The sequence below is a fragment of the Bufo gargarizans genome, chromosome 9 (genome assembly GCF_014858855.1).
Source record: "Bufo gargarizans isolate SCDJY-AF-19 chromosome 9, ASM1485885v1, whole genome shotgun sequence".
Classification (NCBI taxonomy): Eukaryota; Metazoa; Chordata; class Amphibia; order Anura; family Bufonidae; genus Bufo; species Bufo gargarizans.
In genome coordinates, this window is record NC_058088.1 from 44,925,880 (window position 1) to 45,070,058 (window position 144,179).

A 144,179-nucleotide genomic window follows, 5' to 3' on the forward strand; every position below is an offset into this window, starting at 1 on the left:
TTGCTTGTTCCCGTTTTCTCCTACCTGCCAGGGTGGCGCTAGAGAGCAAGAACATTGTTTGTGAGATTTTTCTAGATAGTGGAGCAGCTGTCAATCTCATTGATAATCAATTTGCGATAACTCATGGTTTCCAGGTATGTACTTTGGGAAAGGATATTCCTGTTTTTGCTATTGATTCCGTTCCACTTTCTCAAAGATCATTAAAGGGCATAGTTCACAATATCCGTTTAATTGTGAGTGACGCTCATGTTGAGGATGTGTCATGTTTCGTCCTTAGCGGTTTGCCTACTCCTCTAGTGTTGGGGCTACCCTGGCTCACTAAACATAACCCCACCATTGATTGGCAAGCGAGGCAAATAAATGGTTGGAGTGACTTTTGCAGAGAGAATTGCCTCACGACATCTGTTTCTGAGGTTTCTACTAAGACTGTACCATCTTTTCTCTCAGAATTATCGGATGTGTTTTCTGAGAGTGGAGTTCAGGAGCTGCCCCCGCACAGGGAGTACGATTGCCCTATTAATCTCATCCCAGGCGCCAAACTGCCAAAATCTTGTCTATACAATCTCTCCCAACCTGAAAGGGTCGCTATGCGTTCTTATATCTCGGAGAGTGTGAGAAAGGGACACATACGACCCTCGAAGTCACCTGTTGCTGCTGGGGGTTTTTTTGTTAAGAAAAAAGATGGTTCTTTAAGACCTTGTCTGGATTTCAGGGAGCTGAACAGTATCACAATTCATAACCCTTATCCGCTTCCTCTGATCCCGGACCTGTTTAACCAGATTGTTGGGGCTAAAGTTTTTTCTAAGTTGGATTTAAGAGGGGCATACAACCTGGTCAGGGTCAGAGAAGGAGACGAATGGAAGACGGCCTTCAATACCCCTGAGAGTCATTTTGAGAATTTGGTTATGCCTTTTGGTTTGATGAATGCTCCAGCCGTCTTTCAGCATTTTGTGAAAAGCATTTTTTATCATTTAATGGGGAAATTTATACTGGTGTATCTAGATGACATTTTGATTTTTTTCTCCTGATTCCAAAACTCATCGAGACCACCTACGTCAGGTCTTGCTCATCCTGCGGGAGAATAAATTGTACGCTAAACTGGAAAAATATGTTTGCGGTTCCAGAGATTCAATTTCTTGGTTTTCTTCTCTCCGCTTCTGGTTTTCGGATGGACCCCGAGAAGGTCCGCGCTGTGCTTGATTGGGAGCTTCCTGAGAATCAGAAGGCGCTGATGCGGTGTTTGGGTTTTGCCAATTATTACAGAAAGTTCATTTTGAATTATTCCTTTGTTGTTAAGCCACTCACTGATATGACTAAAAAGGGGGTCGGTGGTCGGTAGATGCGCTTAAGGCCTTTTCTAGTTCTAAAGAGTGTTTTGCTTCCACTCCCATTTTGGTACAACCTGATGTCTACCTTTTATTGTTGAGGTTGATGCTTCTGAGGTGGGTGTGGGTGCGGTCTTGTCTCAGGGTCCTCTCCTGCCAAATGGCGACCGTGTGCCTTTTTCTCAAGGAAACTCTCATCTGCAGAGAGAAATTACGATGTGGGAGATAGGGAGTTGTTGGCCATCAAATTTGCTTTTGAGGAATGGCGCCATTGGCTAGAGGGAGCCAGACACCCTATTACCGTGTTTACAGACCATAAGAATCTGGCCTACTTGGAGTCAGCCAAGAGTCTGAACCCGAGACAGGCCAGATGGTCTTTGTTCTTTTCTAGGTTTAATTCTGTTGTCACGTTCCGCCCTGGGTTTAAAAATGTGAAGGCGGATGCCCTGTCACGTTGTTTTCCGGGAGGGGGGAACTTTGAAGACCCGGATCCCATTTTGGCTGAAGGGGTGGCCGTCTCTGTTCTTTATCCTGATTTGGAGGCAGAGGTTCAGGCAGCCCAGGCAGAGGCTCCTGATCTTTGTCCTCCTGGGAGGTTGTTTGTGCCTCTCGCTTTACGACACAAGGTTTTTAAGGAGCACCACGATACTGTCCTTGCTGGGCACCCGGGGAGTAGAGCCACAGTAGATCTCATTGCTCAGAGATTCTGGTGGCCGACTCTTTGTAAGACGGTTGAGGGTTTTGTGGCAGCCTGCGAGACCTGCGCTCGTGCCAAGGTCCCTCATTCACGGCCATCGGGTTCTCTCCTCCCGTTACCCATTCCTTCCCGTCCTTGGACGCATCTGTCCATGGACTTCATTACGGACCTGCCTCGTTCCTTGGGGAAGACTGTGATTCTGGTGGTAGTGAACCGTTTTAGCAAAATGGCGCATTTCATTCCCTTTCCTGGGTTACCCAATGCTAAGACGTTGGCGCAAGCGTTTGTTGATCACATTGTTAAATTGCACGGTATTCCTTCAGACATTGTTTCTGATAGGGGCACGCAATTTGTTTCCAGATTCTGGAAGGCCTTCTGTTCTCGCTTAGGGATTCGGTTGTCATTCTCTTCTGCTTTTCACCCGCAGTCGAATGGTCAGACCGAAAGCGTCAATCAGAATCTGGAGACATATCTGCGCTGTTTTGTGGCGGAGAATCAGGAGGATTGGTATTCTTTTTTGTCCCTTGCTGAGTTTGCTTTAAATAGCCGTCGCCAGGAGTCCTCTGATAAGTCACCATTTATTTGGTGCATATGGGTTTCATCCGCAGTTTGGGACATTCTCTGGAGGGGGGTGTAACGGATCCCCTGGCACCCCGACCGGGTATCTCCGTCGATGGATGCTCCTAGTGCTTCCCGAGGACTCCAAGCACTCCACTTGACACCGTAAGCGCTGCAGACCCCACGAACCGCCGAAGCTTGGTTGAGGTCTCACCGTCTCCTACCCACCCTGGACCTACAACAAGGCTCCAGGCTCCAGTGGGTGAACCTCTCCTAAATCCAGAGAGCAGGAACAGCTCTTACAAGAGCTAGTAGTTATGCCAGGGGAGTATAGCAAATCTTCAGCGTATAGCAATCCCCCAGTGTCGATCAGTTACCCAAACACCAGCCTCAACTTGGTAAAGGGTAAAAACAGGAACTCTTTATTTGAACACACAAGCATTGATTCATACACATCTTCCAACATAGTTACCACCCACAGGGTTTTGTAAAAACAGCCAATAACCACATACAATACACTCAGACACTCCCACACAAAATCCTCCCCTCTGCCTGTAATACAATTACCTCACACTGGGTTGATGTAATCATCACAGGCAGGAGAATACACAATATCTTCTGTCCTGGAGACAACCGAGACGTAATTCAATTATCGCCAATACACACAGAGGGACATCGCCAATACACACAGAGAGACAATGGAACAGACCTCACTACTCAACGTATACAATGTCCCACCCTTTTCAATACACATAGACATTTAACATCCCAAAATGGTACGAATTAGACCAGGGGTTCACGTTAGTACAAGTCCTTTGTGAACAAAGGAGGCCTGGCTGATGAGAGGGCCCGTAATCCAGGGGCAGGAGGTGGGAAAACAGCCCCCTCCAAAACACCTTGGCGAAGTGGCTTTCGCCACAAGGGGTCTTCTGGTTTACCTGATGAGGAGAGATTTTAGGCAGGACAGATCCGACAGGCTGTTCACCATGTCGCGGCACGGCAAAATAGCCGCAGGACGGATCCGACATGGTGAACAGCCTGTCGGATCCGTCCTGCCGCAAGTGTGAAAGTACCCTTACCTCTTCTTTGTCATTTATTTGGCAAAAGATTCAGGGTAATCTGAAGAGGATGAGTGACAGATATAGGCGTGTGGCAGATAAGAGACGTGTGCCTGGTCCGGACCTGAATGTGGGTGATCTGGTGTGGTTGTCTACAAAGAATATCAAACTGAAGGTTCCCTCCTGGAAGTTGGGTCCTAAGTTTATTGGGCCTTACAAGATCTTGTCCGTCATCAATCCTGTTGCCTACCGTCTTGATCTTCCTCAGACTTAGAAGATCCACAGGTCCCTAGGTTTTCACAGGTCCCTATTAAAACCTTATGTCCAACCCACTGTACCCTCCTCTTTGCCTCCTCCTCCGATTTTTGTTGATGGTAATCTTGAATTCCAGGTCTCTAGGATTGTGGATTCTTGCATTGTCCGTGGTTCTCTCCAGTACGTTGTTCATTGGGAGGGTTATGGTCCTGAGGAGAGGATGTGGGTCCCAGTGGTGGACATTAAGGCCACTCGTCTCATCAAGGCTTTCCATAGGTCTCATCCTGAGAAGGTGGGTTCTGACAGTCCACCCGTAGAGGGAGGGGTACTGTCACCGCCAGTTCCGTGAGAAGGTCTGACAGACTTCCTTCTCTATCTCTTGCATGATGTTCTTTGTTTTGGTTTCACTTTCTGATCTCATTTCCTTCTCCCAGGTGTCACCTATTTAGACTAATCCTCTTTCCTTTATATTCCCTCCCATACTGCCTCACTTTGCGGTTTATACTACTTTCTGGATTGAAGTGTTCACTGCTGGAGGCTTCTGCTGCTGCTTCTGCTTGTTCAGATAAGTCCTTTCATGTATTGTGTTTTCTTGCTGGCTTGATTCTAGGTGACCCTGACTAGCTCCGTATGAAGTGCAGGGAGCCGGTGGTCGTGTCCCCTCACTATTATAGGGTTTTCAGATGTCACACAGTCTTAGGTACATGGGCATACAATCGTCTACCTTTGAGACCCTTGTATGTGCTTAGCAGTCAGGGTGAGCTCTTAGGGTTTTATAGGGGTCACCTATATGCTCCTTAGTTTGGGATCAAGCCAGTTGGACTTTTATTCATAACTTCCAGCTATCTGCAACATCATCCGTGACAATATATTAGACTGCTATGAGAGTTAGATATAGAGATAGATACAGGCTCAGACTGACCCACCGGGGAGGCGGGGGATTCCTCACTAGGCCCCCAGTCTCCTGCGCCCAGAGATAAGACGGAGGAGTAATTATTTCTCTTGTTTTTCAGGACAGATAATTATTGTAGCCACTAGGTGGCAGTATCGCACAGCGATGCAGCCTCCTACTGGTGTACATTGTACAGGAGGCCCCGCAGTATCTTCTAAACTTACGGGGCTGCTGGCAGTGAAGGGGGAGAGAACATGTCTGGCCATCCTCCTGCCCTCCCTGCTGTCATAAAACTGTGGCTGCTGGAGAGAAGGACTCCTCTGCAGCGCTGGGCTGATTTCTCAGGTGTGTGACAGTAGTGATCTGTAGGAGACTGTAAGGGGGAAATAGGGGATTTATTTATAGCAGACACAGATCTGTGTATGTGTGCTCCTCTCTGCAGAGTTCAGAGTGGCATTGGGGGGACTCTGCCCTAGGTCCCCCAATGCCTCTGCTTTAGGTGCACCCCCATAAGTGCCCCAGCTCCAGATGCCCCCCCAATGCCCCCACTCTAAATGCACCCCTAATATTGCCTCTTCTTCAGTTGCCCCCTAATACCTCTGCTCCAGGATCTCCACTGTAACCCTGCCTCAGGCAACCCTAATGCCTCTGCTTTAGGTGCACCCCCATTAGTGCCCCAGCTCCAGATGCCCCCACTCTAAATGGACCACTAATATTGCCTTTTCTCCAGTTGCCCCTGCTCCAGGATCCCCACTATTACCCTGACTCATGTGACCCTAATGCCTCTGCTTCAGTTATGACCCTCCGTTTGTGCCCTTTGCTCACGTTGCTCCTCTAGCGCCTTTGCTTGGGCTTTGTTGAAGGTTATGACCTCCAAAGGGGATTGGACTTATGCCTGAAAAATTCTGCCCAGTGCGTCACATTCTCCAGTACTGACAGGTATGGTTTACATGGCGGCAGTGATGATATTCCGTATTTACAGGCATCACTGCTGCCAGGTAAAGAGATACTGGTGGTGGAGGATTTAAAGGGGTTGTCCAGGTTTTCAAGTTATCCTCTCCACACCATAGGGCATAACTATATGATTAGTGGGGTCCGATTCTGCGCCCCCCACTGATCCCAGGAACGGGTCCCGTTCCCCCTTTTTGATGGTGTGACAGGCTACACATACGCCATGCTGTTCCATTCATTCTCTTTGGGACCACTGGAAATAGCCAGCGCTGTACTCCGCCATCTCCAGCGACCCCAGAGAATGGATGGAGAGGCAGGACATATGCTCCACCTGCCCCTCAATCAAGAAGGGGGATCAGTGGGGGCTCCAGCGTTCAGACCCCCACGGATCACTTAGTTATCCCCGATCCTGTGGATAGAGGATAACTAGAAAAGTGGACACCGGCCCTTTAACAGGCAAACATTTCTAAGGCCAGATTTTTTATTTTTATTTTATTTATTTATTTTTTTACACCCAAATAAAACCTTTAAGGATAGGGAATATGAAAAGGTGAAACAGCTATGACACGACAGGTGATAAGTGTCTGATTGGTGGGGTCTGACTGCTGGGACCCCCATGATCAAGGTAACGTGGTCTTTAGACTAGTGTTGGTCGAGCACCCAAATGCTCGGGTGCTCGAGTAGAACGGATGCTCAGATTCTCTACCGAGCACAATGGAAGTCAATGGGAGAACCTGAGCATTAAACCAGGAACCCCCTGCTCTGAAGAGGGGAGGGCGTCTGGTTCATAGGAAAAGGTCAGAAATCGATGGAAACACCACAGAAATGGTTCGGGAACAGCGTGGGGAGGACGTCTGGATGCAACTGGGACTCCCAGGTCGCTGCTTACAGACTGACAATAATACGCACAAAACCGAAGATAAAATCGATGTTAGAGGAAAAATTGTTCAGACACATTCTTTCCTGTATATTTACTTGTATATAAAGTGCAAGTGCCGCCAAAAATTACAAGGAAGAGGCTCCGATACATCCTGTATATCACATAAAGGAGGGCCTCATTCACATTGTGGTACAATAGTTCAGGTAGTTGGACTCCTTCACTCATAAAGCCTATGCACTAAGTGAAAGGGCTGCCAAAAATTACAAGGAACCGGCGCTCCAATACACCCTTTATTACACATAAAGGAGGGCATCATACACACCCTTGAAAAATTGTCACCTACTGGTGACCCTCAAAAACATTAGGAGCGAGGGCCTGCTGCTGAGCTGACCATCTAAAACATTAGGGGCGAGGGCCTGCTGCTGAGCTGACCATCTAAGAATTTAGGGGTGAGGGTCTGCTGCTGAGCTGACCCTCTAAAACATTATGGACGAGGGCAGTATAATAAGCATGTTGATGGAGGAGGAGGATGAGAAAAGGAAGATTGATCCATATACCTTGTTTGTGGTGTAAGGGGTGCAGGGAATACAGTGTATTAACTACATTAAAAACAACACATGTAAAGAGCCTTTATGTTCGGCCGCTTTCCTCTGGTGGAGTCGAGAAGTCAGGGGCAATCCAGGCCTTGTTCATTTTTATAAGAGTCAACCTGTCAGCATTTTCAGTTGACAGGCGGATGTGCTTATCAGTTATAATGCCCCCAGCAGCACTAAATACCCGCTCTGACAAAACACTGGTGGCAGGGCAGGCGGGCACCTCCAAGGCGTAGAGCGCCAGTTCATGCCATGTGTCCAGCTTGGACACCCAGTAGTTGTAAGGCACTGAGGGATCATTGAGGACGCTGACACGGTCTGCTATGTACTCCTTCACCATCTTCCCAAATTTTTCTCTCCTTGTGACACTAGGCCGCGAATCAGGGTGAGGGTGTTGGCGGGTGTCATGAAACTGTCCCAAATCTTGGAGAGTGTTGGAACTGCTGTGTGTTCCCCTCGTCTCCCCTCCTCGGTTGCCCAAGGAACCACGTACTCTGCCGCCAGCGTTGTCGGATGAAAATATTTGAAGCAATTTTTCCACAAGGACCTCCTGGTATTGCACCATTTTGCTCGTCCTCTCGACCACAGGAAGGAGAGATGAGAAGCTCTCCTTGTAGTGGGGGTCGAGAAGGGTGAACAACCAGTAATCAGTGTTGGCCAAAATGCGTACAACGCAAGGGTCATGGGAAAGGCAGCCTAACATAAAGTCAGCCATGTGTGCCAGAGTACCAACAGGCAAGACTTCGCTGTCATCATCAGGAGGATGACTCTCAATTTCCTCATCCTCTTCCTCCTCTTATACCCATCCTCGCTGAACAGATGGAATTAAACTTCCATGGGTACAACCCTCTGTAGCGGAGGCAACGGTCTCATCCAATTCACGCTGAGAAGACGAACTGATGGTGGTCTGGCTATCACCCTGTGTAATGTCTTCCCCCATTTCCACCTCCACGCTCGCTGCTCTTGTGAGCAGCGAGCGTTTCAGTAGACACAGAAGTGGGATGGTTACACTGACAATAGCGTTATCGCCGCTCACCATCTGTGTTGATTCCTCAAAGTTGCATAAAACCTCACACAGGTCAGACATTGTGGCGAAACCAACCTCGCCACTGGGTTTTGGAGAGGCCTGTTTAAGGGCCTCTTGCCTCGGGATTATGGCCCTGTGGCAAACCCAGCCACTATATACGGTAATTCCTGTACGTATGATGTTAGGGCATATGGGTATACCACTTTAAAGAACCAAGTGTATATATGTTTGTGTAACTTGTCAGCTTGGGAGACAGTTGAGTGGATAGACAGGGGAGGAAAATGCTGGGTGTGTTCCATTGTCCCATTGTGCCATTGTCCCATTGTGTGTTTAAATGGTGATGTCTGTCCTGTTGTCTCCACATGTGTATTGGCGATTTCCCTTTGTCCTGAGAGATAATTGGATTGCTCTTCGGTTGTCTCCGGGACAGAGAGGAGGAAACCATGATGCATTGTGGGGATATGTTGTATCCGTCCTGTGTCGCAGTCTCCCTTCTGGTCCTCTGGGGGGGCGTGAACGATTGGTTGCTGTACTTGCATTGTGTGTGTTGTAAGATATTGATTGGTTGGATTTCAAAACCCTGTGGGCAGTACTATGTTTGTTTTTTATGAATAAAAGAGACTGTACCTGAAGTACAGTCAGACCACTGCTTGACCCTCAACACGGAGCCTTGTCTCGTTATTGGGGGGATTCCCTGTATGCTGTTAGAGACTGATTGCCAGGAGTGTAAGCTGATTGTATGCTTTTCCTGTTCGTCTGCTGGCAGCTATTCGCGAGGTTCCAGTTTGGAGTGCTATTTTGTATCCCGTTCGGGAGTTTGGTGTTCTGCAGTAGCTGTGCCTGTCTCTCAGAAAGGGGCATATCGCCTAAACGGATTTTAACCCCTTGTCCGTTACAGACATCAATGCCCACTCCTCGCTTGTGAAGAGAGTTAGCTGACTGGAAAGGCGACGACTATGTTGCAGCTGGTATTCCACTACTGCCTGGCCAACATGTGGAACGTGGGGTTCCAGCGCGTGTTCACGTCACACAACAGTCGGTGAGCTGGAAATTTCAAGTGCTGCTGCAGCATTGACAGACTGGTGGAAGCTGTCGATGACTTGCGGAAATGGGCACACACGCAGCGCACCTTAACAAGTAGCTCAGGCAAATTGGGGTAGGTTTTGAGAAACCGCTGAACCACTAGGTTTAACACATGGGCTAGGCATGGGATGTGTGTGAGCTTGCCGAGCTCCAAAGCCACCACCAAGTTACGGCCATTATCAGACATAACCATGCCTGGTTCTAGGTTGAGTGGCGAGAGCCACAGCTCAGTCTGGTCACTCATCCCCTGCCACAGCTCTGCGGCGGTGTGCTGTTTGTCACCTAAGCAGATCAGTTTAAGCACGGCCTGTTGCCGCTTCCCCACTGCAGTGCTACACTGCTTCCAGCTACTGACTGATGACTGACTGGTGCTGCACGCTGATAATTCGGAGGTGGAAGCGGAGGATGAGGCGGAGGAGGAGAAGGGGGGGTTGCAGCCACTAATGTAGGGGAAGCACGTAACACAGGGGAAGAGGAGGCAGGGGTCTGACCCGCAGACAATGATTGTGGACCCGGGCGTTCGGCCAACCTATTAGGGTGCTTTGATGCCATGTGGCGGATCATTTTGGTGGTGGTGAGGTTGCTAGTGTTTATGCCCCTGCTCACGCCTCTTCCAGCCAGTTGCGGTGCTGCGGATCCCTCCCCCTTTGTACTGCTGTGCTCGTTCGGCTTGCCACCTTCCCAGGTTGGGTCAGTGACTTCATCGTCCACCACCTCCTCTTCCACTTCCTCACTCTGGTGATCCTCCTGACTTGTTGACTTAACAAAAACCTCAGTTATTGACAACTGTGTCTCATGCTCATCATAAACCTCTTGAGACACTAATTGCGGTTGACTTATTGGCAACTGTGTCTTATCATCATCATCCACCTCGTGAAACACTAATTGCCGTTCCCCACAGTCGACTTCTTCTGACTGTGGATGCTCCAGAGTTTGGGAATAAGGTCACACGATCCCCTCATGTCCTTCTTTAAGCGGGCTTGGCGAGAGGCCCAAATGAAAGAATGGTGATGAAAACAGCTCAACGGAATATCCGAGTGTGGGATCACTTGTTTGCCCAGACTCTCCATGGTGGGAGGAAGGAGGATCAGGGTGAGGATTGTGTTGACCAGACTCAAGGCTACTGAGACTGGACTTTGTGGAAGACAGGGTGGTGCTTAACCGACTGGAAGCATTATCTGCTGCAATCCAACCGACCACCTGGTAGCACTTGTCTGACTTCGAGAGTGGTCTCCTCCGCCGCCCTGCAAACTGGGACATGAATCTAGGTATGGCGGATGAGTGTGTTTCTTGTGCTCTGGCAGCAGGCACAGTGTCACCGCGCCCAGGGCCACGGCCTCTGCGTGCACCATCAGCATTACGGCCACTTCCCCGTCCCTTACTGCTCGCCTTGCGCATATTAAATGGTATATATGCTTGCAAGTATGTCACACGTACAGTAGCGCAGGTTTTGTAAGTGTATGCGCAAATAAAGTACACAGATTGTAACTTTTAGGATGCGCACACGTTATACAGGAGGTATAGCGCAAGTAATGTGACTGTCCGCAGCAGACACCGTCTACAGAAAAAGTACACTGGATGTCATAGATATTTTTAGGATGCACAAACGTTATACAGGAGATGTAGCGCAAGTAATGTCGCTATCACCACCGGCTAATAAAAAATTACACTGAATGTCACTGATATTTAGGATGCGCACACATTATACTGGAAATGTAGCACAGATAATGTCGCTGTCTGCAGCGGCCAAACAATTGCAAGCTCTTTAGCGCAGGTTGCGCTAAAAATATATATTGCTGCCAGATACAACAATAGTCCTTAAAAGGACATTTGGGTCTATAACAAGTATAAAAACTAAAATATTCCTATTTAACTCCCTACACCATGGGTGTCAAACATGCGGCCCGCAGGCCGCATGCGGCCCGCAATGAATATCTTTGCGGCCCGGCAAGTATTTCTGAACATGAGCGCGCTGCTATCGGCGCGCTCATGTTCTCTCAGCAGCACGGGGAGAAGGAAGCTGTCCTCCCTCCCCCTGTGCTGCTGCCGCTGCCACCAATGAGAAGAGAGGGGGGGGAGGAGGGGCGGGCGCACTGCGCCACCAATGAGAATAGAGGGGGGGAGGAGGGGCGGGCGCACTGCGCCCCCAATGAGAATAGAGGGGGGGGGAGGAGGGACGGGCGCACTGAGCCACCAATGATTGGACTATTTCCACACAGAGCGGCGCCCAGCACTCACCATTAGTCCTGGGCGCCGCTCCGTTCGCCCGCAGTGCCCCATTACTGTCTCCTCTCCTGCTCCACATGCTGCTTACTATCGGAGCGATGGGAGGAGACATCAGCTTCACTAGTGGGCGTTCCTTCTCCCTGCGCTGCGATTGGACAGCGCTACAGCCAGGAAGAAGGAACGCCCACTAGTGAAGCTGATGTCTCCTCCCATCGCTCCGATAGTAATCAGCAGCATGTGGAGCAGGAGAGGAGACAGTAATGGAGCACTGCAGTCGAACGAGCGGCGCCCAGGACTAATGGTGAGTGCTGAGACATCGCTGGGCGCCGCTCTGTGTGGCCTGATAGTGAAAGAAGTTTAACACAATACAGGAGGCGGGTGCCGGCAGCAGAATCGCATTGCCGGCACCCTGCCCCTGACAGGGAGCTGCGATCAGAGGCAGTTAACCCCTTAGGTGCCGCACCTAAGGGGTTAACTGCTGATCTGCCAGTACCCGCCTCCTGTATAAAGGGGTAATTTATCATTGGTGGTGCAGTGTGCCCCCCTCAACCCCCCCATCCCATTAAAATCATTGGTGGCACAGTGCGCCGGCCTCTCTCAACCCCCCCAGTATTGAAATCATTGGTGGCAGTGGCCACAGGGACCTCTCCCCTCCCCCTCATTGGTGGTGCAGTGGCAGCTTCTGATCGGAGCCCCAGCTGTGTAAGCCTGGGGGCTCCGATCAGTTACCATGGCAGCCAGGACGCTACAGAAGCCCTGGTTGCCATGGTAACATCCCTGATGCTGTGTGCACAAGGCACAGAGCAGCAGGGACAGTGTGAAGTCCTATTCACCCTGATAGAGCTGAATAGGACAAGGGATGAAAGATCCCAGGTTCTCGCCCCTAAGGCTACTTTCACACTTGCGTTCAGAACGGATCCGTCTGCATTATATTGTAAAAAAAATTCTAACTGTGAAAGTAGCCTGAACGGATCCGTCCAGACTTTTACATTGAAAGTCAATGGGGTACGGATCCGTTTGAAGATTGAGCCATATTGTGTCATCTTCAAACGGATCCGTCCCCATTGACTTCCATTGTAAGTCTGGACGGATCCGCACGCCTCCGCACGGCCAGGCGTTTTTTTTTTATGCGGCCCACATAAACTTAAATTTTGTTTTTTTGGCCCATGTTAGCCTTTGAGTTTGACATGCTTGCCCTACACCATCTCTTCCTTCTGCTCTCCAGCTCTCCCTGACTAAGACTGAGCCGAACACGTGTCATTGGTACCATATAGCACCCGATGACACGTTCCAGCCAATCGCTGTAATGCCAGTAGACAACATGGCTATGGCATTACAGTAAGTGGCAGTACTTACCTGCTCGAGTACACGCGGTATTCAGCCAAACACCGCAATGTGCCGAGCATCGCAAGTAAAATTATCGTTTGGCCGAGCATGCTCGCCCAACACTACTTAAGACCCTTGTGTACATAGGTGGTAATGTAATTGAATGTCTCAGGACCCCTTTTTCCTGATCAGTGGGTGTTCCAGCAGTCAGACCCCAGCAATCAGATATTTATCACCTATCCTGTAGATAGGCAATAGGTCATTATGGTAGGACAACATCCAGACTGAGGAGCCTGGGCGGCTGCAGGTGATGGACCAGGATTCTCCTAAGAAGACTGAGGAGCCTGGGCGGCTGCAGGTGATGGACCAGGATTCTCCTAAGAAGACTGAGGAGCCTGGGCAGCTGCAGGTGATGGACCAGGATTCTCCTAAGCAGACTGAGGAGCCTGGGTGGCTGCAAGTGATGGACCAGGATTCTCCTAAGAAGACTGAGGAGCCTGGGCGGCTGCAGGTGATGGACCAGGATTCTCCTAAGAAGACTGAGGAGCCTGGGCGGCTGCAGGTGATGGACCAGGATTCTCCTAAGAAGACTGAGGAGCCTGGGCAGCTGCAGGTGATGGACCAGGATTCTCCTAAGCAGACTGAGGAGCCTGGGTGGCTGCAAGTGATGGACCAGGATTCTCCTAAGAAGACTGAGGAGCCTGGGCGGCTGCAGGTGATGGACCAGGATTCTCCTAAGAAGACTGAGGAGCCTGGGCAGCTGCAGGTGATGGACCAGGATTCTCCTAAGCAGACTGAGGAGCCTGGGTGGCTGCAGGTGATGGACCCGGATTCTCCTGAGGACCCTGGGTGGCTGCAGGCGATGGACCCGGATTCTCCTAAGCAGACTGAGGAGCCTGGGTGGCTGCAGGTGATGGACCCGGATTCTCCTGAGGAACCTGGGTGGCTGCAGGCGATGGACCCGGATTCTCCTGAGAAGCCTGGGTGGCTGCAGGCGATGGACCCGGATTCTCCTGAGAAGCCTGGGTGGCTGCAGGCGATGGACCCGGATTCTCCTGAGGAGCCTGGGTGGCTGCAGGCGATAGACCCGGATTCTCCTGAGAAGCCTGGGTGGCTGCAGGCGATGGACCCGGATTCTCCTGAGGAGCCTGGGTGGCTGCAGGCGATGGACCCGGATTCTCCTGAGGAGCCTGGGTGGCTGCAGGCGATGATCCAGGATTCTTCCTTTACAGGTATGAGGGCTTTAGAGCCTGGGCCGTTATGCACCTGTCACATCTTCCATCCCGATTATGTAAATGAGGACGATGGATACATGATTAAAAGATGTAACATCTGAGCATAAAAGACGTGTGACTGACGGAGCGCCACGTGTCTCGAAGTATTCACAGATATTTAGATCTGATACCAAAATTTTAAGTCAAAGCATAAAAGATTCTGTGTTAATCTCCCGGGCCGCTCCTGCCTTCTATCCGTCAATCACTTCCCCTCTCTATGAAATTCCAGTATTCTCTATCGATAAAAAAGTAGCGGTTTATTACAAAATCGCCAGCTCTAAAACGTGCAGCAGGACGAGAATTTAAATAATGCGATTTAATGGAGCAGATCTGAGAATTTTGCTTTGACAGTTTCCTCACGAGTGAAAAAGCCGAATGAGAATCTGAGATTTATTCCACATCCCAAATTAAATGATGTCGGAAACGTATAAATCTGTCTGACAAATGGGTGATAGCGAGAAAGAGGAGAAAGCGAGGATCGGGAGCTCAGCCAGAAACCATCAGTGAGAGGGAATTACAGTATAAAACATAGGGGGCAGTATTATAGCAGTTATATTCTTATACATAGGAGCAGTATTATAGTACTTATATTCTTGTACATAGGAGCAGTATTATAGTAGTTATATTCTTGTACATAGGAGCAGTATTATAGTAGTTATATTCTTGTACATAGGAGCAGTATTATAGTAGTTATATTCCTGTACATAGGAGCAGTATTATAGTAGTTATATTCTTGTACATAGGAGCAGTATTATAGCAGTTATATTCTTGTACATAGGAGCAGTATTATAGCAGTTATATTCTTATACATAGGAGCAGTATTATAGCAGTTATATTCTTGTACATAGGAGGCAGTATTATAGTAGTTATATTCTTGTACACAGGAGGCACTATTATAGTAGTTATATTCTTATACATAGGAGCAGTATTATAGTAGTTATATTCTTGTACATAGGAGGCAGTATTATAGTACTTATATTCTTGTACATAGGAGTAGTATTATAGCAGTTATATTCTTGTACATAGGAGCAGTATTATAGTAGTTATATTCTTGTACACAGGAGGCAGTATTATAGTAGTTATATTCTTGTACATAGGAGCAGTATTATAGCAGTTATATTCTTGTACATAGGAGGCAGTATTATAGTAGTTATATTCTTGTACATAGGAGGCAGTATTATAGTAGTTATATTCTTGTACATAGAAGCAGTATTATAGTAGTTATATTCTGGTACATAGAAGCAGTATTATAGTAGTTATATTCTGGTACATAGGAGCAGTATTATAGTAGTTATATTCTTGTACATAGGAGCAGTATTATAGCAGTTATATTCTTGTACATAGGATGGCAGTTATTATAGTAGTATATTCTTGTACATAGGAGGCAGTATTATAGTAATTATATTCTTGTACATAGAAGGCAGTATTATAGTAGTTATATTCTTGTACATAGAAGGCAGTATTATAGCAGTTATATTCTTGTACATAGGAGCAGTATTATAGCAGTTATATTCTTGTACATAGGTGCAGTATTATAGTAGTTATATTCTTTTACATAGGAGCAGTATTATAGTATTCATATTCTTGTAAATAGGAGCAGTATTATAGTAGTTATATTCTTGTATATAGGAGGCAGTATTATAGTAGTTATATTCTTGTACATAGAGGCAGTATTATAGTAGTTATATTCTTGTACATAGGAGCAGTATTATAGTAGTTATATTCTTGTACATAGGGCAGTATTATAGTAGTTATATTCTTGTAATAGGAGCAGTAATAGTAGTTATATTCTTTACATAGGAGCAGTATTATAGTTATATTCTTGTACATAGGAGCAGTATTATAGTAGTTATATTCTTGTACATAGGAGCAGTATTATAGTAGTTATATTCTGTACATAGGAGCAGTATTATAGTAGTTATATTCTTGTACATAGGAGCAGTATTATAGTAGTTATATTCTGTACATAGAGCAGTATTATAGTAGTTATATTCTTGTACATAGGAGCAGTATTATAGTAGTTATATTCTTGTACATAGGAGCAGTATTATAGTAGTTATATTCTGTACATAGGAGCAGTATTATAGTAGTTATATTCTTGTACATAGGAGCAGTATTATAGTAGTTATATTCTTGTACATAGGAGCAGTATTATAGTAGTTATATTCTTGTACATAGGAGCAGTATTATAGTAGTTATATTCTTGTATAGGAGCAGTATTATAGTAGTTATATTCTTGTACATAGGAGCAGTATTATAGTAGTTATATTTTGTACATAGGAGCAGTATTATAGTAGTTATATTCTTGTACATAGGAGCAGTATTATAGTAGTTATATTCTTGTACATAGGAGGCAGTATTATAGTAGTTATATTCTTGTACATAGGAGCAGTATTATAGTAGTTATATCTTGTACATAGGGCAGTATTATAGTAGTTATATTCTTGTACATAGGAGCAGTATTATAGTAGTTATATTCTTGTACATAGGAGCAGTATTATAGTAGTTATATCTTGTACATAGGAGGCAGTAGTATAGTAGTTATATTCTTGTACATAGGAGCAGTATTATAGTAGTTATATTCTTGTACATAGGAGGCAGTATTATAGTAGTTATATTCTTGTACATAGGAGCAGTTATAGTAGTTATATTCTTGTACATAGGAGCAGTATATAGTAGTTATATTCTTGTACATAGGAGCAGTATTATAGTTATATTCTTGTACATAGGAGCAGTATTATAGTAGTTATATTCTTGTACATAGGAGCAGTATTATAGTAGTTATATTCTTGTACATAGGAGCAGTATTATAGTAGTTATATTCTTGTACATAGGAGGCAGTATTATAGTAGTTATATTCTTGTACATAGTACAGTATTATAGTAGTTATATTCTTGTACAGAGGAGCAGTATTATAGTAGTTATATTCTTGTACATAGGGCAGTATTATAGTAGTTATATTCTTGTACATAGGGCAGTATTATAGTAGTTATATTCTTATACATAGGAGGCAGTATTATAGTAGTTATATTCTTGTACATAGGAGCAGTATTATAGTAGTTATATTCTTGTACATAGGAGGCAGTATTATAGTAGTTATATCTTGTACATAGGAGGCAGTTATAGTAGTTATATTCTTGTACATAGGAGCAGTATAGTAGTTATATTCTTGTACATAGGAGCAGTATTATAGTAGTTATATTCGTACATAGGAGCAGTATTATAGTAGTTATTCTTGTACATAGGAGCAGTATTATAGTAGTTATATTCTTGTACATAGGAGGCAGTATTATAGTATATTCTTGTACATAGGAGCAGTATTATAGTAGTTAATTCTTGTACATAGAGGCAGTATTATAGTAGTTATATTCTTGTACATAGGGCAGTATTATAGTAGTTATATTCTTGTACATAGGAGCAGTATTATAGTAGTTATATTCTTGTACATAGGGCAGTATTATAGTAGTTATATTCTTGTACATAGGAGCAGTTATAGTAGTTATATTCTTGTACATAGGAGCAGTATTATAGTAGTTATATTCTTGTACATAGGAGCAGTATTATAGTAGTTTATTCTTGTACATAGGAGGCAGTATTATAGTAGTTATATTCTTGTACATAGGAGCAGTATTATAGTAGTTATATTCTGTACATAGGAGCAGTATTATAGTAGTTATATTCTTGTACATAGGAGCAGTATTATAGTAGTTATATTCTTGTACATAGGAGCAGTATTATAGTAGTTATATTCTTGTACATAGGAGCAGTATTATAGTAGTTATATTCTTGTACATAGGAGCAGTATTATAGTAGTTATATTCTTGTACATAGGAGGCAGTATTATAGTAGTTATATTCTGTACATAGGAGCAGTATTATAGTAGTTATATTCTTGTACATAGGAGCAGTATTATAGTAGTTATATTCTTGTACATAGGAGCAGTATTATAGTAGTTATATTCTTGTACATAGGAGCAGTATTATAGTAGTTATATTCTTGTACATAGGAGCAGTATTATAGTAGTTATTCTTGTACATAGGAGCAGTATTATAGTAGTTATATCTTGTACATAGGAGCAGTATTATAGTAGTTATATTCTTGTACATAGGAGCAGTATTATAGTAGTTATATTCTTGTACATAGGAGCAGTATTATAGTAGTTATATTCTTGTACATAGGAGCAGTATTATAGTAGTTATATTCTTGTACATAGGAGCAGTATTATAGTAGTTAATTCTTGTACATAGGAGCAGTATTATAGTAGTTATATTCTTGTACATAGGAGCAGTATTATAGTAGTTATATTCTTGTACATAGGAGCAGTATTATAGTAGTTATATCTTGTACAGAGGAGCAGTATTATAGTAGTTATATTCTTGTACATAGGAGCAGTATTATAGTAGTTATATTCTTGTACATAGGAGCAGTATTATAGTAGTTATATTCTTGTACATAGGAGCAGTATTATAGTAGTTATATTCTTGTACATAGGAGCAGTATATAGTAGTATATTCTTGTACATAGGAGCAGTTATAGTAGTTATATTCTTGTACATAGGAGCAGTATTATAGTAGTTATATTCTTGTACATAGGAGCAGTATTATAGTAGTTATATCTTGTACATAGGAGCAGTATTATAGTAGTTATATTCTTGTACATAGGAGCAGTATTATAGTAGTTATATTCTTGTACATAGGGCAGTATTATAGTAGTTATATTCTTGTACATAGGAGCAGTATTATAGTAGTTATATTCTTGTACATAGGGCAGTATTATAGTAGTTATATTCTTGTACATAGGAGCAGTATTATAGCAGTTATATTCTTGTACATAGGAGCAGTTATAGTAGTTATATTCTTGTACATAGGAGCAGTATTATAGTATATTCTTGTACATAGTTGGCAGTATTATAGTAGTTATATTCTTGTACATAGGAGCAGTATTATAGTAGTTATATTCTTGTACATAGGAGGCAGTATTATAGTAGTTATATTCTTGTACATAGGAGCAGTATTATAGTAGTTATATTCTTGTACATAGGAGGCAGTATATAGTAGTTATATTCTTGTACATAGGAGGCAGTATTATAGTAGTTATATTCTTGTACATAGGAGCAGTATTATAGTAGTTATATTCTTTACATAGGAGCAGTATTATAGTAGTTATATTCTTGTACATAGGAGCAGTATTATAGTAGTTATATTCTTGTACATAGGAGCAGTATTATAGTAGTTATATTCTTGTACATAGGAGCAGTATTATAGTAGTTATATTCTTGTACATAGGAGCAGTATTATAGTAGTTATATTCTTGTACATAGGAGCAGTATTATAGTAGTTATATCTTGTACATAGGAGCAGTATTATAGTAGTTATATTCTTGTACATAGGAGCAGTATTATAGTAGTTATATTCTTGTACATAGGAGCAGTATTATAGTAGTTATATTCTTGTACATAGGAGCAGTATTATAGTAGTTATTGTATTCTGTACATAGGAGCAGTATTATAGTAGTTATATTCTTGTACTAGGAGCAGTATTATAGTAGTTATATTCTTGTACATAGGAGCAGTATTATAGTAGTTATATTCTGTACATAGGAGCAGTATTATCGTAGTTATATTCTTTACATAGGAGCAGTATTATTAGTCCGTTATATTCTTGTACACTATAAGGAGGCAGTATTTATAGTAGTTCTATTCTTAGTACATCGGAGGCAGTATTATAGTTAGTTCTATTCTATGCTACCTAGAATCAGTATTATAGTAGTATATTCCTTGGTCATAGAGCAGTATTATAGTAGTTATATTCCTGTTACATAGGAGCAGTCTTATAGTATTTATTATTCTTGTACATAGGAGCGTATTATAGCTAGTTATATTCTTGTACATAGGAGGCAGTAGTATTATAGTAGTATATTCTCTTTACATAGGAGCGCAGATATTATTTAGTAATTATATTCTTGGTCAATAGGAAGGCAGTATTTATAGTATTATATTCTTGTACATAGACGGCAGTATTATAAGCTAGTTATATTCTTGTACATAGGAAGCAGTATTATAGCTAGTTATATTCTTGTACATAGGAGCAGTATTCTAGTAGTTATATTCTTTGTATAATAGGAGGCAGTATTATAGTAGTTATTATTTCTTGTACATCAGGCGCCCAGAGCAGTATTATAGTAGTTCATATTCTTGTACATAGTGAGCAGTATTATAGTAGTTATATTCTTGTACATAGGAGCAGTATTATAGTAGTTATATTCTTGTACATAGGAGCAGTATTATAGTAGTTATATTCTTGTACATAGGAGCAGTATTATAGTAGTTATATTCTTGTACAGGAGCAGTATTATAGTATATTCTTGTACATAGGAGCAGTATTATAGTAGTTATATTCTTGTACATAGGAGCAGTATTATAGTAGTTATATTCTTGTACATAGGAGCAGTATTATAGTAGTTATATTCTTGTACATAGGAGCAGTATTATAGTAGTTATATTCTTGTACATAGGAGCAGTATTATAGTAGTTATTCTTGTACATAGGAGCAGTATTATAGTAGTTATATTCTTGTACATAGGAGCAGTATTATAGTAGTTATATTCTTGTACATAGGAGCAGTATAGTAGTATATTCTTGTACATAGGAGCAGTATTATAGTAGTATATTCTTGTACATAGGAGCAGTATTATAGTAGTTATATTCTTGTACATAGGAGCAGTATTATAGTAGTTATATTCTTGTACATAGGAGCAGTAATTATAGTAGTTATATTCTTGTACATAGGAGCAGTATATAGTAGTTATATTCTTATACATAGGAGCAGTATTATAGTAGTTATATTCTTGTACATAGGAGCCGTATATAGTAGTTATATTCTTGTACATAGGAGCAGTATTATAGTAGTTATATTCTTGTACATAGGAGGCAGTATTATAGTAGTTATATTCTTGTACATAGGAGCAGTATTATAGTAGTTATATTCTTGTACATAGGAGCAGTATTATAGTAGTTATATTCTTGTACATAGGAGGCAGTATTATAGTAGGTTATATTCTTGTACATAGGAGCAGTATTATAGTAGTTATATTCTTGTACATAGGAGCAGTATTATAGTAGTTATATTCTTGTACATAGGAGGCAGTATTATAGTAGTTATATTCTTGTACATAGGAGCAGTATTATAGTAGTTATATCTTGTACATAGGAGCAGTATTATAGTAGTTATATTCTTGTACATAGGAGCAGTATTATAGTAGTTATATTCTTGTACATAGGAGCAGTATTATAGTAGTTATATTCTTGTACATAGGAGCAGTATTATAGTAGTTATATTCCTTGTACATAGAGCAGTATTATAGTATTTATATTCTTGTACATAGGAGCAGTATTATAGTAGTTATATTCTTGTACATAGGCGCAGTATTATAGTAGTTATATTCTTGTACATAGGAGCAGTATTATAGTAGTTATATTCTTGTACATAGGAGCAGTATTATAGTAGTTATATTCTTGTACATAGGAGGCAGTATTATAGTAGTTATATTCTTGTACATAGGAGCAGTATTATAGTAGTTATATTCTTGTACATAGGAGGCAGTATATAGTAGTTATATTCTTGTACATAGGAGCAGTATTATAGTAGTTATATTCTTGTACATAGGATCAGTATTATAGTAGTTATATTCTTGTACATAGGAAGGCAGTATTATAGTAGTTATATTCTTGTACATAGGAGCAGTATTATAGTAGTTATATTCTTGTACATAGGAGGCAGTATTATAGTAGTTATATTCTGTACATAGGAGCAGTATTATAGTAGTTATATTCTTGTACATAGGTTTATATTCTTGTACATAGGTAGCAGTTATTATAGTAGTTATATTCTTGTACATAGGAGAGCAGTATTATAGTAGTTATATTCCTTGTACATAGGAGGCAGTATTATAGTAGTTATATTCTTGTACTAGGAGCAGTATTATAGTAGTTATTTCTTGTACATAGGATGGCAGTATTATAGTAGTTATATTCCTGTGTACATGAGGAGGCCCAGTATTCTAGTAGTTATATTCTTATCTAATGCGCAGTATTATAGTAGTTATATTGATTGTACATAGGAGCAGTATTATTGTTATAGTAGTTATATTCTTGTACATCGGAGCAGTATTTCTAGTATTTATATTTCTTGTACATATTAGCAGTATTATAGTAGTTTATATTCTTGTACATAGGAGCAGTCATTATAGTAGTTATATTCTTGTACATAGGAGCGTATTATAGTAGTTATATTCTTGACTATAGGAGGCAGAGTATTATAGTAGTTATATATCTGTACATATGAGCAGTATTATAGTAGTATTATTTCTTGTACATAGGAGGCCGTATATATAGTAGTTATCTTCTTGTACATAGGATGCAGTATTTATAGTAGTTATATTCCTTTACATAGGAGCAGTATTATAGTAGTTATATTCATGTTACATAGAAGCAGTATTATAGTATTTATATTCTTGTACATAGGAGCAGTAGCTTATTAGTAGTTATATTCTTGTACATAGGAGCAGTATTATAGTAGTTATATTCTTGTACATAGGAGGCAGTATTATAGTAGTTATATTCCTTGTACATGAGAGATATTATAGTAGTTATATTCTTGTACATAGAAGCAGTATTATAGTAGTTATTCTTGTACATAGGAGGCAGTATTTATAGTAGTTATATTCTTTTAAATCGGAGCCGTATTATTAGTCGTTTTAGTAGTTATTCTTGTACACTAAGTACTAATGCTTTCACATATCATAGATACTGCAGCCTCGTAGAGGAGCACATCAGACATCTTTTCTGATCTTACACGTTTTTCTTAGTCTCCTTTTGTTGTCTCCTCGTTTTTTATCTGATAATTGATCCATGAGACGCGCTACTTTTGATCTGATACTATATGAAAATCTGATGTCAAATTGGACAGAAGAATGAACATGCGGTGAGCGGCAGAAGATTGGACGCATTCTTTTAAGTCAGTTGAAAACATTTGAAAACTGCCAGGGGCAAAACCGACCTGACTAATTGAATAGCATTGTAGCTACAGAAGACAGAGGAAGGATGCTGCAGGAACATCAAAGGCTGCACTGGCCATGAAGGGCTAGCATTGAGCTTCCCATCTCCCCAGGTAGCCGAATTCTCACAGCTCTGCGCCTTCACTCTGTTTTTCTTCAGTCTGCTTGTTATTTCAGATACATTTTGCCCAGTGAGAAATTAAACTGTAAACATATAGCAAAAAGATCAATTTCCTGGATTAAGATTTGTCATATTCGAACCCAGGACCCCTGTGCCACCCCTAACAAGAATAGATGGAGGGGGAAGAAAACAAAAATTGATTTGGCAACATTAAAACTGGTTTTGTCTTTATGTCGGCCCAGATGATGGTAACCGAGAAAGTATATAAGAATATCACAAAAACACTAAATGGAGTTCAGTAACTGCCAAATGTCTTAATCATTGACTTCAGGTGTGTTATTCAGTCCCATTACCACAGTGTATAACATCCAGCCCCCGGCCATGCAGTCTACCATTACCACAGTGTATAACATCCAGCCTCTAACCATGTAGTCTGCCATTACCACAGTGTATAACATCCAGCCTCTAGCCATGCTGTCTACCATTACCACAGTGTATAACATCCAGCCCCCGGCCATGCAGTCTACCATTACCACAGTGTATAACATCCAGCCTCTAACCATGTAGTCTGCCATTACCACAGTGTATAACATCCAGCCTCTAGCCATGCAGTCTACCATTACCACAGTGTATAACATCCAGCCTCTAGCCATGCAGTCTACCATTACCACAGTGTATAACATCCAGCCTCTAGCCATGCAGTCTACCATTACCACAGTGTATAACATCCAGCCTCTAGCCATGCAGTCTGCCATTACGACAGTGTATAACATCCAGCCTCTAGCCATGCAGTCTGCCATTACGACAGTGTATAACATCCAGCCTCTAGCCATGCAGTCTACAATTACCACAGTATGTAACATCTAGTCTCTAGCTGTGCAGGCTGCCATTACTACAGTGTATAACATCCAGACTCTAGCCATGCAGTCTACCATTACCACAGTGTATAACATCCATCCTCTAGCCATACAGTCTACCATTACCACAGTGTATAACATCCATCCTCTAGCCATACAGTCTACCATTACTACAGTGTATAACATCCAGACTCTAGCCATGCAGTCTACCATTACCACAGTGTATAACATCCAGCCTCTAGCCATGCAGTCTACCATTACCACAGTGTATAACATCCAGCCTCTAGCCATGCAGTCTACAATTACCACAGTATGTAACATCTAGTCTCTAGCTGTGCAGGCTGCCATTACTACAGTGTATAACATCCAGACTCTAGCCATGCAGTCTACCATTACCACAGTGTATAACATCCATCCTCTAGCCATGCAGTCTACCATTACCACAGTGTATAACATCCATCCTCTAGCCATACAGTCTACCATTACCACAGTGTATAACATCCATCCTCTAGCCATACAGTCTACCATTACTACAGTGTATAACATCCAGACTCTAGCCATGCAGTCTACCATTACCACAGTGTATAACATCCAGCCTCTAGCCATGCAGTCTACCATTACCACAGTGTATAACATCCAGCCTCTAGCCATGCAGTCTACCATTACCACAGTGTATAACATCCAGCCTCTAGCCATGCAGTCTGCCATTACCACGGTGTATAACATCGCTGTGTTCATCCTCCAGATTATGTCGCCTTTTCCCTGCACCTATGTTCTTTTAATCATCTTTGTGATATAGCTTTTTATAATTATGTAATAAAATGACATTAATTCATAAGTAGTCTGGTAGTTGTCTGTAGGTTTTATGTTATGGTGTAGCTTGTAGTTTACCTCTCCAACTTTTTCGATTACTTCGTAGGGTCCCTGCCACCTAGCCAGGAAAATACTGTCCACAGTTGGGACCAGAACCAAAACCTGATCTCCCGTGTCAAAGATCCGGACCCGAGTATGCCGACTATAGATCCGACTTTGAGTTGACTGAGCTGCCTCCATATGCTCTCTTACAAGAGGCAACACGGTTTCCATACGTTCCTGCATCTGGGTAACATATTCAATTACACTTTTATATGGTGTGGGTTGTTGTTCCCACGCCTCTTTAGCTACAGTCATGTGAAAAAATTAGGACACCCTTTGAAAGCATGTGGTTTTTTGTAACATTTTTAATAAAAGGTTATTTCATCTCCGTTTCAACAATACAGAGAGATTAAAGTAATCCGACTAAACAAAGAAAACTGAAGAAAAGTCTTTTCAAGATCTTCTGTAAATGTCATTCTACAAAAATGCCTATTCTAACTGAGGAAAAAGATAGGACACCCTTGCCCCTAATAGCGAGTGTTACCTCCTTTGGCTGAAATAACTGCAGTGAGACGGTTCTTGTAGCCATCTACCAGTCTTCGACATCGGTCTGAGGAAATTTTACCCCACTCCTCAATGCAGAACTTTTTCAGCTGTGAGATGTTTGAGGGGTTTCTTGCACGTACAGCCCTTTTCAAGTCACCCCACAGCATCTCAATGGGATTCAAATCTGGACTTTGACTTGGCCATTCCAGGACTCTCCATTTCTTCTTTTTCAGCCAATCTTTGGTTGATTTACTAGTATGTTTTGGGTCATTGTCATGTTGCATGGTCCAGTTCCGCTTCAGCTTTAATTTTCTAACTGATGGTCTCACATGTTCTTCAAGCACCTTCTGATACACAGTAGAATTCACCGTGGATTCTATGATGGTGAGCTGACCAGGTCCTGCTGCAGCAAAGCAGCCCCAAACCATGACACTTCCACCTCCATGCTTCACAGTTGGTATGAGGTTCTTTTCTTGGAATGCTGTGTTTGGTTTACGCCAAACATGTCCTCTGCTGTTGTGTCCAAATAATTCAATTTTGGACTCATCTGTCCAAAGAACATTATTCCAGAAGTCCTGGTCTTTGTCAACTTTATCTTTGGCAAATGTCAGTCTGGCCTCGATGTTTCTCTTGGAAAGCAAAGGTTTCCTCCTTGCACACCTCCCATGCAAGTTAAACTTGTACAGTCTCTTTCTGATTGTAGAGGCATGTACTTCTACATCAACAGTAGCCAGAGCCTGCTGTAGTTCTCGAGATGACACTTTAGGGTTTTTGGAGACCTCTTTTAGCATCTTGCGGTCTGCTCTTGGGGTGAACTTGCTGGGGCGACCAGTCCTGGGCATGTTGGCAGTTGTTTTGAAAGCCCTCCACTTGTAGACTATCTTCCGGACAGTGGAATGGCTGATTTCAAAATCTTTTGAGATCTTTTTAAATCCCTTCCCAGACTCATAGGCTGCTACAATCTTTTTTCGGAAGTCCTCTGACAGCTCTTTTGCTCTCACCATGGTGCTCACTCTCACTTCAACAGTCAGGAGCACACCAAACTAAATGTCTGAGGTTTAAATAGGGCAAGCCTCATTCAACATGCAGAGTAACGATCTACTAATTATGTGCACCTGGTGTGATATACCTGTGTGAGATCTGAGCCAATTTAAGAGGGAATACATGTGAGGGTGTCCTATCTTTTTCCTCAGTTAGAATAGGCATTTTTGTAGAATGACATTTACAGAAGATCTTGAAAAGACTTTTCTTCAGTTTTCTTTGTTTAGTTGGATTACTTTAATCTCTCTGTATTGTTGAAACGGAGATGAAATAACCTTTTATTAAAAATGTTACAAAAAACCACATGCTTTCAAAGGGTGTCCTAATTTTTTCACATGACTGTATGTCCAACAGACCATGAGGATGTCTGCCATATAGCAGTTCGAAGGGCGAGAACCCAGTAGAGGCCTGGGGCACCTCTCATACTGCGAACATGAGATAGGGCAGAAGAAGGTCCCAGTCCCTCACATCTTTAGACACCACTCTTTTTAACATGTTTTTGAATGTTTGGTAAAACCTTTCTACCAGGACGTCAGTTTGTGGATGATACACGGACGCCCGCAACTTACAGAGCTCCCCCATGACCTTAGACATAAAAGGGGTCCCCTGGTTGGTCAGAACCTCTTTCGGTAGCCCCATTTGAGAAAACATCTCCATGAACTCTTTAGCTATCAGTTTAGCCTATGTATATCGCAGTGGCACCGCCTCCGGGTACCGAGTGGTGTAATCTAGGATGACCAGGATGTGCTGGTGTCCTCTAGTGGACTTCAGTACTGGGCCTATGAGGTCTATAGCGACTCGCTCAAACGGTACCTTGATGATCGGGAGAGGTACTAAGGGACTGCGGAACAGGTGCTGGGGGCTAGTTGTTTGGCAGGTCAAACAAGACTTGCAAAATTCTCTAAACACACTGGGCCAGTAATATCCGGTCCTGTGTTTTCTGCATTCCAAGATGACCCCCGAGAACATGTTGGTGGGCTAACTCTAACACAAGCTTGCGATAAGCCTGGGGCACCACTAACTGTTCAATATGTTCACCCCGCAGCTGGTTTACCCGATACAACAGATTTATGAACCATAAAACGGGGAAACATCGACTCAGCCCCAGGTTGTTGTGGTTCACCATCAATTATTAACACATTCTCCCAGGCTCGGGATAGGGTTGGGTCCTGGTGTTGTGCTGTACCGAAATTTTCCCCGGAGACGTTGAGGTCTGCCGACTCAGGACCTGGTGGCAAGTCCTCCTTGTCTCCAACCATTACACTCAGCGGAGTTGTTTCCCTCTCTTCCACCGAAGTGGCAGTCACCCCTACTGCTGGCCCTTCGGCCTCAGGTTCCCAGGGTTCTGGCCTTCCTTCTGAACAAGACCAATCACCTGGGTTTACCCCTGACTCACAAGTATCAGTAACTCTCACAACCGACCATAGGGCAGGGAATCCCGGAAAGTCTCTCCCTAATATGGAGTTCATAATGTAGATTTTTGGCGACAGGCACCTTGTGGGTCCACCTGCCGGTTACCGTGGTTAAAGACACCAGCACTGTGGAGTAGTCTTTTAAGTCTCCATGGATGCACATCACCCCGACCTTCCAGGCAGTATACTCAGTGGACCGCACTGAGTCCAGCAGAGCCTCTGCTTGAGTGTCTCCCACTTCCACCTGGCACAAGTGATCTAGAGATTCCGGGGTACCTGTTACACACAGTTTCCTGGCATATAGCGACTGATGGTAACCATTAGTGTCCATGGGCTCAACCCGATGAGGACAGTCAGCCCTTACATGGCCAGGCTCCTGACACCACCAGCAGACTAACGGAGCCAGGCCCATAGTGGGTACATCCCGGGTGGGTTTCATCGGCTCAAATCTCCGGGCCTCGGGTGAAGATTTACGGGGTTTGACTGCCTCCCTCCCAAAAGAACCCCCCTGTAGATTGTTAGTAGCCTCATAGCGTTCCACCAGGTCCACCATCTCCAGGGCATTGCCAGGAGACACCTGACCGATCCAGTGCTGGAGAGGGGGTGGCAAAGCCCTCCAGAACATATCAGCAGTATTATAGTAGTTATATTCTTGTACATAGGAGCAGTATTATAGTAGTTATATTCTTGTACATAGGAGCAGTAGTATAGTAGTTATATTCTTGTACATAGGAGCAGTATTATAGTAGTTATAGTCTTGTACATAGGAGGCAGTATTATAGCAGTTAGATTCTTGTACATAGGAGGCAGTATTATAGTAGTTATATTCTTGTACATAGGAGCAGTATTATAGTAGTTATATTCCTGTACATAGGAGCAGTATTATAGTAGTTATATTTATGTACATAGGAGGCAGTATTATAGTAGTTATAGTTATGTACATAGGAGCAATATTACAGTAGTTATATTTCTGTACAGAGGAGCAGTATTATAGTAGTTATATTCTTGTACATAGGAGCAGTATTATAGTAGTTATATTCATGTACATATGAGGCAGTAGTATAGTAGTTATATTCTTGTACATAGGAGCAGTATTATAGTAGTTATATTCTTGTACATAGGAGGCAGTATTATAGTAGTTATATTCTTGTACATAGGAGCAGTATTATAGTAGTTATATTCTTGTACATAGGAGCAGTATTATAGTAGTTATATTCTCTTACATAGGAGCAGTATTATAGTAGATATATTCTCTTACATAGGAGCAGTATTATAGTAGTAATATTCTTGTACATAGGAGCAGTATTATAGTAGATATATTATTGTACATAGGAACAGTATTATAGTAGTAATATTATTGCACATAGGAGGCAGTATTATAGTAGTTATAGTCTTGTACATAGGAGCAGTATTATAGTAGATATATTCTTGTACATAGGAGCAGTATTATAGTAGTTATATTCTTGTACATAGGAGGCAGTATTATAGTAGTTATATTCTTGTACATAGGAGCAGTATTATAGTAGTTATATTCTTGTACATAGGAGCAGTATTATAGTAGTTATATTCTTGTACATAGGAGCAGTATTATAGTAGTTATATTCTTGTACATAGGAGCAGTATTATAGTAGTTATATTCTTGTACATAGGAGGCAGTATTATAGTAGTTATATTCTAGTACATAGGAGGCAGTATTATAGCAGTTATATTCTTGTACATAGGAGACAGTATTATAGTAGTTATATTCTTGTACATAGGAGCAGTATTATAGTAGTTATATTCTAGTACATACGAGGCAGTATTATAGTAGTTATATTCTAGTACATAGGAGGCAGTATTATAGCAGTTATATTCTTGTACATAGAAGCAGTATTATAGTAGTTATATTCTTAACCATATTTCTTTTTATTGAAAGAAATCAGAGCCGAAGCCCACACATGTCATGACAAGTATGATAATAAAGCTTCAAATGACATTCAAACATACACGTCATGGGTACATATTACAAGCCATCATTGCCAATGGACAATTAACTGATATCAAGGAAATGAGAAGTGGAAAGGAGGGGTGAGGGTCAAACAGGGGGGGAAGGAAGGGAGGGAAACAAGGAGGCGAAAAGACTTCTGCTCTATTACACAAATTTCCTATGAGCTTTCCATGGAGACCACAACTTTAAGAAGCGAGAACGTGAGTTGTTCTCCCAGTGTGCAAGCTCCTCAAATCGGTATATCTGGTCCACTTTGTCAGACCACATGGGGAGAGATGGAGGTGACTCATTCTTCCACAGAAAAGGTATGAGTAATTTAGCCGCTGTCAGCAGCATGGTCGGGAGATCATGTTTAGAGGGAGTAAAAGAGCCATTGGGACACCACAATAGAACAAGCTTAGCGTCCAACAGTATCTCAGTGTCGCATATCTGGTTGACCATATAGTAGTTATATTCTTGTACATAGGAGCAGTATTATAGTAGTTATATTCTTGTACATAGGAGCAGTATTATAGTAGTTATATTCCTGTACATAGGAGCAGTATTATAGTAGTTATATTCTTGTATATAAGAGCAGTATTATAGTAGTTATATTCTTGTACATAGGAGCAGTATTATAGTAGTTATATTCTTGTACATAGGAGGCAGTATTATAGTAGTTATATTCTTGTATATAAGAGCAGTATTATAGTAGTTATATTCTTGTACATAGGAGCAGTATTATAGTAGTTATATTCTTGTACATAGGAGGCAGTATTATAGTAGTTATATTCTTGTACATAGGAGCAGTATTATAGTAGTTATATTCTTGTACATAGGAGCAGTATTATAGTAGTTATATTCTTGTACATAGGAGCAGTATTATAGTAGTTATATTCTTGTACATAGAAGCAGTATTATAGTAGTTATATTCTTGTATATAGGAGCAGTATTATAGTAGTTATATTCCTGTACATAGGAGCAGTATTATAGTAGTTATATTCTTGTACATAGGAGGAGTATTATAGTAGTTATATTCTTGTACATAGGAGGAGTATTATAGTAGTTATATTCCTGTACATAGGAGCAGTATTATAGTAGTTATATTCTTGTACATAGGGGCAGTATTATAGTAGTTATATTCTTGTACATAAAAGCAGTATTATAGCAGTTATATTCCTGTACATAGGAGCAGTATTATAGTAGTTATATTGTACATAGGAGCAGTATTATAGTAGTTATATTCTGGTACATAGGAGCAGTATTATAGTAGTTATAGTCTTGTACATAGGAGCAGTATTATAGCAGTTATATTCCTGTACATAGGAGCAGTATTATAGTAGTTATATTCTTGTACACAGGAGGCAGTATTATAGTAGTTATATTCTTGTACATAGGAGCAGTATTATAGTAGTTATATTCTTGTACATAGGAGCAGTATTATAGTAGTTATATTCTTGTACATAGGCAGTAAGTTGGTATATTTTGGTATCATTTTGAAGTATCCCTGGGGCTTGGGCTGTGGTCACTTGCTTTTGGATGGGACATTGGTTCACATCTCATTGTCCTGTTGACCAAGCGCCTGCGGTGTTCACCTCTTCTCCTTGGCACAGTGAATTATTTGATCGGTTGGGGTTCTGAGTGTTTAACTCCCGCTGATTTTATAGTCATGAGCTATCCTAAGTATAAGCCAGGATATCACTGTTATTTGATTCTTTTGATATGGAAATCTTGATACTGTTCATGACCTATTGAGTTGGATCTGGTCTCTGACTTGGGTTTCCTTCAGGGGCTTTTTCATGTATGTCTATGAATGTTAGAAAGGGCAATTTAAATGCTTTACATTATAGTTGTGCTTCTGAGGCTTTTAACATCCATTAAGCTGCATAATCTTCACTGCAAGAGTCGGAGTTGGTCCCCGGAATATTTCGCTTTCATCTTTGCAATCTTAATGCAACTTTTGTATCTTTCACATTTCCACATTTTCAATAATCTCCTGTTAAAACCTTCTGGTCTGGCAGGAGTTTTTTCCTTTCGATTATTGTTGACCAAACCCGAGCTGTAAAGTTCGGGTCCATACCCAAACTTTGCCGGAAAAGTTTGGGTTCCAGTTCGGTGTTCGGGGACTTAATAAAGGTTTTGAAAGGCTGCAGGGCCGCTAATCAACAAGCTTTTAAGCTGTGGGCACTTAGAAGCCATCACAGCCATGCCTAGTAATGGCATGGCTGTGATTGGCCGGTACATCATGTGACCCAGCCTCTATACAAGCTGGATCACGTGTAGCTCCGCCCATCAGCTCCGAGTAGTGCAGGGACAGGAAGCAGCTGAAGTGAGGGAGAGTGTTAGGAATCTCATCTGGTTACTTATTCTGTGGGTGACCTATAGTGATTTTTTGTGGGTGCAATCCACCATTTTGTGCCCCTGACACAAAAATATAATAGTTAATCCGTCTGTTAGTTCGGTGGGTGACATATTCCGATTTTTTGTGTGATATACACATGCACTGCATATGTGACAGGGAAATTAAAATACCGTATTTTTCTCCCCATAAGACGCACCTTTCCCCCCCCAAAAGTGGGGGGGGGAAATTTCCCTGCGTCTTATGGGGCGAATGCTTCCATTTTACATCACAGACTGCGATGTATGAGCGGGGAGAGAGGAGGGGCTGGAGCCCGGAACTTGTGGCCCTTGTGGTGTACTCTTACACCGGGCCCCGCCGCTCACCGAAGTATTTCTAGACGATAATCCTTAACCTGTTATTAAGTTTAACTAACGCTGCGCTCTCCCCTGTTCCCCTGTATCCGTACAGCACTTACTAACAAGCTTCCATAGCAGGCAGAGCAGACGGCAGCGTTACGTCACTCACTGATGTCGCGCGCCTGCTCCTCCCACTTTATGAATGAAGCAGGCGGAGCAGGCGCGCGACGTCAGTGAGTGACGTAACGCTGCCAGCCGCTCTGCCTGCTATAGAAGCTTGTTAGTAAGTGCTATACGGATACAGGGGAACAGGGGAGAGCGCAGCGTTAGTTAAACTTATTAACGGGTTAAGGATTATCGTCTAGAAATACTTCGCTGAGCGGAGGGCCGGTGTATTGGGGGACACTGTTATGAGGGGGATCTGTGGATGACACATATATAGCATTTTCAGCGGACCTGATTTCCGATTTTTCCACATTGATTTCTCTACATTGACTTCTATGGTCTATAGTGTCTTTCATTGTTTTACCTGTATCGGCTCCTACGTGGGTGGAGTCACACAGTATGATGTCATTTCCGTTTTTGTCACTCCTCCTTTTTTTGTTTTTTGAATGTATATAAGACATGAGGATAGGAGTTTATCACATAGTCTGAAGAAAGCACGTGTGTGTGCTGAAACGCGTCACTATGCTCTATAATATGTGACTGAATAAACTACAGCATTGAACAATCATCGCGAGTGCCATTCTCTCCTTTCTACATATATAGCAGTGTCACCCACAGATCCCCCCATAACAGTGCCATCAACAGATGCCCCACCCCATAACAGTGCCATCCACAGATCCCCCATAACAGTGCCATCAACAGATGCCCCACCCCATAACAGTGCCATCCACAGATCCACCATACCAGTGCCATCCACAGATCCCTCCCCATAACAGTGCCATCCACAGATCCCTCCCCATAACAGTGCCATCCACAGATCCCCCATAACAGTGCCATCCACAGATCCCCCATAACAGTGCCATCCACAGATCCCCCATAACAGTGCCATCCACAGATCCCCCATAACAGTGTGTCATCCACAGATCCCCCATAACAGTGTGTCATCCACAGATCCCCCATAAGTGTCATCCACAGATTCCCCCATAACAGTGTGTCATCCACAGATCCCCCACAACAGTGTCATCCACAGATTCCCCCATAACAGTGTGTCATCCACAGATCCCCCACAACAGTGTCATCCACAGATCTCCCATAACAGTGTGTCATCCACAGATTCCCCCATAACAGTGTGTCATCCACAGATCCCCCATAACGGTGTCATCCACAGATCCCCCATAACAGTGTGTCATCCACAGATTCCCCCATAATGGTGTCATCCACAGATCCCCCATAACAGTGTGTCATCCACAGATTCCCCTATAACAGTGTGTCATCCACAGATCCCCCATAACGGTGTCATCCACAGATCCCCCATAACAGTGTGTCATCCACAGATCCCCCATAACGGTGTCATCCACAGATCCCCAATAACAGTGTGTCATCCACAGATCCCCAATAACAGTGTGTCATCCACAGATTCCCCCATAACAGTGTGTCATCCACAGGTCCCCCATAACGGTGTCATCCACAGATCCCCCATAACAGTGCCATCCACAGATCCCCCATAACAGTGACATCCACAGATCCCCCATAACATTGTGTCATCCACAGATCCCCCATAACAGTGTGTCATCCACAGATCCCCCATAAGTGTCATCCACAGATTCCCCCATAACAGTGTGTCATCCACAGATCCCCCACAACAGTGTCATCCACAGATTCCCCCATAACAGTGTGTCATCCACAGATCCCCCACAACAGTGTCATCCACAGATTCCCCCATAACAGTGTGTCATCCACAGATCCCCCATAAGTGTCATCCACAGATTCCCCCATAACAGTGTGTCATCCACAGATCCCCCACAACAGTGTCATCCACAGATTCCCCATAACAGTGTGTCATCCACAGATCCCCCACAACAGTGTCATCCACAGATCTCCCACAACATTGTTTCATGCACATTTTCCCCCATAACAGTGTGTCATCCACAGATCCCCCATAACGGTGTCATCCACATATCCCCCATAACAGTGTGTCATCCACAGATTCCCCCATAATGGTGTCATCCACAGATCCCCCATAACAGTGTGTCATCCACAGATTCCCCTATAACAGTGTGTCATCCACAGATCCCCCATAACGGTGTCATCCACAGATCCCCCATAACAGTGTGTCATCCACAGATCCCCATAACGGTGTCATCCACAGATCCCCCATAACGGTGTCATCCACAGATCCCCAATAACAGTGTGTCATCCACAGATCCCCAATAACAGTGTGTCATCCACAGATTCCCCCATAACAGTGTGTCATCCACAGGTCCCCCATAACGGTGTCATCCACAGATCCCCCATAACAGTGCCATCCACAGATCCCCCATAACTGTGCCATCCACAGATCCCCCATAACAGTGTGTCATCCACAGATCCCCCATAACAGTGTGTCATCCACAGATCCCCCATAAGTGTCATCCACAGATTCCCCCATAACAGTGTGTCATCCACAGATCCCCCACAACAGTGTCATCCACAGATTCCCCCATAACAGTGTGTCATCCACAGATCCCCCACAACAGTGTCATCCACAGATTCCCCCATAACAGTGTGTCATCCACAGATCCCCCATAAGTGTCATCCCACAGATTCCCCCATAACAGTGTGTCATCCACAGATCCCCCACAACAGTGTCATCCACAGATTCCCCCATAACAGTGTGTCATCCACAGATCCCCCACAACAGTGTCATCCACAGATCTCCCATAACAGTGTGTCATCCACAGATTCCCCCATAACAGTGTGTCATCCACAGATCCCCCATAACGGTGTCATCCACAGATCCCCCATAACAGTGTGTCATCCACAGATTCCCCCATAATGGTGTCATCCACAGATCCCCCATAACAGTGTGTCATCCACAGATTCCCCTATAACAGTGTGTCATCCACAGATCCCCCATAACGGTGTCATCCACAGATCCCCCATAACAGTGTGTCATCCACAGATCCCCCATAACGGTGTCATCCACAGATCCCCAATAACAGTGTGTCATCCACAGATCCCCAATAACAGTGTGTCATCCACAGATTCCCCCATAACAGTGTGTCATCCACAGGTCCCCCATAACGGTGTCATCCACAGATCCCCCATAACAGTGTGTCATCCACAGATTCCCCCATAACAGTGTGTCATCCACAGGTCCCCCATAACAGTATCATCCACAGATCTCCCATAACAGTGTCATCCACAGATATCCCATAACAATGCCATCCACAGATCCCCCATAACAGTGTCATCCACAGATCCCCCATAACAGTGTGTCATCCACAGGTCCCCCATAACGGTGTCATCCACAGATCCCCCATAACAGTGTGTCATCCACAGATTCCCCCATAACAGTGTGTCATCCACAGGTCCCCCATAACAGTGTCATCCACAGATCTCCCATAACAGTGCCATCCACAGATCCCCCATAACAATGCCATCCACAGATCCCCCATAACAGTGCCATCCACAGATCCCCCATAACAGTGTGTCATCCACAGATCCCCCATAACAGTGTCATCCACAGATCCCCCATAACAGTGTCATCCACAGATCCCCCATAACAGTGTCATCCACAGATCCCCCATAACAGTGTCATCCACAGATCCCCCATAACAGTGTCATCCACAGATCCCCCATAACAGTGTCATCCACAGATCCCCCTTAACAGTGTCATCCACAGATCCCCCATAACAGTGTCACCCACAGATCCCCCATAACAGTGTCATCCACAGATCCCCCATAACGGTGTCATCCACAGGTTCCCCCATAACAGTGCCATCCACAGATCCCCCATAACAGTGTCATCCACAGATCCCCCATAACAGTGTGTCATCCACAGATCCCCCATAACAGTGCGTCATCCATAGATCCCCCATAACAGTGTGTCATCCACAGGTCCCCCATAACGGTGTCATCCACAGGTTCCCACATAACAGTGTCATCCACAGATCCCCCATAACAGTGTCATTCACAGATCCCCCATAACAGTGTCATCCACAGATCCCCCTTAACGGTGTCATCCACAGATCCCCCTTAACGGTGTCATCCACAGATTCCCCTTAACGGTGTCATCCACAGATTCCCCATAACGGTGTCATCCACAGGTTCCCACATAACAGTGCCATCCACAGATCCCCCATAACAGTGCCATCCACAGATACCCCCCATAACAGTGTGTCATCCACAGATCCCCCATAACAATGCCATCCACAGATCCCCTATAACAGTGCCATCCACAGATCCCCCATAACAGTGTGTCATCCACAGATCCCCCCATAACAGTGCGTCATCCACAGGTCCCCCATAACGGTGTCATCCACAGATCCCCCATAACAGTATCATCCACAGATTCCTCATAACAGTGTTATCCACAGATCCCCCATAACAGTGTCATCCACAGATCCCCCATAACAGTGTCATCCACAGATCCCCCATAACAGTGTCATCCACAGATCCCCCTTAACAGTGCCATCCACAGATACCCCCCATAACAGTGTGTCATCCACAGATCCCCCATAACAATGCCATCCACAGATCCCCTATAACAGTGCCATCCACAGATCCCCCCATAACAGTGTGTCATCCACAGATCTCCCATAACAGTGTGTCATCCACAGATCCCCCATAACAATGCCATCCACAGATCCCCTATAACAGTGCCATCCACAGATCCCCCAAAACAGTGTGTCATCCACAGATCCCCCATAACAGTGTGTCATCCACAGGTCCCCCATAACGGTGTCATCCACAGATCCCCCATAACAGTATCATCCACAGATCCCCCATAACAGTGTCATCCACAGATCCCCCATAACAGTGTCATCCACAGATCCCCCATAACAGTGTCATCCACAGATCCCCCTTAACAGTGTCATCCACAGATCCCCCATAACATTGTCATCCACAGATCCCCCATAACAGTGCCATCCACAGATCCCCAGAACAGTGCGTCATCCACAGATCCCCCATAACAGTGCGTCATCCATAGATCCCCCATAACAGTGCGTCATCCATAGATCCCCCATAACAGTGTGTCATCCACAGGTCCCCCATTACGGTGTCATCCACAGATCCCCCATAACAGTGTCATCCACAGATCCCCCATAACAGTGTCATCCACAGATCCCCCATAACAGTGCGTCATCCATAGATCCCCCATAACAGTGCCATCCACAGATCCCCCATAACAGTGCCATCCACAGATCCCCCATAACAGTGTCATCCACAGATCCCCCATAACAGTGTCATCCACAGATCCCCCATAACGGTGTCATCCACAGATCCCCCATAACGGTGTCATCCACAGATCCCCCATAACAGTGCCATCCACAGATACCCCCCATAACAGTGTGTCATCCACAGATCCCCCATAACAATGCCATCCACAGATCCCCTATAACAGTGCCATCCACAGATCCCCATAACAGTGTGTCATCCACAGATCCCCCATAACAGTGTCATCCACAGATCCCCCATAACAGTGTGTCATCCACAGATTCCCCCATAACAGTGTGTCATCCACAGGTCCCCCATAACAGTGTCATCCACAGATCTCCCATAACAGTGCCATCCACAGATCCCCCATAACATTGCCATCCACAGATCCCCCATAACAGTGCCATCCACAGATCCCCCATAACAGTGTGTCATCCACAGATCCCCCATAACAGTGTCATCCACAGATCCCCCATAACAGTGTCATCCACAGATCCCCCATAACAGTGTCATCCACAGATCCCCCATAACAGTGTCATCCACAGATCCCCCATAACAGTGTCATCCACAGATCCCCCTTAACAGTGTCATCCACAGATCCCCCATAACAGTGTCACCCACAGATCCCCCATAACAGTGTCATCCACAGATCCCCCATAACGGTGTCATCCACAGGTTCCCCCATAACAGTGCCATCCACAGATCCCCCATAACAGTGTCATCCACAGATCCCCCATAACAGTGTGTCATCCACAGATCCCCCATAACAGTGCGTCATCCATAGATCCCCCATAACAGTGTGTCATCCACAGGTCCCCCATAACGGTGTCATCCACAGGTTCCCACATAACAGTGTCATCCACAGATCCCCCATAACAGTGTCATTCACAGATCCCCCATAACAGTGTCATCCACAGATCCCCCTTAACGGTGTCATCCACAGATCCCCCTTAACGGTGTCATCCACAGATTCCCCTTAACGGTGTCATCCACAGATTCCCCATAACGGTGTCATCCACAGGTTCCCACATAACAGTGCCATCCACAGATCCCCCATAACAGTGCCATCCACAGATACCCCCCATAACAGTGTGTCATCCACAGATCCCCCATAACAATGCCATCCACAGATCCCCTATAACAGTGCCATCCACAGATCCCCCATAACAGTGTGTCATCCACAGATCCCCCATAACAGTGCGTCATCCACAGGTCCCCCATAACGGTGTCATCCACAGATCCCCCATAACAGTATCATCCACAGATTCCTCATAACAGTGTTATCCACAGATCCCCCATAACAGTGTCATCCACAGATCCCCCATAACAGTGTCATCCACAGATCCCCCATAACAGTGTCATCCACAGATCCCCCTTAACAGTGCCATCCACAGATACCCCCCATAACAGTGTGTCATCCACAGATCCCCCATAACAATGCCATCCACAGATCCCCTATAACAGTGCCATCCACAGATCCCCCATAACAGTGTGTCATCCACAGATCCCCCATAACAGTGTGTCATCCACAGATCCCCCATAACAATGCCATCCACAGATCCCCCATAACAGTGCCATCCACAGATCCCCCAAAACAGTGTGTCATCCACAGATCCCCCATAACAGTGTGTCATCCACAGGTCCCCCATAACGGTGTCATCCACAGATCCCCCATAACAGTATCATCCACAGATCCCCCATAACAGTGTCATCCACAGATCCCCCATAACAGTGTCATCCACAGATCCCCCATAACAGTGTCATCCACAGATCCCCCTTAACAGTGTCATCCACAGATCCCCCATAACATTGTCATCCACAGATCCCCCATAACAGTGCCATCCACAGATCCCCAGAACAGTGCGTCATCCACAGATCCCCCATAACAGTGCGTCATCCATAGATCCCCCATAACAGTGCGTCATCCATAGATCCCCCATAACAGTGTGTCATCCACAGGTCCCCCATTACGGTGTCATCCACAGATCCCCCATAACAGTGTCATCCACAGATCCCCCATAACAGTGTCATCCACAGATCCCCCATAACAGTGCGTCATCCATAGATCCCCATAACAGTGCCATCCACAGATCCCCCATAACAGTGCCATCCACAGATCCCCCATAACAGTGTCATCCACAGATCCCCCATAACAGTGTCATCCACAGATCCCCCATAACGGTGTCATCCACAGATCCCCCATAACGGTGTCATCCACAGATCCCCCATAACAGTGCCATCCACAGATACCCCCCATAACAGTGTGTCATCCACAGATCCCCCATAATAATGCCATCCACAGATCCCCTATAACAGTGCCATCCACAGATCCCCATAACAGTGTGTCATCCACAGATCCCCCATAACAGTGTCATCCACAGATCCCCCATAACAGTGTCATTCACAGATCCCCCATAACGGTGTCATCCACAGGTTCCCCCTTAACAGTGCCATCCACAGATCCGCCATAACAGTGCCATCCACAGATCCCCCATAACAGTGCCATCCACAGATCCCCCATAACAGTGTCATCCACAGATCCCCCATAACGGTGTCATCCACAGATCCCCCATAACGGTGCCATCCACAGGTTCCCCCTTAACAGTGCCATCCACAGATCCCCCATAACAGTGCCATCCACAGATCCCTATAACAGTGTCATCCACAGATCCCCAACATGACAGTGCGTCATTCACAGATCCCCCATAATAGTGTGAGACACACGTGCACTGCATATGTGACAGGGAAATTAATATAGTTTGGCCTCTTGCACACAACCGTATGGGTTTTTCAGTATTTTGCGGTCTGCAAAAAACGGATCTGCAAAAAATACGTATGACGTCTGTGTGCATTAATTTTTTTTTTTACGGAATGGAACAGCTGGCCCCTGTTAGAACAGTACTATCCTTTTTTTTTTTCGTTTACGTTCCGTTTTTTGTGTTCTGTATACGAACCGTATATGGAACCATTCATTTTAATGGGGGCGCAAAAAAAATGGAATGTACTCCCTATGCATTCCGTTTCCGTATTTCCATTTTTCCGTTCCGTTCAAAGATAGAACATGTCCTATTATTGTCCGCATAACGGACAAGGATAGTACTGTTCTATTAGAGGCCAGCTGTTCCGTCATCAGTATTTTTTGCAGATCCGTTTTTTGCAGACCGCAAAATACTGAAAAAAGCTATACGGTCGTGTGCAAGAGGCCTTATGCGGACAATAATAGGACATGTTCTATCTTTGAACAGAACGGAAATACGGAAAGGAAGGCACGTGGACTACCTTTCGTTTTTTTGCGGATCCATTGAAATGAATTGTTCCGTGTACGATCCATATATGGAATGCAAAAAACGGAACGTAAACAGAAAAAAAACCCGTTCGTGTGCAAGAGGCCTTAGGGTCCATTTACACGTCCGTAGTGTATTGCAATACACCTGGCCGGCACCCCAATAGAACTGCCTATTCTTGTCCGCAATTTTTTCGGGAGCAGCGGAACGGAAGATCGGGGCCGTCCTCCGGAAATGCAGATGCGGACAGCACACTGTGTGCTGTAGAGAATCAATGGGTCTGGATTAGTTCTGCAATGTTGCGGAACAGATCCGGACCCATTCTACGGACGTGTGAATGGACCCTTAGGCCTCTTTCACACGGGCGTTGCGTGTGAGGGCCGGATAGGATGTGGGTGCAAAGCATTTTAATGCGTTTTTCGCGCACGTGAGAAAAATCTGCATGTTTGGTACCCAGACCCGAACCCGGACTTCTTCACAGAAGTTTGGGTTTGGGATCGGTGTTGTGTAAATTTTATTATTTTCCCTTATAACATGGTTATAAGGGAAAATAATAGCATTCTGAATACAGAATGCAAAGTAAATTAGGGCTGGAGGGGTTAAAAAATAATAAAAATAAATTAAACTCACCTCATCCACTTGTTCGCTCTGCCAGACTCGTCTTCATTCTTCTATGGGGCCTGCGTTGCGTGAAAAACGCACAATATAGAGCATGCTGCGATTTTCACGCAACGCACAAGTGATGTGTGAAAATCACCGCTCATGTGAACAGCCCCATAGAAATGAATGGGTCCAGATTCAGTGCGGGTGCAATGCGTTCACCTCACATATATACCTCACTATATTCTCATATAGCTCCAGCAAAGGGTTAGCAGTGCTTGCGAAATTGAGATTTATACTACCCTCGGCGCTTGCGCACTGGGACGTAATTTTTCCCTACCCCCACACTGCGCAGGCGCGGAAATCGGATGGATTTTCAGGAGTTATCCGCGCTTGCGCAATGGGCCGTAATATTTCCCTACTTCGGCTCTCCGGTGCATGCGCAGTGTCCCAGTGTGCTGCTGAACTCCGCAGTGAGATTTTCCCTAAACTGTCCTTTTGCACATGCACAGATCGTCAAAACTAAGGAACGCCTCCACACGTCATTTGAAGTAGGGTAATGTAACGTTACACCGGCACTCCAGGCAGCGTACTGTGAGAGCTGTGATTTTCTAGGACCTTAGATGACATCATCACCATGTGACCAGTATACTAGCAATATTACTGGTCACATGGCTATGAGGTCATCAAAGGTCCTTTCTCTCTACCAGGAGTGTTGCTGCAGTAGAAGTTTCCCATAATTGTGGAGGTTTTTTTGTGAAGATTACCTCAGGAAAAGGTGACAGGGGCTGTTATACTAATATACTGTAAGCTACTGTATACTGTGGGGTGCTGTATACTGTGGAGTGCTATACTGCTCTACTGTATACTATGGGGGTGCTGTATACTGTGGGGTGCTATACTGCTCTACTGTATACTATAGGGGTGCTGTATACTGTGGGGTGCTATACTCTTCTACTGTATACTATGGGGGTGCTATACTGCTCTACTGTATACTATGGGGGTGCTGTATACTGTGGGGTGCTATACTGCTCTACTGTATACTATGGGGTGCTGTATACTGTGGGGTGCTATACTGCTCTAGTGTATACTATGGGGGTGCTGTATACTGTGGGGGCTGTATATTTTGGGGTACTGTATACTGTGAGGTGTGGTATTCTGTACAGTTTGGGATGCTGTATACCGTGAGGTGCTGTATATTGTGGAGTGCTATACTGCTGTACTGTATAGTGTGGGGTGCTGTATAGTGTATAGTTTGGGGTGCTGTATACTGTGAGGTGCTGTATATTATGGGGTGCTATACTGCTCTACTGTATACTGTGAGGTGTTGTATACTGTGGGGTGCTATACTGCTCTACTATATACTGTGGGGTGCAGTATAGTGTGGGGTGCTGTATACGGTATAGTGTGGGGTGCTATACTGCATACTGTGGGGTGCTGTATACTATAGGGTGCTATGCTGCATACTGTGGGGTGCACTGTAACGCTAGGGTGAACCGAGCCCCGTTCTCCTTCCTGTAGAGCGGTGCCCACTTCCAGCCTGAGCCCAGCTGCCCCGAGCACTGATCCTGAGCTGCTGGAGTCTTCAGAACTGGAAGTATTTACATCACTGGACTCTACCAGGTGTGTGGATTTTGTGTGTGTGTTGTGGTGGAGGCCGTGATTGCCTGCTAGGGTGTGGGATGGCGGGATCCAGGAGGCCCAAGTAAATTTTTGCCCAGGGTCCAATCAATATTAAAGACCGCCCTGACCTCACCCCCTTGCAAATCAGCCAAGCAGTCTGAGCCCCAAGTCATGCAGCAGTCTCTTCTGCGTTTTGATGACTCTGTTAGCAGGGTTTCCCAGGGCCATCCTCCTAGCCCTGCCCCAGAAGTGGAAGAGATTGAGTGCACCGATGCCCAACCACTTATGTTTAAGGATGTGGACATGGGAGGACCATCGCAGTACGTCTCGGATGATGATGATGAAACACAAGTGCCAACTGCTGGGGCATTCTGCAGTGTGCAGACCGACAAGGAAGTCAGGGGTGAAGACTGGGTGGAAGATGATGTGGAGGACGATGAGGTCCTTGACCCCACATGGAATCAAGGTCATGCGAGTGACCTATGTAGTTCGGAGGAAGAGGCGGTGGTCGCACAGAGCCACCAGCACAGCAGAAGAGGGAGCAGGGTGCAAAAGCGGAGCGGCCATCCTTTAGACAGTACGCCTCCTACTGCCCACCGCAGCAAGGCAGTTCTTCAGACAATGTGCTGACGACAAGACCCGAGTGGTTTGCACGCTGTGCCATCAGAGCCCGAAGCGAGGCATAAACGTTCTCAACCTGAGCACAACCTGCATGACCAGGCATCTAAGTGCAAAGCATGATCTGCAGTGGAGAAGACACCTCAAAAACCAAGGAAGGTCTCTGGCTCCTCCTGCTTCCTCTTCTGCTGCAGTCTCAGCCTCTTCCTCCCACTCCCCCAGTGGCATCTGCCACCCCGCAAACAGAGGATGAGGCAGAAACACCTGGGTCACCCAGCATGTCCACACTGTCCCATGGAAGCGTTCAGCTCTCCATCTCCCAAACGCTGGAGAGGAAGAGGAAGTACCCCCCCTACCCACCCGCGATCCCTCGCCCTGAATGCCAGCATTTCTAAATTGCTGGCCTTTGAAATGCTGGCCTTCCATCTGGTGGAGACCGAGACTTTTGAAAACCTTCTGGCGGTGGCTGTCCCCCAGTACGTGGTTCCCGTCTGCTATTACTTTTCCAGGCGACCCATCCCTGCCCTGCGCAACCAAGTGGCAGCCAAAATCAGGTGTGCACTGCGCAACGCCATCTGTGGCAAGGTGCACCTGACTACGGATACGTGGACCAGTAAGCATGGTCAGGGCCGTTATGTCTCCATAACAGCACACTGGGTAAATGCAGTGGCGGCTGGGCCTGAGGCGGATAGCAGTTTGGCGCATGTCCTTCCACCACCGAGGATTGCAGGGCGCTTCAGTTTGCCTCCTGTTGCTTCCTCCTCCTACTCCGCTTCCTCATCCTCTACCGGCTCCTCATCCGGTCAGCGTAACACCTTCACCGCCAACTTCAGCACAGCCCGGGGTAAACGACAGCAGGCAGTTCTAAAACTCCTCTGTTTGGGGGACAAACCCCACACTGCGCAGGAGCTGTGGACGGGCCTTGAACAACAGACCGATGAGTGGTTTGTGCCAGTGAGCCTCAAGCCCGGCCTGGTGGTGTGCGATAATGGGCGAAATCTCGTCGCAGCTCTGGGACTAGCCAATTTGACGCACATCCCTTGCCTGGCGCATGTGCTGAATTTTGTGGTGCAGAGATTCCTTAAAAATTACCCCGATATGTCAGAGCTGCTGCGTAAAGTGCGGGCCGTCTGTGCGCGCTTTCGGCGTTCTCACCCTGCCGCTGCTCGCCTGTATGCGCTGCAGCGTAACTTCGGCCTTCCCGCTCACCGCCTCATATGCGACGTGCCCACCAGGTGGAACTCCACCTTGCACATGCTGGACAGACTGTGTGAGCAGCAGCAGGCCATAGTGGAGTTTCAGCTGCAGCACGCTCTGCGGAACAGAACCACTTCACCACCAACGAGTGGGCCTCTATGTGGGACATGTTTGCCGTGCTGCGCTGTTTCGAGTACTCCACCAACATGGCCAGTGCCAATAACGCCATTCTGAGCGTTACTATCCCACTTCTATGCCTCCTTGAAAAAACACTTTGGGCGATGATGGAAGAGGATGTGGCACAGGAGGAGGAGGAGGAGGAGGAAGAGGGATCGTTTCGTAGGGTTTCCGGCCAGTCATTCTTAAGTGGCTCCGAGGGTGGGTTCCTGCACCAACAGAGGCCAGGTACACAACTGTCCAGCCAGGGCACAGTTCTGGAGGATGAGGAGGAGGAACCGTGTTCACAGCAGTGTGGCACCCAAAGCAGCTCATGGGCATCACTGGAGCGTGGCTGGGGGGATACAGAGGACACAGACGATACACCTCCCACACAGGACAGCTTGCCGTTGCCTCTGGGCAGCCTGGCACACATGAGCGACTACATGCTGCAGTGCCTGCGCAACGACCGCCGAGTTGCCCACATTCTGTAATGTCCCGAAGTGCCATTACCACTCCTTGGCAACTTGCTACCATTTCCTATAGGCTAATATAAAGTGTCATCTAATGCAGTAGTGTATTTATCTTCACCATGCATATTTATTCATGTAAAACTGTTATGTTCATGTAATTACCTGGTCTACCACTGGGTGGCAGCAACACTTGGCAGTGCTAGTTGCAGGGAATGGACTGGTTTGTCCATTCTCTCTCTCCCTCTAGAGGGAGAAGTAGAGGGAGAAGTTTAGTGTTAGTGAGTGTAGTCTACCCTACCCCCTGGTGGGTAGAGGTTGTGTGAGGAGTCTTGTCTGACTTAACCCCTGCTAGGGGAAGGCAGCAGGCCTGGTCCTGTCTGGACAGGTTCTGTTAGTCCTACGCCAGCCTTATCACTGGAGCTTGTGCAACCCCAAGCTAAAGCTAGAGCTTCATGTACTCATAGCCAGGACAAGAAGTTCCTAGGATTATCTACAGTAAGAAACTGACTACTGACATAGCTGAGCTGAGAGAGCTACAGGGAGGATATAGTTTGTTGAAGAGAGAAGTATTTGTCTGCCATTTGCCTGCTGAAACCTATTGATGACCAAGATAAAGTCTGGAAATTGTATGAAATACTGTTTATTACCAAGTAAAGCAACTGTTCAACTGTTTACCAAGTCTGAACTTTGTTCTACACCATCCAAGTTCACCTACCCCTTTTTGCACTGCTTCGGACAACACCACGTCTGGGATCCAAGGATATCCAGGTATCAACACTGTGACATATGTATATAACATCTACAGAGACTGTAGGCCACAATGCACCACTCTGGCAATCCTACCCCTGGGTACCAACATTACCATCTACAAAGGGAGCCTAGTGCTTCCACAGCTTAACTGCAGCTGGCGTCACGTTTACTAGCTCTATAAGAGGGACATATAGAAACCTCCTAAGGGGCGAGGGATACCCCAGACTCTGTCAACCTCCCGCTGCAAAGCAAGTGGCATCACGATAGGCCAGGGATTCTTTCACTTTAAGGGACCCCTGGTAGGAACCCGGTCCGTTGCAGTTCTAACCAGTGCTAATTCCGTCACTGGAGTGTACAAGCGCAAAGATGCGCGAGTACAAGCGCACGCTGGTAGACGCGCTTCTAATGGCATTCCCACCTGACAGCGGGGGCACAGTGGAAGCAAAAGGCGAAGGCAGAGGAGGTTCCTTACAACTACTGGGTGTCCAAGCTGGACACATGGCACGAACTGGCGCTCTACGCCTTGGAGGTGCTGGCCTGCCCTGCAGCCAGTGTATTATCTGAACGTGTCTTCAGCACGGCAGGGGCGTCATCACAGACAAGCGCAGCCGCCTGTCCACAGCCAACGTGGACAAGCTCACGTTCATTAAAATGAACCAGGCCTGGATCCCACAGGACCTGTCCGTCCCTTGTGCTGAGCAGACACGTATACCGCCACTAAGCAGCCATTGTTGTACTACAGCACACTTTCTCGTTGCATTCTCTTTTCTATTTCCCAATGTTTTGGGGTCTTCCCAAAGTTATATAAAAAAAAACAAAAAAAAACAACACAGTGTTGTCTACCTCCTCAACCACGTCCACGGCCTCCTCAACCTTCTACTCCACTTTGACCTCCCCCTCCTAGTTCAAGATATCTTTTTTTCTATTCTATGTTATTTTATGACATTTCCCTATCCACAGTTGTCTGCAGGGCGGCTCTCCTGCTCTTACCCCCATTTGTCTGCAGGGCGGCTCTCCTGCTCTTACCCCCATTTGTCTGCAGGGCGGCTCTCCTGCTCTTACCCTCATTTTGCTTCCTTTTGCAGCCCTCTAGCCCTTACTACGACTATTCTACAGCCATTTTAGTGCCCCAAAGTTCAGGTCCCCATTGACTTCAATGGGTTTGAGTTTGGGTCAAGTTCAGGTCCCGAACCCGAACTTTGATCCGAAGTTCGGCCGAACACGGCGAACCCAAACATACTCTCGATACTTTAATAATCTTGGAGTTTTTTATACTGTGAGTGACGCCTTCAAAGTTAGAACACAAGCGATTCTCTGCGCTAGTAAAGAGCGAAACTTTTGAGATTTGATTCGGTTCTGGTTTGCCAAATGTTTGAAGAAGTTCAGTTCAGACCTGAATAGTTTGTACCTGAACCAAAGTGGCTCCAATTGCCCTAGAAATTGGCAAATAACACCTTCTAGTCTCTAAGAACTCACTTTTTTTTTTAGGAAAACATGTTATCTCTTTTCATTCATTTTTTATGATTTTTTTTATTTTTCTTTCCCCCCTCGCTAAGCTTTTGAACGCAATGACAGCAAATAGTAAATCGTGTCTGGGTGACACTGACTGCTACTACTACTACCCCTACTACTACTATAGCTACAACTACTACTACTACTACTACCCCTACTACTACTGCTACTACTATAGCTACAACTACTACTGCTGCTACTAATACTACTACCCCTAATACTACTAGTACTACTATAGCTACGACTACTACTGCTGCTACTAATACTATTACCCCTACTACTACTATAGCTACAACTACTACTACTACTACTACCCCTACTACTACTACTATAGCTACAACTACTACTGCTGCTACTAATACTACTACCCCTAATACTACTAGTACTACTATAGCTACGACTACTACTGCTGCTACTAATACTATTACCCCTACTACTACTGCTACTACTATAGCTACAACTACTACTACTACTATTGCTGCTACTACTACCTCTACTACTACTGCTACTACTATAGCTACAACTACTGCTACTACTACTACCTCTAATACTACTACTACTACTACCTCTACTACCACTGCTACTACTATAGCTACAACTACTACTGCTACTACTACTACCTCTACTACTACTGCTACTACCACTGCCGCTACTACTACTACCTCTACTACTGCTACTACTATAGCTACAACTACTACTACTACCTCTACTACTACTGCTACTACTATAGCTACAACTACTACTACCTCTACTACCACTGCTACTACTATAGCTACAACTACTACTGCTACTACTACTATCTCTACTACTACTGCTACTACTACTGCTACTACCACTGCTACTACTATAGCTACAACTACTACTGCTACTACTACTACCTCTACTACTACTGCTACTACCACTGCCGCTACTACTACTACCTCTACTACTGCTACTACTATAGCTACAACTACTACTACTACCTCTACTACTACTGCTACTACTATAGCTACAACTACTACTGCTACTACTACCTCTACTACCACTGCTACTACTATAGCTACAACTACTACTGCTACTACTACTATCTCTACTACTACTGCTACTACTACTACTACCTCTACTACTGCTACTACTATAGCTACAACTACTACTACTACTACCTCTACTACTACTGCTACTACTATAGCTACAACTACTACTACTACCTCTACTACCACTGCTACTACTATAGCTACAACTACTACTGCTACTACTACTACCTCTACTACTACTGCTACTACCTCTACTACTACTGCTATAGCTACAACTACTACTGCTACTACTGTTACTACTACCACCACTACTACTACCACTACTGCTACTGTTACTACTACCACCACTACTACTACTACTACTGTTACTACTACCACCACCACTACTACTACTGTTACTACTACTACTACTGTTACTACTACTACTACTGTTACTACTACCACTACTACTACTACTGGGACTTCTGGCCGGATAGCTGGTGCTGCTACTACCCATGTTCTTGCTCTAGGAGGCCTGGTCCTGGGTCTTTCAGTTTGGAACCCCTCTTTATTCGAGACATTTGGCCTAATGTGCACATTCACACAAAGTATGGAACTGTTTGCAAGTCAGTTTTCCAGGAACTTAAAGACAGAGGCTCAGTAACACGTCCTGCCCTTTCCACAAACGCGCTGAAGACACTGCTACTGACTACTGACTTTGGAAGGAATTCAGTATCGGTGTCAGTAAGACCTTGGGGTTTAATGTCTTATGTGCATTCAGAGACGCAGATTCAGAAAACAAGCTTTCTCTAGTGTCAAACACAATTTGTCAATCTACTATGACCCCCTCCCCCACACTAGTAGTCAGGTGTTACCAACTGTCCAGCAGCAGCAGCAGCAGCAGCAGCACAATCCAGCTGTCTTTCTGTTCAAATAAGAAAAAAAATGAAATGATCTTGCAGGGAGCTGCTTTTGAGGAAAACTCAACTGTTTGCTCATCTCCAGTCTGTGCACCATAATATTAATGGGGTGTAAAGGGACAGCCGCACGGTCAGGTTTCGAAGCTGAAATCAGGAGGGGATCATTATATGAGAGAAAGTATTACAGACAGATACAACTTCTCGTTTTTCCCTTCACTCCTGGTTTTGGAAACCTGACCGTGTGACTGGCCCCTAATATCATCCCCTATTGGCTGTGATGGAGCCCAAGTCAGACTCATGACCCCTTTACATAACAGGCTATGCTGCTTTGGGCCCCCCTGGGGGAGCTCAGAACCTCTGCTGTTCCCCACAGTTAGTGATATTAGGACATCTAACACATGAAAGACGTGAGGATCTGAAATCTACAAGTAAAATGTATCAATCCCTACAAAATGCGCCACATTGTGGACACTCACATGTCCGATACCTCATCATGTACAGCCGTGTATGGACCGAAATGGCAGGAGCCCTCAATGTGGCCACAGGCAGAAAAGTAGCATTTGCATCTGGGCCCTAGCGTCTGTGAGGGCCCTGAGGCCCCTGTATTATAAATGCCATGTGTGAGGTGGGGGCCCCGTCACCCAGCTGTCCGAGAGATGGACAAGACTAAGGACGGCTCGAGGACTGACTTGTAGACACTTTACTGATCGGATACATTCTGGACAAATCCCGCCATAATTATTGAAATCACAGCTTTTACATTATTATTTCATGCTCTTTGCTGCTGCCTTGGAGGAACGCAGGCGCCGCTTATCACTGAGGTCATTACCGTGCACAAGAGCTTGCAGTCTTACCTGCTGCACGATGGTGGTGAGCTCCAGGCACAGTTGGACAATGTTATTTTTCAGCAGTGAATATTCCGTCACACTGACGAACGGGGACCTGGAGGAAGAAAGCAAATAACGCTCAATGAAAGGGCGACTAAGAGAGAGACGCTAAAGTAACTGCACACCGCCACCCCTCAGTCTGGGGCGCCGTCTGGTCGCCTGCGAGTCCTGGCAGGATCTCACCACTTTTACCACTTGCACATGACCTCAAAGTTTTTCTAGAAGTGAATATCAATTATAGGATGTCCACAATTCTACTGCGATCTGCGGAGGCCACAGGGAAATCATCGCTATGACCTGAGAATTCTCCTCCATGCGCCGTTCCTCTGACCGGGGGTATCTGCAACGTTTGGTTTATTATGTAGCGTTTGTAATGTTAAAGGGGATATCCAACCCATATAAAGCCCCCAAAATGCCCGGGCACCTCATACAGGTTATGCTTACTCCACTCCCCGACACCAACGTCTCTCCTGATGCTTGCACGGCCGCCGCTACATCTCCCCATCACGCGGATCAAAACATCCGCCGACAGGGAGGGGGCGCCAATAGCAGGCCGTGACAGGGACGAGCCTCTCCCTAACGTCACCTGCGATGCTAGGAAGGCTCATCCCCGTCGCAGCCTGCTATTGGCTGCCCCCGCGTCACCAGATGTTTTGATCCGCGCAACGGCGAGATGCAACGGTGGCCGTGCAAGCATCAGGAGCAACACGGGTGCCGAGGAGCAGGGTAAGTATAACCTGTAAGAGGTGCCCAGGCATTAGAGGGGTTGGGGGTACTGCACACTCAGTTGTTCCAGCATCAGCCAGGCAAAGCCACAACAATCCTGGCCCAGCCCTCTCGGGCGCTCTGGGTGTGGGCTGGCTCCACCCCTTAGCTCCAGAAGTTTCCAGTGAGAGTAGCTGTAGAGAGGGAGGAAGAAGGAGCAGTCTCCATGAGCTCCTCTCCCAAATACTCCAGCTTCAGGCTCTGGAGCCTCGGTCACCTCCATGAGCCCCAGGAGAGGCAAGAAAGGAGGAGGATTTGAATGGCTACAGAGAAAGAGAGAAAGTAAGATAACCCAGCTTAAGGCGATCCAGACCCTGCTGCTGCAGAGGGAGGATAACAGGTTAACACACCCTTTGCACCTCAGAATAGTGAACACTACAGCCATTAGCCAGAGATCCCTAGAGCAGATATTTTAGCCATAATAATCCAGAGGACCAATCATCTGCTTAGCTCATGCTGGGACATCTGGGAGATGTTGGCTGTACTACAACTCCTATTGTGTACATTGTAAAGAGAGACTTTTGTGAGGTTCAGTCTGGCTTTGTCTCTGACCCCCCTAACACCACACGCTGGCCTTTGCATGTCCATCACAAGCCCTGCCTTGCACCCACATGGACATTTTACATCAACGGCACGCCCCAAACTACCATCAGGATCAGGCAGGGAGCCCACATCTACAGGAAGTGCCCCAAGGGAACACAGGGTGCCCCTTCCTTCACTGCCCCGACCCCAGGGAGCGAGAACCTGAGGAGGTACACCATGACATATCATCAGGGCTACTACCACTCCCATCCATTACTCCAGCTACTCATAGGCTTGCTGCGCATGTGACACAAGCAGGAAAGTTATATGTGATGTACTCCCTGTATTGTGCAGTCATGATATAGAGCTGCCCTATCTGTGAGAGACCTATAGTTCTGTTCATCCTGAGCTGCTTGATTTGTGAACAGAATACTAGGACTACAGTGAAGACTGACACAAGCAGAGCAGAGAGCATGGAACTATGTGGATTTACTGCCCGTGCTCCTCAGAGTTACAGACAGCTGGGGACAACCTGGGAAGACTTTACTTCCCCTCCTCAGAGAGAGCTTCCATTGTCTGCAGGTTCCTTTGTTGAAGTTGATACATTGTAGCTGAAGCCGTTTCCCTTTCATGTTCCATTTATGAGCCGTTACTTCTGGGACGGTGGGGCCCTGCTGGAGCTCGTCCGCTCTGCAATGATGTGAGAAGGGCGTTCGTCTAATGGCATCGTCACTGTAATGAGAGCGGACGGAACCAGGTCAGGACGAGCGCCCGCGGCTGAGCCAACTTGTCACGGGTGGGAATCATGAATGTGTCCTCTCCAGCGTCCGCACTATTCACATAACTGCGCGGAGCGGAAAATGCTTCATTATCGAGGGAATCATCGGCTTCAGGGAAAAGAGTCGATCTGCGGATGATCGGAATCCAGACGACCACAAGCAGCTGCTCCAGTGCGGACCCAGGACCCCCGCATCAGGGTCTTCACTGCAACCTTATACCTCCAGTAGAGAGATGGCGCCACCCTCAGTACTGACCACCGTCCTGCCCCATAGTATGGGCTCTTGCAGGTTGGGGTCCTAATTAAAGGTGTTAGACCCCCATCCTTCATTACGGTTGTTAGACCCCCCACTCTTCATTACATTGTTAGACCCCCACTCTTCGTTATAGGTGTTAGACCCCCATCCTTTATGGTTTTTAGACCCCCACTCTTCATTATACTTGTTAGACCCCCACCCTTTATTATGGTTGTTAGACCCCCACCCTCCGTTATACTTATTAGACCCCTATCCCCGTTACAGTTATTAGACCCCCACCCTTCATTATAGTTGTTAGACCCCTACTCTCCATTATACTTGTTAGACCCCCCTCATTACATTGTTAGACCCGCACCCTCCATTATACTTGTTAGACCCCCACTCTTCATTACATTGTTAGACCCCCCATCCTCCATTATACTTGTTAGACCCCCACTCTTCATTACATTGTTAGACCCCCCATCCTCCATTATACTTGTTAGACCCCCACCCTCCATTACATTGTTAGACCCCCACCCTCCGTTATACTTATTAGACCCCCATCCCCCGTTACAGTTGTTAGGCCCCCACCCTCCGTTATACTTGTTAGACCCCCACCCTTCATTACATTGTTAGACCCCCACCCTCCGTTATACTTATTAGACCCTCATCCTCTGTTACAGTTGTTAGACCCCATCCTTCGTTATAGGTGTTAGACCCCCACCCTCCATTACAGTTGTTAGACCCGCACCCTCCATTATACTTGTTAGACCTCCATTACATTGTTAGACCCCCACCCTCAGTTATACTTGTTAGACCCCCACCCTTCATTACATTGTTAGACCCCCACCCTCCGTTATACTTGTTAGACCCCCACCCTCCATTACATTGTTAGACCCCCACCCTCCGTAATACTTGTTAGACCCCCACCCTCCATTACATTGTTAGACCCCCACCCTCCGTTATACTTGTTAGACCCCCACCCTCCATTACATTGTTAGACCCCCACCCTCCGTTATACTTGTTAGACCCCCACCCTCCATTACATTGTTAGACCCCCACCCTCCGTTATACTTGTTAGACCCCCACCCTCCGTTATACTTGTTAGACCCCCTACCCTCCATTACATTGTTAGACCCCCACCCTCCGTTATACTTGTTAGACCCCCACCCTCCGTTATACTTGTTAGACCCGCACGCTCCGTTATACTTGTTAGACCCCCTACCCTCCGTTATACTTGTTAGACCCCCACCCTCCATTACATTGTTAGACCCCCACCCTCCGTTATACTTGTTAGACCCCCACCCTCCATTACATTGTTAGACCCCCATCCTCCGTTATACTTGTTAGACCCCCACCCTCCGTTATACTTGTTAGACCCCCTACCCTCCATTACATTGTTAGACCCCCACCCTCCGTTATACTTGTTAGACCCCCACCCTCCGTTATACTTGTTAGACCCCCACCCTCCGTTATACTTGTTGGACCCGCACCCTCCGTTATACTTGTTAGACCCCCACCCTTCATTACAGTTGTTAGACCCCCATCCTCTATTACAGTTATTAGACCCCCACCCTCCGTTATACTTGTTAGACCCCCACCCTCCGTTATACTTGTTAGACCCCCACCCTCCATTACATTGTTAGACCCCCACCCTCCGTTATACTTGTTAGACCCCCACCCTCCGTTATACTTGTTAGACCGGCACGCTCCGTTATACTTGTTAGACCCCCACCCTCCGTTATACTTGTTGGACCCGCACCCTCCGTTATACTTGTTAGACCCCCACCCTCCGTTATACTTGTTAGACCCCCACCCTTTATTACAGTTGTTAGACCCCATCCTCTATTACAGTTATTAGACCCCCCACCCTCTGTTATACTTGTTAGACCCCCACCCTTCATTACAGTTGTTAGACCCCCATCCTCCGTTATACTTGTTAGACCCGCACCCTCCGTTATACTTGTTAGACCCCCACCCTTCATTACAGTTGTTAGACTCCATCCTCCATTACAGTTATTAGACCCCCAACCCTCCGTTATACTTGTTAGACCCCCAACCCTCCGTTATACTTGTTAGACCCCCAACCCTCCGTTATACTTGTTAGACCCCCAACCCTCCGTTATACTTGTTAGACCCCCACCCTCCGTTATATTTGTTAGACCCGCACCCTCTGTTATACTTGTTAGACCCCCACCCCCTGTTATACTTGTTAGACCCCCACCCTTCATTACAGTTGTTAGACCCCCCATCCTCCATTCCAGTTATTAGACCCCCCACCCTCCGTTATACTTGTTAGACTCCATCCTCCATTACAGTTATTAGACCCCCAACCCTCCGTTATACTTGTTAGACCCCCAACTCTCCGTTATACTTGTTAGACCCCCACCCTCCGTTATATTTGTTAGACCCGCACCCTCCGTTATATTTGTTAGACCCCCACCCCCTGTTATACTTGTTAGACCCCCACCCTTCATTACAGTTGTTAGACCCCCATCCTCCATTACAGTTATTAGACCCGCACCCTCCGTTATACTTGTTAGACCCCCAACCCTCCGTTATACTTGTTAGACCCCCACCCTCCGTTATATTTGTTAGACCCGCACCCTCCGTTATATTTGTTAGACCCCCACCCCCTGTTATACTTGTTAGACCCCCACCCTTCATTACAGTTGTTAGACCCCAATCCTCCATTACAGTTGTTAGACCCCCATCCTCCATTACAGTTATTAGACCCGCACCCTCCGTTATACTTGTTAGACCCCCATCCTCCGTTATACTTATTAGGCCCCCATCCTTCTTTACAGTTATTAGAGCCCCCCCCCCTTCATTACAGTTGTTAGACCCCCATCCTCCATTACAGTTATTAGACCCGCACCCTCCGTTATACTTATTAGGCCCCCACCCTTCATTACAGTTGTTAGACCCCCATCCTCCATTACAGTTATTAGACCCCCATCCTCCATTACAGTTATTAGACCCGTACCCTCCGTTATATTTGTTAGACCCCCACCCCCTGTTATACTTGTTAGACCCCCACCCTTCATTACAGTTGTTAGACCCCCATCCTCCATTACAGTTGTTAGACCCTCATCCTCCATTACAGTTATTAGACCCGCACCCTCCGTTATACTTATTAGGCCCCCACCCTTCATTACAGTTGTTAGACCCCCATCCTCCATTACAGTTATTAGACCCGTACCCTCCGTTATATTTGTTAGACCCCCACCCCCTGTTATACTTGTTAGACCCCCACCCTTCATTACAGTTGTTAGACCCCCATCCTCCATTACAGTTGTTAGACCCTCATCCTCCATTACAGTTGTTAGACCCCCATCCTCCATTACAGTTATTAGACCCGCACCCTCCGTTATACTTGTTAGACCCCCATCCTCCGTTATACTTATTAGGCCCCCATCCTTCTTTACAGTTATTAGAGCCCCCCCCCCTTCATTACAGTTGTTAGACCCCCATCCTCCATTACAGTTATTAGACCCGCACCCTCCGTTATACTTATTAGGCCCCCACCCTTCATTACAGTTGTTAGACCCCCATCCTCCATTACAGTTATTAGACCCGTACCCTCCGTTATATTTGTTAGACCCCCACCCCCTGTTATACTTGTTAGACCCCCACCCTTCATTACAGTTGTTAGACCCCCATCCTCCATTACAGATGTTAGACCCCCATCCTCCATTACAGTTATTAGACCCGTACCCTCCGTTATATTTGTTAGACCCCCACCCCCTGTTATACTTGTTAGACCCCCACCCTTCATTACAGTTGTTAGACCCCCCATCCTCCATTACAGTTGTTAGACCCTCATCCTCCATTACAGTTGTTAGACCCTCATCCTCCATTACAGTTGTTAGACCCCCACCCTCCGTTATACTTGTAGACCCACACCCTCCGTTATACTTGTTAGACTCCATCCTCCATTACAGTTATTAGACCCCCATCCTCCATTACAGTTATTAGACCCGCACCCTCCGTTATACTTGTTAGACCCCCAACCCTCCGTTATACTTGTTAGACCCGCACCCTCCGTTACATTTGTTAGACCCCCAACCCTCCGTTATACTTGTTAGACCCGCACCCTCCGTTATATTTGTTAGACCCCCACCCTCCGTTATATTTGTTAGACCCTCATCCTCCGTTATACTTATTAGGCCCCCATCCTTCTTTACAGTTATTAGGCCCCCATCCTTCTTTACAGTTATTAGGCCCCCATCCTTCTTTACAGTTATTAGACCCCCCATCCTGAATTTAGTCCTATGTAAATCATTGCATAATGAAAAGCTCAGAAATTTCCTTTGTGATTCATTTCTTCACTATTTTTAAGATCTCTGCTTGTTGCCAATGAATAAAAAAACTTCTGTTCATATCTAAAGGCTGAAAACCCTAATGTTACACAGCTGAGGGACTGTTACATTGTATCTGGCCTCTGCCCTGATCGTTTGTCACAGGTATCAGTCTGGGCTCCAGGCTCACAGTTCTGTATTCGGGACGGCAGAATGTGACTTTCTATTGTTTATTTTCGGTTTTTCCCACGATGCACCAGTCCCAGCCGCCACGACTCACCCTGGGTGGAGTTAAACTGTCACATGTTTGCGAGTCTTGTATAGGACAAGGATACACGTAAGGGGCGGAGTCTGACAACTGGCGTGGGAATATGTGTGTCAGAAGGATCGCTGCAGGTTCCTACGCTGTGTCAGCGTCTGCGTCCTGACACCTATACAACAAATATGCTGCAAGCCGCGGAGGATAGGAGTGGTAGTGACTCTGGCTGCAATAATCATTCACACTGAGGCTCCCTAGGGCCGGGTAGTGATAGGGGACACCCTTTCTCCCCGCTGGGCACACCTTGATTTTGGGACTCCTGCCTGATGGTTGTTGGGTGCACTAGGTGTTAGGCAGGAGGTGTAGGAGCTGTGGCCGGCGACAGTGCTGGAGTCAGTAAAGTGCAGAATGGGGGTTGTAGTACACCCAATGATATCAAGGCACAATTCAAAGGCAAGTCACAATGCAGTTTCTTCCCAATGGCAACAATGATTATAATAGGAGTAGTAGTGCATTAGTTCCTTCTAAACACTTTGCAACCTTTGCAGGATGACGACAAACCATCACCAAGCAAAACGTCTCCCATCAGCTCCGCAATTTTTGACCTGAGGGATGCAGATTGTCAAACCTGTTAGATCAGTGTGAAAGGCGCCCTTAACCGCTTCCAGACCGGGCCATTTACCCCTTCCTGACCAGGCCTCATTTTGCAGATCTGACATGTGTCACTTTATGTGGTAATAACTTTGGAAGGCTTTTACTTATCCAGCCGTTCAGAGACTGTTTTCTCGTGACACATTGTACTTCATGTTAATGGTAAATGCGAGTCAATATGTTTTACCTTTATTTATAAAAAAAAATCCAAAAGTTAACGAAAATGTGTAAAAAGTTTTCTAAATTTGAATCCCTCTGCTTTTAAGACAGATAGTGATGCCTCATAAAATATTTATTAATTACCATTCCCCACATGTCTGCTTGATGTGGGCGTCATTTTAGTAATGTCATTTTATTTTTTTAGGACACTAGAAGGTTTAGAATATTAGAAGTAATTTTCAGTCAACTTTTTTAAGGACCAGTTCAGTTCTGAAGTCACTTTGTGGGGCTTACATTATAGAACCAACCCATAAATGACCCCATTTTAGAAATGAAACCCTCAAACTATTCAAATCTGGTTTTAGAAATGTTGTTAACCCTTTAGGTATTCTACAGGAATACAGAGATGAACAGAGGTGAAATTTCAAAATGTCACCTTTTTTGCAGATTTTCAATTTTAATACATTTTTTCCTGGAACACCTCAAGGGTTAACAACAAAACAAACCTCAATATTCATTACCCTGATTCTACAGTTTACAGAAACACCCCATATGTGGTCGTATACCGCTGTTTGGGCACACGACAGTGCACAGAAGGCAAGGAGCGCCATGTGGTTTTTGGAAGGCAGATTTTGCCGGAATGGTCTTTGGGCGCCATGTTGAATTTGAAGTTCCCCTGAGGTACCCCCACAGTGAAAACCCCCAAAAAGTGACCACATTCTGTAAACTACACCACCCAAGGAATTTTTAAGGGGTGTAGCGAGCACTTCACTGAACAGCTGTTTCATAGATTTTTTAATACTTGGGTGTGAAAATAAAAAATTACATTAAAAAAATATAAAAAAAATTGTGCTTTAGGCCCAAACTTTCTTTTTCACAAAAGATAACAGAAGAATGTCCCTCCCCAATTTACTACCCACTTTCTCCTGAATACAGTAACACCCCAACTGTGGTCGTAAACTGTTATTTGGGGATACGCCAGGGCTCAGAAGGGAAGGAGCGGCATCCGGATTTTCTAACATGGAATTTTCTGTTATGGTTTTTAAGAGCAATACCTTTTATTTTTTGTTGACTGAGCTGCATGAGGGCTTATTTTGTGTGAGACAAGCTGTAGTTTTTATTAGCACCATTTTGGGGTACATTTGGCTTTCTGGTTGCTTTTTATCAAATTTTTGGGAGGTGAAGTAAAAAAAAACGCTGTTTGGTGTAATTTTTCATTTTTTATTTTACTCCATTCACTTGATATTTGTATAGATCTGGTCATTACGGACGCAACGATACCAAATATGTCTAGATTTTTTCTTTTTTTTATGTTTTACACAATAAAAATATTTTTAGTGAAAAAAATAATGTTTTTGTGTTGCCATTTTCTTAGAGCCATATTTTTTCATTTTTCTGGCTATAGTCTTGTGTGAGGGCTTGTTTTTTGCTGGACGAGGTGACATTTTTATTGCTACAAGTTTGGGGTACATACGACTTTTTGACTAATTGATATTATGTTTTTTGTGAGGTGACTAAAAAAAAACAGTTTTGGAAGAATTATTAGTTTTTTTTACACCGTTCACTTGATGGGGTAGATCATGTGATATTTTTGTAGACCCAATTGTTACGGACGCGGAAATACCAATTATGTCTATTTTATATTAATTTCTTTACATTTTACACAATAAGAGCATTTTTAGAAAAAAAAATCATGTTTTTGTGTTGCAATTTTCATAGAGCCATATTTTTTTAGTTTTTGGGCTGTGGTCTTGTATGGGAGCTCATTTTTTGTAGGATGAGGTGACGTTTTCATTGCTACCATATTGGGGTACATACGACTTTTTGATTGATTAACATTATGTTTTTTGGGAGGTGAGCTCACAAAAAAATCTGTTTTGGCGCAATGTATACTTATAATTTTTTTTTACAGCGTTCACCTGAACCCCATAGATCATATAATATTATTATAGAGCCGGTTGTTGCGGACGCGGTGATACCAAATATGTCTATTTTATTTTTTTTCTTACATTTTTTAAATAACGGATTTGGGAGGGAATTATTATTATTTTTTTAAACACTTTATTTAAAAAATATATATTTTACACTTTGTGTGCCCCATTAGGTCATACTAGACCTCTGGGGGACATTTAACTTTATTTTTTTTTCTTTTCACTATTGATTTCTCCTGTAACTGGGACTGACATAGTAGCCCCAGTTACAGTGGAAATACACCCCCCAGAGAGGCCGTACAGCACTATATAGCGGGTCTATGGAAGACCCGTCAGCTCCTGCACTCTCCCGGCCCCGGCGGTCACATGGTTACCGGGCTGGGACAGGAGGCGACAGATCGCTTTCTGATTTGTATACAGCGCTCTATAAGGCAGGGACACCCAGGAACGGTCCCTGCTTTCTCTCTGGGGTGCCCTGCTGTCACTGACAGCTACCATCTCTGAATGGACGTTCGAGAACGTCCATTCAGAGATAAACCGACCGCCCAAGTATGTTTATAGTCAATGGGCGGTCGGAAAGTGGTTAAAGGGGTTATCCCATGATTGATGTAAAAGATGAAAATCAGACATCACATCACAAGCTAGAACCAGCCCTGCACCTCGCATGGATCCAGAGATCTCCCCATTCATTGCTCCAGTTTTTCCGCTAGATTCTTTTCAGGCTGGCACCTCAGGGGCGTGTCCTTTCTGCTGCAGCACCTATCACACCTTCGGACCGTGTCCTTTGTCAGGGGGCATTTCCTTCCTGCTTTAGCTCTTTCCCTGTTACTGTCACAGCTTCTAACAGTAGATATGTCTGGTGGCAGATGAAGAGTCAAACTGAGCGCGTGTGACCACCTCATTGAAGTAAACAAAAAATAAGTAAAATAAACAGCAGGTGGCGCTGTAGAGATACATTTGATTCAATAGCTCAGTGGCTGTACTACATTTTAAATTAAAAGCAATTATAAAAGTATTCAGATCCAGGTGCTGGTTTGAAAAGTGTAGAAAATGTTTCATGGCACGGCCCCGTTAACTGCTAATCCTTCCACAAGCTGCAAAGTCTATAGCCATAAACCATGAATACCTTGCTAACACTCAGTCTATGAATGTCTTCTCCAGTTTTCCCAACAGGAATGATGTTTCTCCTGGAGCTGAACTGGCATCTGCCCTGAACGCCAGGCAGAGCTCAGCTGAAGTGGCTGATGCAGTCTTGACTAAAAAGCTCATTCCTCAGAGGGGAAAGCTAATTCCCTCTGCTGAGTCAGAGCATAATTTACTAAACAGTGCCACCTACAGATATCTTTTGGGAATACATACAAAGCATGAATAGATTACATAACATCAAATCAAGAACAATTTGCAAGTACCCTGTTCTGGGGCACTGCACTTAGAGAGGACGTTACCTGTCCAGCCAGGCTAACAGGTTCTTGGCAGCACCGATCAGATCCACTACGGAGGTGAGGAAGTCGTTGGGCAGTCGCCGGGAGGCCCTCCCATCGTAATGTCCGCTCCGCCTTCTACCCATTATGAAGTTCTGCAGATTTTTGGCTGATGCATTGAGTTTGTGAGAGAGCGTCCGCAGGTTCTCTGTCTCCAGGCCGTAATTCTGCAGGGAGAAACAAAAAAGTCTCATTACTCCACAGCCAGCCCCAAAATGTCGCGAGAACCCGACTCATGGCCACAGGTAAACAAGCATCAGGACCTCTGCTTGCTGCCAGTGAATGGGAACATGCATCCACAGGCTAAAAACTCATTCTAAGCTTAGACTTTTACAGCTAAGAGCTTGTTACAATGTATCAGCGTAGGTCCTGCCTCTACAATGCACAAGGTGAAATCTGCAGCTAAACGTGAAATTACACATAACTCGTGCAGCTTTTGCACTGATTTTTGGTAAGTTTTCCATTGTGTCTTGTGGATGTAGCCTTCAGTTCCCCAAAGTTCTTGAGGAGCTATTTGCAGGAAGGTGAGCCTGTAGAGATCTTTGCAGGATGTCACCCCCCACGTAAGATCTGGAACCTGTCAGTCTGAAATAAATGTATCATGTCCAGTCCTGTAATTCCCTGCAGTACATGGCGGTCCCCGCGGCCTAGACACCGCCCCTCGTCCGCGCACAATCTTCATGAACCTTGGCTTAATTGGCTCATTTACATATAACTCTGATAGCGAAGCCTCCGCGTCCCGTCACTTTACAGCTCGTACCACAGACTGGAAAGCGCCAGGAGATGAACGCGCCATAAAAATGATGTTCTGTTTTAGTGCGGCAGTAAACATGAAAATACCGTAAAGATTCCCCGAATGCCTCGACCACGTGCAGGCGGTGGGAACTGCCGTCACTGAACGGAGCTCGGCACCGCGGCGACAATGGGCCTGCCAGTAATTGCTATTAACTATTTCTATACTGGAGAGTATGCAGAACACAAAGTATGATAAAGGTATAATAATGCGACAGGCACAGCACCCCCCGGACATCTAACGCCGCGTCACAGTATGGATATAAGGAGGTTGTTTCCTGACGACTAATTGGAAGTGGGGGAGGGGCGGGCTGCAATGATCAGTATATACTGTAAGGGCGCTGCACCAGATCCCTAGAGATCTACTCCGGATCGCGGTTAGATTTACCAGGGCGCCGGGATCTACCGGCTGCTTCCTGGGCCTCATAGTGTTAATAGCGAGTTCCACTCAATGTTTTTGTGCAGCAGCCGCGGCTCCGCAGGGGGCGCGGGGGGAGGCATTGCTCCTGCGGAGTAATTACAGTTGCACTGCAGGAGAGCCGAGTACTGATCGCAGGGTTCAGAAGGTAAAAGCAGCGCTGAAAACACCGCAAGAAGCCATTTTACCAGGAAGCGGTAATTTATCCTGTCACTTTCATCTCCTCTCACATTACACTCAGTGTCATCAATACGGATAATTAGAGGGCGTGCTCAGGGGGAGCAGTCAGCAGCGCTGCTGCCAGCAGACTCCACTCTCTGTCGCAGATTTACTTTGGGGAGAAGTGGGGCCTGACCCCTGACCACCCGGAGTCCCACAGAGGACTGGTCGCAGCTTCACAGGTCAGTAAACCTCACCACTAGGGGCGCTCTTCCCCTGCAGGAAAACATCCAATTCTGGGCCTGGTTTATCAACTCCATCTTGTGCTACCTTGGCCTTCGTCGCCCCTGCGCTGCCGGAGGAGGCAGGTCATCTATGGCGCGGTGCAGGCCTCCGCTTACCGGCCTCCTCCGGCTCTCCGTGCTCCGGAATGAAATCTACGGCAGCTCAGAGCGCCAATTATGAATTAGACGGGGCCGATGGACCTGCCTTTGAAACGCCCTCACCGTACCGCTGCCACACCCCCATTTCATAGACTTGGATGCAGATTGCAACTAGAAAAGTCACAAATCTGGTGGAAATGCGACTTTTCTATGCCAAAAAGTGGCGTAAGAGAAATGATAAATTCTCCTTCAATGTAACACAGCAGAACATGTCCGATGGTACCGCACTACCAGATAGTTAACAGGAAAGCCGCAGCATTGGGAATGCAGCTCTGGAGGTGACTGGAGGGTTTAAGAGACGTGTCTGTGCCTTCAGCAGACTTGTGGTCGCCATGGCTGGATTCACTGCGCAATACCACGAAGGGCTTCACATCCACGGAGGATCAATAGGCACAAAGCAAAGGCCAATGAACTGCCATTGATTTCTCATGGGAAGTGAAGCGGAAGGACCCAGCAGGGAAAATCAAAGCGGCTTCCATTTGACCACAGCAAGGTCCTGCTATTCTACAAAAGTCATTAGCGCAAAACACCAGCGCCTGTCATGGCTGCTATTGAGTTACGGTAAAACGTAAGTCGCCCGCGTCCCCCATACAATTCACATCAGTCCATAAAACTCAGAGAATTTATAGAGGTACGTGGAGGCGCTCGCTGTGCTGTGCCTCCATTCTCTATGGCAGCGGGATACATAACAGATACAAGAAACATCATTATATCCTATCATAAACATGTAAACAATGTATCAATCATCAATGTCTGCTTTGCATTCTCTGCCCCTCCCCCTTTCTATGCCGTTATCTCTTTCAGGAGGGTTCACGTCACCGTTTCATTTTCTGATTCGTCAGAAGAAGAGAAAACAAAAAACAAACCAGATCCTTTATTTTGAGCTTCCGTTCTGGTTATTTTGCATCTGTTTAGCCATTTCCGTCTGAGATCCGTTATTCTGCGCGCAGGACTTTTTTTCTGTCTACAATAAGGGATCTCAGACAGAAATGGCTTAAACAGATACAAATGAGCAAAGCAGATGCTTAAAATCCAGGATCCGTTTCTTTATTGATGTTTTCAGATCTTCTGACGAATCAGAAGAACGGAAAACGCAACAGTGATGTGAACCCGGCCTTATGCTCAGTCAGCATCATTTTTTAATAAAAATAACTGATCCGTCTATTTTTGAGCATCAGTTATGGTCAGTTTGTGTCACTGCCGTCAGAGTTCAGTTATTTTTGATGGGAGAAAAGGTTCCACATGCAGGACTTTTTCTCCCATCAAAAATCACTGATCTCTGACAGAAGTGACACAAATTGATGCTCAAAATAACGGATCTGGTTTTTTTTCTTTGTTCTTCTGATGGATCAGCTAATGGTGATGTGGACTCACCAGGCCTTACCAGGGGGGTCCAGTAATCCGGAATATTTCATAATCTACCACCTATCAACTTCTATTGTTGATAGGTTAAAGGACATTTACCACTTAATGTGAACGGGGCTCTACTCAATAAAATATTGCTGTCAGAGTCAGTGAAGGTCCATAGGCCCCCCCACGATGAAGGGCTCCAAAGTCCAATTCACGGTTCTCTTTGTCCAGCGGAGGCAAAGCTATCCTATATCCAAGGTAAGATCTCATATGTCCAATATCTTCAGTGTCCAGCCCAGACTAAGGTCCAGTATCCAGGCAAGACCACCATCTCCAATGTCCAGCCAAACCGAGAGTCCTCCATGTTCAGAACAAAGATCACCTATATTGAGGTGAGATGAGGGTCCCCCATGTCTAGCTGAGATGAGTTCTCCTATATCTAGGTGAGATGAGGTCTCTTATGTTGAGGTGAGATCAGGCCTCCTATATCTAGGTGAGATGAGGGCCTCATATCTAGCTGATATTAGATCTTCCTTGTCTAGCTGACATGAGGGTCTCCCATATTTAGATGACATGATTATCTCCTATATCTAGCAGATTTGAGTCTCTCCCATATTTAGGTGAGACAAGGTCTCCCATACCTAGCTGATTTGAGGGTCTCCTGTATATCTAGGTGAGTTGAGGGTCTCCCATGTTTCAGTGAGATTAGGGTCTCCCATATCTAGCTGATTTGAGGGTCTTCCATATCTAGGCGACATGAGGTTCTGTCACATCTAGGTGAGATGAGGGTCTCCACATTTGGGTGACATGAGGTCTCTGTCTCATCTAGGTGAGATAAGGGTCTCCTATATCTAGCTGATGTGAAGGTCTTCCATATCTAGGTTAGATGAGGGTCTCCCAAATCTAGGTGACATGAGGCTCTGTCACAACTAGGTTAGATGAGGGTCTCCCAAATCTAGGTGACATGAGGCTCTGTCACAACTAGGTGAGATGAGGGTCTCCACATCTGGATGACATGAGGCTCTGTGACATTTAGGTGAGATGTAGGTCTCCCATATCTAGGTAAGATAAGGGTCTGTCACATTTAGGTGAGACGAGGGTCTCCAATGCCTCGGCCTCCCCTTCCCCTGAGGCCTGCCTGTATTGACATCATGTTCATGTAGTGATTGTATTGGCATAGTCTGGAGCTCGTCTTGTAGGACGGTGAAGCTGCTTGTGTCTGTAACTGCCCCGAGGAGCCTTCAGAGAACATCACACAAGTTCTTATTATTAAATGAAGAAAAAAGCACAAGTGGATCCTGGGGCAGCGGAGAAGATTGAGCGCTCATCCATCAGCCGAGGCAGAGTCTTGTTAGCTGCAGAAATAGATCAGTCTCCCTCGAGAGATCCACACAAGACGACTCCATTGACCCAGTTTACTAGAGGATGGAAAGGAGCGTCTACAATATCCCCCCCCCCCCCCCCCCCCCCAAAGTCCACCCTGCCCGGTAAAACAACACTGTACTGCACAGCTCTGTCACATCATACAATCTGTCTTATACTCCAGTTACATCCAGAGCTGCAATCACAATTCTGTGGTTCGGTTTGCTGTTGCCTGGTGTTGCTTGAAATGCATCAGCTGACAAGCCCCCCTAACAACTCAGCGGAGACTCCATCGTGTATAGCTCTATACCATTACAGAAGATTAGAGATGGAGCCTGGAGATAGCACTACCCACAATGCCCCACCCTGAGCTCCTCCAGGCCCTGTCATGGTCTATCCCGTGACAGGGGTCAGAAGATGTAAGAGACTGGCTGCACGTGATGTGATCTGACAGCCTCTTTGGTTTCACTTGTTTCTGTGTTGTTGCTGGTTATGACCACACCTCTGGTCTCAGGTGTAGCTTAAGTGGTCATTCCAACTCCTCTATTTAATCTGGTCTCACCCATCATACTATGCGTTTGATAGCTCCTTTCTGGTTGTGGAAGTGCTGGTGTTTGGTTCTCCTCTGAGTTCCTGCTCGTACGCGTACTTCGGAGTTAAGTGTCTTTGCAGCGTCCCACATGTGTGTAAAAGGGACACTTTAAACATCTGCCTATTTATTTAATGTGTCTGCAATGTATGGTATTTTCTATTTATCAGGCTGGCAATGTCATTACACCGATTCGCCCCTAGGTGGTGCTGGCACCACATATGTATGGCCAGTTAGATAACAGGAAGTGAATGCAGTCAGTTCAGAGTGTAGTGAGAGGAGGAAAGTGTATGGAGGAGAGAAAGAGGCCTTATCCACGATGTAGCTGCAATTTCTTTCCTCCGGGACCTGATTAATCCTGGAGAGGACAAACTAAGAGTAGTTACAGCAGCTTAGCACTGGGCAGTAAGTCTATGTCTAAATATAAAGCAAGCCTAGTGAAAGTTAGAGCTGAGTCTGGCCTATGGACTCAGGGCCATCTTTAATATTGATTGGACCCTGGGCAAAAATTTACTTGGGCCCCCTGGATCCCGCCTTCCCACACCTTAGCAGGCAATCACGCCTCCACCACAACACACACACAAAAAATCCACACATCTGGTAGAGTCCAGTGAATGACTGTAAATACTTCCAGTTCTGAAGACTCCAGCGGCTCAGGATCAGCGCTCTGGGCAGCTGGGCTCAGGCTGGAAGTGGGCACCGCTCTGCAGGAAGGAGACCAGGGCTCACCCTAGTGTTACAGTGCACCCCAGCACCCCACAGTATGCAGTATAGCACCCTATAGTATACAGCACCACACAGTATGCAGTATAGCACCCCACACTATACAGTACCCCACAGTATATAGTAGAGCAGTATAGCAGCCCACAGTATACAGCACCTCACCGTATACAACACCTCACTGTATACAGCACCCCAAACTATACACGATACAGCCCCCCATACTATGCAGTACAGCAGTATAGCACTCCCCCCCACTATACAGGCCCCCCCACACTATACAGGCCCCCCACAGTATACAGCCCACCACACAGTATACAGGCCACCCCCCCCCCCCACAGTATACAGCCCACCACACAGTATACAGCCCACCACACAGTATACAGGCCACCCCCCCCAGTATACAGCCCACCACACAATATACAGCCCATTACACAATATATAGCCCACCACACAATATACAGCCCACCACACAATATACAGCCCCCCACAGTATACAGGCCCCCACACAATATTCAGCACCCCACTATACAGTAGTTTACAGTATATTAACATAACAGCCCCTGTCACCTTTTTCTGATGTAATCTTTACACAAAAAAGCTCCACAGTTAACTTCTGCAACACTCAGTAGGACCTGTGATGACCTCATAGCCATGTGACCAGTAATTGCTAGGTTACTGGTCACATGGTAATGGATGTCATTAAGGTCCTAGAGCAAAACTCATTAAGGTCCTAGAATTAAGATCATTAACACAGTACGATCATGATGCCTGTGTAGCCGACAGCCTGACACCCGGGGCAGTAGCTAGCAGGGCTCAAGAGGCAGCTGCCTTGGGCCCCCCAGGAGCAACTGGGCCCAGGGCAGCTGCCCCTTTTGCCCCTTGGTAAAGACGGCCCTGTATGGACTTCACAAGCACAAGTGACCAAGTTTTCAAGTTCCTGGACACAGCCGGATGACCAAGGCGCCAAGTTGTCCTTATTCACTATGAGCCTTCCGGGATATAGTGAACCTGATTACTTCAGGAGAGCATCCTGCACATAATGTCACAGAGAGTTTGCCTGCCGCGAGGGAGAAACGCCCTTATTGGATAGCTCAAGATATGTAGAAAACAGTATATTTAGTACCTGAGTGCTATAGTTTGGACTTAGAATAATTACAGAAGTCTTGCCTGTAAAGTGTCAGCCTTAAAGAGAACTCCTCAACTGACAATTGCCTAAACCTGATAAAAGGAATACTACTGAACCTATTTCTGAGTCATCACTCATGCCATACAAATGAACTGTATCTATAGTGACTACCTGAAGACAATTGATTCAGTAAATGTTCAACTGTTTGATTACAACCAACTCCTCATCATTTCTACTACTACACGCAACATTTGCACCTTACGGTGCTGGCGTCACAAACACAGGGGCCCAGCCACCAAAGCACCTTAAACACCTATACCATCAAGGGCACCTCAACTTCCATCTGGCTGGTGTTCCCTGCAATAGAAAGTGCCCCAGAGGATTTAGTGCTGTCTTCCTCATCACTGCACTGCCAGCCCAGGGAGGCTCTGCTAACCGTGAGTAAATGAACTACTACCCCCATCGGCCCACCGTAGCCTCACGTGTTTCCCCTGAGGTCCGGCTTGCTGCATCTTTTCCTTATTTCTTGTTTGTTGTATTCCCCTATCTTTTGGTATTAGGCCTGAGGGAGTCTCTTGTTCCTTCAGCTGGGAAGAGACAGGTCATCTCTTGTCCTGACACTATTTCCAGGGCCCTTTAGGGTCAGATAGGGCTCTAGGTTCCTGCGTATAAACATTCCTACCATCAAGGTCTGTTAATACTGATAGTAGTCAGGGCTCGGTTTAGGGATTCACAAGGTGGTGACCTTTCCCTTTTCCCTAATTTCCAGGCCTAGTACCTTTTCCGTTCCCTCTTGTGTTCGGTGTGGAGTTTGCTACCAACACCGCACCATGACAAGCCCATTCTGGATAGTTTCTTTACAATTTATTCAACTTGAAGGAGTTTTTTAAACCAGTACTTGTAGCCAAAATCGCTTAGAATTGCATGTAATTCATTATTTAATAAAGTCACTGAGTTGCTCAATAAAGCGTATCTGTACAGCGCCACCTGCTGTTTGTTCTCTTGATTTCTCTGTCCATTTTCCGTCTCCTGATTTCTCGCTGAGGTGGTCACACATTCTCAGTTCTATCCTTCAACTGCCATCATATGGATCTACTGATAGAATATATGACATTAATAAGACATGCCCCAGAGAAAGGACGCATCCCTGAACTGTGATAAAGTAGTAGCTGCAGCAGAAAGGACATGCCCACTGAGCTGTGATAGGGAAGGAACTGCAACAGAAGGGACACATGCATGAAAGAGCTTGCATCAGAAAGAACACACCCCTGAAATGTGATGTGGATAGAGCTGCAGCAGGACATGCCCCTGAGCTGTGATAGGGCGGTAGCTGCAGCAGAAGAGATATTTCCCCTGAGTTGTGATAAGGAGGAAACTGCAGAAGAAAGGACACACCCCTGAGCTGTGATAATAAGAGCTGCAGCCAAAGGGACACACCTCCTGAGCTGCCAGCCTAAAATAAACCTAGCAAAGTAATTGAAGCCATGAATGGGGAGATCTCTGGATCCATGTTAAGTGCAGGGCTGGTTCTAGCTTTGTTAGAAGGAGATTGTCATGTCCTATATGAGGTCTGATTTTCACATCCTTCAAGGGAGAACCCCTTTAAGAGAAAGCAGGGGCGTTACCTGTCAATAGAAAGATGCTCCTCCTCTTCTGTAGGATTGGCTGCAGATAACACCCATGGACTTCCCTGCTCCTGGATAAGCTGAGCCGTGCCCCCGAGGCACCATAAAGACAAGCCATGCCACTAAAGAACCCAACAGGTGTAGGGTCGGGGCCAGACTACCCCTCCCCTAAACACTGACTCCATAGGCCAGCCCCACAGAGTAGGAGAGTAAATACACTGGGGAGGTGCTCCTGGCCCCGCACTTACCTGTGATCAGGGGCAGAGCTATAGGGATCGCAACGGTCGCAATTGCAATCGGGTCCCTAAGCCAAGGAGGGCAATGGGGACGGAAATATATAGGCTGAGTGTCTGTAGCCTATCAGAGACCGGCACAGGTGACGCGATGATGTCATGCATCATGCGGTGTACAGATCGGGGAATATCCCGGAATAGGCCTGCACCGCATCGCTGACAGCCGCATGGAGGTAAGTATCTGAGTTTATCTTTTTTTTTTATTTGGCACAGTGCTGTTGGGACACCATGGGGGAAGGCAGGTGGGGAGCACTATATGGGGCATTTTATACTGGCACCTATAAGGGGGCATGTTCTTGTCCTGGCTGGCACACATTATGGGGCGACACTGACTCTACTGGGTGCATTAAGAGGGGGCATCTTTCTACTGGCACACATTATAAGAAGAATTATTAATACTGGGGGACCGTGGGGAAAATTATTACTAGTGTGAGCACAATAGGGGCATTATTACTTATGGGACACAATTGGGGCACTATTACTACTGGGGGCACTGTTAACGCTATGCAGATAATAATTTCTATTGTGGAACTTTGGGGGGCACTATTACTGTGGCGGTACCCCACCCTGGCACAGTATCACCTCAGCACAATTATTTTTGGTGGGCAAAATATTTATGACACTAATATTTCCTGGGCGCAGTATAGTATTGGGGGGCACAGCGGGCACAGTATTGGGGGGGCAGGATGGGGTGTTCAGAAAGAGGGAGGATTATGGAAAAGTAGGAAACCAAGATGTCTGTCAAACTCTGCAGAGATAAGAGACGCTGAAAGAAGTCATCATGGCGGTCTGGTCTGAAAGGAGAAGATGAGGAAAGAGAACGTCTACATCAGTGGAGACCTCACTGGATATAAGAGGTACGAGGCGCTGTATTACCCTGTATGTTCTGTAGTGATGTATGTCATGTTTTCCAGTAGGGCTGGAGGGAGGGGGTTAGGTTGAAGCATTTGGGGGGGGGGGGGGAGCCGTTTCAGATTTCACCACAGGCAACAGAAAGGCTAAGTGCACCCCTGCCCCTTGTCACAAAGCACTGAGGGAAGGGGAGCCCAAGCTGAACTCTTGCACCATGGCCCCTGAACCTTTAGTCATGCCCCTGCCTGTGATGATGGACGCCAAGCGCTGCTTTATCAGGTTACTATGTCCCTGCTTGTTGACTGCTCCTGAGCCAGTTGTCAGGTAGATATAGTAGTCATGGTGCTTCAGTAGATGCTCGATGTATCATCAAAGACACTCTAATTTAAAATTAACAAACACATTTCAAGGCAGAGGCTGATGGAAGAACTGGTCCGGCCTTGACGCGCGTTGCTCTTCTCGCAGTAATCTCAGGATTTATTGTTACTTTCATGTATTGAATGCCTTGACCTCTGCAGCAACATTGTAACTTCTTGTCCTTCCTACTATAAAGATAACATAATGAGCCTCAGTGAGGAGTAAGTCAGAGAGAGCGCCCCCTGCTGTGTCTTCTACAATGATGCGCTTACACTACCATCCTTAGGGGGGGGGGGGGTCATCTGATTTGTCACGGTCCCTCCCTCTTTGGGGTACACAGATGTTTTCACCATGCTGAAACGGATCATGGCTACAGCAAGGGGTGTACATAAAGAGCAGGGTGTCTCACAGCCGGGCTCGGAGTGGGTCTCACAGCCTGCTTGTCTATGGCCTCCACCCTCGGCAGACCGACCACGCTCCCTTCATATTTACATGCAGCCATTACCGTCTCCTGATTAAAAATGAAATTGTATTTTATCGGCATTTTACTTCAATTTCTCTGTTCCTCTTTCATTTCAGGAATCAATCCCAGGCTGATTAACAAGCGGCGCCTGATCTGCTCCTGGTTAAATAGACGTAATGATTCATCTGCTCCGAGCTCTGCGCCTAAATATGAATGAATCAATATTTCATTTGCTGACGCTCGCCGGAGCTACCGCAGTGCACGACCGCGGGTTCTGTGCCGGCAAAGCAAAAGTCCTATTCAAACAGAGATGATTCGTATTCATCAATGATTATATTCACAAAGACGCCAGAACATTGACCTGAGCGCAGCAGATGTGAGCGAGTCGCCGAGAGCAGCTGGGGTGACGTCACCGGGAGCGCGGGTATAGCAGTATAGACTGGGAGCAATGGGAGAGGGAACCTGCTCCAAGCCCCTGACCACACACAGACACAGGGGCCGTGTAATAGCAGTTATATGGTGTATAGGAGCAGTATTATAGTAGGTATATTCCTGTACATAAGAGGCAGTATTATAGTAGTTATATTCTTGTACATAGGAGCAGTATTATAGTAGTTATATTCTTGTACATAGGAGCAGTATTATAGTAGTTATATTCTTGTACATAGGAGCAGTATTATAGTAGTTATATTCTTGTACATAGGGGGCAGTATTATAGTAGTTATATTCCTGTACATAGGAGGCAGTATTATAGTAGTTATATTCCTGTACATAGGAGCAGTATTATAGTAGTTATATTCTTGCACATAGGAGCAGTATTATAGTAGTTATATTCTTGTACATAGGAGCAGTATTATAGTAGTTATATTCTTGTACATAGGAGCAGTATTATAGTAGTTATATTCTTGTACATAGGAGACAGTATTATAGTAGTTATATTCCTGTACATAGGAGGCAGTATTATAGTAGTTATATTCCTGTACATAGGAGACAGTATTATAGTAGTTATATTCTTGTACATAGGAGGCAGTATTATAGTAGTTATATTCCTGTACATAGGAGGCAGTATTATAGTAGTTATATTCCTGTACATAGGAGACAGTATTATAGTAGTTATATTCTTGTACATAGGAGCAGTATTATAGTAGTTATATTCTTGTACATAGGAGACAGTATTATAGTAGTTATATTCTTGTACATAGGAGACAGTATTATAGTAGTTATATTCCTGTACATAGGAGGCAGTATTATAGTAGTTATATTCTTGCACATAGGAGCAGTATTATAGTAGGTATATTCCTGTACATAGGAGGCAGTATTATAGTAGTTATATTATTGTACATAGGAGCAGTATTATAGTAGTTATACTCTTGTACATAGGAGCAGTATTATAGTAGGTATATTCTTGTACATAGGAGCAGTATTATAGTAGTTATATTCTTGTACATAGGAGCAGTATTATAGTAGTTATATTCTTGTACATAGGAGCAGTATTATAGTAGTTATATTCTTGTACATAGGAGCAGTATTATAGTAGTTATATTCTTGTACATAGGAGCAGTATTATAGTAGTTATATTCTTGTACATAGGAGGCAGTATTATAGTAGTTATATTCTTGTACATAGGAGACAGTATTATAGTAGTTATATTCTTGTACATAGGAGCAGTATTATAGTAGTTATATTCTTGTACATAGGAGCAGTATTATCGTAGTTATATTCTTGTACATAGGAGCAGTATTATAGTAGTTATATTCTTGTACATAGGAGACAGTATTATAGTAGTTATATTCTTGTACATAGGAGCAGTATTATAGTAGTTATATTCTTGTACATATGAGGCAGTATTATAGTAGTTATATTCTTGTACATAGAAGCAGTATTATAGTAGTTATATTATTGTACATAGGAGGCAGTATTATAGTAGTTATATTCTTGTAGATAGGAGCAGTATTATAGCAGTTATATTCTTGTACATAGGAGCAGTATTATAGTAGTTATATTCTTGTACATAGGAGCAGTATTATAGTAGTTATATTCTTGTACATAGGAGCAGTATTATAGCAGTTATATTCTTGTACATAGGAGCAGTATTATAGCAGTTATATTCTTGTACATAGGAGCAGTATTATAGCAGTTATATTCTTGTACATAGGAGCAGTATTATAGCAGTTATATTCTTGTACATAGGAGGCAGTATTATAGTAGTTATATTCTTGTACATAGGAGCAGTATTATAGTAGTTATATTCTTGCACATAGGAGCAGTATTATAGTAGTTATATTCTTGTACATAGGAGCAGTATTATAGTAGTTATATTCTTGTACATAGGAGCAGTATTATAGTAGTTATATTCTTGCACATAGGAGCAGTATTATACTAGTTATATACTTGTACATAGGAGCAGTATTATACTAGTTATATTCTTGTACATAGGAGCAGTATTCTAGTAGTAATATTCTTGTACATAGGAGCAGTATTATAGTAGTTATATTCTTGTACATAGGAGCAGTATTATAGTAGTTATATTCTTGTACATAGGAGCAGTATTATAGTAGTTATATTCTTGTACATAGGAGCAGTATTATAGTAGTTATATTCTTGTACATAGGAGCAGTATTATAGTAGTTATATTCTTGTACATAGGAGCAGTATTATAGTAGTGATATTCTCGTACATAGGAGGCAGTATTATAGTAGTGATATTCTTGTACATAGGAGGCAGTATTATAGTAGTTATATTCTTGTACATAGGAGGCAGTATTAAAGTAGTGATATTCTCGTACATAGGAGGCAGTATTATAGTAGTGATATTCTTGTACATAGGAGGCAGTATTATAGTAGTTATATTCTTGTACATAGGAGGCAGTATTAAAGTAGTTATATTCTTGTACATAGGAAGCAGTATTATAGTAGTTATATTCTTGTACATAGGAGCAGTATTATAGTAGTTATATTCTTGTACACAGGAGCAGTATTATAGTAGTTCTATTCTTGTCCATAGGAGAGGATAGACGTGTGGTGCTGAGCTCCCTGCAGGGAGGGGGCATGGCTTCTGACCCAGGTGGAGGGGAGGGGAGCTGGGCTGATGATCCTGGGAAAGCCCAGAGCTTGGAGTGTGGCCTGCAGCATGGAGATCTTGGAAGCGATGATCTGGAAATGGTGGCTGGTGAGTCTACTGAAACTTGTAGTGCTTCTAGATTAAGTACAACTGTGACAAAGAAAAGTTTATTTAAACTGGAAAGGCGCATTTCTAAGTTAAGAGATGAGATAAAGACAGAGGCTGATCCCAAGAAAAAGCTGATGAAGTATGAATGCCTGGATGACTGCACACGTGAACTGGATATATTAAAAGACAAATTAGATAAAGATAAAAACACAATACCTAAAGTGGAAAGCTGGGCAATGGGGAAAAAGAGGGAGACCAGAGCCCAGAATGTGAAGATAAAAGAAATCATAGAAATAAAAAGGAAAGATTACAGTGATGTGCATAATATGGTGAAGCAAGGAAGCCCTCAGAGATGTGTGGGTGCAGCGCCTGGAGGGTCACTGCTTTCAGGGTCACTATGTATGGGGTCTGAGCAGTCAGTCTCTGAAAATGCTGGGAATACTATGGAGCAAAGTGAGCCATCCAACAAGGAGTTAATTGCAGTGGACTCAGCTTGTAACTCTGGTGAAGTGAATGAGAGCAGCAACCCTGTGTGTGAGCAGGAGAGTGCTTCATGTATGGACATTGTGACTGAGACCCCGCTCAGTGCTGTGGAGGAGACCCCGCTCAGTGCTGTGGAGGAGACCCCGCTCAGTGCTGTGGAGGAGACCCTGCTCAGTGCTGTGGAGGAGCCCCCGCTCAGTGCTGTGATTGAGCCCCCGCTCAGTGCTGTGGAGGAGACCCCGCTCAGTGCTGTGATTGAGCCTCCGCTCAGTGTTGTGGGGGAGACCCCGCTCAGTGCTGTTATTGAGACCCCGCTCAGTGCTGTTATTGAGACCCCGCTCAGTGCTGTTATTGAGACCCCGCTCAGTGCTGTGATTGAGACCCCGCTCAGTGCTGTGATTGAGACCCCGCTCAGTGCTGTTATTGAGACCCCGCTCAGTGCTGTTATTGAGACCCCGCTCAGTGCTGTTATTGAGACCCCGCTCAGTGCTGTTATTGAGACCCCGCTCAGTGCTGTTATTGAGACCCCGCTCAGTGCTGTTATTGAGACCCCGCTCAGTGCTGTTATTGAGACCCCGCTCAGTGCTGTGGAGGAGACCCCGCTCAGTGCTTTGATTGAGACCCCGCTCAGTGCTGTTATTGAGACCCCGCTCGGTCAGCTCTCAGAGGAGACAACTGCACAGATTGGAGCAGACATGGAGGTCAGTATACAGGACCCTCAGCCGTCCACAATGTCAGGTACACAGCGGTCTGGAGCAGACATGGAGGTCAGTATACAGGACCCTCAGCCATCCACAATGTCAGCTGCACAGCAGTCTGGAGCAGACATGGAGGTCAGTATACAGGACCCTCAGCCGTCCACAATGTCAGCTGCACAGCAGTCTGGAGCAGACACAGGTGGATCTGCAGGACAATCTGGAGTCAGTAAGCCTGTAGAGGAGAGGCCCAGCACTGATCCTCCTGCTGACCGTCCACAATTCAGGAGATTGTTCTCCAATGTCACAAGGCCGGCTAACCCTCCACCTCAGAGGAGGAACGCTGTACGGATTAAGTATATGGGTCCAGAAGAAAACCTCCCCTCCAGACTGTATATAGGGAAAGTTCTTCTGAAGGACTTCATGAAATTTAAGGCATCTGAGGTATACGCCCTGATCCATATCCCCTCCAGCAGGATCTATGACATCAGCTTTAAGCTTCAGTATGATCTGGACTTATTCTGGAATATATACAATGACACCAAAGAACAGTCAATCTGGGAGCATCTACAGGTGATCCAGCTGTCCAAGCCTCAGGTAGTGAGGGCCACCATCTTGTTCCAGTCTGAGGTGGTGGCGCTGGCAGATCTGGAGCACTGGCTGAGCAGACAGTGTCTGTTGAAGAGTCATCCCGGAAAAATATATGATGAGGAAGACATCTGGAATGGCGGATACACCGTGATGATACAACTAGCGCAGAACAATGGTGTGACCAGACACCTGCCACACTCCTTCTACCTGGGCTCAGAGAGGGGGATATGCTACTACCCCGGTCAGCCGCGGCTGTGTCACAGATGTGGGGGCAGGCACCTCGCCATCAACTGCTACCGTATTAAGTGCTCATTTTGTGGACAGTTTGGTCATTCAAAGGACGACTGTACAGGTCCGGTCATCTGTAACCTGTGTTTAGGATCTGGTCATACGTTCCGGGACTGTCCGCATGCAGATCATAATAAAGGCAGTGATGAGATCTTCTCAGAGGCCATGGAGGAAGGTCAGGAGGATGTCACTGCAAGAGCAGATACAGCCCCAGAAACTGGAAATCCTCATACTGAAGCAATACAAATTACTAGTGACCCTGCTGTAGAGAGTGGAGACCCTCCTGATGCACTACAAGTACCGGCAGAGTTGGAGACTGATGGCCAAACTACTTTATTACAAGTACCAACATCTGCTGAACCACAAGTACCAGCTATTGAAAAGGATTTGAAATCCAGAAATCCTGCTGTGGAAGCTAAAGTACCATCTGTAGCACTGCAAGTACCAGTCACTGAAGAGAATTCTCATCTGCAGAGTAAAGTGACCAGTAAACCAGTTGCCAAACCACCTAAAGAACTGCCCTCTACGTCTACAAAGCCTGATGGTCCAGCTGCAGGGCTCAGGAAGCTCAGGAGGTCCTCTGTGGATGAAGAGGGGTTCCAGACTGTAAAAAGAAAGAACAGCGCTACAGCAAAGAAAACCCCTGATCCGCCAGTGCTGGCCATAACCTCCGGGCAGTATGGTGCGCTAGGGGAAGAAGAGTCAGAAGAAAAGATTGAAATGGACTATGTTTCTTCACATAACCCTGATGGTGACCCTCTGGAAGATGAACCAGGCCCTTCAGTGTCCACCAAAAGATGGGGTTCTAAAGGTCACAGCAGTGGAAGGAGGAAAAAGAATAAGAAAAACTAAGTGACCTGGATGAGGCTGAGAGTCAGCTCTATAAATGTGAACAGTGTGAAGACCAAGAACAGGCGGCAGGCGATCTACCAACGTCTGTCTCAGGAGAGATCTGACATCTTCTTCTTACAGGAGACTTATTTGAAGAGCAATGCTCATGTGTTTGCAGCCAAGAGAGACTGGAGACATGGAGCATCTTTCTGGTCCTTCGGGCTGGAGAGAAATGATGGTGTGGCAATTCTCTTCAATAAGATGGAAGTTGAGGTGGAGAAAGTCCTGGAGATCTGTCCGGGCCGCTGTCTGATGCTGGACTTTATACTGGACACTGTGTATTATAGAGCCATTAATATCTATGCTCCTCAGACTAGAAAGGAGAGGAGGGAATTGTTCCAGCAAATTAAGCCATATTGTTTTACATCCAGGGTGTTTATAATGTGCGGGGATTTTAATAGTGTCTCCTGTAATGTAGACCGTTCCAGTAGTCATAAGCAATTGAGATATGATGAGAACTTCCTTAACAATATAGTCCAGCAGGCTCATTTAGTGGATCCCTATGGTTTGCGTGGCTCCAATAGAGCCTACACTTACCATAAGGCCGGTAACGCCAGTAGAATAGACCGGGTGTATATAAAACGTGAAGTGAGGAGCTCTGACTACAGGACGAGTCCCATAGAGTTCTCTGACCATTGTATGGTGAGTGTCACGCTGGATCTGGCCGGGGCCGTGGTCTGTGGTAGGGGCTACTGGAAGGTGAACAGCTCGGTGCTGCAAGATCCAGGGTTTAGAGAGGCCTTTACCACCTTCTATAATGACCGGAGGACCACCCAGTGTATGTGTGATGACACAGCGGAGTGGTGGGAGTGTATGAAGGGTGATATCAAGCAGTTTCTGATACGTGCTGCGAGGAGGCATAGTAATGTGGAGTATATGAGGTATTCTGCACTGAGGCTGCAGCTAAGCCGGGTATATGGTAAGATCAATAGTGGTGAGAAGATAGATGGTAAGTACGTCAGCCAGATAAAGCAGGAGATGCGGGAGCTGCAGTATGACCGCCTCAAGTCTCTCAAAGCAGAGGGGCAGTTCGATAATTGGGGGGTCCACAACCCAGACCCCTATATTGCCTGTAAGAACAGGGTTAATAAGAAGCTTATGACCAGCCTGTTAGATGAGCATGGGGTGGAGCAGTCAGATCAGACTAAACTCCACAAGATTATTAGAGATTATTACAAAAATCTGTTTAAAGGCCGTCAGATAAGTGGTGACAGCATCAGAACTTACCTGAAAGGCGTCAAACTCCCTAAACTAGATCATGCACAAGTAGATGGCTTGGCCGAGCCCATAACTGAGGAGGAGGTGAAGAGGAGCATTGACTCCTTAAAAACCAAGAAGAGCCCGGGCCTGGACGGTCTGACCAGTGAGTTCTATAAGGAGTTCAGAGATATATTAGCCCCGGACCTGGTGCAGGTCTATAATGATTGCCTCTCTGCCAGGAAGCTTCTGCAGTCACAGTATAAATCTGTTCTGGTTCTCCTGGCAAAGAAAGGAAATCTAAAAGACTTAAAAAACTGGCGTCCATTGTCCTTACTGAACACTGATTATAAGGTCTTGGCCAAGATCTTGTATCGCAGGCTGAGTGCGGTGGCAGATGACCTGATCATCTCCAACCAGACGTGTGGTGTGAAAGGCCGGACTATAGAGGACTCATTGCTGCTGGTGAGGGAAGCGGTGACCTACATCAGGCAGCACAGTGGAGGAGCATATGTGGTTGGGTTAGACCAGAGCAAGGCCTTTGACAGAGTCCATCATGACTACCTGTACCAGGTGTTGTTGGAGTATGGCCTTCCTGCACGCTTCGTACAATGGCTGCAGGTTCTCTATATGGAGGCGGTAAGCCAGCCTCTGATTAATGGTCACTTGGCAGAACCCTTTAGGATCATGTCTGGTGTAAGGCAGGGCTGCCCTCTAAGCCCATTATTGTACGTCTTCAGTCTGGATCCTTTTTTAAGAAAGTTGCAGGATAATAGAAATCTCTTGGGGTTAGAATGTCACCTACAGAGTAAGAGAGTGGACATAAAGTTCTGTGCTTATGCGGACGATGTGACGGTTCTGGTCTCGTCTAGTGAGGACTGTGTGGCCCTACAACAGGAGATAGCAGCTTTCTCTCGAGTGTCGAATTCTGCTGTGAATATGGATAAGAGCGAGGCGTTGTGGCTGGGGGGTGACCATGGGGTCTTCTCAGTGCCCTTTAGAACAGTGCAGGACAAGATAAAGATTTTGGGGATTCAGTTTGGAACTGTAGATGATGGGAAAGTGAACTGGGAGGAGAAGCTGGCGGTGTGTGAGCAGAAGGTGCAGTGCTGGAGGCACTGGAAGCTGACCTATCAGGAGAAGATCCGCCTGCTGAAAAGCTTCCTTCTCCCGCTATTCCTCTATGTCAGTGTAGTGTTCCCAGTGCCCGATAAGTTACTCACCAGACTGACCAATATCTTCTTCCGCTTCTTGTGGGGTAATAGGGTGAATATAGTCAGGAGGAACATTGTCTATCTCCCCCAGAAGGAGGGTGGCCTGTCCATGCCTTGTCCAGAGCTCTTCTTTAACTTAATGTTTCTGATGAGGAATTTCTCATTTTGTAAGAGTTTAGAGTTGAAGCTGTGGAGTCGTCTGTTTAAGAACCAGATCCAGCAGTTTGTGTCTGTGTGGTCGGTAGGTGACCCCATTAAGAGAATCTCGGGGCGCATTAAGAATAACGTTTCCTGGTATGCGGTACAAGCAATTAGCAAGATCATTAAATGGAAAATCTTATATGGTGAAGTAAAGCAGCTCAGTAGGAAAGAGATGTATAAGAACCTGCTGATATCTCAGTTTAGTGCCCATATCCAGCTGAGGAACGCCCCGAACCTGGATGTAAAACAGGCTGTGAAAATCCTGGAGGACCCCAGAGTCCCCGCTCACATGAAGGATGTGTCATGGCTGGCATTTCATGGTAAAATGTATGTCAGGGACAATCTAAAGTGTAGAAATGTGCCAGACAGATCCTGCCCTAGAGAGCAATGCAGTCAGGTACTGGAGACCATGGAGCATCTTCTGCTGGACTGTCCGTTCAGTGTCCAGGTATGGGAGGCCGTGTCACGGTCCCTTCAGTTACCACATCTAGTGGGACAGCCGTATAATCAGCTTTTGTATGGAGACTTCCCCCCAGATCTCAGACAATACAGCAGAAGTTCCCTGTATGTAGTGAATGTGGTGACCATGTACCATCTGTGGTGTGCGCGGTGCTGCCTGGTCATCAACAGAGAGCTCCTGACCTGTGATAACATCTTATATAATATCCTGGAAAGTCTGAAGATGATATATAAGAAGGACTTGAAAAATAACCGCAATAACATGTACTGGAGGAACATCCATGTGTCAGCAATTGTATAATGCGTTGTGATGTGTATTATGAAAGTGATGTCCCTTTATATTATTTTTCTTTTCTATGATTTTATTGTAAGTGGATTGTAATATTTTGTTGCCTGTTTTTAAATAAAAAGATCATTATAGTAGTTATATTCTTGTACATAGGAGCAGTATTATAGTAGTTATATTCTTGTACATAGGAGCAGTATTATAGTAGTTATATTCTTGTACATAGGAGCAGTATTATAGTAGTTATATTCTCGTACATAGGAGGCAGTATTATAGTAGTTATATTCTTGTACATAGAAGCAGTATTATAGTAGTTATATTCTTGTACATAGGAGGCAGTATTATAGTAGTTATATTCCTGTACATAGGAGGCAGTATTATAGTAGTTATATTCTTGTACATAGGAGCAGTATTATAGTAGTTATATTCTTGTACATAGGAGCAGTATTATAGTAGTTATATTCTTGTACATAGGAGCAGTATTATAGTAGTTATATTCTTGTACATAGGAGGCAGTATTACAGTAGTTATATTCTTGTACATAGAAGCAGTATTATAGTAGTTATAATCTTGTACATAGGAGCAGTATTATAGTAGTTATATTCTTGTACATAGGAGCAGTATTATAGTAGTTATATTGTTTTACATAAGGGTCAGTGCAGGGGTTGGCTGATTTTGGACTGTACATAATGTTTGGAATAACATTATTGAACTGAAATGTGTGTCAGTGATCAGAGTGGGATTTACTTTCGTAATTACACATTATGTCTGTAATCAACCCTATTTTTGTTGGATTAGTAGGTGATACAGCGCAGGTAATGAAGCAGGGAACCCAGTAACCGCAATACTGATTATCTACCGTACATGTAATTTGGTGACAGAAGAAATAGAAATATTTCGGGACGCTTCCGGCTGCCGTGATGCGGCAATGTTTGTGGAAGGTGTCTGAGACTAGAGACCTGCAGCAGGTAGACACGCTGTGTCCTTCAGGGAAAGGTTGGTCTCAATGTGCGTCCACGGGGTGAAGTGACCTTGTACGTTCCACAGGACAATCCTCCGGCCATATAATCCTTGGCGCTGTTGTTTGGTTGTAACTTTTCAGAGTGATCCCTGAGGGTCATATTAATGTGTCATAAATGATCCTTCTCTGGAGGCGGCAGATCAATGGTAAATAGTGTCGGGGACATTCTGCCGCCGCTGCATTACTCTGGGGTGATAGAGGCGTACGCTGAGACTAATGCAACTCCATGATCAGGACACGGATAGGTCAGCAATCTGTTACTACACTCCCCGCAGCTGGAAATACTGATGAAGAAATAACAGCTCTGAAGTCTACGATAAAGCGAAGCGCCCGCTCAGTCGCATTTCACAGGCGCTGGATACGGTGTCGCTCAACATTTGACATTATCATTTACAACCTTTTACGTGATTTATCTCCATATAATGATGAGACTCTTTGTGAATCCTTTGCTAAGGTTTCCTCTACTGATCCTGAATTACAGCATGTCTTATTATATACTCCAGTCACACCCAGAGCTGCATTCAGCATTCTGCTGTTTTTTGTTACCTCTAAGAGGCAACAAATAATCATGATCCAATACACAAGATTTGTATGTGACTGGAGGAGTGGATTTTAGGTAAGTTAACTGATGATGATGGGGCCATATGATAAAGGGTCTTTATTACAGATGATCAAACTAAATCTAAGGCCCCTTTCACACGGGCAAGAATTTCATGCGGGTGCAATGCGGGAGGTGAACGCACTGCACCCGCACTGAATCCAGACCCATTCACTTCAATGGGGCTGCGCAGATGAGTGTAGATTTTCACGCATCACTTGTGCGTTGCGTGAAAATCGCAGCATGTTCTATATTCTGCGTTTTTCACGCAACGCAGGCCCCATAGGAATTAATGGGGCTGCGTGAAAATCACATCCGCAAGCAAGTGCTAGGAGATGATACTGATGAGCAACTCTGGACCCCATTAAAGTCCAATCACTGTATTATTTTCCCTTATAAAATGGTTATAAGGGAAAATAATAGCATTCTGAATACAGAATTCTTAGTAAAATGTGGATTGAGGGGTTAAAAAAATAATAATAATTAACTCATCCACCTGATCGCGCAGCCGGCATTGTCTTCTTTCTTCTTCTTTCAGGACCTGCAAAAGGACCTTCTATCTTCATTCAGCAGGACCTGCAAAGGTCCTTTTGCAGGTCCTGAAAGAAGAAAAAAGAAGACTATGCCGGCTGGGCGATCAAGTGGATGAGGTGAGTTAATTTATATATTTTTTTTAACCCCTCAATCCACATTTTACTAAGCATCCTGTATTAAGAATGCTATTATTTTCCCTTATCACCATGTTATAAGGGAAATTTCTAAAATCTACACAACACCGATCCCAAACCCGAACTTCTGTGAAGAAGTCCGGGTTCGGGTATGGGTACCACATTCCATTTTTTATCACGGGCGTGCAAAACGCATTGAACTCGCACGGAAAAAACTGAACAACGCAACGCAATCGCAGTCAAAACTGATTGAAATTGCATGCGCACACGAGCAGGTTTCCCACAATGCACCCGGGACGCATCCGGAGCAAACCCGGGACGCATGTGTGAAAGAGGCCTAAAGGAATAGGATCTGCTATGAATTTTACAAAAGAATCCAATAGAATCCAATAGAATCCAAAGCTTCTGCAATTAATTTTGGATGAATCACATACACTGATGAGCAAAAGGGTAACAATGTTCTGAACTTCTGACTTTCAGGCTCCATATGTCACAGTGGCGAGTGGGGTGAAGCTCCCCACCGAACACCGAAGGTAAATGGGAACAGAAACTAAGCCTGGACACCGGGTAAAGGGAGCAGGGCACCTCCTAATGCCACCCTCATCCTAGCCCTGACTCCTATTCATATGAGCGGACCTAGATGGTAGGAAGGCTCATACACCGGAACCTCGGACCCTGAGTCGCCCTGATGATCCCTGGAAATAATATCAGGAACTAGAGAGACGACCTGTTCCTCCAAGATACGGATGAACAGGAGTCTCCCGCCGGCCTAGATGCAAGGGAAGGGGAAGACAGTGAAAAGCAACTGGATCGGCAGGTAAGAACCCAGAACAACTAGAACTTACCTTCCGCAGCAACAGGAAGGAAATCCAAAACTCCAGTAACTGCCTGGACCCCCATGCGGACAGGGTGCATGGCGGCCCCAGGCAGAGCTGCTCACTGACTTGTTGTTCCCCCTCTGAGGAACCCAGAAGCCCTCTCACTGAAGGCACAGACAGACAGGGGAATGTCTAGCATCAATGCAGAACAATACTCATCAAAACAGACCAGACATGGAACAACAACTAGACATACAATACAAACCCTGAACATAAACCACACCATACATAGAATAGGGAAGGTAGGGAGAAATGGTAACAATGGGATGACATTGGTGTCTCACTAGGTGGCCCTCAATAACTGGGCAGATGCAATACCCAGGACAGGAGCATCGCTCCAGCACCAACAGAGGCTGGAGGACAACTAATTCCAGGCTACCAGCCACAGGCAATATAAGCACCTAATGAGCACACCCAGCCAGGTAGTTAACCCCACAAGCACCAGACAGGGAAGGGAAACAAACCTTAAAGGAGAAGTGTACACACATGCTGCATAAACTACACGTTGCCCCAGGCAACCAGCATGCACGGCAAACATGTCACGGCAAACATGTCACGGCAAACAACATAGAGACCGAGACACAGCCGTGACACCATCTCTCACCATCCTCTACAGCTTCGGACGTGAGACTCCCACCATCCTATAGACAATCATCTAGGCTATCTCATTGCAGCTATTCAGCATATGATTAGTTCTGCAGATTCTTCTCATGTAACTGCGTTGTTACTGTTTTGCTCCTAAAATTCTAATATATTTTTTTATTATTTTGTAAACCCACCTTTGGCTTTTAGCACTGTCTGAACCCTTCTGGGCATGCTCTCGATTAGATTCCAGCATGTCTCGCCCGAAATCTGTTCCCAGGTCTCTTCTACGCGTTCCCAATGTTGGAGCATACTGGTCGACTCACTTGGGTACGAATACAGCTTTTTCTTCATCTCTACCCACAAGTGTTGGATTGGGATGAGGTCCGGGGACTGTGGGGGCTGATCCAGCTCCTCTACTTCATTGTCATTGAGCCATTTCTTTGCCGTATGCTTCAGGTCGTTGTCCTGCTGGAACACTATCTCGTCCTTTTCATACCCATAGTACTCGAGTTTAAGAAGTAACTCGTCTTGTAGGAGACACACATACAGCTCAGCATTGAGACCAGCATTGATCTTGGTCAAGTATCCAACGCCTTTGGCTGTGAAACATCCCCATATCTTCAGGCTTCCTCCATCCAACTTGACTTTCCCTTTAATCTCTTGATCCGTTGGCCCCTTCTCCCTTGTTTCTTCCAGACCTGTTTGCCCCCATCAGAGCCCAGTCTATGGACTTTCGTCTCATCGCTCCACCCTTTTCCAATCTTCCACTCTTCATACTTTATTTTACAAACTTGAGCCGACGCTTCTTATGACGATATTAAAGTCGAGGCTTCTTCACCTTTTTTCTGGCCACCATTCCAGACTTGTGTAACGCACGTTGCACGGTACTCGCATGGACGTCTGCGATCTCAGTATTACGAAGCATACGAGCCGCCTCCGTTGCCATGTTTGTCGCACCAGAACTGATAGACCTTGTGATGAGCCGACTTGTTGACTCCAATATTTTGCAGGGACGTCCACTTCTTGGCTTTGGAATGGACAGACTTCATTCTGTATTCTTCTAGCTGTCATGGCCTCACATGATGCAGTTTGGCAATTTTCTTGGCCGAGATACCGCTGTCCATGAGCTTGGTGATGCTGCTTCTCTTTTCTTGGGAAATCTTCATGGCGGCTCCTGGATTGGAACCAGTGACCTTTCACTTGGAATCAACCTAATAACGCACTGGTCTATCAGGGAATGTGAGGACAGGCTGTAATTTGTAGTCTACAAGAAGAAGAAGAAGAAGATTGTTCCACCACCAGGAGCAGAACAGGAACAATGCAGTCACATGAGAAGAATCTGCAGAACTAGTCATATGCTTAATAGCTGCAAGTCCAATGTATATATGAGATAGCCGGGATGATGGTCAATAGGATGAGGAGAGTCTCACGTCCGAAGCTCTAGTGGATGGTGAGATATGGAGCCTGAAAGTCAGAAGTTGCAAATATTATTACCCTTTTACTCATCAGTGTAAAACTGGTGTCCAGTGCCATTTTACTGTGAATATGGGCAGGGAAAACCACAAGGGAGAAAGAAGATGGAGAATCACATGACACTGGGAGGAAGTGTGGGGGGGGGGTGGGGTTGCCCTGATTGCCTCAGAGGCTGACAACCTGGATCAGCCAAGGCAGAAGAATCCTTATTCTGTCTTCAGCCTGTGGCCTGGAAGGGTCTCACGTGGCAGTGTCTGCCAAACACCTATTACAGACACAAGCCACTAATGTAGGGCTATAAGGAGAGAATAGGGGATATAATTGGGTAGATTTTAGGGAATCTGATCAGAGAAAGCTTTGAGGGACCGGTCACCAAGTTTTTTGTTTAATACAGCTGCTGGCAGCTACTTCTCCATAGCAAACCCCCTGCAATAAAAAATAAATAAACTCTTTTTTTTTCTGTATATGTTAAAAAAAACTCAGTTCATAAGTTTATTGCCAGCACCCCAATAGCATTCTGCTGCAAACGAGTAATTGCACATTTTATTCTTCTAAAAAACATTTCAGTGCATTTATATCCATGTTATTAAAAGTGTTGAATTATAGCAAAAGCATTTTATGCCAATAATGCCATTTTTCTACCCGTGTTATTGAGTGCATAGTTCAAAGACATTTTGTGGCGATCGTTGCATTGTTATACCCATGTTATCGCATGTATTACTGCATCAGACTGTACTGTGCAAAGACCTTTATTTATATCTGTGTTAGTGAAGCAATTGTATGACCACAGTAAATTCTCAATACCAGTGTGCAGTGTGTCTATGGAAGGTGAGGGATTTGGGAAATGTAATTGCACCTCTGTCTTTAAATGACAGAATCACACTTTCAACACAACCATTTAATAATATACAGTATGTACAAAACTTTTCTGTTATAGGCCTCAGAATGAAATGTCTGGAAAATGGAAGATTGCAAAATGAAAGACCCAAGCCTCGCCACCCCACAGACAGAATGTGGGTAGCAACACCAGCCATACAGCCAGTAGTATTATTAGTAGTGGTATTTGTATCCACAATGTTGGCGGTATTGGCAGCGGTAGCAGCAGTGGCACTTGGGGCAAATAAAGAGCAGGGAATCAGGTGGGGCGCCAAGATGCCCATCATGAGAGAGATATCGCAGTCTGATAAAGGTGGCAGGGAGGGTGAGGACTATGACGATGATTGTGTGTTGGACAGGACCTGGGAGTTGGATCGGTGTGCCAAGGAGGCGGCAACATCAGAGGAGGAGGGTGGCAGCAGCAGCAATAAAGAACCATAGCAATGTATGGACAAAACCTCCCAAAAACATGCAGGACCAGATTTGCTTCTGTTGTGGTCACTTCAGGAACTGGTGATGCCACTGATACTGTGGCTGCAGGTTTAAAACATACCAGACCTAGGCCAAGCTGGGCTGCCTCTAGCTCTGTCACTACCTATGGTATTTCTTCCCACAAGGCCGGCACATAATACCACAGCCGTGTGCAAGATCTGCAGCATTAAAATAAGCTGTGGGCATTCAAACACAAACATCGGTACCAGAGCTCTACTGGAGCACCTGAGGCGGCATCACTGGATCCTGTGGGAAAAAAGAACTGGCCACCATTCCCAGTCAGAACACGTCAGTCCTCCTTCTCCTGGTCTTTGCGGCAGCCAGCCTGTCCTTGTCATCAGCTTCTTCTCCTGCTCCTCCTTGTCCTCCTCTCCATCATGAGACATCTATTATGGAATGTGTGACCATGAAAAAAATATTCTCCACCAGCACTTAGCTGGTCTACAAGCTGAACCGAGTTGCTGGTGGTTCAGTTGCTGCCATACCACTTAGTTGTGGTAAATGTGGCGCATATCCACTGAATTCTTCTCTGTGTCGTCATCCGCAGTTCTTCCCATATTCCATCAGTTGAACTTTTGGTCAGGCGTCTTTAGTGGTGCATTTCCTCCCAGTTCGGCCACTCTATTGTGTGATTTTTCTTGATATATATTGAATGACGCTTATCGTTGGTGACATTCTGGTGCACCTGGTGGCCGGTGTCACATGGCCTGCTATAGGTGGGGCTCGCAGCCTCCTCCTCACATTGTATGAGTGATCTTACTTTGGAGGTAAGTGGGAGTTTGGCTGTGAGTCGGACCTTGGCACACACTATAGGGAGGTTAGCGGTAGGTCCTTCGCTACACTGAGATACCTTGGCGGGGTGCGCGGGCTCCGATATGCATATATTGGCTAAAAATGTTAACATCAGTGTGAGGGTTCAGCCTTGTATTGTCAGTTGCACCACTTGCACCTTCCCCAGCATTTAATTCTGTTGTATGACTTTGGTAGTTTTTCCCAGCTGTCCACTTTATTTTCCCAAAAAATTGTTTCAAATTGTCTCGTTCTGTAAATTACTATGGCCTTTCTGTGTTGCCTCCCCTGTTCCCTGACCCCATGGACTTCTGAGCAGGCAGACTGGAACAGTATGTTCTCTCTGTTCTCTCCCACCACCGTCGCAGCTTCTTACCCCCTAGTGCCGCTTCCATTACCGCCGCCGGTACTACTACTACTACCCCAACACAGCGGCACACACGTCCTGAGTGTTCCATGCTGCTTCTGCTGCCGCCACTATTGCCCCCACGGGCCTCTCATTACCCTCCCCTCTCCACATCCACACTGCGCTGCTGCTCTAGCTCGTTCAGAACCAGCGACTCCATCTTCTGACACTAACGTGTGTGTATAACCTGGGGAAGCATTCCGACCCCATCAAGACATCATTGTTGGACGATTGCTCCCCTAACAATCCTCTGTTTGTTTCCCATAACACTCTGTGTTTACCCATCATCTGCCCCCGATGAGGGACAATTTTTGGAAGCTTTGGAAAATGTAGAAGCAGAAGACGTGCCGGCGCGGTGCGATACTAAACACGCTGTATGATAACAGCTATGTATGTCAGAGTCACCCAGACGTCATGTACTGCTGCTGTCATTGCGTTCAAGACCTCATAGTGTCATTTACCAATTTTCAGGCCAAATTGGAACATATTTAATTTGTGCAGAAATCGATTTGGACACAGGGAAAAACTTTTTAAAAAATTCACCAAATCGGACACAAAACAAATTTCAAGAAATTCACTCATCTCTAGTCTATGAAGTTTTGGTAATTATTTTGGGTAATATGATTGAGTCGCGGGGGCGTGGCTGTGACAACCACAGGGAGCGCTGCAGCAGAGCCATGTGGAGATGTCCCTGGGAGAGGCATGCTGCAGACAGATCGCTATTAATTACCTCGGCAGCGTCTGATCCACCACAGCAGGAACCTCAGCGTCTCACAGAATGTCGCCGAGGCTGCTTAGCTGGAAGCGCTCCCCAGACTATCATCTCCTCCAGCCCAGAGACGTGACCTTCTCGCAATACTTAGAAGAGCAATGGTGTCAGCGGTGACTATCTGTATTATGTGACTATTACAGATATTACATGGGCACAGTTCTGGGAAATCTCCAGTGAAAGATGGCAAACGGTGAAAAAAAGGAAAACAGCGATTCCAAGAAATGACTCCTGAACGGATAAAACACATCAGCCTTATGGATTCAATCTAAATATGATGTGCAGTCACCTTGTAAATCCCCTCCTTTACTTATCCTGTACTGATCCTGAGTTACATCCTGTATTATACTCCAGAGCTGCACTCACTATTCTGCTGGTGCAGTCACCTTGTAAATCCCCTCCTTTACTTATCCTGTACTGATCCTGAGTTACATCCTGTATTATACTCCAGAGCTGCACTCACTATTCTGCTGGTGCAGTCACTGTGTACATACATTACTTATCCTGTACTGATCCTGAGTTACATCCTGTATTATACTCCAGAGCTGCACTCACTATTCTGCTGGTGCAGACAGTGTGTACATACATTACTTATCCTGTACTGATCCTGAGTTACATCCTGTATTATACTCCAGAGCTGCACTCACTATTCTGCTGGTGCAGTCACTGTGTACATACATTACTTATCCTGTACTGATCCTGAGTTACATCCTGTATTATACTCCAGAGCTGCACTCACTATTCTGCTGGTGCAGTCACTGTGTACATACATTACTTATTCTGTACTGATCCTGAGTTACATCCTGTATTATACTCCAGAGCTGCACTCACTATTCTGCTGGTGCAGTCACTGTGTACATACATTACTTATCCTGTACTGATCCTGAGTTACATCCTGTATTATACTCCAGAGCTGCACTCACTATTCTGCTGGTGCAGTCACTGTGTACATACATTACTTATTCTGTACTGATCCTGAGTTACATCCTGTATTATACCCCAGAGCTGCACTCACTATTCTGCTGGTGCAGTCACTGTGTACATACATTACTTATCCTGTACTGATCCTGAGTTACATCCTGTATTATACTCCAGAGCTGCACTCACTATTCTGCTGGTGCAGTCACTGTGTACATACATTACTTATCCTGTACCGATCCTGAGTCACATCCTGTATTATACTCCAGAGCTGCACTCACTATTCTGCTGGTGCAGTCACTGTGTACATACATTACTTATCCTGTACTGATCCTGAGTTACATCCTGTGTTATACTCCAGAGCTGCACTCACTATTCTGCTGGTGGAGTCACTGTGTACATACATTACTTATCCTGTACTGATCCTGAGTTACATCCTGTATTATACCCCAGAGCTGCACTCACTATTCTGCTGGTGCAGTCACTGTGTACATACATTACTTATCCTGTACTGATCCTGAGTTACATCCTGTATTACACTCCAGAGCTGCACTCACTATTCTGCTGGTGCAGTCACTGTGTTACATACATTACTTCTCTTGTACTGATCCTGAGTTACATCCTGTATTATACTCCAGAGCTGCACTCACTGTTCTGCTGGTGCAGTCACTGTGTACATACATTACTTATCCTGTACTGATCCTGAGTTACATCCTGTATTATACTCCAGAGCTGCACTCACTATTCTGCTGGTGGAGTCACTGTGTACATACATTACTTATCCTGTACTGATCCTGAGTTACCTCCTGTATTATACCCCAGAGCTGCACTCACTATTCTGCTGGTGCAGTCACTGTGTACATACATTACTTATCCTGTACTGATCCTGAGTTACATCCTGTATTATACTCCAGAGCTGCACTTACTATTCTGCTGGTGCAGTCACTGTGTACATACATTACTTATCCTGTACTGATCCTGAGTTACATCCTGCATTATACTCCAGAGCTGCACTCACTATTCTGCTGGTGCAGTCACTGTGTACATACATTACTTATCCTGTACTGATCCTGAGTTACATCCTGTATTATACTCCAGAGCTGCACTCACTATTCTGCTGGTGCAGTCACTGTGTACATACATTACTTATCCTGTACTGATCCTGAGTTACATCCTGTATTATACTCCAGAGCTGCACTCACTATTCTGCTGGTGCAGTCACTGTGTACATACATTACTTATCCTGTGCTGATCCTGAGTTACATCCTGTATTATACACCAGAGCTGCACTCACTATTCTGCTGGTGCAGTCACTGTGTACATACATTACTTATCCTGTACTGATCCTGAGTTACATCCTGTATTATACTCCAGAGCTGCACTCACTATTCTGCTGGTGCAGTCACTGTGTACATACATTACTTATCCTGTACGGATTCTGAGTTACATTCCTTATTATACTCCAGAGCTGCACTCAATATTTCAGCTGTTATATCAGTTCCTTTATATTCCAGTCTCTTAGATTTGCCATCATTCTTCTGATATACTATTCATGCCTTATACTTCAGTTTCTTGCAGAGCTGCAATCCCAATCCTGCTGTTACGCTGCTCAAGGAACATTCAGTGCTTAGTGCGTCGATACCTCTCTACACAGGTCCAGTCCCCTTACTGTCTCCTGACTGCACACAGTGACTGCACAGGAGGAAGAGACTGCACAGGAGGAAGAGACTGCACACAGTGACTGCACAGGAGGAAGAGACTGCACACAGTGACTGCACAGGAGGAAGAGACTGCACACAGTGACTGCACAGGAGGAAGAGACTGCACACAGTGACTGCACAGAAAACGTCAGAGGCTATCAGGAAGGTTCATTTTTGGCTGGATTCTCTCTTTAAGGTACCAGTAAATGTCTCTTAGCAGCTGAAGCAGAGAAGGTGAAGATGATGGGAGTTATCCCAGCCTTGTATTCACAGTATACACAGATAAATCGAAGACATAAAGATGTCACTAAATCTGAAAACCCTCAAGACCCAAGCGTTCTGAGCAGCCACTAACGAGATCAGGCCCTGATTGCTGTGTTATGAGCGGATCTATTCCTAATAAGTGGAGACTGGGATTTATCGGCCATGAAATCCGCTTTCTCCGGACGGAGTGGCGCTAATTACAAGGCTAAGTCTCTAGATCAATATTTCAGCCAATGCCAGAACATGTGCCCGTCATGCTGACGAGGGGGTATGTAGGTCTCATGGCCGGATGTTTCCAGGCTCGGGGGACACAGACCAGGCTTATGAATGTCTCCACCTCCACATCGCTCAGCGCTTCTGTCCCCTTAATTCATTTACGAATGTGTTATTGACTGGAGCGATCCACAGAGGTTTCCATTAAAATTCCTTCTGTGTCATGAATAAAGATAAAACAGAAGAAGAAACTGAAAGAGAGAAGCCAGATACCCCAAGGAGAAGTCATTTACCAATGATGTTTTATGGAATCGAAGGAAACGACAAAACCGTAAAGCCCAGCCTGAAAAAACATCTAATTCCCCATTACTGCACCCGCTAATGGCTCCTCTGATGACAAAGAACACAAATGGCTCCTCAATTCCATTATTTCAGCTCTGCTTTTCTTGATGACACCTTACATCATAGATTGAGAAGAAGTGGGGGGCACCATACACCTATTCCCAAATATGCAGCTTTCTCCTGAAGTCAGTGTCATCCTCTACTGCCCCAAAGGGAAAAATAATATAATACTGCCTCCCATGTACAAGAATATAACTACTATAATACTGCCTCCTATGTACAAGTATATAACTACTATAATACTGCCTTCTATGTACAGGAATATAGCTACTATAATACTGCCCCTAGTACAAGAACTATAAACTATAATACTGCTCCTATGTACAAGAATATAACTACTATAATACTGCTCCTATGTACAAGAATATAACTACTATAATACTGCTCCTATGTACAAGAATATAACTACTATAATACTGCTCCTATGTACAAGAATATAACTACTATACTGCTCCTATGTACAAGAATATAACTACTATAATACTGCTCCTATGTACAAGAATATAACTACTATAATACTGCTCCTATGTACAAGAATATAACTACTATAATACTGCTCCTATGTACAAGAATATAACTACTATAATACTGCTCCTATGTACAAGAATATAACTACTATAATACTGCTCCTATGTACAAGAATATAACTACTATAATACTGCTCCTATGTACAAGAATATAACTACTATAATACTGCCCTATGTACAAGAATATAACTACTATAATACTGCTCCTATGTACAAGAATATAACTACTATAATACTGCTCCTATGTACAAGAATATAACTACTATAATACTGCTCCTATGCTACAAGAATATAACTACTATAATACTGCCTCCTATCTACAAGAATATAACTACTATAATACTGCTACCTATCTACAAGAATATAACTACTATAATACTGCCTCCTATGTGCAAGAATATAACTACTATAATTACTGCTCCTATGTGCAAGAATATAACTACTATAATACTGCTCCTATCTACAAGAATATAACTACTATAATACTGCTCCTATGTACAAGATATAACGACTATAATACTGGCTCCTATTACAAGAATATATACTACTATACAATACTGACCCTATCTACAAGATATAACTACTATAATACTGCTCTATGTACAAGAATATAACTACTATAATACTGCTCCTATCTACAAGAATATAACTACTTAATACTGCTCCTATCTACAAGAATATAACTACTATAATATGCTCCTATGTACAAGAATATAACTACTATAATACTGCTCCTATATACAAGTATATAACTACTATATACTGCTCCTATTACAAGAATATAACTACTATAATACTGCTCCTATGTACAAGAATATAACTACTATAATACTGCCCTATGTACAAGAATATAACTACTATAATACTGCTCCTATGTACAAGAATATAACTACTATAATACTGCTCCTATGTACAAGATATAACTACTATAATACTGCTCCTATGTACAAGAATATAACTACTATAATACTGCTCCTATGTACAAGAATATAACTACTATAATACTGCTCCTATGTACAAGAATATAACTACTATAATACTGCTCCTATGTACAAGAATATAACTACTATAATACTGCTCCTATGTACAAGAATATAACTACTATAATACTGCTCCTATGTACAAGAATATAACTACTATAATACTGCTCCTATGTACAAGAATATAACTACTATAATACTGCTCCTATGTACAAGAATATAACTACTATAATACTGCTCCTATGTACAAGAATATAACTACTATAATACTGCTCCTATGTACAAGAATATAACTACTATAATACTGCTCCTATGTACAAGAATATAACTACTATAATACTGCTCCTATGTACAAGAATATAACTACTATAATACTGCCTCCTATGTACAAGAATATAACTACTATAATACTGCTCCTATGTACAAGAATATAACTACTATAATACTGCTCCTATGCTACAAGAATATAACTACTATAATACTGCTCCTATGTACAAGAATATAACTACATAATACTGCTTCCTATGTACCAGAATATAACTACTATAATACTGCTCCTATGTACAAGAATATAACTGCTATAATACTGCCTCCTATGTCAAGAATATAACTAGCTATAATACTGCCTCCTATGTACAAGAATATAACTACTATAATACTGCTCCTAATGTACAAGAATATAACTACTATAATACTGCTCCTATGTACAAGAATATAACTACTATAATACTGCCTCCTATGTACAAGAATATAACTACTATAATACTGCTCCTATGTACAAGAATATAACTACTATAATACTGCTCCTATGTACAAGAATATAACTACTATAATACTGCTCCTATGTACAAGAATATAACTACTATAATACTGCTCCTATGTACAAGAATATAACTACTATAATACTGCTCCTATGTACAAGAATATAACTACTATAATACTGCCTCCTATGTACAAGAATATAACTACTATAATACTGCTCCTATGTACAAGAATATAACTACTATAATACTGCTCCTATGTGACAAGAATATAACTACTATAATACTGCCTCCTATGTACAAGAATATAACTACTATAATACTGCTCCCTATGTACAAGAATATAACTACTATAATACTGCTACTATGTACAAGAATATAACTACTATAATACTGCTCCTATGATACAAGCAATATAACTACTATAATACTGCTCCTATGTACAAGATATAACTACTATAATACTGCTCCTATGTACAAGAATATAACTACTATAATACTGCCTCCTATGTACAAGAATATAACTACTATAATACTGCTCCTATGTACAAGATATAACTACTATAATACTGCCTCCTATGTACAAGAATATAACTACTATAATACTGCCTCCTATGTACAAGAATATAACTACTATAATACTGCTCCTATGTACAAGAATATAACTACTATAATACTGCTCCTATGTACAAGAATATAACTACTATAATACTGCCTCCTATGTACAAGAATATAACTACTATAATACTGCCTCCTATGTACAAGAATATAACTACTATAATACTGCTGCTATGTACAAGAATATAACTACTATAATACTGCTCCTATGCTACAAGAATATAACTACTATAATACTTGCTCCTATTGTGCAAGAATATAACTACTATAATACTGCCTCCTATGTACAAGAATATAACTACTATAATACTGCCTCCTCTGTACAAGAATATAACTACTATAATACTGCTGCCTATGTACAAGAATATAACTACTATAATACTGCTCCTATGTACAAGAATATAACTACTATAATACTGCTCCTCTGTACAAGAATATAACTACTATAATACTGCCTCCTATGTACAAGAATATAACTACTATAATACTGCCTCCTATGTACAATAATATAACTACTATAATACTGCTACTATGTACAATAATATAACTACTATAATACTGCTCTTATGTACAAGAATATAACTACTATAATACTGCTCCTATGTACAAGAATATAACTACTATAATACTGCTACTATGTACAATAATATAACTACTATAATACTGCTCCTAGCTGTGAGGACGTGTGTGAGTAGCTCTCCTGAGCCTGTGGATGTCTGTCCAGAGCCCAGGGTGTGGCCAGCCCGGGCGGGGAACTTCCCTCAGCAAGGCCCAGGCTTCCAGGCCTACACTGGGAGAAAACTCCCAAACCATTTCTAAAGTGGATACTAATCCCAAAGTTTCCAGTCAGCAGCAGAATGAAGGAAATATTGTTGTTCTGAAGGAAGAAGAAGAGAGGAAAGTGAGTGCAGTGAAGATGCAAGCGGATCCCAAGTCCAGCCAGCAAGGTGCAGGGGTGATGAGCACAGGCCGTGCAGCAGGTGAGCAGCTCCCCTCTCCTGCACACAGACAGAGACGGACATCACTGGAGAAACAAACACTGCAAGAAAACCTGAAGCAGCAAGTTGTGGCTTCCAGCATGGCCTGTCAGGGCCGCACCAGATCTGCAGCAATGCCTCTACAGGTAACCAGGAATGCCATGTCTACAAACACTGCAAAGTGTGAACCGGCCTCAGCAGATACAACCGCAAGTACTAGCAGTAAAGCTGGGAAGGCAAAGCTGCAGGAGACCGGTGAATCCAAACAGCCTGGACCCCTGCCCCGACCAGGACAGCAGGTGAAGGAGACCACGAGAGCGCCTGAGCTGCAGATGGCGGAGGAGATCCCGGCTCTGGTAAGGAGAATGGGGGAGTTAAGGCACCACAAACAACTGCTACAGATGCAGATAGACTGTATATATAACCTGAAAACTGCACACCCCGATAGTAACACCTTATACGATACCAAGCTGCACTCACTGAGCATAGAGCTGGCACAGGTGGTGAAGGAGATGGACTGTGTCCTGGAGAGGATGGGGCCCCTGGCCGAGTCCTACGGGAACCAGGAACGCTTCTCACAGCAGAGACAGAACAGTGACTCTGGAGCACAATCAGGGTCCGTGTCCCCAGATGAGCCCCGGCGAGTGACACAACCAATACTGAAGCCTGCAAGTTTCTCTTTCCAGAAGGGAGGTGGGCAAGAGCAGCAGCAAGAACCTTCAGCTGTCCCTGAGCAACATCCTGGATATGTGGCACCACAAGTCCCAGCAGAGCCAGCCCAACAGCAGGACAGTGGACATGTATCCATGGGTCAGGGTGATGCGGTGACGCAGGAGAGCTCTGTTACTGGGGCACAGACCGGGGACATTGATATTGTACCTGAGGGGTTGGGGGCTGGGGATACTGTACAGTCTGTGTGGGATATAGAGGTGGATGGTGGTCAGGAGGGTGTACGGAATGATGTCTGTAATTTCCCCCCCTTAACACAACCCACGTCGGATGAGACTGTCCCCTCTAGTGCAGACGCGCGGCCCAATACTCAAGGTAGTGAGCCCCGTCAGGATCCTCCCAGAAATGCCTGGAGCCGCGGCGCTCCATCCTTCACCTCCAGTGCAGGCTATACAGGCCAGGCGTTTAAGAGGAGGAACGTGGTAAGGTTTAAGCACCGAGGCACCAAAGAAGACCTCCCTGATAGGAGGTTTGTGGTGAGGGAACTCCTGTGCCACCAGATGGGGTTTGCTCCAGAGGACATCCTGGCGGTGATAAATCTACCAGACAGGCAGGGCTATGATGTCAGCTTTAAGCTTATGTCTAGTCTGGATAGGTTCTGGGCAAACTTTGCCAGGGTTAGAGACACCGAGGGCTGGAATAAGTTCATTTTCATTCCCATTTCCAAGCCAGACACTGTTATTGTGAATGTCATCTTCTGGAATGAATCTGTTCCTCCCCAGGACATTGTGGTGTGGCTCCGGAGGCACTGTGACCTCGTGTCTGATCTCACTAAGAACAGGGACGATGATGGTGTCTGGACTGGAGGGTGGAAGGTGCTGGTGAAGCTGCGCCAGCACAATAACATCACCTTACATCTCCCTAACTCCTTCTTTATCGGTAGAGAGAAGGGCGTCTGCTTCTATCCTGGGCAACCTAGAAAGTGCTTCAAGTGTGGCAAAGTCGGTCATGTGGCAAATGTGTGCACAGTGGTCAAGTGCAACCTGTGCGGTGAGCTCGGCCATCTGAGTGCAACGTGTAAGAACGTTAGGTGCAATCTCTGCGGACAGATTGGCCACTCACATAAGGATTGCCCAGATGCCTGGCATAACGTATGCAGGGAGCTTCCAGATGAGGAGTTAGCGGAGGCCGCAGACGCTATAGAGGAGGAGGCTTTGATGTCAGGGACCATACTGACGAGGCACGAGGTACAACAGGGGTCAGGTGAGACAACACCCGAACCTCAGCCTTCAGAGAGCACACAGGGCACCATGGAGGTGGTCACTCAGGACCAGTCTCAGGCAGCCGCCTCTGTATCACCGCCTGTATATGAAGAGGCCAAGAGGAACAAAAGGAGGAAAAAAGATAAGTCTTCCCGTAAGTCTGAGGAGGAACATAACCTGGGCCAAAACACCAGGAAAAAAGTCAGTACCGGTGCAGGCGTCATGGTCCTATCAAACAGATATGAGGCGTTATCAGAGTCTGATGGGGATTATGAGGAAGAGCTGCAGAGAATAGATAATGAGTGTGAGGCAGACACAGGGGACCCCCCAACAAAGAAGAAGCCCCCTCCTGTAGAAGCCCTTGTAGAGTCAGATATGGAGACCGGTGGTAGGCAGGAAGCCTCTGATCCTGACCTATGTTGATGGGAGTCACTTATCTGCTCTTTCTATGTTGTCTTGTGATGGCTGGGTTTTTTCTAAAAGTTGCTTCGAGCAATGTGAACAGCATCAAAGTAAGAAGGACCAGACACGCGGTATACGATCACCTCAGATACCTGGATGCAGATGTCATCTTTCTGCAGGAGACACGTTTGAACACCTTGGGGCATCTACGTGAGGCTGAGAGTGAATGGCGGTCTGGTCCTTCTTGCTGGTCGCTGGCTGTGGAGCCTTATGCCGGGGTGGCCATATTGTTTAACACAAATGACGTGACTGTGCACAGGTTAACGGAGGTAGCTATGGGAAGGTGCCTGGTGCTGGAAGTGACCATCCATGGTAGACGGCTCCGCTTTATTAACATCTACGGCCCACAGACAGTGGCTGAGAGAATCCAGCTGTTTAATGATGTGAAGCAGTATCTTTTCACCTCTATACCTGTAGTAATGGCGGGGGACTTTAATGTCACTTTGTCATCAGGTGACCGGTCCTCGGGCAGGGCGGTGGTCAGAGACTCCAGAGTCTTAAGTAACATAATATCGCAGGCTGGCCTAAGTGATGTCTTCACATGGGGTGGCAGGAAGCCAAACTTCACATATTCTTGTGCTGACAGAAGCAGTAGAATTGACATGGCGTTTGTGAACCCCACAGAGACTGTTAGCGGGATAAGTGAGAAGGTCGTCCCCTACTCTGACCACCTGGCTTTGTTTTTTTGCTTGGGAGCCACTAGACGCTCTGATATTGGTAGAGGGCTATGGAGGCTTAATTCTAGCCTCCTGGATGATGTCTATGTCCAGGATTGTGTCCACTCTCTTTTCCAGGTTCAGCTTCAGAGAGTGGACTTTTATAACAACGTGGCCGACTGGTGGGAGGATGTCAAGGTGGAGATCAGATCCCTCTTACAGGGACTGTCAATTAAAAGAGGGAAGAGTAAGTATAGCCAGTATCTCAGGCTGCGGAAAGAATTGGAGTCACTGTATTCGGCGGGTGGGGATGAAAAACAAAAGATCGACCAACTGAAATCTGAGATAAGTCAGTATCAGTACAGCAGGTACACCTCCCTGGTTCTGGAACGGGATTATGGGATCTTAGGGGCTCCTGATCCCTTTGAGAATTGCAGGGAACGTGTGGCTAATAGATCGGTGGCAGGTCTCACTGACTCCCAGGGTGTTTTGCAGGAATCTCGGGAGGGTATCCTGGGGGTGGTGAGATCTTACTATGCTGGCTTATTTCAGAAGAAGGTTTTGGATAAAGAGAAGATGACTCAATTCTTGGAGGCAACTCCAGGTCCTGATACTAATGATGTGGACTTTTCTCCTTTGACAGCAGAATTAACGGTGGAGGAAGTTAAAGTGGCCATTGATCAGTTACATCTGAAGAAGGCACCAGGTCCAGATGGTATAACAGCAGAATTCTATAAGAAGTTCGTAGACCACTTGGCCCCAATCCTCGTGGACGTGTACAAAAATTGTCTAGAAAATCACCTGATGCCTCCGTCCATGAGGGTGTCCTCGCTAATTCTGCTGTCTAAAGGTAAGGAGCCTAGTGACATCAAGAACTGGAGGCCGATTGCCCTCTTGAATGTTGACAGGAAGATTCTGGCAAAAATCCTTTTCTCTAGGTTAGTCTGTTTGTCCCGGGCACTGTTGGCAGGCTGTCAGTTTGGCACAGTAAAAGGGCGGAACATCTCTGGAGCAGTCATCTCGATAAGGGAGATGTTTGAGAGATGTAAAGCTCTGAGGTGTGGGAGATATGTTGTAGGTCTGGACCAGGCTAAAGCTTTTGACAGAGTGGATCACGAGTATCTATGGGCCACTTTGTCAAAGTACGGTATTCCGGGACAATTTGTAGATTGGCTGAAAACTTTATATTGTGAGGCGAAGAGCTTTCCTCTAATCAATGGTTGGCAAGGGGACACTTTTGAAGTAGAGGCAGGGGTGAGACAGGGTTGCCCTTTGAGTCCACTGCTGTATGTGTTTGCCGTGGACCCGTTCCTGAGGTCACTGCAGGAGTGCGATTTTCAGGGGGTGCCGGTCCCCCACTGCTTGCCTTTGAAAGTAGTTGCCTATGCGGATGATGTGACTGTGGTGATATCTGAGCCTCGTGAGGTGCAGATGTTGTCTGCAGCCATCAGAAGCTACTCGGAGGCCTCGGGGTCTCTAGTCAACCTTGAGAAGAGTCAAGCTCTCTGGACTTTAAGTACTGATCCAGACTTTGATCTGCCACAATTTGCAAAGGCCTCCACCTATATTAAAATCCTTGGGGTCAAATTTGGGAGGGAAGATAATGCCAAACTAAATTGGGAAGAAAAGTTGGATTCCGGAAATGCAAAGGTTCAGCGATGGAAGAACTGGAGGCTGACCTATAGAGAAAGGGTTACTATGTTGAAGACTTACCTGGTCCCCGTCTTCTTGTACGTCTCTGTTGTCTTTCCTTTGCCAGAACCTTTCTCGGCTAGGCTCTTTAGCCTGTTCTTCCAACTTTTGTGGGGGAACAGGTTGAACCCAATAAAAAGAGGGATCACCTACCTACAGAGGAGAGAGGGTGGGCTGGATATGTTAAATCCAAGGGTGTTCTTTGACTCCATGTTTCTGAAAGTTAATTTTGGTTGCCTGGACTCAAACAGCAGCTCCCTGTGGGCGAACAGTGTCAGGGACTGGATATTGCCTTTTGCAGAGTCTTGGGTGCGAGGCGGCAGTCTCAAGAGGGGTCGGTTTACTCGTGGCTTCCTCCCCCAGTACCTGGAATATGGTCTAAAGTGTGTGAAGAAATGGGGAATAGACAAGGTGTATCTGGAGACTAAGACCAGGAAGGATCTCTATATAAAGATCTGTGGGGCCTTCTATAACTTGCAGCCAGCACTGAGAGACTGTACAACGGCCACCTTGCAGGAAAGTCTTAGGTTCCTCAACGGACCAAGGCTTCCTGCAAAGTTGTTTGACATTGCCTGGCTGTCATTCCATGGGAAGCTTTTTGTCAGAGGCAATTTAAAGTTCCTGAGTGTTCTAGATCGCATGTGTCCCTTGGGCTGTCAGCAGGAGGAGACTATGGAACATTTTATAACCGAGTGCTGGGGAGGGCGACAGATATGGCAGGAGATAGCCAGCAAGCTAAAAATCCCAAGGCTGCAGTCTCTGACCTACCCAGACATTGTATATGGTGTGACATCACAGGTAGCTGACATTGACCGGGGGACCTTGCATTTGATTATTACCATCGTTAAGTACTATCACTGGCAGACAAGAACAAGAGTGTCCATCCACAGTGAGCCCTTCAACCATGAGAAAGCCGTAAACCTCATCCTGTCGGAGCTAAGGTGGGTCAGATCTATAGAAGTTAGGAGAAAGGGCGAGAATGAAAAATTATGGAAGAATGTATATTTGGAGTAATTTCTGGTTCATGTATCCTGGAATTATGTTTATTTATTCATCTTTTCTCCCATTTATTTGCAATGGACTCTTAAGTTAAAGTTATTATAAACTTATTATTTTGATGATATGTATGATTTCAGTGCAATAATTGTTTGTTCATTCTCATTTCGGAATGTACTATTGTATTTTTGCTTGTTTTATACTAATAAAAATTGCCTCCTATGTACAAGAATATAACTACTATAATACTGCTCCTATGTGCAAGAATATAACTACTATAATACTGCCTCCTATGTACAAGAATATAACTACTATAATACTGCTCCTATGTACAAGAATATAACTACTATAATACTGCTCCTATGTACAAGAATATAACTGCTATAATACTGCTCCTATGTACAAGAATATAATTACTATAATACTGCCCCTATGTACCAGAATATAATTACTATAATACTGCTCCTATGTACAGGAATATAACTACTATAATACTGCTCCTATGTACAAGAATATAACTACTATAATACTGCCTCCTATGTACAAGAATATAACTACTATAATACTGCTCCTATGTACAAGAATATAACTACTATAATACTGCTCCTATGTACAAGAATATAACTACTATAATACTGCTCCTATGTACAAGAATATAACTACTATAATACTGCCTCCTATGTACAAGAATATAACTACTGTAATACTGCTCCTATGTACAAGAATATAACTACTATAATACTGCCCCTATGTACAAGAATATAACTACTATAATACTGCCCCTATGTACAAGAATATAACTACTATAATACTGCCTCCTATGTACAAGAATATAACTACAATAATACTGCTCCTATGTACAAGAATATAACTACTATAATACTGCCCCTATGTACAGGAATATAACTACTATAATACTGCCTCCTATGTACAAGAATATAACTACTGTAATACTGCTCCTATGTACAAGAATATAACTACTATAATACTGCTCCTATGTACAAGAATATAACTACTATAATACTGCCTCCTATGTACAAGAATATAACTACAATAATACTGCTCCTATGTACAAGAATATAACTACTATAATACTGCCCCTATGTACAGGAATATAACTACTATAATACTGCTCCTATGTACAAGAATATAACTACTATAATACTGCTCCTATGTACAAGAATATAACTACTATAATACCGCTCCTATGTACAGGAATATAACTACTATAATACTGCTCCTATGTACAAGAATATAACTACTATAATACTGCTCCTATGTACAAGAATATAACTGCTATAATACTGCCCCCTATGTACAGGAATATAACTACTATAATACTGCTCCTATGTACATAAATAACAGTAATAAAAATCTCTCTCTCTGTATATGTTTTTCATGGGCTTCATGCGCTTTGATGGATCTTAACTAGTGTTGATCGAGCGTGCTCGGCACATCGCAGTGTTCAGCCGAATACTGCGTGTGCTTGAGCGCGATGCTCGAGTCTTCTCCCTGCACGTTTTCTGGCTGCTATGCAGCCAATAAACGTGCAGGTAAGTACTGCCACTCCCTGTAAGGCTGTAGCTATGTTGGTTGCTGGCATTACAGTGCTTGGCTGGCCGGAACGCCTCATCGGATGCTTTATAGCACTCGAAGACACGTGGTTCGGCTCAGTCTTAGGGTCCATTCACACGTCCATAGAATGGGTCTGCATACATTCTGCAATTCTGTGGAATGGGTGCGGACCCATTCATTCTCAATGGTAATGGAGAGGATGCTGACAGCAGCTTCCAATAAACATAGAACATGTCCTGTCCTTGTCCGCAATAGTAGACAAGTATTGGCATTTCTATAGGGGTGCCGGCCCTTTGTATTGCGGATCCGCAATACACTACGGACGTGTGACTGGACCCTTAGTCGGGGAGAGCTGTGCTGTAGAAGGGACAGATAGTGTATGGAATTGAATTTCATTTTTGTTAGGCAGGGTTGGTGTTTGAGACCCAAAAGTCCTTTTAATATTGTTGCGTCTGGCAGCAATATATATTTTTAGCGCAACCTGCGATAAATAGCTTGCAACTTTTGCGCCGCTGCAGACAGCGACATTACCTGCGCTACATCTCCTGTCTAGCATGTGCGCAGCCTAAAAATATCTGTGACATCCAGTGTACTTTTTCTGTAGACGGTGTCCGCTGCGGACAGTGACATTACCTGCGCTACATCTCCTGTATAACGTTTCCGCATCCTAAATATCAGAAGGCGAGCAGTAAGGGACGGGGCAGTGGCAGTGCTGCTGATGGTGCACGCAGAGGCCGTGGCCCTGGGCGCGGTGACACTGTGCCTGCTGCCAGAGCACAAGAAACACACTCATCCGCCATACCTAGCTTCATGTCCCAGTTTGCAGGGCGGCGCAGGACACCACTCTCGACGTCAGACCAGTGCTACCAGGTGGCCGGTTGGATTGCAGCAGATAATGCTTCCAGTCGGTTAAGCACCACCCTGTCTTCCACCAAGTCCAGTCTCAGTAGCCAAGAGTCTGGTCAACACAATCCTCACCCTGATCCTCCTTCCTCCCACCATGGAGAGTCTGGGCAAACAAGTGATCCCGCACTCTGATATTCCGAGGAGCTCTTTTCATCGCCATTCCTTGATTTGGCACGCTCGCCAAGCCCGCTTGAAGATGGACAGGAGATTGTGTGCACTGATGCCCAAACTCTGGAGCATCCACAGTCACAAGAAGATGACGGTGGGGAACGGCAATTAGTGTTTCACCAGGTGGATAATGAGGATGAGACACAGTTGTCAATAACTGAGGTTGTTGTTAGGTCAACAAGTCAGGAGGATGAGCAGAGTGAGGAAGTGGAAGAGGAGGTGGTGGACGATGAAGTCACTGACCCAACCTGGGAAGGTGGCAAGCCGAGCGAGGACAGCAGTACAGGGAGGAGGGATCCGCAGCACCGCAAAAGGCTGGAAGAGGCAGTGGGGTGGCAAAAGGGAGAAGGCGGACCACACCAAACAGGCCCGCAACTGTTCCCCGGAGCACCCCCTTGCGGAAATCTCCCTTGCCAAGGAGTAGGTGTTCTGCAGTCTGGCGCTTTTTTGAGGAAAGTGCAGATGACAAAAGAATTGTAATTTGTAACTTGTGCCATGCAAAAATGAGCAGGGGCGTGAACACTAGCAACCTCACCACCACCAGCATGATCCGCCACGTGGCATCAAAGCACCGTAATTGGTGGGCCGAACGCCTGGGTCCACAAACAGTGTCTGCAGGTCACACCACTGCCTCCTCTTCCCCTGTGTTATGTGCTCCTGCCCTGCACCTGGACCTTCGTAAGCACCATCAGCGACCACATCCACTTTCGTGTCCCAGCGCAGCATCCAGATGTCCATATCGCAGGCAAATACCCAGCCACCCACCCACAGGCCATAGCACTAAATGTGCAACTTTCCAAATTGCTGGCCCTGGAAATGTGGACACAGTGAATGCACAGGAGGAAGAGACTGCACAGGAGGAAGAGACTGCACACAGTGACTGCACAGGAGGAAGAGACTGCACAGGAGGAAGAGACTGCACACAATGACTGCACAGGAGGAAGAGACTGCACATAGTGACTGCACAGGAGGAAGAGACTGCACAGGAGGAAGAGACTGCACACAGTGACTGCAAAGGAGGAAGAGACAGCACACAGTGGACACTGAGGCTTTCTGCAGCCTGATGGTGGCGGCCGTCCCTCGTTACTCAGTCCCCAGCCGCCACTATTTTTCCCAGTGTGCAGTGCAAGCCTTTACACCAGCATGTGTCCCGTAACATCCCCCGTGCCCTGACCAACGCAGTTACTGGGAAGGTCCACTTAACCACTGACACATGGACAAGTGCTTTTGGCCAGGGATGCTACATTTCCCTGATGGCAGTGGAGGCCGGGAGCGAGTTGTACCCTGGGAGGGCACAGGTGCTACCAACGCCCATGATTGCGGGCCCTACTTCCATCAGGGTTTCCGCCATCACCTACATTAGTGGCTGCAAGCCCCCCTTCTCCTCCTCCTCCTCCACCTCCTCCTCCTCCACCTCTGAATTATCCTCTTGCGGCACCAGTCAGCCATCAGTCGGTAGCTGGACTGGGGACAATTGTGGAATTTTTTTCTTTACTTCTCTAATTGGGCCAAAGACAACAACGAGGTAAGAAACCGAAGATATTGGACAGACGTTCGGGCGACGCCAGTGAGAACTAATTTTTAATAAAAGTGTTCAGTGGAATCTCTCTCTGACCTCAGGCCTTTCCGTGTATACAGTATACATGGGGCAGGATGATGGAGTCTGTCGCGGGGCGGGGTTCTTCCTCTTATCTTTAGTCGCTGCTCCTCTTCCTCCTATAATTTCAGTGATTATAACGTCTCCAGTTGTCACTTGATTACAATACAGGCTTCACTTATCAGTTACATAACCAGCTGCAGCTACAGAGCTACGAGGCTGAGGCGTGAGGCGCAATTTATGAGGTGGAGAACATTTTCTTACACTTATTTTCATATAAAAAGACATGAACCCCACAGATACAAAGCAAAATGTAATGACGTGAGACAGGACAGACACCCAGCGAAACCTCTGCCCTATAAAAGTACATTACAGGATGAGTACAATCCTCTAGTTACACCCAGAGCTGCATTCACAATTCTACTGGTTGGAATCAGGCTGCAGTTTATATAACTGATCAGCTGCTGCATGTCACATGAGGTTTTATGTCCCTTGCTTGTGCCGTACATTATCTTCCTGTGGATTTTATCTTCTATTACATGGAGCTAGTGTCAGTCTCCACTGTCATTTTGGCATTCCATTTATACCAGGTAATTCAGAAAGAGCCGTTACAGGTTCCTCCCATACAGTCAGGTGCTGCAGTGGCTGTAATAAATGTCCATTATACAGGTATTGGAAAACAACCATCACCCCAAGCGTGCAGCAGAATCACGTAAACACGGACGTATCCATACAGCCTACATGTAATATACTGCGCTATTACACCTTAATATCTGCGCCCATCAGGCGGAACAGAAGATGTTCATTATACACAGTGAAGATAGAATCACAACAAAAATCCTCAAGAGATCAAGTGTAAAGAAAAGAAAGAACGCATAACACGGAACATAAATAATTAATAATCCATATGTGTACACAGTGACTGCACCAGCAGAATAGTGAGTGCAGCTCTGGAGTATAATACAGGATGTAACTCAGGATCAGTACAGGATAAGTAATGTATGTACACAGTGACTGCATCAGCAGAATAGTGAGTGCAGCTCTGGAGTATAATACAGGATGTAACTCAGGATCAGTACAGGATAAGTAATGTATGTACACAGTGACTGCACCAGCAGAATAGTGAGTGCAGCTCTGGAGTATAATACAGGATGTAACTCAGGATCAGTACAGGATAAGTAATGTATGTACACAGTGACTGCATCAGCAGAATAGTGAGTGCAGCTCTGGAGTATAATACAGGATGTAACTCAGGAACAGTACAGGATAAGTAATGTATGTACACAGTGACTCCACCAGCAGAATAGTGAGTGCAGCTCTGGAGTATAATACAGGATGTAACTCAGGAACAGTACAGGATAAGTAATGTATGTACACAGTGACTGCACCAGCAGAATAGTGAGTGCAGCTCTGGGGTATAATACAGGATGTAACTCAGGATCAGTACAGGATAAGTAATATATGTACACAGTGACTGCACCAGCAGAATAGTGAGTGCAGCTCTGGAGTATAATACAGGATGTAACTCAGGATCAGTACAGGATAAGTAATGTATGTACACAGTGACTGCACCAGCAGAATAGTGAGTGCAGCTCTGGAGTATAATACAGGATGTAACTCAGGAACAGTACAGGATAAGTAATGTATGTACACAGTGACTGCTCCAGCAGAATAGTGAGTGCAGCTCTGGGGTATAATACAGGATGTAACTCAGGATCAGTACAGGATAAGTAATATATGTACACAGTGACTGCACCAGCAGAATAGTGAGTGCAGCTCTGGAGTATAATACAGGATGTAACTCAGGATCAGTACAGGATAAGTAATGTATGTACACAGTGACTGCACCAGCAGAATAGTGAGTGCAGCTCTGGAGTATAATACAGGATTTAACTCAGGATAAGTACAGGATAAGTAATGTATGTACACAGTGACTGCACCAGCAGAATAGTGAGTGCAGCTCTGGAGTATAATACAGGATGTAACTCAGGATCAGTGCTGGATAAGTAATGTATGTACACAGTGACTCCACCAGCAGAATAGTGAGTGCAGCTCTGGAGTATAATACAGGATGTAACTCAGGATAAGTACAGGATAAGTAATGTATGTACACAGTGACTGCACCAGCAGAATAGTGAGTGCAGCTCTGGGGTATAATACAGGATGTAACTCAGGATCAGTACAGGATAAGTAATGTATGTACACAGTGACTGCATCAGCAGAATAGTGAGTGCAGCTCTGGAGTATAATACAGGATGTAACTCAGGATAAGTACAGGATAAGTAATGTATGTACACAGTGACTGCACCAGCAGAATAGTGAGTGCAGCTCTGGGGTATAATACAGGATGTAACTCAGGATCAGTACAGGATAAGTAATGTATGTACACAGTGACTGCACCAGCAGAATAGTGAGTGCAGCTCTGGGGTATAATACAGGATGTAACTCAGGATCAGTACAGGATAAGTGATGTATGTACACAGTGACTGCACCAGCAGAATAGTGAGTGCAGCTCTGGAGTATAATACAGGATGTAACTCAGGATCAGTACAGGATAAGTAATGTATGTACACAGTGACTGCACCAGCAGAATAGTGAGTGCAGCTCTGGAGTATAATACAGGATGTAACTCAGGATCAGTACAGGATAAGTAATGTATGTACACAGTGAGTGCAGCTCTGGAGTATAATACAGGATGTAACTCAGGATCAGTACAGGATAAGTAATGTATGTACACAGTGACTGCACCAGCAGAATAGTGAGTGCAGCTCTGGAGTATAATACAGGATGTAACTCAGGATCAGTACAGGATAAGTGATGTATGTACACAGTGACTGCACCAGCAGAATAGTGAGTGCAGCTCTGGAGTATAATACAGGATGTAACTCAGGATCAGTACAGGATAAGTGATGTATGTACACAGTGACTGCACCCGCAGAATAGTGAGTGCAGCTCTAAATAAATGTTCTATTGAGAAAGGATCCATCAGAAATCAAGGAGATCACGCAAAAAAATAAATAAAAATAGAACAGTCTTCTGTATGCACTCGGTATGATCAACACTCAACCTTGTAAAGCCCCCAAGCTCCTGTCAGACATCATGTGTCGTCTCCTATCAGCAGAAGCTTATTTATGAGCATCGATAATCATTACTAGTAATACCACTCCTGTCCACATGGTGCGCTGTTATATGGTATAAAGTATAGACACTGATATTCTGTACATGTAATACCACTCCTGTCCACATGGCGTGCTGTTATGTGGTATAGACACTGATAATCAATACTTGTAATACCACTCCTGACCACATGGTGCGCTGTTAGGATAAAACGTCTCTATGAGTAAAATCAGTGCAGAGGCCATTATGGACCCCTCTCTCTCTCTCTCTCTCTCTCTCTCTCGTCAGGCTGGAGCCTCTAGAAATAGCCCTTATCAGTGTCACATTATTTTGCAGAGTCCTGCGGGATTGTTCTATGGAATATAGTGATTTTCTGCCTCTCGAATCGGAACACGCATCCAAGCACTTGCCGTGGCTTCACTTCCTGCGCATTCTGCTCATGGCGGCTACACTTCCTGCGCGTTCTGCTCATGGCGGTTACACTTCCTGCGCGTTCTGCTCATGGCGGCTACACTTCCTGCGCGTTCTGCTCATGGCGGTTACACTTCCTGCGCGTTCTGCTCATGGCGGCTACACTTCCTGCGCGTTCTGCTCATGGAGGCTTCACTTCCTGCGCGTTCTGCTCATGGCGGCTACACTTCCTGCGCGTTCTGCTCATGGCGGCTACACTTCCTACGCGTTCTGCTCATGGCAGCTACACTTCCTGAGCGTTCCGCTCATGGCAGCTACACTTCCTGCGCACTCCGCTCATGGCGGCTACACTTCCTGCGCGTTCTGCTCATGGAGGCTTCACTTCCTGCGCGTTCTGCTCATGGCGGCTACACATCCTGCGCATGCTGCTCATGGAGGCTTCACTTAGTGCACGTTCTGCTCATGGAGGCTTCACTTCCTGCGCATGCTGCTCATGGCGGCTACACTTCCTGCGCGTTCTGCTCATGGCGGCTACACATCCTGCGCATGCTGCTCATGGAGGCTTCACTTCCTGCGCATGCTGCTCATGGCAGCTACACTTCCTGCGCGTTCTGCTCATGGCGGCTACACTTCCTGCGCGTTCTGCTCATGGCGGCTACACATCCTGCGCGTTCTGCTCATGGAGGCTTCACTTCCTGCGCATGCTGCTCATGGAGGCTTCACTTCCTGCGCATGCTGCTCATGGCGGCTACACTTCCTGCGCGTTCTGCTCATGGCGGCTACACTTCCTGCGCGTTCTGCTCATGGCGGCTACACATCCTGCGCGTTCTGCTCATGGAGGCTTCACTTACTGCTCGTTCTGCTCATGGAGGCTTCACTTCCTGCGCATGCTGCTCATGGAGGCTTCACTTCCTGCGCATGCTGCTCATGGCGGCTACACTTCCTGCGCGTTCTGCTCATGGCGGCTACACATCCTGCGCATGCTGCTCATGGAGGCTTCACTTCCTGCGCATGCTGCTCATGGCGGCTACACTTCCTGCGCGTTCTGCTCATGGCGGCTACACTTCCTGCGCGTTCTGCTCATGGTGGCTACACATCCTGCGCGTTCTGCTCATGGAGGCTTCACTTAGTGCACGTTCTGCTCATGGAGGCTTCACTTCCTGCGCATGCTGCTCATGGAGGCTTCACTTCCTGCGCATGCTGCTCATGGCGGCTACACTTCCTGCGCGTTCTGCTCATGGCGGCTACACTTCCTGCGCGTTCTGCTCATGGCGGCTACACATCCTGCGCGTTCTGCTCATGGAGGCTTCACTTAGTGCACGTTCTGCTCATGGAGGCTTCACTTCCTGCGCATGCTGCTCATGGAGGCTTCACTTCCTGCGCATGCTGCTCATGGCGGCTACACTTCCTGCGCGTTCTGCTCATGGCGGCTACACTTCCTGCGCGTTCTGCTCATGGCGGCTACACATCCTGCGCGTTCTGCTCATGGAGGCTTCACTTAGTGCACGTTCCGCTCATGGAGGCTTCACTTCCTGCGCGTTCTGCTTATGGCGGCTTCACTTTCTGCGCATGCTGCTTATGGCGGCTTCACTTTCTGTGCGTGCTACTCATGGCGGCAGCGAGATTACATGTCTAATGTTGTCCTATAAATAAAAGTGCAGACGCAGCGTCTAAAAATAGCCCCGATTCCCGTCTTGTCCTGGAAGACCTTGTAAGAACGGCCGCGATGTGCGGGAGAGCCGGGGAGAATACTATACCGCCATCTGCCACCTTATATCCACACAGAGCACTACAACCCCCAACTGCTGGACATGAGCATAGTACACATTACACTGTATACATAGAACAAAACATGACTATAATACGATTTTATACTACTACCCCCAGCATGGCCTGACCACTATATATGACTATAATTTATTCTATTCAACGCTACACAAAGCACTACTACCCCCAGCATAACCTGAAAACTGTATATGACCATAATAGATTCTATTACACTTTACACATAGAGCACTACTACCCCCAGCATAACCTGACCAAGGATGTGACCATAATAGACAGACATGTCCTGCTCTCCCCTTTCATCTATAGGTGAATGTGACGGAAGACCCCCATCATCATCATCATCCTCAGTAGTAGTCCAGGCTCTGATGTCCCCTCCCTCCAGTGCTGCTTACCAGGGCGCAGAGCAGGTCCACCGCCTCCAGAATGAGCTCCTGGTGCCCGATGCGGGTGACGCCCAGCTCCTCCAGCTCCTGGTGGGTGATGTGCAGCAGTTGCTCCCCGCTGATCTTCTCCCTCTCAAAGTTTTTGATATATTGCTGTAAACAATCGTCCAACCCTGCAAAGAGCAAAGCATCCATCATCAGCCAAAATTCACAAAGTATCACCCCCATCATCTGACACATCAGAACATGGATATCCCCAGCTGTTCTGCCTTAGAACTGAAGACCTATGAGAATACCATGTGAGGATCCCCCAGACTGAGACCAGTGATGTCATAGCCTTCAAGGTGGTGATGTCACCTTCTGTGGTTAACCACCCGAATGTCACAGTGTGCCGAGGAGCAGAAGACAACTACCCTCAGGGATCCAGCTCTAAAAAACGGCCACCATGGGGGTCATCCGTGGACACCATCTGTATCCGGCCCCATGGACGCGGCTCAATGGCACAACTTCTATATAAAGATCCTTCTACTTGAGGAGCCCTGAAACTTCATCAGACTGGAGGAAGATGATGACCATCAGCAAGACAGAGAAAGCAGGAATCACGTAGACGCCAATGAGATCCCCAAACCCATCAGCCATAGCATTAGAGCCCCCTACTTAATGTTACGTAGAACCCTAAAGCAGCCGAGGCTTGTTGAGGAAGGACTCCTCCAGACCTCTTTCTTTAGAGAGAGATTGGACCAGGCGGGCTAGCCTTCACCACCATCCCCCCCCCCCCCCCCCATACCAGTCAAGATCTGGGCTGCTCATAACCCTGGTTCTCCTTCTTTTGACCACTTTGCATAGGTACTAACTTCTGCATACCAGGATCACTCTACTGGACCGGATGTCCTGGAGATTGTCTGACCAAGGCATCTACACATCACAATTCGGCTGCTCAGATCCTCACGCTTGCTCATTTTACTGCTTTCAACTGAAATTCCTCACCTTTTGCCTGACATATCCCCTCTCTCCGACAGGCGCCACTGTGTCCAGATAACCAGTATATTCACTGCACCCATCAGTGGTTTTATTATATAGATGGTGGGCGTGAGCCTTGTGACTTGAAAGAAAACCACCAGAAACGGAAATGTAATGTTAAGTATTATGCTGTTATGTATTGTACCCAGCAGTCATGTGTGGACGACACAGCGGGGTTAACAATCCTTGCTCTGTCCTTTTAGGAGGTCAGGTGTGGGCTGGTCCCACCCCTACCATGGGCTCTGTCTAGGCTGGAGTTCAGGGAGAGAGAAGGCAAAGCCTGTGTGCTCCCTCTTCTTAGGCCCAGAAGGCCACAGAGACTCACCGATCTCTGCATGATCTACAGAAGGAGAGAACGGAAAGTCTGCATGACCGAGCATTGGAGTTAGGTAACCTGCTACCAAAACTGTTAAGACTTTACTGCAGTGAGGGACACTGTTAAGACACCTTTCACACCTGGACACAACCTGGCCAGTCGTATCTCTAAATCCTGTGTCCCTTATGGTAGGGGTGGGACCAGCCCACACCTGACCTAAAAGGACTGAGCAAGGATTGTTAACCCCACTGTGTCGTCCATACATGACTGTGCTGGGTACAATACATAACAGCATAATACATAACATTACAGCCTCCATTACACGGGTACTATTGCCTGCCATAGAGTCTTCAGAAGAAGATCTGAGACAGAAGGAAGAGGCCCATAACTCCCATCCTTGCTTAAATCGATACATCGTTATCTGAGAGAGAATTGCACTGTGCACGGTTGGAACTGTTTCTGCTATAATTGGATGTACTACAACTCCCACTTTGCATTTAGGTAAAAGAGACATTTGTTCTGCAGCATGTGGCCTGGTTACTGATTCCTGCACCGTACGTCAGGCATTGCACTCTACACGCCCTGCCATACAGAGACTTAGCATCACGGGCACCCAACTACCATCAGACACCAAAAAATCCACTCTTACTCATCATTCTGAAATCAATCCCCTACAGTTCGTCTGGTTTCTCCCATTTCTCTGGATCATCTCTGAGATGTTCTCCACCTTGATCGGAGTCATCTGTAGTAAATTCAGTGGAGTGGAGATGATTTGTACAGACACGGCCCTGTCCATATAAGATCTCACAGCTGACAATGAATCAGAGGAAAACCCAAGCCATGAGGAGGAGAGAACTGCCTGTAGAGCTCAGAGACAGGATTGTGTGGAGGCTCAGATCTGGAGAAGAGGACAAAACCTTTCTGCTGCACTGAATATTCCCAGGAGCATAAAGGTCTCCAGAATTCTTACATGGAAGAAGGACCAGGACTCTTCCTAGTGCTGCTGCACCCAAACTAAGTAATGAAGGGAGAAGGGCCCTGGTAAGAGAGGAGACCAAGAACCCAATGGCCCCTCTGGCCAAGCTCCAGAGATCTGTGTGCAGATGGGAGAAACATCCAGAAGGTCGACCATCACTGCAGCCTCCACCAATCTGGCCTTTATGGCAGAGAGGACAGAAAGAAGCTTCTCCTCAGTAATGTCTGGGGGAAACCAGGCGCCGCTCATCACCTGCCCAATACCATCCCTATAGTGAAGCATAGTGGTGGCAGCATCATGTCTGGAGGAGACCAGGCGCCGCTCATCACCTGCCCAGTACCATCCCTACAGTGAAGCATGGTGGTGGCAGAATCATGTGTGGAGGAGACCAGGCGCCGCTCATCACCTGCCCAATACCATCCCTACAGTGAAGCATGGTGGTGGCAGCATCATGTGTGGAGGAGACCAGGCGCCGCTCATCACCTGCCCAATACCATCCCTACAGTGAAGCATGGTGGGGGCAGCATCAGGTATGGAGGAGACAAGGCGCCGCTCATCACTTGCCCAATACCATCCCTACAGTGAAGCATGGTGGGGGCAGCATCAGGTATGGAAGAGACAAGGCGCCGCTCATCACTTGCCCAATACCATCCCTACAGTGAAGCATGGTGGTGGCAGCATCATGTCTGGAGGAGACCAGGCGCCGCTCATCACCTGCCCAGTACCATCCCTACAGTGAAGCATGGTGGGGGCAGCATCAGGTATGGAAGAGACCAGGCGCCGCTCATCACCTGCCCAATACCATCCATACAGTGAAGCATGGTGGTGGCAGCATCATGTCTGGAGGAGACCAGGCGCCGCTTATCTCCTGCCCAATACCATCCCTACAGTGAAGCATGGTGGTGGCAGCATCATGTCTGGAGGAAAGCAGGCGCCGCTCATCTCCTGCCCAATACCATCCCTACAGTGAAGCATGGTGGGGGCAGCATCATGTCTGGAGGAGACCAGGCGCCACTCATCACCTGCCCAATACCATCCCTACAGTGAAGCATGGTGGTGGCAGCATCATATCTGGAGGAGACCAGGCGCCGCTCATCACCTGCCCAATACCATCCCTACAGTGAAGCATGGTGGGGGCAGCATCAGGTATGGAAGAGACAAGGCGCCGCTCATCACTTGCCCAATACCATCCCTACAGTGAAGCATGGTGGTGGCAGCATCATGTCTGGAGGAGACCAGGCGCCGCTCATCACCTGCCCAGTACCATCCCTACAGTGAAGCATGGTGGGGGCAGCATCAGGTATGGAAGAGACCAGGCGCCGCTCATCACCTGCCCAATACCATCCATACAGTGAAGCATGGTGGTGGCAGCATCATGTCTGGAGGAGACCAGGCGCCGCTTATCTCCTGCCCAATACCATCCCTACAGTGAAGCATGGTGGTGGCAGCATCATGTCTGGAGGAAAGCAGGCGCCGCTCATCTCCTGCCCAATACCATCCCTACAGTGAAGCATGGTGGGGGACAGGGAGACCGATCAGGGTGGAGGGAAAACTGAATGGAGCAAAGTCCAGAGATATTCTACATGAGAACCTGATCCAGAGCCCTGGACCTCAGACTGGGCAGAAGGTTCTCCTTCCAACAAGACAATGGCCCTAAGCAGATCTCTAGAGAGGTCAGTGTTGTAATAATCTGCAGGATATATCCCTATGTATCTGTCAGAAGGCAGAGAGGACAGAGCGATGTTCTGCAGATCTCTAGAGAGGTCAGTGGTGTAATAATCTGCAGCATACAGTATATCAGTATGTATCTGTCAGGAGGTAGAGAGGACGGAGCAATGTTCTGCAGATCTCTAGAGACACGTGCAGACTGAGGAGCGGAAGAATGCTAAAAATAAGTCTAATTCCCTCCGGATGTTTTCAGCTGCGAACTAAAGACAGAGCAGCGCGGAGCGGGGGAGGGGGCACATACTTATCGTGGTATCATTCATCTAGGAATCTACTGGCTAAAAATAAACCGTAAAACTAAATATAAATCAGTAATGAGTTAGGCCCCTTTCACACGGGCGAGTTTTCCGCGCGGATGCGATGCGTGAGTTGAACGCATTGCACCCGCACTGAATCCGGACCCATTCATTTCTATGGGGCTGTGCACACGAGCGGTGATTTTCATGCATCACTTATGCGGTGCGTGAAAATCGCAGCATGCTCTATATTGTGCGTTTTCCACGCAATGCAGGCCCCATAAAAATGAATGGGGCTGCGTGAAAATCGCAAGCAAGTGCAGATACGGTGCGATTTTCACGCACGGTTGCTAGGAGACGATCGGGATGGAGACCCGATCATTTTATTATTTTTCCTGTAACATGGTTATAAGGGAAAATAATAGCATTCTGAATACAGAATACATAGTACAATAGCGCTGGAGGGGTTAAAACATTTTTTTTATTATTTAACTCACCTTAATCCACTTGCTTGCGCAGCCGGCATCTGTTCTGTCTCTTTCTTTGCTGATTGCAGTCATAGGACCTGTGGTGACATCACTCCGGTCATCACATGATCCATCACCATGGTAAAAGATAATGTGACAGACCATGTGATGACCGGAGTGACGTCACCACAGGTCCTTTTCCTGCACACAGCACAGAAGAGATGCCGGCTGCGCGAGCAAGTGGATTAAGGTGAGTAAATTTATTTTTATTTTTTTTAACCCCTCCAGCGCTATTGTACTATGCGTTCTGTATTCTGAATGCTATTATTTTCCCTTGTAACCATGTTATAAGGGAAAATAATACAATCTACAGAACACCGATCCCAAACCCGAACTTCTGTGAAGAAGTTCAGGTTTGGGTATCAAACATGCCGATTTTTCTCACGCGCGTGTAAAACGCATTACACTGTTTTGCACTCGCGCAGAAAAATCGCGCATGTTCCTGCAACGCACCCGCACATTTTCCCGCAACGCCCATGTGAAAGGGGCCTTATAGAATCCACACCTGCCTGTATATCCTGTCTGAGAGGTAGTCACAGCCCCGCCCCCTGGTATTTTCTGGATTATAATAATATATTACTATACGTTTGGATCGCTCCATCTTTATAAGTTTTCCCAGTGACCGCCGGATTTACGCTTTTAGTGGTGTCTGGTTTCAGGGTGCTGCCTCATCTTGAGAATTTTTAACCTGAGCTAAATTATTATTATTTGGTAAAATTGATGAAAATTATTCTGATAGAAATTAGAGTGATTCTCAGAACGTTTCGTCTTCGTGGTTGTGACCCTCGAGAGACGCTGCAGAAATCAGAATCGTGATCCAGATAATGTCAACAGGATCCTCCAGAACACTTCAGCGTGAAGAGGTGCGAGGCGCGGGGAGGGGCTCGAAAAGAAACGCAAGTTAGGAAATTTAACTCTATAGACCCCAGCTGCCTCTGAGCTGATCACACGGTGCAGGCGGGACGCTGTAAAGGAACTGGAAATACTATCCAGTGTGGACAACTCTCCGTCAGTGCGGAATCCAGACCGATGCATTGTAACAAGCGGCAAGGAAAAGTGAGTGATCCTTTGGGAATATCTGGATTTCTGCATTGACTACTAATAAAATGTGGTCAGATAAGTCCTGACCTCAGTCCTATTGAGATGCAGAGACATGACATGAAGAGTCCTAACTTTAGTCCTATGGAGATGCTGTGACCTGAAGAGTCCTGACCTCAGCCCTATGGAGATGCTGAGACGACCTGAAGAGTCCTGACATTAACCCTATGGAGATGCTGAGAGACGACCTGAAGAGTCCTGACCTCAACCCTTTGGAGATGCTGAGAGACGACCTGAAGAGTCCTGACTAGAGTTGAGCGAACACCTGGATGTTCGGGTTCGAGAAGTTCGGCCGAACATCCCGGAAATGTTCGGGTTCGGGATCCGAACCCGATCCGAACTTCGTCCCGAACCCGAACCCCATTGAAGTCAATGGGGACCCGAACTTTTCGGCACTAAAAAGGCTGTAAAACAGCCCAGGAAAGAGCTAGAGGGCTGCAAAAGGCAGCAACATGTAGGTAAATCCCCTGCAAACAAATGTGGATAGGGAAATGAATTAAAATAAAAATTAAATAAATAAAAATTAACCAAAATCAATTGGAGAGAGGTTCCATAGCAGAGAATCTGGCTTCCCGTCACCCACCACTGGAACAGTCCATTCTCAGATATTTAGGCCCCGGCACCCAGGCAGAGGAGAGAGGTCCCGTAACAGAGAATCTGTCTTCATGTCAGCAGAGAATTAGTCTGCATGTCATAGCAGAGAATGAGGCTTCACGTCAGCCACCACTGCAACAGTCCATTGGCATATATTTAGGCCCAGCACCCAGGCAGAGGAGGGAGGTCCCGTAACAGAGAATCTGTCTTCATGTCAGCAGAGAATTAGTCTGCATGTCATAGCAGAGAATGAGGCTTCACGTCAGCCACCACTGCAACAGTCCATTGGCATATATTTAGGCCCAGCACACACACAGGCAGAGGAGAGAGGTCCCGTAACAGAGAATCTGGCTTCATGTCAGCAGAGAATCAGTCTGCATGTCATAGCAGAGAATGAGGCTTCACGTCAGCCACCACTGCAACAGTCCATTGGCATATATTTAGGCCTAGCACACAGGCAGAGCAGAGAGGTCCCGTAACAGACAATCTGGCTTCATGTACAGCAGAGAATTAGTCTGCATGTCATAGCAGAGAATGAGGCTTCACGTCAGCCACCACTGCAACAGTCCATTGGCATATATTTAGGCCCAGCACCCAGGCAGAGGAGAGAGGTCCCGTAACAGACAATCTGGCTTCATGTCAGCAGAGAATTAGTCTGCATGTCATAGCAGAGAATCAGGCTTCACGTCAGCCACCACTGCAACAGTCCATTGTCATAATTTAGGCCCAGCACCCAGGCAGAGGAGAGAGGTCCCGTAACAGACAATCTGGCTTCATGTCAGCAGAGAATTAGTCTGCATGTCATAGCAGAGAATGAGGCTTCACGTCAGCCACCACTGCAACAGTCCATTGGCATATATTTAGGCCTAGCACACAGGCAGAGCAGAGAGGTCCCGTAACAGACAATCTGGCTTCATGTACAGCAGAGAATCAGTCTGCATGTCATAGCAGAGAATCAGGCTTCACGTCAGCCACCACTGCAACAGTCCATTGTCATAAATTTAGGCCCAGCACCCAGGCAGAGGAGAGAGGTCCCGTAACAGACAATCTGGCTTCATGTCAGCAGAGAATCAGTCTTCATATCATAGCAGAGAATCAGGCTTCACGTCACCCACCACTGTAAGAGTCAATTTTCATAAATTTAGGCCCAGAACCCAGGCAGAGGAGAAAGGTCCCGTAACAGACAATCTGGCTTCATGTCAGCAGAGAATCAGTCTTCATATCATAGCAGAGAATCAGGCTTCACGTCACCCACCACTGTAAGAGTCAATTTTCATAAATTTAGGCCCAGAACCCAGGCAGAGGAGAAAGGTCCCGTAACAGACAATCTGGCTTCATGTCAGCAGAGAATCAGTCTTCATATCATAGCAGAGAATCAGGCTTCACGTCACCCACCACTGCAACAGTCAATTGTCATAAATTTAGGCCCAGCACCCAGGCAGAGGAGAGAGGTCCCGTAACAGAGGAATCTGGCTTCATGTCAGCAGAGAATCAGTCTGCATGTCATAGCAGAGAATGAGGCTTCACGTCACCCACCACTGCAACAGTCCATTGGCATATATTTAGGCCTAGCACACAGGCAGAGCAGAGAGGTCCCGTAACAGACAATCTGGCTTCATGTCAGCAGAGAATCAGTCTGCATGTCATAGCAGAGAATGAGGCTTCACGTCACCCACCACTGCAACAGTCCATTGGCATATATTTAGGCCTAGCACACAGGCAGAGCAGAGAGGTCCCGTAACAGACGATCTGGCTTCATGTCAGCAGAGAATCAGTCTGCATGTCATAGCAGAGAATCAGGCTTCACGTCAGCCACCACTGCAACAGTCCATTGTCATAAATTTAGGCCCAGCACCCAGGCAGAGGAGAGAGGTCCCGTAACAGACAATCTGGCTTCATGTCAGCAGAGAATTAGTCTGCATGTCATAGCAGAGAATCAGGCTTCATGTCAGCCACCACTGCAACAGTCCATTGGCATATATTTAGGCCTAGCACACAGGCAGAGGAGAGGTTCATTCAACTTTGGGTAGCATCGCAATATAATGGTAAAATGAAAATAAAAATAGGATTGAATGAGGAAGTGCCCTGGAGTCCAATAATATATGGTTATGGGGAGGTAGTTAATGTCTAATCTGGACAAGGGACGGACAGGTCCTGTGGGATCCATGCCTGGTTCATTTTTATGAACGTCAGCTTGTCCACATTGGCTGTAGACAGGCGGCTGCGTTTGTCTGTAATGACGCCCCCTGCCGTGCTGAATACACGTTCAGACAAAACGCTGGCTGCCGGGCAGGCCAGCACCTCCAAGGCATAAAAGGCTAGCTCTGGCCACGTGGACAATTTAGAGACCCAGAAGTTGAATGGGGCCGAACCATCAGTCAGTACGTGGAGGGGTGTGCACACGTACTGTTCCACCATGTTAGTGAAATGTTGCCTCCTGCTAACACGTTGCGTATCAGGTGGTGGTGCAGTTAGCTGTGGCGTGTTGACAAAAGTTTTCCACATCTCTGCCATGCTAACCCTGCCCTCAGAGGAGCTGGCCGTGACACAGCTGCCTTGGCGACCTCTTGCTCCTCCTCTGCCTTGGCCTTGGGCTTCCACTTGTTCCCCTGTGACATTTGGGAATGCTCTCAGTAGCGCGTCTACCAACGTGCGCTTGTACTCGCGCATCTTCCTATCACGCTCCAGTGCAGGAAGTAAGGTGGGCACATTGTCTTTGTAGCGTGGATCCAGCAGGGTGGCAACCCAGTAGTCCGCACAGGTTAAAATGTGGGCAACTCTGCTGTCGTTGCGCAGGCACTGCAGCATGTAGTCGCTCATGTGTGCCAGGCTGCCCAGGGGTAAGGACAAGCTGTCCTCTGTGGGAGGCGTATCGTCATCGTCCTGCCTTTCCCCCCAGCCACGCACCAGTGATGGACCCGAGCTGCGTTGGGTGCCACCCCGCTGTGACCATGCTTCATCCTCATCCTCCTCCACCTCCTCCTCATCCTCGTCCTCCTCGTCCTCCAGTAGTGGGCCCTGGCTGGCCACATTTGTACCTGGCCTCTGCTGTTGCCAAAAAACCTCCCTCTGAGTCACTTCGAAGAGACTGGCCTGAAAGTGCTAAAAATGACCCCTCTTCCTCATCCTCCTCCTCCTCCTCCTGGGCCACCTCCTGTTCCATCATCGCCCTAAGTGTTTTCTCAAGGAGACATAGAAGTGGTATTGTAACGCTGATAACGGTGTCATCGCCACTGGCCATGTTGGTGGAGTACTCGAAACAGCGCAACAGGGCACACAGGTCTCGCATGGAGGCCCAGTCATTGGTGGTGAAGTGGTGCTGTTCTGTAGTGCGACTGACCCGTGCGTGCTGCAGCTGAAACTCCACTATGGCCTGCTGCTGCTCGCACAGTCTGTCCAGCATGTGCAAGGTGGAGTTCCACCTGGTGGGCACGTCGCATATGAGGCGGTGAGCGGGAAGGCCGAAGTTACGCTGTAGCGCAGACAGGCGAGCAGCGGCAGGATGTGAACGCCGGAAGCGCGAACAGACGGCCCGCACTTTATGCAGCAGCTCTGACATGTCGGGGTAGTTGTGAATGAACTTCTGCACCACCAAATTCAGCACATGCGCCAAGCAAGGGATGTGCGTCAAATTGGCTAGTCCCAGAGCTGCAACGAGATTTCGCCCATTATCACACACCACCAGGCCGGGCTTGAGGCTCACCGGCAGCAACCACTCGTCGGTCTGTTGTTCAATACCCCGCCACAACTCCTGTGCGGTGTGGGGCCTGTCCCCCAAACATATGAGTTTCAGAATGGCCTGCTGACGTTTACCCCGGGCTGTGCTGAAGTTGGTGGTGAAGGTGTGTGGCTGACTGGATGAGCAGGTGGAAGAAGAGGAGGAGGAAGCCGAGAAGGAGGAGGTGGCAACAGGAGGCAAAGAATGTTGCCCTGCGATCCTTGGCGGCGGCAGGACGTGCGCCAAACAGCTCTCCGCCTGGGGCCCAGCTGCCACTACATTTACCCAGTGTGCAGTTAGGGAGATATAGCGTCCCTGGCCGTGCTTACTGGTCCACGTATCTGTGGTTAGGTGGACCTTGCTACAGATGGCGTTGCGCAGTGCACACTTGATTTTATCGGATACTTGGTTGTGCAGGGAAGGCACGGCTCTCTTGGAGAAGTAGTGCCGGCTGGGAACAACATACTGTGGGACAGCAAGCGACATGAGCTGTTTGAAGCTGTCTGTGTCCACCAGCCTAAATGACAGCATTTCATAGGCCAGTAGTTTAGAAATGCTGGCATTCAGGGCCAGGGATCGAGGGTGGCTAGGTGGGAATTTACGCTTTCTATCAAATGTTTGTGAGATGGAGAGCTGAACGCTGGCGTGTGACATGGTTGAGACGCTTGGTGACGGAGGTGGTGGTGGTGGTGTTGGTGGTACATCCCCTGTTTGCTGGGCGGCAGGTGCCAACGTTCCTCCAGAGGCGGAGGAAGAGGCCGAGGCGGCAGCAGCAGAATAGGCCGAGGCGGCAGCAGCAGAAGAGGTAGCAGGGGGAGCCTGAGTGACTTCCTTGGTTTTAAGGTGTTTACTCCACTGCAGTTCATGCTTTGCATGCAGGTGCCTGGTCATGCAGGTTGTGCTCAGGTTCAGAACGTTAATGCCTCGCTTCAGGCTCTGATGGCACAGCGTGCAAACCACTCGGGTCTTGTCGTCAGCACATTGTTTGAAGAAGTGCCATGCCAGGGAACTCCTTGAAGCTGCCTTTGGGGTGCTCGGTCCCAGATGGCGGCGGTCAGTAGCAGGCGGAGTCTCTTGGCGGCGGGTGTTCTGCTTTTGCCCACTGCTCCCTCTTTTGCTACGCTGTTGGCTCGGTCTCACCACTGCCTCTTCCTCCGAACTGTGAAAGTCAGTGGCACGACCTTCATTCCATGTGGGGTCTAGGACCTCATCGTCCCCTGCATCGTCTTCCACCCAGTCTTGATCCCTGACCTCCTGTTCAGTCTGCACACTGCAGAAAGACGCAGCAGTTGGCACCTGTGTTTCGTCATCATCAGAGACATGCTGAGGTGGTATTCCCATGTCCTCATCATCAGGAAACATAAGTGGTTGTGCGTCAGTGCATTCTATGTCTTTCACCGCTGGGGAAGGGCTAGGTGGATGCCCTTGGGAAACCCTGCCAGCGGAGTCTTCAAACAGCATAAGAGACTGCTGCATAACTTGAGGCTGAGACAGTTTCCCTGGTATGCATGGGGGTGATGTGACAGACTGATGGGGTTGGTTTTCAGGCGCCATCTGTGCGCTTTCTGCAGAAGACTGGGTGGGAGATAATGTGAACGTGCTGGATCCACTGTCGGCCACCCAATTGACTAATGCCTGTACCTGCTCAGGCCTTACCATCCTTAGAACGGCATTGGGCCCCACCATATATCGCTGTAAATTCTGGCGGCTACTGGGACCTGAGGTAGTTGGTACACTAGGACGTGTGGATGTGGCAGAACGGCCACGTCCTCTCCCAGCACCAGAGGGTCCACTAACACCACCACGACCATGTCCACGTCCGCGTCCCTTACTAGATGTTTTTCTCATTGTTATGGTTCACCACAACAACAAATATATTATTTGGCCCAATGTATTGTATTCAAATTCAGCGGGATATAAATTTGAGGCCTAGTATTTAGGCGCTGGGTGACCGGTATGGATTTAGTGACAGAATTAGACTTGGAAATGCACAGAAGCGTGTGTGTGAAGTTATTCTGAATGACCCTATGTGCACCTTCAATATTATATACCCTTTTAGGGATAGATTTCAAATAGCTCTGATATAGCAGGAACCACTAAATTATGAAATTGCTAAATTGGGAATTGTACTTCAACCCAGAACAAAAAATGTGCTTTGACGGACACTAAATATCTTGCCCAGCAACAACAGTACAGCGGTGGGTAACGAGAGATTTAGAGGGATTTAAATTTGAGGCCTAGTATTTAGGCGCTGGGTGACAGGTATGGGTTTAGTGACAGAATTAGACTTGGAAATACACAGTAGCGGGTGTGTGTGAAGTTATTCTGAATGACCCAATGTGCACCTTCAATATTATATACCCTTTTTAGGGATAGATTTCAAATAGCTCTGATATAGCAGGAACCACTAAATTATGAAATTGCTAAATTGGGAATTGTACTTCAACCCAGAACAAAAAATGTGCTTTGACGGACACTAAATATCTTGCCCAGCAACAACAGTACAGCGGTGGGTAACGAGAGATTTAGAGGGATTTAAATTTGAGGCCTAGTATTTAGGCGCTGGGTCACCGGTATGGATTTAGTGACAGAATTAGACTTGGAAATGCACAGAAGCGTGTGTGTGAAGTTATTCTGAATGACCCTATGTGCACCTTCAATATTATATACCCTTTTAGGGATAGATTTCAAATAGCTCTGATATAGCAGAAACCACTAAATTATGAAATTGCTAAATTGGGAATTGTACTTCAACCCAGAACAAAAAATGTGCTTTGACGGACACTAAATATCTTGCCCAGCAACAACAGTACAGCGGTGGGTAACGAGAGATTTAGAGGGATTTAAATTTGAGGCCTAGTATTTAGGCGCTGGGTCACCGGTATGGATTTAGTGACAGAATTAGACTTGGAAATGCACAGAAGCGTGTGTGTGAAGTTATTCTGAATGACCCTATGTGCACCTTCAATATTATATACCCTTTTAGGGATAGATTTCAAATAGCTCTGATATAGCAGAAACCACTAAATTATGAAATTGCTAAATTGGGAATTGTACTTCAACCCAGAACAAAAAATGTGCTTTGACGGACACTAAATATCTTGCCCAGCAACAACAGTACAGCGGTGGGTAACGAGAGATTTAGAGGGATTTAAATTTGAGGCCTAGTATTTAGGCGCTGGGTCACCGGTATGGATTTAGTGACAGAATTAGACTTGGAAATACACAGTAGCGGGTGTGTGTGAAGTTATTCTGAATGACCCTATGTGCACCTTCAATATTATATACCCTTTTAGGGATAGATTTCAAATAGCTCTGATATAGCAGAAACCACTAAATTATGAAATTGCTAAATTGGGAATTGTACTTCAACCCAGAACAAAAAATGTGCTTTGACGGACACTAAATATCTTGCCCAGCAACAACAGTACAGCGGTGGGTAACGAGAGATTTAGAGGGAATTAAATTTGAGGCCTAGTATTTAGGCGCTGGGTCACCGGTATGGATTTAGTGACAGAATTAGACTTGGAAATGCACAGAAGCGTGTGTGTGAAGTTATTCTGAATGACCCTATGTGCACCTTCAATATTATATACCCTTTTAGGGATAGATTTCAAATAGCTCTGATATAGCAGAAACCACTAAATTATGAAATTGCTAAATTGGGAATTGTACTTCAACCCAGAACAAAAAATGTGCTTTGACGGACACTAAATATCTTGCCCAGCAACAACAGTACAGCGGTGGGTAACGAGAGATTTAGAGGGATTTAAATTTGAGGCCTAGTATTTAGGCGCTGGGTCACCGGTATGGATTTAGTGACAGAATTAGACTTGGAAATGCACAGAAGCGGTGTGTGTGAAGTTATTCTGAATGACCCTATGTGCACCTTCAATATTATATACCCTTTTAGGGATAGATTTCAAATAGCTCTGATATAGCAGAAACCACTAAATTATGAAATTGCTAAATTGGGAATTGTACTTCAACCCAGAACAAAAAATGTGCTTTGACGGACACTAAATATCTTGCCCAGCAACAACAGTACAGCGGTGGGTAACGAGAGATTTAGAGGGAATTAAATTTGAGGCCTAGTATTTAGGCGCTGGGTCACCGGTATGGATTTAGTGACAGAATTAGACTTGGAAATACACAGTAAGCGGTGTGTGTGAAGTTATTCTGAATGACCCTATGTGCACCTTCAATATTATATACCCTTTTTGGGATAGATTTCAAATAGCTCTGATATAGCAGGAACCACTAAATTATGAAATTGCTAAATTGGGAATTGTACTTCAACCCAGAACAAAAAATGTGCTTTGACGGGCACTAAATAACTTTCCCAGCTACAACAGGACAACGGTAACGAGAGATTTAGAGGGATTTAAATTTGAGGCCTAGTATTTAGGCGCTGGGTGACAGGTATGGGTTTAGTGACAGAATTAGACTTGGAAATACACAGTAGCGGGTGTGTGTGAAGTTATTCTGAATGACCCTATGTGCACCTTCAATATTATATACCCTTTTTGGGATAGATTTCAAATAGCTCTGATATAGCAGGAACCACTAAATTATGAAATTGCTAAATTGGGAATTGTACTTCAACCCAGAACAAAAAATGTGCTTTGACGGACACTAAATATCTTGCCCAGCAACAACAGTACAGCGGTGGGTAACGAGAGATTTAGAGGGAATTAAATTTGAGGCCTAGTATTTAGGCGCTGGGTCACCGGTATGGATTTAGTGACAGAATTAGACTTGGAAATACACAGTAGCGGGTGTGTGTGAAGTTACTCTGAATGACCCTATGTGCACCTTCAATATTATATACCCTTTTTGGGATAGATTTCAAAGAGCTCTGATATAGCAGGAACCACTAAATTATGAAATTGCTAAATTGGGAATTGTATTTCAACCCAGAACAAGAAATGTGCTTGAACGGACACTAAATAACTCGCCCAGCTACAGCACTAGGGACAGATTTAGCTGGATATAAATTTGAGGCCTAGTATTTAGGCGCTGGGTGACCGGTATGGATTTAGTGACAGAATTAGACTGGGATATGGCCAAAAAATGAACAGACTATTGCTGGTTAAATGCACTTGGTGTGACAGCTTCACCCTGATGTAGGCTTTAGCCAAAAAACAACCACACCATTGAGGGTTAAATGCACTTGGTGACAGGCGCAGCTTGCCCCTGATTTTGTATATGGCCAAAAAATGAACAGACTATTGCTGGTTAAATGCACTTGGTGTGACAGCTTCACCCTGATGTAGGCTTTAGCCAAAAAACAACCACACCATTGAGGGTTAAATGCACTTGGTGACAGGCGCAGCTTGCCCCTGATTTTGTATATGGCCAAAAAATGAACAGACTATTGCTGGTTAAATGCACTTGGTGTGACAGCTTCACCCTGATGTAGGCTTTAGCCAAAAAACAACCACACCATTGAGGGTTAAATGCACTTGGTGACAGGCGCAGCTTGCCCCTGATTTTGTATATGGCCAAAAAATGAACAGACTATTGCTGGTTAAATGCACTTGGTGTGACAGCTTCACCCTGATGTAGGCTTTAGCCAAAAAACAACCACACCATTGAGGGTTAAATGCACTTGGTCGCAGCTTGTGCTGGCGCACCACAAGACACAAAATGGCCGCCGATCACCCCAGAAAAATGAGACTGACAAACGGTCTGTGCAGCCTAAAAACAGTGAGCAATTGAGGATCAGCAGCTCAATGATCCACAGCTGCAGATCGATCAGTTAATCAAGTCCTTTGGAGGAGTTAATCTGCCTAATCTCGCCCTACTGTCGCAGCCGCAACCTCTCCCTACGCTAATCAGAGCAGAGTGACGGGCGGCGCTATGTGACTCCAGCTTAAATAGAGGCTGGGTCACATGGTGCTCTGGCCAATCACAGCCATGCCAATAGTAGGCATGGCTGTGATGGCCTCTTGGGGCAAGTAGTATGACGCTTGTTGATTGGCTGCTTTGCAGCCTTTCAAAAAGCGCCAAGAAAGCGTCACAAAAGCGCGAAGAAAGCGACGAACACCGAACCCGAACCCGGACTTTTACGAAAATGTCCGGGTTCGGGTCCGTGTCACGGACACCCCAAAATTCGGTACGAACCCGAACTATACAGTTCGAGTTCGCTCATCCCTAGTCCTGACCTCAGTCCTGTGGAGATGCTGAGAGACGACCTGAAGAGTCCTGACATTAACCCTATGGAGATGCAGAGACATAACCTAAAGAGTCCTGACTTTAACCCTAAGGAGATGCAGAGATATCAAATGTAGAGTCCTGACCTCAGTCCTGTGGAGATGCTATGACCTAAAGAGTCCTGACTAGAGTTGAGTGAACCCAATCTGCAAAGTTCGGGTTCGTACCGAACTTTGCAGTTCGAGTACCCGGACCCGAACCCAGACTTTTTCACTGAAGTTCGGGTTCGGTGTTTGGGTGATTTTATTATTTTCCGTTATAACATGGTTATAATGGAAAATAATAGCATTCCTAAAATAGAATGCTAAATAAAATGTCTATTGAGGGGTTAAAAAAAATAATAAACTCACCTCATCCACTTGGTCACACAGCCGGTATCTTCTTTTCTTCGGGACTTGCAAAAGGACCTGTGGTGACGTCATTGCAGGTCCTTTCGCAGGTCCTGAAAAAAGAAGACCTGCGCGATCAAGTGTATGAGGTGAGTTTTTTAAATTATTTTTAACCCCTCTATGGCCATTTTATTTAGCATTCTGTTTTAAGAATGCTATTATTTTCCGTTATAACTATGTTATAACGGAAAATAATAAAGTTAAGTTCGGGTCCCTATTGACTTAAATGGGGTCCACGGGTTCGCTCAACCCTAGTCCTGACCTTAACCCTATGGAGATGATGTGACAAGACCTGAAGAATCTCGACCTCATCCCTATGGAAATGCTGAGAGATGACCTAAAGAGCGCTGACCTTAACCCTATGGAGATGTGTCGAGAACCGGACCGCAGGGGCAATCTGTGAGCTACGGTGGGCCGATGGGGGTAGTAGTAGTTTGTACTCACGGTTAGCAGAGCCTCCCTGGGCCGGCGCGCAGTGAAGGGGAAGACAGCACTAAATCTCCCGGGGCACTCTCTATTGCAGGGATCACCAGCCAGATGGTAGTCGAGGTGCCCTTGATGAAATAGGTGTTTAAGGTGCTTGTGAGGCTGGGACCCTGAGTTGTTCGTGACGCCAGCACCATTAGGTGCAAAGGATGGTGGTGGAAGAGATGAGGAGTCGGTTGTAGTAAAACAGTTGAACTTTTACTTAAATCACTTATCTCCAGGGAGTCAGCTCATTTATATGGCATAAGGATATGAATCAGATATTGGTTCGGCTATATTCCTTGTAACAGGCTTGGGAATTGTTAGTTGAGGAGTTCTCCTTCTCTCTATGTCTATGCTCTGTCCACTCTCTAGCACTCAGGTACTGGATATAATATCTCTTACTGGTCAGTACAATCCACAGGGCGGCCCCTAATGGCAGGCATCAGTCTTCTGCTCCATTCTTTAGAAAGGATGCTGACTAAAGAATTACACTCCACGATGTCCATAGAGGCATGTGGAAAAGGACAACACTGCGCATTAATCACCCAGCTGTGTCCAGGTACTTCTAGGTTCCTCCCGGTCACTGGTGCTTGTAAAGTCCATTGGCTAATTTAGCTCCGACCTCCACTAGACTTTCTCTATATCAGATGTAGACTCACTGGTCTGTGCTGCTGGAATACTGTTCTCTATACTCCCTGGTCTGTGCTGCTGGAATACTGTTCTCTATACTCCCTGCTCTGTGCTGTGCTACCGGAATACTGTTCTCTATACTCCCTGCTCTGTGCTGTGCTACCGGAATACTGTTCTGTATACTCCCTGCTCTGTGCTGTGCTGCCGGAATACTGTTCTCTATACTCCCTGCTCTGTGCTGCTGGAATACTGTTCTCTATACTCCCTGCTCTGTGCTGCTTGAATACTGTTCTCTATACTCCCTGCTCTGTGCTGCTGGAATACTGTTCTCTATACTCCCTGCTCTGTGCTGCTGGAATACTGTTCTCTATACTCCCTGCTCTGTGCTGTGCTGCCGGAATACTGTTCTCTATACTCCCTGCTCTGTGCTGCTGGAATACTGTTCTCTATACTCCCTGCTCTGTGCTGTGCTGCTGGAATACTGTTCTCTATACTCCCTGCTCTGTGCTGTTGGAATACTGTTCTCTATACTCCCTGCTCTGTGCTGTGCTGCCGGAATACTGTTCTCTATACTCCCTGCTCTGTGCTGTGCTGCTGGAATACTGTTCTCTATACTCCCTGGTCTGTGCTGCTGGAATACTGTTCTCTATACTCCCTTCTCTGTGCTGTGCTGCTGGAATACTGTTCTGTATACTCCCTGCTCTGTGCTGTGCTGCTGGAATACTGTTCTGTATACTCCCTGCTCTGTGCTGTTGGAATACTGTTCTCTATACTCCCTGCTCTGTGCTGTGCTGCTGGAATACTGTTCTCTATACTCCCTGCTCTGTGCTGTGCTGCTGGAATACTGTTCTCTATACTCCCTGCTCTGTGCTGTGCTGCTGGAATACTGTTCTGTATACTCCCTGCTCTGTGCTGTGCTGCTGGAATACTGTTCTCTATACTCCCTGCTCTGTGCTGTGCTGCTGAAATACTGTTCTCTATACTCCCTGCTCTGTGCTGTGCTGCTGGAATACTGTTCTGTATACTCCCTGCTCTGTGCTGTGCTGCTGGAATACTGTTCTCTATACTCCCTGCTCTGTGCTGTGCTGCTGGAATACTGTTCTCTATACTCCCTGTTCTGTGCTGTGCTGCTGGACTACTGTTCTCTATACTCCCTTCTCTGTGCTGTGCTGCTAGAATACTGTTCTGTATACTCCCTGCTCTGTGCTAGTGGAATACTGTTCTCTATACTCCCTTCTCTGTGCTGTGCTGCTGTAATACTGTTCTGTATACTCCCTGCTCTGTGCTGCTGGAATACTGTTCTCTATACTCCCTTCTCTGTGCTGTGCTGCTGGAATATTGTTCTCTATACTCCCTGCTCTGTGCTGTGCTGTGCTGCTGGAATACTGTTCTCCATACTCCCTGCTCTGTGCTGTGCTGCTGGAATACTGTTCTCTATACTCCCTGCTCTGTGCTGCTGGAATACTGTTCTCTATACTCCCTCCTCTGTGCTGCTGGAATACTGTTCTCTATACTCCCTGCTCTGTGCTGCTGGAATACTGTTCTCTATACTCCCTCCTCTGTGCTGCTGGAATACTGTTCTCCATACTCCCTGCTCTGTGCTGTGCTGCTGGAATACTGTTCTGTATACTCCCTGCTCTGTGCTGTGCTGCTGGAATACTGTTATTTATACTCCCTGCTCTGTGCTGCTGGAATACTGTTCTCTATACTCCCTCCTCTGTGCTGTGCTGCTGGAATACTGTTCTGTATACTCCCTGCTCTGTGCTGTGCTGCTGGAATACTGTTCTCTATACTCCCTGCTCTGTGCTGCTAGAATACTGTTCTCTATACTCCCTGCTCTGTGCTGTGCTGCTGGAATACTGTTCTCTATACTCCCTGCTCTGTGCTGCTGGAATACTGTTCTCTATACTCCCCCAACTCTTTCCAGCGACCCCCTCCTCCTGTGCCACCCTCACTCCAGGGACTAGTCAACGCCGCTCTCTCAGACCAGTGTATACGGTATGTCATGTCACTGTATGATACTGTATATAATGTCACTGTATGATACTGTATGTCATGTCACTGTATGATACTGTATATAATGTCACTGTATGATACTGTATATAATGTCACTGTATAATACTGTATGTCATGTCACTGTATGATACTGTATGTCATGTCACTGTATGATACTGTATATAATGTGACTGTATGATACTGTATATAATGTCACTGTATGATACTGTATGTCATGTCACTGTATGATACTGTATATAATGTCACTGTATGATACTGTATGTCATGTCACTGTATGATACTGTATATAATGTCACTGTAGGATTATGTTGCGGGGCCCTTACAATACAATCTTTCCGTTCTCCTCCTTGGTGGGCCCCTTCTGAGTAGCTGCTCCCACTATAGCTACGTCCCTGTATGTGCAGTATGTATTATATGTGTAAATGTGTATATGCTGTATGTATATAGGTATATAAGTCTGCAGTGTATACACCGTATGTGGTCATTTGTCTCATTTCCAGATTGATATAAAGCAGCTTCCCCGATCTCATGATTCCTGTGATCGCTGTGACAGAACGGGAAGGTCATGTGATTTATCACTGTCACCCGATTGCTGAGACTGATCAACATGTTCTCGCGTTCTGTACAGTACAATGCCCCTGAATGCACCAAATATCATGTGGGAGCAGCACCCCCATCATCCTCCATCCTGTGCGCAGTGACGTCAGATCTTCCTTTATGAGAGGCTCAGAGTTGCAGATACAATGATTCCAGAAAGTCCTCACACCCAGGGGTGCAAACCAGAATTGTTCTTTTTTTCTGGACAACTTATGTCAAAATCACAGACAGATAATACTTTTTACGGACAAATTAGAAAACCATAATAAATGATAAAGTTTATAAGCGATAAAAGTCCCCAGATCAATCTACTGGGAAGAACTCGTCACCAGTACTTACTGGGAGCTGGAAAATAATGATGATTACCACCTAAATAATATGATCAAGAACCGTCAGCTTCAAAAAAATCACAGACACAGGAAAAAGTCACTTATTTTTGCGGACTGTCTAGAAATTTCTGGATGGCTGGCGACCCTGCTCACACCCCTCAGTACAGTGCATCCGGAAAGTCCTCACACCCCTCAGTGTCTCACATTCTGCTCTCTCGCTCCTTGTGCTGTCAGTTCCCCATCGTTCTGCCCTCAGTCCCCAGAATGAAAAAGTGAGAAGAAGGTGAGAAATCTTCACTAATTTACTGAGAGGAAAAACACATCTCACATGGGCAAAAGTATTCAGCCCCTTTACTCAGGACATAAGTCTTCAGCCCCTTTACTCGGGACATAGGTATTCAGATATATATCCAGAAACCACCAGAGGAAGCTTAGAAAATTACCACATACAGATATATACAGTCACCCTGAGATGAGCTCAGCGTCTTACTGCATACAGATATATATGGCTACCATTACAGGGAGATCAAAAGTTTTCTATATGAAGATGTATATAGCCACCACTAGAGGGAGCTCACTACATACAGATTATACAGCCACCACTAGAGGGAGCTCATTACATACAGATTATACAGCCACCACTAGAGGGAGCTCACTACATACATATTATACAGTCACCACTAGAGGGAGCTCACTACATACAGATATATACAGCCACCACTAGAGGGAGCTCACTACATACAGATTATACAGCCACCACTAGAGGGAGCTCATTACATACAGATTATACAGCCACCACTAGAGGGAGCTCACTACATACATATTATACAGTCACCACTAGAGGGAGCTCACTACATACAGATATATACAGCCACCACTAGAGGGAGCTCACTACATACAGATTATACAGCCACCACTAGAGGGAGCTCATTACATACAGATTATACAGCCACCACTAGAGGGAGCTCACTACATACATATTATACAGTCACCACTAGAGGGAGCTCACTACATACAGATATATACAGCCACCACTAGAGGGAGCTCACTACATACAGATTATACAGCCACCACTAGGGGGAGCTCACTGCATACAGATTATACAGCCACCACTAGGGGGAGCTCACTACATACAGATTATACAGTCACCACTAGAGGGAGCTCACTACATACAGATATATACAGCCACCACTAGAGGGAGCTCACTACATACAGATTATACAGCCACCACTAGGGGGAGCTCATTACATACAGATTATACAGCCACCACTAGAGGGAGCTCACTACATACAGATTATACAGCCACCACTAGAGGGAGCTCACTACATACAGATATATACAGCCACCACTAGAGGGAGCTCACTACATACAGATTATACAGCCACCACTAGAGGGAGCTCATTACATACAGATTATACAGCCACCACTAGAGGGAGCTCACTACATACATATTATACAGTCACCACTAGAGGGAGCTCACTACATACAGATTATACAGTCACCACTAGAGGGAGCTCACTACATACAGATTATACAGTCACCACTAGAGGGAGATCACTACATACAGATTATACAGCCACCACTAGGGGGAGCTCACTGCATACAGATTATACAGCCACCACTAGGGGGAGCTCACTACATACAGATCATACAGCCACCACTAGAGGGAGCTCACTACATACATATTATACAGTCACCACTAGAGGGAGCTCACTACATACAGATTATACAGTCACCACTAGAGGGAGCTCACTACATACAGATTATACAGTCACCACTAGAGGGAGCTCACTACATACAGATTATACAGCCACCACTAGGGGGAGCTCACTACATACAGATCATACAGCCACCACTAGAGGGAGCTCACTACATACAGAATATACAGCCACCACTAGAGGGAGCTCACTACATACAGATTATACAGCATCCACTAGAGGGCACTCACTACATACAGATTATACAGCCACCACTAGAGGGAGCTCACTACATACATATTATACAGCCACCACTAGAGGGAGCTCACTACATACAGATTATACAGTCACCACTAGAGGGAGCTCACTACATACAGATTATACAGCCACCACTAGAGGGAGCTCACTACATACAGATTATACAGCCACCACTAGAGGGAGCTCACTACACACAGATTATACAGCCACCACTAAGGGGAGCTCACTACATACAGATTATACAGCCACCACTAGGGGAGCTCACTACATACAGATTATACAGCCACCACTAGAGGGAGCTCACTACATACAGATTATACAGTCACCACTAGGGGGAGCTCACTACATACAGATTATACAGCCACCACTAGAGGGAGCTCACTACATACAGATTATACAGCCACCACTAGAGGGAGCTCACTACATACAGATGTATACAGCCACCACTAGAGGAAGCTCACTACATACAGATATACAGCCACCACTAGAGGGAGCTCACTACATACAGATTATACAGCCGCCACTAGAGGGAGCTCACTACATACAGATTATACAGTCACCACTAGAGGGAGCTCACTACATACAGATTATACAGTCACCACTAGGGGGAGCTCACTACATATAGAATATACAGCCACCACTAGAGGGAGCTCACTACATACAGATTATACAGTCACCACTAGGGGGAGCTCACTACATATAGAATATACAGCCACCACTAGAGGGAGCTCACTACATACAGATTATACAGGCACCACTAGAGGGAGCTCACTACATACAGATTATACAGCCACCACTAGAGGGAGCTCACTACATACAGATGTATACAGCCACCACTAGAGGAAGCTCACTACATACAGATTATACAGCTACCACTAGAGGGAGCTCACTACATACAGATTATACAGCCGCCACTAGAGGGAGCTCACTACATACAGATTATACAGTCACCACTAGAGGGAGCTCACTACATACAGATTATACAGTCACCACTAGGGGGAGCTCACTACATATAGAATATACAGCCACCACTAGAGGGAGCTCACTACAACAGATTATACAGTCACCACTAGGGGGAGCTCACTACATATAGAATATACAGCCACCACTAGAGGGAGCTCACTACATACAGATTATACAGCCACCACTAGAGGGAGCTCACTACATACAGAGTATACAGCCACCACTAGAGGGAGCTCACTACATACAGATTATACAGCCACCACTAGAGGGAGCTCACTACATACAGATTATACAACCACCACTAGAGGGAGCTCACTACATACAGATTATACAGCCACCACTAGAGGGAGCTCACTACATACAGATTATACAGCCACCACTAGAGGGAGCTCACTACATACAGATTATACAGCCACCACTAGAGGGAGCTCACTACATACAGATTATACAGCCACCACTAGAGGGAGCTCACTACATACAGATTATACAGTCACCACTAGAGGGAGATCACTACATACAGATGTATACAACCGCCACTAGAGGGAGCTCACTACATACAGATTATACAGCCACCACTAGAGGGAGCTCACTACATACAGATTATACAGCCACCACTAGAGGGAGCTCACTACATACAGATTATACAGCCACCACTAGAGGGAGCTCACTACATACAGATTATACAGCCACCACTAGAGGGAGCTTTCTGTTTCTATTTTTACAGTTCCCTGTGATTGAAATGCTGTCCGTGTACATAGAGCTCCCTCTAGTGGCAGTTCCAGGACCTGGAGTTATGTAATTTATGGAAAGATTCCCTATCCAGGTCTATGTTCTGATTGTTCTGCTGCTGTAAAGTTACATTAATTACCACTGGGAGATTATCAGGGGCCGCCGCACCGGTCACTGCATCTTTTTCTTGGCATTTTTGGGCCATATTTTCCGGGCTGATGTGCGCGGCATATATCACCTGCGGGGAGCACATGACACACAATCAAGTGCAGACGCAGATATATCATTATTTTGTCACACTAAGAATAGCAAATACATGTGACATGACTAATGATGGTGGCGATCACCCCCCTGTCTACAGGGTCACATAGGGAGTCATGGACGACCACGAAGTGCACGACTGTAATAACACCTTCTCAAGGATTTCGGACTTTTAGCTTCACCTCCATTCCAGACGCCACTTCAGGGTATAAAGCGAAGACAGAGGATCGGGCTCTTTGTATTTTGCTCATTTCAGGTGAAGAGGGAAATAAATCCTCCGTCTGAGCCCAGAGCCGCCAATTACCATCCTCCCATACACCACAGAGCGTGCTCCGCTGTTCAGTCGCTGCATTTTCCGTTAGAACTAGACGCACGGACCCCTCTCCTCAGCTCCATTGCTTTTATCTTCGCTCTCACTAAAAGGCCTAAGAGACTCATCCATCTGTTTCTTAGCAACAGAATCCCTCGGAAAGACGACGCGGACTAAAGCCGATGAAAAAAACACAAGAAAGATGCACCTAAATATGGAGATCAGAGGCTGGCCCTTTAAGTGCTGGTAGCACAGACGAGAGTAATCTCGCTGTACAAAGCAGAACAGAGTGTGATACACAGCGGGAACCTACACAAGTGCGTCCCGAAAATATTCCCTCACCATTAACAAACCACCTGATCTAATGAGCCCGAGGCTTCAGCAAAGAGATCGAGGAAGAAAAACCTAATTCTATTATCCTGAACTGAGCCTGCGTTACATCCTGTATTATACTCCAGAGCTGCACTCACTATTCTGCTGGTGCAGTCACTGTGTACATATATTACTTATCCTGTACTGATCCTGAGTTATGTCCTGTATTATACTCCAGAGCTGCACTCACTATTCTGCTGGTGGAGTCAATGTGTACATACATTAATTATCCTGTACTGATCTTGAGTTACATCCTGTATTATACTCCAGAGCTGCACTCACTATTCTGCTGGTGCAGTCACTGTGTACATATATTACTTATCCTGAACTGAGCCTGCGTTACATCCTGTATTATACTCCAGAGCTGCACTCACTATTCTGCTGGTGCAGTCACTGTGTACATACATTACTTATCCTGTACTCATCCTGCGTTACATCCTGTATTATACTCCAGAGCTGCACTCACTATTCTGCTGGTGCAGTCACTGTGTACATACATTACTTATCCTGTACTGATCCTGAGTTACATCCTGTATTATACTCCAGAGCTGCACTCAGTATTCTGCTGGTGCAGTCACTGTGCACATATATTACTTATCCTGAACTGAGCCTGCGTTACATCCTGTATTATACTCCAGAGCTGCACTCACTATTCTGATGGTGCAGTCACTGTGTACATACATTACTTATCCTGTACTGATCCTGAGTTACATCCTTTATTATACTCCAGAGCTGCACTCACTATTCTGCTGGTGCAGTCACTGTGTACATACATTACTTATCCTGTACTGATCCTGAGTCACATCCTGTATTATACTCCAGAGCTGCACTCACTATTCTGCTAGTGCAGTCACTGTGTACATACATTACTTATCCTCTACTGATCCTGAGTCACATCCTGTATTATACGCCAGAGCTGCACTCACTATTCTGCTGGTGGAGTCAATGTGTACATACATTACTTATCCTGTACTGATCTTGAGTTACATCCTGTATTATACTCCAGAGCTGCACTCACTATTCTGCTGGTGCAGTCACTGTGTACATATATTACTTATCCTGACTGAGCCTGCGTTACATCCTGTATTATACTCCAGAGCTGCACTCACTATTCTGCTGGTGCAGTCACTGTGTACATACATTACTTATCCTGTACTGATCCTGAGTTACATCCTGTATTATACTCCAGAGCTGCACTCACTATTCTGCTGCTGCAGTCACTGTGTACATACATTACTTATCCTGTACTGATCCTGAGTTACATCCTTTATTATACTCCAGAGCTGCACTCACTATTCTGCTGGTGCAGTCACTGTGTACATACATTACTTATCCTGTACTGATCCGGAGTTACATCCTGTATTATACTCCAGAGCTGCACTCACTATTCTGCTGGTGCAGTCACTGTGTTACACACATTACTTATCCTGTACTGATCCTGAGTCACATCCTTATTATTCTCCAGAGCTGCACTCACTATTCTGCTGGTGCAGTCACTGTATACATACATTACTTATCCTGTACTGATCCTGAGTTACATCCTGCATTATACTCCAGAGCTGCACTCACTATTCTGCTGGTGCAGTCACTGTGTACATACATTACTTATCCTGTACTGATCCTGAGTCACATCCTGTATTATACTCCAGAGCTGCACTCACTATTCTGCTAGTGCAGTCACTGTGTACATACATTACTTATCCTCTACTGATCCTGAGTCACATCCTGTATTATACTCCAGAGCTGCACTCACTATTCTGCTGGCTGAGTCACTGTGTACATACATTACTTATCCTGTACTGATCCTGAGTTACATCCTGTATTATACTCCAGAGCTGCACTCACTATTCTGCTGGTGCAGTCACTGTATACATACATTACTTATCCTGTACTGATCCTGAGTTACATCCTGCATTATACTCCAGAGCTGCACTCACTATTCTGCTGGTGCAGTCACTGTGTACATACATTATTTATCCTGTACTGATCCTCAGTTACATCCTGCATTATACTCCAGAGCTGCACTCACTATTCTGCTGGTGCAGTCACTGTGTACATACATTACTTATCCTGTACTGATCCTGAGTTACATCCTGTATTATACTCCAGAGCTGTACTCACTATTCTGCTGGTGGAGTCACTGTGTACATACATTACTTATCCTGTAATGATCCTGAGTTACCTCCTGTATTATACTCCAGAGCTGCACTCACTATTCTGCTGGTGCAGTCACTGTGTACATACAGTACTTATCCTGTACTGATCCTGAGTTACATCCTGCATTATACTCCAGAGCTGCACTCACTATTCTGCTGGTGCAGTCACTGTGTACATACATTATTTATCCTGTACTGATCCTGAGTTACATCCTGTATTATACTCCAGAGCTGCACTCACTATTCTGCTGGTGGAGTCACTGTGTACATACATTACTTATCCTCTACTGATCCTGAGTCACATCCTGTATTATACTCCAGAGCTGCACTCACTATTCTGCTGGCTGAGTCACTGTGTACTTACATTACTTATCCTGTACTGATTCTGAGTTACATCCTGTATCATACTCCAGAGCTGCACTCACTATTCTGCTGGTGCAGTCACTGTGTACATACATTACTTATCCTGTACTGATCCTAAGTTACATCCTGTATTATACTCCAGAGCTGCACTCACTATTCTGCTGGTGCAGTCACTGTGTACATACATTACTTATCCTGTACTGATCCTGAGTTACATCCTGTATTACACCCCAGAGCTGCACTCACTATTCTGCTGGTGCAGTCACTGTGTACATACATTACTTATCCTGTACTGATCCTGAGTTACATCCTGTATTATACTCCAGAGCTGCACTCACTATTCTGCTGGTGCAGTCACTGTGTACATACATTACTTATCCTGTACTGATCCTGAGTTACATCCTGTATTATACTCCAGAGCTGCACTCACTATTCTGCTGGTGCAGTCACTGTGTACATACATTACTTATCCTGTACTGATCCTGAGTTACATCCTGTGTTATACTCCAGAGCTGCACTCACTATTCTGCTGGTGCAGTCACTGTGTACTTACATTACTTATCCTGTACTGATCCTGAGTTACATCCTGTATTATACTCCAGAGCTGCACTCACTATTCTGCTGGTGCAGTCACTGTGTAGATACATTAATTATCCTGTACTGAGTCTGAGTTATATCCTGTATTATACTCCAGAGCTGCACTCACTATTCTGCTGGTGCAGTCACTGTGTACATACATTACTTATCCTGTACTGATCCTGAGTTACATCCTGTATTATACTCCAGAGCTGCACTCACTATTCTGCTGGTGCAGTCACTGTGTACATACATTACTTATCCTGTACTGATCCTGAGTCACATCCTGTATTATACTCCAGAGCTGCACTCACTATTCTGCTGGTGCAGTCACTGTGTACATACATTACTTATCCTGTACTGATCCTGAGTTACATCCTGTATTATACTCCAGAGCTGCACTCACTATTCTGCTGGTGCAGTCACTGTGTACATACATTACTTATCCTGTACTGATCCTGAGTTACATCCTATGTTATACTCCAGAGCTGCACTCACTATTCTGCTGGTGCAGTCACTGTGTACATACATTACTTATCCTGTACTGATCCTGAGTTACATCCTGTGTTATACCCCAGAGCTGCACTCACTATTCTGCTGGTGCAGTCACTGTGTACATACATTAATTATCCTGTACTGAGTCTGAGTTACATCCTGTATTATCCTCCAGAGCTGCACTCACTATTCTGCTGGTGGAGTCACTGTGTACATACATTACTTATCCTGTACTGATCCTGAGTTACATCCTGTATTATACTCCAGAGCTGCACTCACTATTCTGCTGGTGCAGTCACTGTGTGCATACATCACTTATCCTGTACTGATCCTGAGTTATATCCTGTATTATACTCCAGAGCTGCACTCACTATTCTGCTGGTGCAGTCACTGTGTGCATACATCACTTATCCTGTACTGATCCTGAGTTACATCCTGTATTATACTCCAGAGCTGCACTCACTATTCTGCTGGTGCAGTCACTGTGTACATACATTACTTATCCTGTACTGATCCTGAGTTACATCCTGTGTTATACTCCAGAGCTGCACTCACTATTCTGCTGGTGCAGTCACTGTGTACATACATTACTTATCCTGTACTGATCCTGAGTTACATCCTGTGTTATACTCCAGAGCTGCACTCACTATTCTGCTGGTGCAGTCACTGTGTACATACATTACTTATCCTGTACTGATCCTGAGTTACATCCTGTATTATACTCCAGAGCTGCACTCACTATTCTGCTGGTGCAGACACTGTGTACATACGTTAATTATCCTGTACTGATCCTGAGTTACATCCTGTATTATACCCCAGAGCTGCACTCACTATTCTGCTGGCAGAGTCACTGTGTACATACATTACTTATCCTGTACTGATCCTGAGTTACATCCTGTATTACACTCCAGAGCTGCACTCACTATTCTGCTGGTGCAGTCACTGTGTACATACATTACTTATCCTGTACTGATCCTGAGTTACATCCTGTATTATACTCCAGAGCTGCAGTCACTATTCTGCTGGTGCAGTCACTGTGTACATACATTACTTATCCTGTACTGACCCTGAGTTACATCCTGTATTATACTCCAGAGCTGCACTCACTATTCTGCTGGTGCAGTCACTGTGTACATACATTACTTATCCTGTACTGACCCTGAGTTACATCCTGTATTATACTACAGAGCTGCACTCACTATTCTGCTGGTGCAGTCACTGTGTACATACATTACTTATCCTGTACTGATCCTGAGTTACATCCTGTATTATACTCCAGAGCTGCACTCACTATTCTGCTGGTGGAGTCACTGTGTACATACATTACTTATCCTGTACTGATCCTGAGTTACATCCTGTATTATCCTCCA

General features: G+C 45.4%; 1 protein-coding gene across 1 annotated transcript; it reads right to left on the bottom strand.

Annotated features, from left to right (window-relative positions):
- Positions 1–50,134: 50,134 nt before the first annotated feature.
- Positions 50,135–115,174, bottom strand: LOC122919771 (connector enhancer of kinase suppressor of ras 2-like). The gene is made up of 5 exons (XM_044268956.1): positions 115,120–115,174; positions 113,784–113,947; positions 62,117–62,319; positions 51,038–51,125; positions 50,135–50,188 (listed from the first exon to the last, which is right to left on the bottom strand). Exons 1-5 carry the CDS (start codon positions 115,172–115,174, stop codon positions 50,135–50,137), a joined length of 564 nt encoding a protein of 187 aa, XP_044124891.1.
- Positions 115,175–144,179: the final 29,005 nt, after the last annotated feature.

Excerpts from the sequence above, each read along its gene's own strand:
- LOC122919771 (XM_044268956.1), bottom strand. The coding sequence starts at position 115,174 with ATGCTCGGTCATGCAGACTTTCCGTTCTCTCCTTCTGTAGATCATGCA. Across the intron at positions 62,320-113,783 it reads TGGACCTGCTCTGCGCCCTG|AATTACGGCCTGGAGACAGA; the intron begins GTAAGCAGCACT and ends TTCTCCCTGCAG. Across the intron at positions 50,189-51,037 it reads TCACCACCATCGTGCAGCAG|AAAGACAGCTGGATTGTGCT; the intron begins GTAAGACTGCAA and ends TTATTTGAACAG.